The sequence below is a fragment of the Vulpes lagopus genome, chromosome 2 (genome assembly GCF_018345385.1).
Source record: "Vulpes lagopus strain Blue_001 chromosome 2, ASM1834538v1, whole genome shotgun sequence".
Classification (NCBI taxonomy): Eukaryota; Metazoa; Chordata; class Mammalia; order Carnivora; family Canidae; genus Vulpes; species Vulpes lagopus.
The window spans coordinates 106,436,878-106,558,222 of NC_054825.1; the positions used below are offsets into that span (position 1 = coordinate 106,436,878).

At 44.3% G+C, this 121,345-nt stretch overlaps 2 protein-coding genes across 2 annotated transcripts; one reads left to right on the forward strand and one right to left on the reverse strand.

Moving 5' to 3' along the window:
- The first annotated feature begins 1,600 nt into the window (after positions 1-1,600).
- Positions 1,601-31,606, forward strand: SLC22A1 (solute carrier family 22 member 1). Its single transcript, XM_041743864.1, is given in 12 exon segments — positions 1,601-2,143; positions 7,391-7,494; positions 9,270-9,424; positions 12,575-12,743; positions 14,060-14,174; positions 14,387-14,493; positions 17,923-18,137; positions 21,191-21,299; positions 27,707-27,756; positions 27,759-27,818; positions 28,963-29,062; positions 31,051-31,606. Coding segments are annotated over 12 exon segments (1,662 nt in total). The 5' UTR covers positions 1,601-1,732; the 3' UTR covers positions 31,118-31,606.
- Positions 31,607-53,198: 21,592 nt separating this feature from the next.
- Positions 53,199-83,704, reverse strand: SLC22A2 (solute carrier family 22 member 2). Its single transcript, XM_041745300.1, has 11 exons — positions 82,957-83,704; positions 81,430-81,533; positions 76,162-76,316; positions 73,525-73,693; positions 70,977-71,091; positions 69,177-69,283; positions 67,631-67,845; positions 66,653-66,761; positions 65,751-65,863; positions 62,702-62,801; positions 53,199-55,491 (listed from the first exon to the last, which is right to left on the reverse strand). The coding sequence occupies exons 1-11, from the start codon at positions 83,365-83,367 to the stop codon at positions 55,425-55,427; spliced, it is 1,665 nt and encodes a 554-aa protein (XP_041601234.1). The 5' UTR covers positions 83,368-83,704; the 3' UTR covers positions 53,199-55,424.
- Positions 83,705-121,345: the final 37,641 nt, after the last annotated feature.

Here is a 121,345-nt window from a genome sequence, read left to right on the forward strand (position 1 = left end):
CCCTGCTGCTCCCCAGAGCCCACAGTTTCTCTCCTCATTTATTGCTGTGTAGCCACATCACCACAAAACTAGGTGCGTAAGGCCACACACACATGTCTCCCATGTCTGGGGGACAGAGGCATGGCCGCAGTGTTGCTGGATCCTCTGTAGTCTGGGGAAAAAATCTCCTTCTGAGCCCACGTCGTCCCTGCAGTTGTCAGCACCTTATGTCCTTGCCACGTGGGCTCCCCCACAGGGCCACTTGCTCCATCAAAGGCAGCAATGGGAAGAGGAACGTGGCTGTTAAACTGTGATGTAATCACACGGGTGGCATTGCCACATTGGATGTGTTGCATGGAGACAGGCGAGTCTCAGGTCCCATGGGTACCCCAGGGTGCCGGCTCCAGCAGGGGGCCACCTTCCCATCCCAGCCTGCTACACCCTTCCTGCCTTTTCTCACCGACTGCTTGCCCTACCCCCCCGCCCCCCCCCCCCCCGCAACCCACTGGATAGATGGAAGGTGCTCGACTAGCTGAGGGGCCACTGTGGGGGGCTCCCCTAGCGCGGTCCACTGGAGCTCTCCCTTTGTAAGTCTGTCCCCCCCCGAACTGTAAGCTGTTGAGAGGTAGGGGCTGCCCCAACTCTGCGTCCTGGAGCCTGGGGCTGCTGGAAACATGTAGGGACTTGGCACAGTATTTGTGGAATGAGCCAAAGAACTAACACATCAGGTGGTGAAAAAGGGCCGGTTAATAAATGAAGGGATGTTGCTCTGGAGCTGAAGGAGGTTCAAGTTCAGTGACAGCGTGGACTTGGAGGCTGCTGTTAGCTCCCTAAGCTTCTGTTTCCCCAGCTGAGCAGTGGGGAGTCTGATTGCACCTCCAGTGAAGGCCGTCATTAGGAGTTCCAGAACACACGCAGGAGCCCTGTGCTGGAGGCTGACGGCCTTGTCATTGATGGTCACTGGTCAGCCTGGCTGGTGGCTGAGTCTAGAGCCTTTCACCTGGGATGCTGCCCTGCAGAGCCCTCGGCGGCGGCAGCAAATAGGATCAGATGCTCTGCAGAGCCAAGCTCGAGGCCAGGCCATGCAGGGGGTGGGGGTGGGGGTGAGGGTGGGGGTGGGGGTAGGGTACAGGCCAGCCTATGAGCCTCCGGATTGCACAGCCCCTGTAGCTGTGCCAGCAGGCAGCTGGCTCTCTTTGATTTAGCTGGATTCTAAAATGAAGTTTTTAGATAAGTAATCTCTCTGGAAGAGCCAACCAGGGGGTTTACCCAGCGGGCTCTAGCTCTCTCCTCTCTGGGAGGGAGCTCTGACTCCAGAGAATTCAAGGGGCCACCTGGGTGGCTCAGCGGTTGAGCGTCTGCCTTCGCCTCAGGTTGTGATCCAGGGTCCAGGGATCGAGTCGCACATGGGGCTCCCACACAGGGAGCCTGCTTCTCCCTCTCTCTGTGTCTTTCATGAATGAATAAATAAAATCTTAAAAAAAAAGAGAGAGAGAGAGAATTTGAACCTCCACCTAGTTGACTTGCTTCCCGGCCAAGCCATGTGGCCAGTGACCCTCCTGCTTCCACCCTTGCCTGTCATGGGCGCCACGGGGTGAAAGATCGCTTCCAGTTGGTCGGCTTCCAGGTAGATGTGCTTGGACAGCGACTTGCTTTCGAACCAGCCCATTGCAGAGGAGTCCGCACGGAACATTGACCCTGGCCACCGCGGCCGCGGCAGCTGGGTCAAAGTGATGAAGGTGCTGGCTCCGTTATGCCCACCGTGGATGATATTCTGGAGCAGGTCGGCGAGTTTGGCTGGTTCCAGAAGCAAGCCTTCCTGACCCTATGCCTGCTCTCGGCTGCCTTCGCCCCGGTCTACGTGGGCATCGTCTTCCTGGCCTTCACCCCGGATCACCGCTGCCTGAGCCCCGGGGCGGCCGAGCTGAGCCGGCGATGTGGCTGGAGCGCGGCAGAGGAGCTCAACTACACGGTGCCCGGCCCGGGGCCCGCGGGCGACGCCTTCCCCCGCCAGTGCCGCAGCTACGCGGTGGACTGGAACCAGAGCGCCCTGGGCTGCGTGGACCCGCTGGCCGGCCTGGCCGCCAACAGGAGCCACCTGCCGCTCGGGCCCTGTCTGCACGGCTGGGCCTACGACACGCCCGGCTCCTCCATCGTGACCGAGGTGAGGCTGGGCCCTGTGTTTGGGGGAACAGGAGGGCTGCAGGGGCAGGGAGGAAGCACACCGCAAATCCTAGAAGGTTCAGCTTCGCATCAGGGAAGAAGGGAGGAGAATTTTATTCGCTGATCACCTAGGACATGTCCGGCGCCGTCCTGGGCACTCAGTGGCCTGCTTCTCCTGTCTGGTCCCCTGTAGACGTGGGGTATTAGAGGAGCAGGCTGGAGGTAGGGGAGACCTTTGCAAGCCAGGCTGAACTGGATTGTTAGGACATGGGTCTGCGGGCAGACAGGTTCCTCTTCTTTCTGGCCCACTGGCTTCTCTAAGAGCCTGCTGCATTCACTTGGGGTGTCATTAGATTGGTGGGTCTCTCTTTCTGCACTCATGAGAGAGCTAAATGCTGGCTGGGATTGTGTGGAAGCAGCTCTGGCTTTGGAGAAGGACCTTTTCTTTTTTTTTTTTTTTTTTTCTTTTCTTTTATTTATTTATTTATTTATTCATGAGAGACACAGAGAGAGAGAGAGGCAGAGACTCAGCAGAGGGAGAAGCAGGCTCCATGCAGGGAGCCCCACGTGGGACTTGATCCAGGGGCTCCAGGATCAGGCCCTGGGCTGAAGGCGGCGCTAAACCGCTGAGCCACCCGGGCTGCCCAGAGAAGGACCTTTTCAAAGCCAGCCGTGCCCCAGATCAGTTGGGCGTCACTGAGTACGTTACTCAGGGCCTCTGAGCCTCCCCTGCCTCATGGGCCAGCCAGGAATGGCAAGTCACCTGCCCCACAGGATTGGCAAGTTCAACGGTACATGGCATCAGTGCTGGGGCTGCGTCAGGGGCCCTGCTCCTGGCGTACAGGTGGGACGATGGCGTCAGAGGCCCTCATTTGCATAGTTCAGTGGGTTCTTTCTGTATGGTGCCTTGAGAATATTTTAATAAAAAGCCACTAGATTTTTTTTTTTTCCCTTCATAGACCTTGTAAAAAGTGTTACATTGTGAAAAGTGTGGGCACTTGGAGATTGGCATTGAGGACCATTGTTGAAACCACAGGCCGGAAGTTATGCCGAGGCGCTCTGTTAGCAAAGCCTGGTTTTGGCGAGGGCACTGCTTAGCTGGAACAAGAGGTCACTTAGTGGTTTCAGTGTCAGCACAGCCGAGGCTCCTACTGGAGGAAAGAGCTGTGTCCTCTCCCCTTGCCTGATCAAGGGGCAAGGATGGGGAGGGGACAGCACAGAGGTTTCTCCTTCAGGAGGAACAGGCGCAGGTGTGACTTGGTTTACCTGCCACTGCCTGAACACCTGGTCTCCAACGCATCCTCCAAAGACAGGTAACCAATGAGACGCGTCGCTCCCGGGGGGACCACACTGTCTGACACTCTGGCTGGGAATCTAGATCCGACCAAGACAGGGAGGTGTTTGTTCTGTTCTCTGTGATGAGACCTCCTCTGCTAGTAAAGGATCAGATGCCATCTTTCATCTATTCACTCCGCGGTCTGCTCACTCAGGAAAGTGTCTGAGCCTTTGCTCTGCTCTTGCACCACCGTGGGGCTGGGAGGGACACAGGCCGTGAGCTTCCTTCAGGGAGGCTGCAGTCTCCAGGGCAGTGAGAAGAAGACCAGTGCCCGGGGGTCACGTGTGGGCAGACACACAGGGGCCGTTGGGCTCCCGGGGTGGACGTGTACCTTGGCTGCTGCACAGATCATGGGCACCTTCCAGAAGGAAGTGGCATTTGAATGGAGCCTCCGGCAGTATTCTGAGCAGCAAGGAGAGGGAACAGGACAGACCGGGAGAAGGAGCAAGGGGCAAGGCTTGGGGGAGAGGGAGCGTGTGCTAGGTTCATTTGGGACAATGAGCTGTTACATTGCATAGAATTCAGGGTTCTTTTTTTCTTTTTTAAGATTATTTATTTAATCATGAGAGACACAGAGAGAGGCAGAGACACAGGCAGAGGGAGAAGCAGGCTCCCTGCAGGGAGCCCGATGTGGGACTCGATCCCAGGACCCCGGGATCATGACCTGAGCCAAAGGCAGATGCTCAACCACTGAGCCCCCAGGTGCCTGCAGTTCAGGGTTCTGTGGAGGAACACAGGTGCGAAGGGTTGGGGACTCCTCACTTTCCCTCGAGAGTGCAGAGTACTCATGTAAGGTTGCCAGATAAAATGCAGGACACCGAGTTAAATAGGAATTTCAGATAAAAGGCAAACAATTTTTTCAAAAGATTTTACTTATTTTTTCATGAAAGACACACAAGAGAGAGAGAGAGACACCGGCAGAGAGAGATGCAGGTTCCCTACGGGGAGCCCGATGCGGGACTTGGTCCCAGGACCCCGGGATCACGACCTGAGTCCAAGGCAGAGGCTCAATCTCTGAGCCACCCAGGTGCCCAAACAATTTTTTAAAGATAATTATGTCCCAGTTTTTGTGCATTTATTTGATGCTGAGAGCCAAGGCAGGGAATACAAGCATTGCATGTGACATACTTACACTAAAAAAAAATGTGTTGTTTATCTGAAATTCAAATTCTGAGTATTCTGGATCTTTTTTTTTTCTCTAAACCTGGCAACCCTGACTTCATGTCAGATGAGGAAGTTTGGTTTTGTTTAGGCAGAAAAGCAAAGCAAGGCAGTCCTGGCTGGACCTTGGGAGTGGTCTGGACCCAGGGTGCTGGGGCAGGGGGCGTCCCCGGAAGGAGGGGGAGCTGAGCCACGAGCCCCGTGAGAAGCATCTACCCACAGGATGCTTCAGGGGAGACGCAGGGCTGGCCTGGGTTGGGGGAAGGGCCCCCACTTGCCTGAGGGTTCTGGGGGTGTGGGTGAGCGGGGCAGGAGCTTGGCAGGATGGTGGCTGGGAGGGGAAGACACAAGAGGACAGAGAAAGAGCTCCAGAACCCAGTGGCCATCGGTGGCAGCAGGGGTGAGCTTCCATGAGACCCCAGATCTCAGCTCCGACAAGGATGGAGGGGATCCTGAGGCTCTCATCCACAGACGGAGCTGGGAGAAAGTGGCTGTGGGTAGAGCATGAAGGGCTGTGGGAGTCTGTGGAGATACCAAGTGTGACAAGACCAGGGCTCTAGGACAGGGGGTGGGGGGCAGGAGGACTCAGCACTCTCCATCCCCATTGCTTTAAATCTGCCTTTGCCTCTTGCTCTTCATCCTAAACTGAAGCGGATTCTCCAGGGATTCACCTTAGTGATTCCTTTCTGCAGAAATAATCTTTAATTTAGCCTTGCCCTGGACCTTGGAACTTGCTTACCGGAGGATGCTGAGCCAGCTGGTTTGAACGCCCCGGTGTCACCAGCCCCCCACCCTCTGCACTAGGGAGGGGGCTGCGGCTCCTTCTGGGGAAGGAATGTGCCTGCTTCCCCCGACTCCTGAGTCCCCTATGGGGAGGCCCTGTCCTGCCAGCTGCAGCCCCATGGTGGGCTGGGGGCCCCCCTCCAGGCTGGGAAGCTCTGTCTTCCCCTGCTTGTGAGCATGAGCCTGAGCTCAAGCAAGGCCTCAGCCTGAGGTCATGGGAGTGCTTATACCACCATTTGCACACTTGTCTCAGCCTGGAGATCTCCTGGGATCGGCTGAGGAGGTACGGCGTCTGGGTTCTGACAAGGCCTCTGGGTGATTCATAGACAAGCTTGGAGAGCACTGCCTGCTGCTTGGTAGATGGTGCCTGAGACACCAGGCCCAGGCCGGTGGAACCCCAGCGGGGGCAGCGACCCATCCTGCGCCCGCACGCTGTGCAGTCCCAGGCTTTTCTGAGGGCTGGGCCTGTCTTCCTGGTGTGCACAAATGTGCGGGGGGGGGGGGGGGGGGCAGTGGTTGGGTGTGAGTTGGGTGGGGTGGGCACGGGGCATGGCAGGCGACACCAGACACAGATCCTGAGTATAGCAGAGCGGGGGCAGGGACCTCAGCAGGAGGCCATGGTGGCAGGTAAAGCCAGATGCTCCTTCCTCTAGTGCTGTGAGTGCTCTGGCTTCTGCACAGTCTGGGGACAGCATGGAGCCTGGGCCTGCTCATTGCAAAAATTGGAGCACAAGACGAAACCAGTGCCCCGCAGCTTCGGGGAAATCTAGGGTACACAGATGTGGTCTCAGACAGTGTGGGTGGAGGCTGCAAAAAACCAGTTGGGCAGTTGGAGATACAGACCTGGGGACGGCCAGATAGCACCCAGGAGTGACCTGTCCCTCCTTCTTTAACGGCAGGGCCTGGGGCAGGCCGGGAAAACCCAAGAACCAGAGGAGAAGCTTCGTGGGGAGGGTGTGCTTTCAGCTGAAGGGAACTAACATTTGGGTTGGTAGAGGGAATGCCCGAGACGCCCCGTGGTGTCTCGTCGCGCCCCAGAGCCGAAGCTGTCACGGGAGTGGACCGCGGGGTCTGGGCGTAGACAGCTGGTGGTAGGACAGGCTCACGATTACTTTCTCAAAATGAGGTGGTGACACAGAGGGCTACCTATGTTTTATTTTAAAAAGTGCTCATGTCCAGGAAGTAAGCAGCCAGGAATGGGGAGGAGGAGAGGGCCCAGGCGGGGGCTCCACCTTGACCTCTACCTTCTCGGAACCCCGCAGAGGACGTGGTCCACCTCATCCTTGGGCCTGTCATGTGCACAGGTGTGTGACCCCTGAGGTGGGGCTGCCCCTAAAACACAGCAAAGGCCTCCCACACTCTCCTGCCTTGGCCTCCCTGGCTCTCGGCATGTTGGTCCCTGAGTCTCCAGCCACCTGGGCCCCACCCACAGGACGCTAGGGCACACGCTGCCCCCGCCAAGCCCGCCTTCTTGCCATGGTGTCTGTGCTCATCCCCTCCTGTGGCCCTGTGTGGCAACACCAGTCATGACCTACGGAGTTATCTGCGGACTTCACATAATTAAATATATAACACATAGGTGCTTAACTGAGGGCTTCTGACCAATCCTCGGAAACATATTCTATTTCTTTTGCTACATTTCTATCTTTAGGAAATTACTGCACTCTACTTCTTTCCAGAAGACTTATCTGTTGGCTGTGTTGTCTTTCAATAACCGACTCTTGATGTCAAAGCACTTGACAGTAGTGAGGGTAAAACAAAGATGTTGGGTAGATAGTGGTAGTAACGGAGAGTTGCCAGAAACCTTGAATCTGTCTTATGAAAATGTGGGAAGGGAAAGTGATGTGAAACCCTTGAGAGTATCACACTTTGTGGTGAGCATTGACTTTGGAGACAAGACAGTAGATACAGCTTGACTTACAAACGGTCTTGTGTTTTCGGCCCGTCCGCCCGTGGTGTGATGCGCAGTTCAACCTGGTGTGCGACAACTCTTGGAAGGTGGATCTCTTTCAATCCTGTGTGAACCTGGGCTTCTTCCTCGGCTCCCTGGGGGTCGGCTACATTGCAGACAGGTACGTAAAGTCCAATTCGACCAGACATAGAGGCGATGCCATGAGAAGAATGGATCGTAGGGGATAGTGGTAGAAGAATCTGGCCAGGTGACAGAGAAAAGCACCAAAGGCTGGTGCTTCGGACTGGGGTGGGGCAGCAAGATGAGCCAGGCTGGGATTTGGGATGGATTTCAGGGGTCCAAACTCCATGCAGATTGTAGAATTGGGGTGGTGGGCTGAGAGAAGATGGGGTCAAAGCCAAGGTTTATGCATGGAGCAGATGGGTGAGGGGAGGATGGGGCCATTTTTTGAGATGGGACAGAGTGGATTAGAAGCAGACTTTGTTGTGGGGGGCGGGAAGCCATCAAGAGTTCTGTCCTGGCCGAGGGAATTCTCAGCTGTGCTAAGAGTGGCCCTGGAGGCAGAGAAGAGATGTCAAGTAGGGGTTGCATACATGAGCTGTGCTCAGAAGAGGGATTTGTGCTAGAGATAAATATCTGGGATTTGTCACCAGAAGCTGTCAACCACGTTCGAGATAAGCTAGCCGAGAGTATAGAGAGACGTGTAGATGTTGGCGGGGAAGGAATTGCTGGCAGAGGAGATTTAAACGAAATGGCAGGGAGATGGAAGGGCAGCCACTCTCCTGGGGTAGTGTGAAGCTGTAGAATGCAAGACGGGTCTGGCCCAATGGGGAGGAGAGGCCAAAATCTGGGGACTTGGTCCCATAAGTACCAGTGACAGGGATGGTAGCAGGGGAAGGCTGAAGAAAAGCAAGAGAGAAGGAAGTGGAGTTTGTGCATGTGGACAACTCTGCAGGGCAGGTGGGCTGCAGAGGACAGGGGACAGGGGAAGGGTCCAGGAAGGGGACGATGGCATTGGGGAAGGTGCAAGGGACCAAAGGGGCAGTGGACGGGCTGGCCCTGGGGGAGCTAGCTGAACAGCCTTTGGTCAGAGGCACAGGAGAAAAGATAGAGGAGGTGGACACGGGTGTCATGAGGTCTGAGCGTTCTGAGGTGATAAGGGGTGAGTGTCCGACAGGAAGTTTCTATGTTAGTACAGGACGAGGACATTTACGGGCTGGTGGGTAGGTGCGCTGGGCAGGGGCAGGGGCTTGAGGTGAGGAGGCAAGGAGTACGGGGGTGAAGGCCCGGGCTGGAGTCTAGGAGGCAGGGGGCAGGGAGGGAAGAGATTGCAGGGTGGGGAGACTGGGGTGGGGACCAGGGCACCGTGACCACATGGGATGTTGGCCCCTTGCTTCCTTGAGTAGCCACCAGAATGCCGGGTCAGGTTGGAAAGATGGAGTCAGTGAAGCACCGCCCGGGAAGAAGAGTTAGCACACGATTTGCCCATTTCATTCATGAAAAAAGGAAAAGGAAATAATCCTCAGGAGTTACACCATCAAAACGGAGTATTTTCCCAGAGAAGTTCCTGAGGCTGCTGCTAAGTCTAGCATGAGGGCGCCCGCTGTCAAACCGTTAATAATAATACAGTCGGCTAGGGGATGAGGGGGGCCATGCAGGGGACCCTGCAGAGCCACCAGGGGAGCACCCCCTCCTGGCCGAGACACCAGGTGCCTGAGAGCACCGGGGTCCTGGGTTCCCCCTTACAGTGATTTAATGAACCTCGGAAGGGCCGCTGTTCCCTGAGGACCACATGGCCGGGCTCTCAGGTCGGGGGTCCCTCAGGAGACCAGTGACATGGGCCTCCCGATCGAGACCCCGTCTGTCCCTTGGGGCCCATCGGTCCCCAAACACTCAACAGCCCCACTTCACTTCCCTGTGTCCTTGCCTCTGAAGGTTTGGCCGAAAATTATGTCTCCTGGCCACCTCGCTCACCAGTGCGGTCCTGGGTGTCCTCACGGCCGTGGCGCCAAACTACACGTCCCTGCTGCTCTTCCGCCTGCTGCAGGGCCTGGTGAGCAAGGGCAGCTGGACATCTGGCTACGTCTTGAGTAAGCACCCCCTGCGCTCAGTTCCCACGGGGCGGTGGGCAGCACAAGGGGAGGGAGCCAGACGCAGAGGTGGGATTCTGGGGGGAGAGGGGGTGTTCGTGGGCTCCAGAGAAATGGTAGTAACTCTAGCTGTGTGTGATTGTCTGTCTGACTGGGCCAGGGGACTAGGTGGGGACGGCCTCCCTCCTCCTCCCCCTCCCTCCTTCCTCTCTCCCCCCTTCTCCCTTCCTTCCTTCCTTCCTTCCTTCCTTCCTTCCTTCCTTCCTTCCTTCCTTCCTTCTTTCCCTCCTCCTTTCTTCCCTTCCTCCTCCCCCTTCCTCCTTCCCCTCTCCCTCCTCCTTCCTTCCCTTCCTACTCCTCTCTCCTTCCCCTCCCCCTCCTCCTTCCTTCCTTCCTCCCTTCCTTCCTCCCTCCCTCCCTTCCTTCCTTCCTTCTTCCCCTCCCCCTTCTCCCTTCCTTCCTTCCTTCTTTCCCTCCTCCTTTCTTCCCTTCCTCCTCCCCCTTCCTCCTTCCCCTCTCCCTCCTCCTTCCTTCCCTTCCTACTCCTCTCTCCTTCCCCTCCCCCTCCCTCCTTCCTTCCTTCCTCCCTTCCTTCCCTCCTTCTCCCCCTCCCCCTTCTCCCTTCCTTTCTTCCTTCCTTCTCTCCCTCCCTCCTCCTCCCTTCCCTCCCTCCTCCCTCTCTTTCCCCCTCCCTCTTCCTCCCTCCCTACTTCTTATTCCTTCCTTCCTTCCTTCCCTCCCTCCTTTTTTGTTTGAGAGACACTTAAATAACCACTTAAATATATCAATCTTTCTATATCAACTAATCTATCTGGGAACAACATGACCACATTCTGATTTATTTACAGCAGTGTGCTGGGGGGGTGGTATACAGGAAGGGGAGTCAGGTAAGAGAGCATCTTAACATCTTAAATACAAAAGGACCAGCATCTCCTGAAAAGAAATACAACAGCCCAACTGGTCTAAACCACTTAAAAATTAGGAGAAGACTGTAAGAGGGAATAAGAGAAGAGACAAACATCTTTTTCTAAAAAAAAAAAAAAAATGAGGTGTGAACCACTGTAATTCTATATACTGTTTTTTTCCCCCTTTCAAATTTTTCCATGAGGGGTGAGACTAAAAAGGGAAAATCACTCTCTTGGAAGAAAGTCGTGTACAGAGCCACCGTTGCTTTCTGCAGCCCATACGTGGTTGCATTGGATGGCAGTGAGGATAATCCACATTTTTGCTCATTTGTAGAGAATAGAAAAGAAACAACTTTGTCCTTCCATCTCTGAAAATGATATCTTTGGTCTTGGCATTCTGAGAGGTAGTTCATCAGGACCAAGAGAAAGCATGTTCCTCCCTTGTGAAACTGTATGCTCTGGCTAAGTGTAGTCAGTTCAATACATATTCACTGGCCATCTGTATGTGGAATACGCACTATTTGACACGTGGTTAAGACGATAAATTTGGGGTCAAATATCTACTCCCCAGCACTGCCCGGCCATGAACTCTTGGGCCATTCCCATAAGCCCTGGCTCAGAGGGGCTTATGGGGACCCTCAGAGGGGGGTGGCAGGGCCCTGATGGGCAGGTGCACTGCAGAGCTGTGGCCCGAGCGATGCCTGCCCCGCGATGGGCCCTGTGGGGTTGCTGTCACTCTGTGGCAGGCAGTGGGGCAGGGCTGGAGGTACCAAGATAGAGGAGGCACCCTTCCTCCCTTTGAGAAGCTCAAATGCTAGAGAGAAGAAGACAGATGGCCATCTATCTTGGTGGGTGAGAGCCGTGCCGCCCCCAAAGGCTTTCCCCATGTGTTTGCAGGTCACATACCACCTGGTCCTCCACTGGTGACTCAGTGGTCGTCCTCCCTTAGGGGCTTCTCTTCTCTCAAATCCTGCAATGTGGCAGGACCCAGGACTTTGTCCTCTCCCTCCCCAAACCTGCTCTACCTGCAGACCCCTACCCTAACCCCTGTCTGTAAAGTCCCCTCTGCCCAGCTGCTCAGGCCAGTTGTCTTGCAGTCAGCACAGCCCCCAGTTCCCCACACCTGCTTCCGGCCCCTCGGGGGTCCTGCTGCTGGCTTTCCTTCCACAATACCCCTGGGACCACCTTCTCTTCACTGCCGCTGCTGGGCCCAAGCCAACACCGTCGCTTCACCTCTGTCACTGGTTCCCCAATCTTAACTCAGCAGCAGACATGGAGTGTGCTGCCACCTGGGGCACTGGCTCTGCACCTCCTGCAGCACAGGCCAGACTCCATAGGGGCCCCAGGATGGCCTCCCCGAGGCACTGCCTCCCCCTTGCATGACCCTCTGGAGAGCCACGTCCTCTGTTCCCTCTGCCTGGAACTTCACCCTTGACGTTAGCCCCACCGCACTGCTGTCCGAAACCCAGCCACCCCTTCCCCCTCGACTCTCCGGATCCCCTCCCACCCGTTAGCTTTCCATTCCCCCTGGCACAGAGTGCATTCCAGCCTGGCATGCGATTTACTCATTTACCGTGTGTGCTCTCTGTCCCCTCTCGCAAGGAGGTGGGGTCATGAGGACACGACTCTGCCCAGGAAGTTGATGACATGCTCCAAATGCCTGGAGTGGTGCCAGGTCCCTGGGAGGCCAGCGATGCTTATTAAATTAGTACACGCTCCCAGGGCTGTGAGAAACAGCACAGCTCTAGGGGCACCGGGGTGGCTCAGTGAGCATCTGCCTTTGGCTCAGGGCGTGATCCCGGGGTCCTGGGATCAAGTCCCACATCGGGCTCCCTGCAGGGAGCCTTCTTCTCCCTCTGCCTGTCTCTGCCTCTGTGTCTCTCATGAATAAATACATAAAATCTTAAAAAAAAAAAAAAGAAAAGAAAGAGAAAAGAAATAGCACACCTCAGTCTGGAGCTTATAGGGGCAAAGCTCTGGGGAGGAGGGGGTGGCCAGTGCTCAGGTAGACCGAATGCTGAAGCACCCAAAGGACACTAAAGACAGCAAGTGGGGGCGGATTAGAAAAGGAAGAGCTGGAGAGAAGCTGGGATGAGCAGCCGGGTGGATCTCAGGGAGCCTTGAGTGGAGCAGCAGCAGCACAGGAGAAGGAGCCTGGGGTCAGGCAGGAGGGGGTTGGGGCCTGGGGCTTGCCAGGAGGGAAGGAGGCCACGGGAGCCTCAACAGTGACTCCTCTCCTGTTCAGTCACAGAGTTCGTGGGCATGGGCTACAGACGAATGGTGGCGATCCTCTACCAGATGGCCTTCACCGTGGGGCTCGTGGTGCTCTCGGGGGTGGCCTATGCCATCCCTCACTGGCGGTGGCTCCAGCTGGCCATCTCTCTGCCCACCTTCTTCTTCCTGCTCTACTACTGGTACGTGGGTCCTCCAAGGGGGCCCCTGCTCCTCTGTCCCCACCCCCCCGGACCACGCTCAGCTCACCCCCTAGGACTGCCTGGAGACCTTGGCTGCCACATGGGCCAACCCCCGAAGGGCCACGGTGGCCACACACACAGGCACATGGCTCTTTCCACCATGTGTGCCATTTGAGATGTTCTCATATTATGGGGTGGCCCTCATTACATGGGCAGCTACCCTCTTTAAATTTGTATCCCCTTAGATGGAGGGCAATGATCTGAGTCAGATAAAAATCCACCTAGCCACAAAGTAGACATTTGGTGTTTGTTGAATGAATGAATGAATGAATGAGTGAATGAATAAGTGAATGAAAATTCTCGGGGAATGTGCACATTAAGCCACTGAGACAAACCAGTCCCAGTGAGCTGTTAATCTTACTGGCTGTCAGCACTTGGCAGGGTCCCAAGGGACGCGCAGCCGGAAAGATGAGTTTTGAGCTTTGATTATGGGACAGGGAAGGGGTGCAGAGAGGGCCGGGAAGAGAAATATCACATCCCTGCAACTTTTGTCACCATTCTGCTGAGGGCAAATCTCACCTGTGGGTAGCACTGAAGTAGACCCAATCTCTCCAAACCTGGGCTTGCCTCTAGGAGGGCTACGTTGGTGGTCAGGGTGAGTCTGCTGTCCCCTCATCAGGCTGAAACCCCGGCTCTCCGGTGGGAAGGACGCGCTGGCTGAGTCTCGCTGGTCGGGCAGGGGGGCCTTTGCCTGAGTGTTTTCAGAAGACCTTACACCAGACGTTCCTGATCTTCAAGTCGTAATGTCCTTACCCGGTTTGCAATGGACAGCACGCTACCTCCCTGGTGTTCAAAGACAGCGAATACGGTGTATTTGGTTTGGGAGATATTTTGAGGCTTGTTCAACAGCCCATGTATTACATGGGGACACCCCGCTGTAGCACAAGGGTTGGGGGAGGCATCTGGAGCATCTATTCTGTGCGAGAAGTTTCCAGGGGGACAAGGCTGCCAGCTGCCAGCAGAGAGTGGGGCCCCTCCTCTGTGCAATGAAGCCCACATAGGAAAGTAGTGGTCCTCTTGTTTGCTCACAGATCTTAGCAGGTGGCACTGACAGTATGAGGGACCCACAGAGCTCCTTCGTGGGTCCCCTGGGCCAGCGCAGAACGACCCCAGATCCTCGTCCACTAGCTGCTTGAGGAATTCCAGTCCCCATGTGAGGAGGGGGGCTGCTCAGAGCGTTAGCATCTCCCTGATCCGGGCTTTAGGCCCGCCGTGCTCTGGGGAAGCCACCCCGTGGTGAGGCTCTGTGTCTGCAGGTGCGTGCCCGAGTCTCCCCGATGGCTGCTATCACAGAAGAGGAATGCTCAGGTGATGAAGATAATGGGCCACATCGCCCAAAAGAACGGGAAATTGCCTCTCGCTGATCTAAAGGTGACAAACCAGCGGGGGGTTTCTCACACCACTGAACTTTGGGTTGGGTTTGTGATTTTAGAAAATGCTTCTGGGGCTGCCTTGAGGAGTGGGGAGGCCCTGGAGGAATTTGGGGGTGATGGGGCTGAGATCAGGAACGGGTGGGGTGGTTAGGAGGGCTGCTCCTGCTCCCCCACAGCGGCGCTGCAGCTGATGCTCCGCCTCCCTCCTAGATGCTCTCTCTCGAAGAGGATGTCACCGAAAAGCTGAGCCCCTCCTTTGCAGACCTGTTCCGCACGCCACAACTGAGGAAGCACACCTTTATTCTGATGTACCTGTGGTAAGTGGCCTTTCCCATACCTTCCCCCGATGGACTCAGTGTGCCGGCTGAGCACCAGGGCATGAGTTGAAGACAGTGGAGCAATGCAGGTGGAAAAAGAGAAGCATGAAAAGGAATTTTTACATGAATTTCAAGCAGCCGATGAGCTCTTAGACATCTTTATGTCTCCCTTGAGGATGGAATAAGGGGGAAAAGATATCAAGAAGAGCGTGTTGCGTGTGAGATGTCAGCAGTAAGATGAGTGAAACCTGATGAAGGGATCCCAAGGTTGTCTCAGATCCCACGTATCCGTCTTTTGGGAATAGCACATCTTGACTTAGTGGAGGAAGGTGGATGAGATGTCAGTGGCTCCTGGCCCTTCCAAAGAGAAGATCCCTACATCACATCTTGGCACTTTAGAGACCCTGTCAGAGAGGGGCTGTGCCTTTATTGTCCACTGATTATGAGACTCATCTACACATATGGACTCACCCAGTCTGCTCCTTTCTGCAGGCTGCTCCCTTGCTCCCTATCCTGTGCTCTCAGAGGACACCCGTCCAGCTCCCCATCATCATGGCTTTGTCCTTGGCATGAAGATGGCTCCTCAGTCACTCCCCTGGTGGCTGGACTGTGGGGTCCCCCCTCAGCTGGAGCCACTCTGCTACTGGTACACTCATTTCCACTTCCACGAAGGTTTTACTAGAACCAAGGGTTCAAGCTAATAGAGTGGTGCCTGGCACATGGTAGCCCCGCAAATATTTGCTGAAGGTTGAATGAATAACCACGGTTCCACGGAATCCATCCTGAGTGCAGGAGACACCAGCCAGGCTCACCATGCCTTCCCTTTGCCCCAGCAGTCACCTGCCCTGGCCCCATGTTGGCCCCAGAGTCCTGCCACCAGCTACATGATGGGCCCCTGGGAATCTTTGCAAACACCCCAGCTGCCTGGTGCACTTGTGTCACCCTCCTCCCCTCCTCCTATTTCCTCTTGCTGCCCCCACGTCCATCCCCTAGGGCACTCCTCTCGTGGGGTGCTTTGGCTCCTCTGCTCTCACACCCCTGCACCCACTCCCTCCGCAAACTCTGCTCTGATCTGAGAATGTGTTCAGAAGCTGCCCTTGGCATCCCCTGCCCCCTTGGTTCCCGGAGTGAGTGTTGTGCTCTTTTGCCTGTGTGGCTGGGGGGCCTCCTGGCTGGCCTCTCTCTTCACGCTGCTGCCCCGCACCCCAGGAGCTACTCATAGAGCAAACAGCACCACACTCCCCTGTCTACACCCTCCACTGGCTTCCTACTCCCCTGAGGAGAACACCGAATCCCTTTCCGTGGCCCACAAGGAGCTGACCCCAGACACCCCTCTTACTGGCCTTCCCTCCACCTCCTCCTTCCTTGCAGCTGCTCGCGAGGCCAACCCAGCTTTTCCCAGCCAAGCAGCTTCCAGAAAGCTCCACATTCTATGACTCAGCATCCTCATCAGCAAGTGGGGGTAATGATAGGACTCACCTCACACGCGTGTTGGCAGACGTGACATAACACGTGGAAGGAAATGGCTTAGAGCGCGTGTGCTTAACACCAGGGCTGCTGTTTTACCACGTACAACATGCGATTCATGGGTTCTGCCAACAGATGGCAGCCCTGCACGGGCGTTAAGGGCAAAATCCAGGTTCTGCGCTCCTTTCTCTTCAATCCATCCCTTTATCAGTTATATGGGACTGTTCACATTTAACTGGGGCCAAGGGAGGGGCCTGGTGAGCGTCTGGGAAATCAGGGATGATTCAGGACTAGACACAAGAGCATCCCAGTGTTTCCCTGTGTGCAGCTTGATAAAACGAGGGAGTATATTAATGAGAAATATCCATTGTGATCTCAGTTTGGGAGCTGATAGGCAATTTACTTGCTGGAATAAGCGATTTCTTAGCAACCAAAGTCTCTTCTTGCGGTGTAAATACCAACATAATCATAACATATAACATGTTTCTAGCCTCTAAAATCCTATAATGTCACTAAAAAAAAGCCCCGTGAGACTCTAAATTCGCCCTGAGTGACTTAGTCGGCCCCCATGGCTCTCTGTGCCATATTCTTTTTTTTTTTTTTTTAAGATTTTTATTTATTTATTCATGGGAGACACACATACACAGAGAGAGGCAGAGGGAGAAGCAGGCTCCATGTGGGTAGCCCGATGTGGGACTCGATCCTGGGTCTCCAGGATTGCGCCCTGGGCCGAAGGCAGTGCTAAGCTGCTGAGCCACCCAGGGGTCCCCTCTGTGCCATATTCTGAAGCACTGCTCCTCGCCCCTGGGATATGGATGAAGGGGTCACGCGGTGGGTTCTGGGGGTGGGGGCAGCTGTTAAACACGGCACCGCTGTGCAGAGGGAAAGACTCTGGACGGCACCTGCTCTGCTCTGCTCTGGGTACATGACCTTGGGAAGATGACGATGATGACGCCGCTAGTGGCCGTCTTTACGAGTGCTTTCCACGTGCCGGGAGCCACTAGGCACTTACTGTGGGCCAGGCAAGGGGTGCAGAGGGCGATGCGGCGAGGACCATCTCAGCCACGCACCTGTCACACCTGTTGTCGCCAGTCTGCAGAGGGCAGATCTCGTCTGTAGGTGGCACTGAGGTAGACACAGTCTGTCTGAATGACGGCTGGCCTCCAAGCCTTACACGTTTGTGGTCAGGACAGGCCCTCTGTCCCCTTGTCAGGGTGGCACAAGGCGCTCTCCAGCGGGGAGGACTCTGGCTGAGTCTCCATGCCTGGGCGGATGCAAGGGGGTCTGAGTGTTCTCCGAAGACCGAATTCCCTTTATTGATGCGGGAACTGAGGCATCAAGGGCTCAGTTAAGTTCCTTGGGGTCACACAGCTCACACGGCAGCCTGATTGCTGAACCTGCTCCGTCACCAGCGCCTTCTCCTGCCCATGTCCCCTTGTGGCGACTGGGCCATTAGGGTCATCGTTTGCCATCTCTAGGACACGTGGTTGTATCCTGGAAGTCGTTATGTCACATACACCTTGAGAGGAGCTCCTCACTGAGGCTCCCCAGGACACCCTTCCTGATTTTGTACCCCCTCTTCCCATGTCGCTCCAAGACATTTTATTTTATTTTATTTTTAAAGATTTTATTTATTTATTCATGAGAATACACAGAGAGGGGGGAGAGAGAGAGAGAGAGAGAGAGAGAGGAGAGAGAGAGACAGGCAGAGGGAGAAGCAGACTCCATGCAGGGAGCCTGAGGCAGGACTCGATCCTGGGTTTCCAGGATCACACCCTGGGCTGAAGGCGGCGCTAAACCGCTGAGCCATCCGGGCCGCCCACTCCAGGACATTTTAAATCGAGTGACACACATTGCTCTCCAGCTCTTGGGGACCTTTGTCTTCGCTGCCAGAATCCAAACTCTCTCCCATCCTGCAGACAGGAGACTCCACCCGAGACTGTGCTTCTCTCCTGTGCTCAGGTTCACGAGCTCCGTGCTCTACCAGGGTCTCATCATGCACGTGGGCGCCACTGGTGGGAACCTCTACCTGGATTTCCTTTACTCGGCTCTGGTTGAATTTCCCGCGGCCTTCATCATCCTGGCCACCATTGACCGCTTTGGCCTCATCCGCCCTTTGGCCACATCCAATCTGGTGGCAGGGACAGCCTGTTTCATCATGATTTTTATCTCACACGGTGAGTCATGCCTTTCCCCTCATCTTCTCCGTAATTGAACTATCGAACTGAGGGAACCCTGTTTCAATTCCTTGATACTCCCCTCGAACTAGAACAAAGACAAAGACGGGGGGTTACCTTAGTCTCCAACTGGGTTTTTACAATTTTTAAAATTTTTAAATTGGGGTATAACATACACACTACGAGCAGATGACAAGTATACAAGGTGATGAAATTTTGCGTGTGTGTGTCTGTGTACATCTGGGTAACATGACCTAGATGCATGGAAGATTTCCAACACCCTGGAAGGCTCTCCCATGTTCCCTGACAATCTATACTCACCCTCCCTGCTCAGATCACCACGGCTCTGACCTCTGTCACTGAAAAGCAATGTTGACAGCTCTTGAATTTCATACAAAAGGAACCATAGCACATATATTTGTCTGGCTTCATTCACTCATTCCATCTGTGAGATTGGTCCATGCGGTCACACCGGAGTGTAGTTAATTCCCTTTCATGTTGGGCAGCATTCCACTGTATGAACCCCATGCTACTTATCTGTCCCACTGTTGATTGACACTTGCATGGCTTTCAGCGTCTGCCTACTGGGATCTAAGCCCAGTGAACATTCTGGTACGTGTCTTTTCATGGGCATAGACTCTCATTTTCCTTGGGTACAAATCTGTGAGTGCATTTGCTAGGTCAGGGGTGGCATATATGTAGCTCTAAGTCCATACAAACAGGTTTCCAAAATGGTTGGACCAATGCACACTCCAACCGACGATGCCTGAACGCCCCAATTGTTCCGCGTCCTCGCCAGCACTGGGTTTTGCTAGTCTTTTTGACACCAGCCATTTTGGTGAGTGCTGTGCTTTAGTCCATCCTTCTTACCACCCAAGATAATCCGAAGTAGAATAACTTGAGTCAGTTTTCCTCTGAGTACACAAATTGCCTTTCATATTTGTTATTTTGGGGAAGACTGTTGAATAAACACTAAGGCAGATTTGCTATTTTCTCAATGTTTTATTGCTCGTGCTCTGCCCTTTGTGGGTTGAGTTGTTTTGGTTAGCTTTTCTGGAAGGTATCGTGGGATGAGTTCCCTGAAATCTGTATTCTCAAGAACCAAGCTGTATATATCAGATTGCAAATAGAAAGATGAGGAATGCTCAGTTTTCTTCTCCCTCCTTGCGTGGGGAGAGAACAAAGAGACAGGGAAGGGAGCAGAGTCCATCTGAAATAGGTTTTACCCACTATCTTCCCTATCTTCTTATTTCTAGAATCCTGGAAAGATGAATGAGAAGATTTTTTTTTTTTTAAGTAATAGCACTGGGTGCAGAGAAGGAGTCCAAGGTCTGAGACTGTTCAATTGTCACCAGGGCAGAGCCCGGACACCATGCTCTCTGGTCCCATGCCCCCAGGGCCCTCCTCCCATCCCCTACCCTTTCCACTGACATCAACTTAGTCCTTGTCACCTTAGATGATAAACACTCCCTCCTCCAGGAAATATTTCAAGTGCCTTCTGTGCGGCCAGCACGCACTTAGGCCCTGGATCTCAGCAATAAGCAAAGTGGAGAAAGTTCTTGCTTCACAGAGTTTACAGTCTAGAGGGAAAAAGAGAAGGGGAAGCTTGGTGGGCGTTAATCCTTTGTGTGGTGGTCAAGGCGGCATTAGGAGACCTGATTGAGGGGAACAAGCAGTGTCACCATTTGGAGAATGTGCTTCCCACGCAGGGGGACAGAAGGGGGAAGATCCCCGAGAAGGGTAGAGCTGAGCATTCTAGGAGCGGCTGGGATCCCTGTGCCTGAAATCAGGAGAGCAGGGGCAGGAGTGGTGGCACAGAGGTTGGGGATAGCAGGAGGCGGACTTGGGCTGCTTCCCCCATGTGGGAGGGAAGCACTGGGGGCTTTGGGCAGGGACGTGCCCCATGGTCTGTGTGGCTGCTGAAGGGAGTGGGGCCTGAGGTGCTAAGGGAGCCAGGGCAATGGAGCAGCTTGCCAGGTTACAGACCCCGGGGTTTGTATGCAAGGCCCTCCCTGGAGAGTCTGTCTGGGTGAACTTCTTCATCTCCTTGCTATTGGAAGCTGGGGAGTGTACTTGATTAAGTACACCCTTGATTGGCCATCCTTGATCAGAGGCTGGGAGACTGGGTTGGACCTGGCGGTAAGCTCATTCCCGAGGCCATCACATCCTCTCTCCTGGGAGCCTCGCGCTGGTGGAATAAAATGAAGCATGTCTTCCATGAGCAGCCAGTAGGGGACAGGGGTCAAGAAAACATAATTTCTGCGACCCCACAGGCTTTATTAGTCACTTGGCATGTCACAAGAGCCACTTGCTTGTTGGTGTTTGGGGTAATCCAGGTAGAGCAGATGACGATGCCCAATTCTTCTATTGGTCCTCAGTAGGGGGACGGCTTCCTGGAGCCCCATGCAAGCAGGAGCCCTGTAGCCCTCTACTCAGATGAGACAAGGGTTTGCTTCCCTTGTACTCACGTCTGAGACTGTCTGGAAAGGTGTTCTGTTTTTTTAAAAAATGTATATATTTGGAAATGAAGGCTAGATTGAGGATTAGAAATCTGGTCTATCAGCTCCAGGGATGCTGCCTAAGTGGCTGCATTTATTGTGGACCTACTATGTCAGGGTCTAGCAGCGATGCGATTGCAGAGAAATTAAAAAGTCAACGTTTCTGGAGTGGTCGTGGTGAACATGTGAACATGTGACATAAAACATCTCAAAATCTCATAACAGCTTACAGGTTGGCTATAATTGTTCTCGTTTTATAGCTGAAGAAACCAAGGCCCAAGGAGGTTAAGTCGCATGGCTGACAGGAGACAAAGCTGAGATCCTAAATGCTTGTTTTTTCCTCTGCACAAGGGAGCCTCCCTCCTGTGTCACCATCAGGTTCTGGAACCTCTCAGCTCTCAGTTACTTATTCCAGAATGAGAGGGTTAGACAAGGCAGTGTTTCTGGCTCTTCCAGCTCTAAAGTCCAAGCTTCCTAGTGTGGCTCCCCAAGGGAGGGAACTCCGTGGGCACAGTCCCCACATGAGTCCCTCATCTCTGCGTGTCTCCTATCCAGATCTACACTGGCTAAACATCACAGTGGCTTGTGTTGGCCGAATGGGAATCACCATCGTGTTCCAAATGGTGTGCCTGGTAAATGCCGAGCTGTATCCCACGTTCATCAGGTGGGTGCACAAAGTGGGGGGAGAGAAGGGAAGGAGGTTGGGTCACCACTGACACAGCTGGCCATCAGCCAGGCTCAGCAAGGACCAGCATTTCAAGACAGTTCCTTAAGGTTCCCGCAAAGTTTGGTTCATTTGGACACTGAGGTGGGCTGTGGGCCTCAAAGAGAAGGTCAGCGCCTAATTATGGAAGAGAAAGTGAAACGGGAAGATGAGTAGAGTGTGCAGTGGGCAAGCAGAAGAAGACAAGCACCTGCATGGAGAGAGCCCTGGGCAGCAGTGCGAGACCGAGCTCAGCCCAGCCCTCGGCTCTGACTGCTTGCATAAACCCAGCAGCTGCACTGACATCTGTAGACATAACTTGATTAAACAGAGTTTTGCTTGGTACAATGACCACACAAAGCATTTCTAGAATCTTTCATTTTGTCCTAATATTGTTGTTATTTCCATTTTACAGATGAGGAAGCTGAGTTTCAGAGAGGGGGAGAGAATTTGCAAGAGGCACTCAGCCAGAAAATGGCAGGGCGTCTTTCTGACCTCAAAGCTGGGCTTTTCCCGGGATGATACAATACATTTCAATATATTTAGCAGCAGGCCTAGAAGGCTTATTATTTTTATTTTTAAAGATTTATTTATGTATTTTAGAGAGACAGAGAGAGAGAGCGTGAATAGGAGGTGGGGCAGAGGGAGAGGGAGTGACTCTCAAGCAGATTCCCCCCTGAGCACAGAGCCTTGCTTGGGGCTCAATCTCGGGACCCTGAGATCATGCCCTGAGTTGAAATCAAGAGTCAGATGCCCAATGACTGAGTCACCCAGGCGCCCCAGGCCTAGAAGACTTATTGTTTAAAGTCAGAGTTAGACCAAAATTCACTGTAACATGCAGTTTGTTGAGTTTTAATTATATGCGTGTTCATTTACCAGCTACCACAATCAATATGGAGACATTTCCATTACTTTCAAATGGTTCCTCATGTCCCTTTGCAATCAGTCTCCCCTTTCCCCACCTCCAGCGCCTGGTACCCACTGCTCTGATTTCTCTCCCTCTGGTTTTACCTTTTCCAGAATGTTGTTATGTAAATGAAGCAACATAGCATGCAGCCTTTTGAGTTCACCTCCTTTCACTTGGCACAATGGGGGCCATCCAAGTGGTTGCAGACTTCCAAGCTCTGTTCCTTCTGAGTGCTGAATGGTATTCTAATGTGTGAATGATGTACCACGATTTATTTATCCATTTGCCAGTGTGTTGGCATTGACTGTTTCTAGTTTGCAGTGATTACAATATAGCCACTCATAAACACTCAGGTATGAATCTTCAAGTGGATATATGTCTTCAGACCTCTTGGGCAAAAACCTACGAGTGGCTCATATGAGGTGAGCTTAAATTTATAAGAAAATCTCAGAATGTTTTCCAAAATGCCTGTACCATTTCTTATTCCACCAGCCATATGTGAGAGATCTAGTTGCTCTACATCCTCATCAGCACTCGGTATTGTCAGTTTTTTATTTTTCCAGGTCATTCTGGGAGGTAGTTGTATCATTGTGACTTTAACTTGCATTTGACTAATTACTAACAATGTTGAACATCTTTGTAAGTACTTATTGCCATCTGCATTTTAGGAAATATTTATTTATTTATTTATTATTTATTTATTTATTTATAAAATATTTTATTTATTTATTCATGAGAGACACGGAGAGAGACAGAGACATAGGCAGAGGGAGAAGCAAGCTCCCTGAGGGGAGCCTGATGCAAGACTCGATCCCAGGACTCGATCATCATGACCTGAGCCAGAAGCAGACGCTCAACCACTGAGCCACCCAAATGCCCACTTAGTTTTAAATGAAGATTATTTTTATTGTAAAAGTGGTTAACCGCTTTATTTAAAGTTTTAGTTCTGACTTTCATTAGAATTTGGTATTTTCCCTTAAACTCTTTTTTCTGTCTGTATGGTTTCCTATTCCCCAAGCCATCATGCTAGTGGTTTCTAAGAAATATTCCAGTTCCCCAAACTCTTACCTGCACAGCAATCTGAGCCCCTCAGATAGCCAGATTATGCAAAGGTGGCTCTGATTGACTCTCCTTTGCCGCACCTGTCTTCCATTACAAGGCCCTGTCTTATACTCTCATCTGTAAAAGTTTACTTAGACTGTGTACAAAGAGATGAAGGCAAATTAAAGAGAAAATTCTTCAACGTTGGGCATCCTGAGCCCAGAGTCTAAAATAGCTCAGCCAAACAATCCAATTGTCATGGCCACTGGACCCAAGGGACTGAGTGAAAGTATAAACTGTCAAAGGGGGATCCCTGGGTGGCGCAGCGGTTTGGCGCCTGCCTTTGGCCCAGGGCGCGATCCTAGAGACCTGGGATCGAATCCCACATCGGGTTCCCAGTGCATGGAGCCTGCTTCTCCCTCTGCCTGTGTCTCTGCCTCTCTCTCTCTCTCTCTGTGTGACTATCATAAATAAAAATTAAAAAAAAAATTAAAAAAAAAAACAACTGTCAAAGGTGCTTGCTCCTATGTGAAGAAGGCCAAGTGATCCAAAGCAGAGATAAAAATTCTTGGGAGGCTATGGGACAAGATGCTAGAAATGGAAACCTATCTGAAAGTCATGTGCAAAGGAGAACTGATTTAGTGAGGGAAAGGCAAGGCTGGGCTATGAATTGCAAATTAAAATTGAAATAAGCAAAGTTTAAAAGTCTTGGAAATCACACACACACACACACACACACACACACACAAACACACACACATGCTTGCATTCACATGTCCCAAAGAAGATACCTGAAATAATGAAACAAAAAACCTTCAGGAAAGAAAAAACCTTCAAAGAAACTTCTGGAAATAAAAGAATGTTTGAATATATGATTTGAAGTGGCACTTGGTGTAACAGGAAAAATGAACTCAGAAGGAACAATGATAAAGAATAGTCTAGTTAAGTTACTGAGCTGAAAGTTTAAGTCACAGATTTATAGGGAGAACATCAAATTGATTATAATATTGAAAATCACTGAATGTGGGATTAAAGTGAATGTGATTTTGATGACAGAACAGCAATAAATGTCATAAATCTGCTAATAAAGAAATGCTAGAAGACAGGGAGGGAAAGGGGAGGGAGAGGGGATGTTGGATGTGATGTAATGCACTGGTTTCCTTAGTATAGTTTCTCCAGCTTGGATAAAAATGTAGTATTAAAAGCTGATGTGGCATGCCTAGGTGGCCCAGTTGGTTGAGCCCCTGACTCTTGATTTCTGCTCAGGTCATGATCTCAGGGTCATGAGATCGAGCCCTGCATCCCGCTCTGTGCTCAGCAGAAGTCTGAGATTCTCTTTCTCCCTCTCCCTCTGCCCCTCCCCCTGCCCACCTGTGTGCCCTCTCTCTCTCTCAAATAAATACAATCTTTTTTAAAAATGCTGATAGGGGGAGCCATCCCTGGGTGGCTCAGTGGTTTAGTGCTGCCTTCGGCCCAGGGCGTGATCCTGGAGACCCGCGATCGAGTCCCACGACGGGCTCCCTGCATGGAGCCTGCTTCTCCCTCTGCCTGTGTCTCTGCCTCTCTCTCTGTGTGTCTCTCATGAATAAATAAATAAAATATTTTTTTAAACAGCTGATAGATTATATAGTGTTTTAGGTACATTTTAAGATGAACAAGCAAACACTAAAACAGTGATACAATTTTATTAAAATCAGTGCACAAAGGGATAAAGGAAGTTGAACTATATACATTTTATAATTGTTTGTAATAGGAAGTTAATGAATACTGTCTAAAGAAATAGAGTATAAAATGTATTATATAAAGCTATAAAGGTAACATTTGAATAAAAATACAAACCTTCCAGGGCCCCTGGCTGGCTCAGTCAGAAGGCCATATGACTCTTGATCTCGGGATTGTGAGTTCAAACCCCACAGTGGGTTTAGATTATTGGGGAAAAAAAAGTTAAAAAAAAATATAAACCTTCCAGATTATCAGAAAAAAAAAATACACATGTTGAAAATAAAACACTAGGAACAACAAATGCATGACATAAAAGCTAATGACAGAATTAAGAGCAAGCATTTCTGACCTTTAAATAAACACAAAGAGGCCCAACTCCTCTATTGACAAAAGGAGACTCCTTTAGTTGGTTACAAAGCAAAACTGAACAATTTGTTGCATAGCTGATGCACAACTTTTCCTTGGAAAGGTTGAAAAGAAAAGAATGCATGAAAGCATATCAGTAAATGCAAACAAAAATATAGCAAGAGCCACAATCTTATCAGACAAAGTTGAATTTATGCTAAAAATGTATTTAATAAGATAAGGAAGTCCCTAAACAATGATAAAGAGGAAATCCACAAAGTCTCATGGGGAGATTTTACAAAACACTTAATTACTAGAAAGCTCCAATGATACTTAAACTGTTCTAGACACAGAAAAAGGAGAAAGATTAAAAAAATTTTAATAAAGCTGGCATAATATTGGTATCAAAGACCAACAAAGATAAAGAAAATAAGGAAACTACAGGCAAATATTGTTTGTGAATATTGATTAAAATCCCAAACAATATATTATCAAACAGAATAGTGGAGACGTTAAAATGATAATATATCATATCTAAGATGAGTTACTCAGGAACACAAAGATAGTCCAATATTAGAAAATCTAATACTATAATTCATGCTAATAAATTGAAAGTGTTTTTATAGAGCTAATAAATTAAAAGCTAATAAATTAAAACTGTACTATTATCTCTACAGATAGTAAAGAACATTTAATAAAATTCAACATCTGCTCTTATTATTACAATCTTTCCATAAAACAGGGATAGATAATTTTGCATATAATTTCCTCAGTATGCTTTTTCCAGCTAAGAAGAAACCTATCATTAAAAGCTGATAAAGTAAGTTATAAATATATTTAAAGACATAGTGGTAAACACTAAGAGGTGATATAACAAACTAAGATAAAGTAGTTGGGGGGAAGGATTGGGAAATAAATGGAATGTACTACTCTTACAATTACAACTGTAGGTAGTAAGAGATATGCAAATAAGCATAATAGAAGAAACTTAAAAGTAATATCCTAAAGAATAAAGCTTTTCTCAGTGTATTGTTCCTATTTAACCATGCTTTTAAGACATAGCTCAAGATTATTTATAGGAATGCAGAAATATCCAGCACTGAACAAGGTTATCAATAGTTACAAGAAATATGAATTTTCTAAACATCCCAGTTAAAAGGCAAAGATTGTTGGATAGGACAAAAAGGTTTTCCCAACTGTGTACTATCTACAAGAAACCCCCTCTAAATATAATGATAAAGCTTGTTTAAGAGGAAAAGAATGAGAAAAGATGCTATAAACAGAGGTAGTAGAAGCTTAAAAGGATGGAAAAAGATATTTCACGCAAACACTAATTGAAAGTGGCCATATTCATGGGACGCCTGGGTGGCTTAGCGGTTGAGAGCATCTGCCTTTGACTCAGGGTGTGATCCTGGAATCCTGGGATCAAGTCCAACATCGGGCTCCTGCATGAAGCCTACTTCTCCCTCTGCCTGTGTCTCTGGCTCTCTCACTCTCTCTCTGTCTCTCATAAATAAATAAATATTTTTTTTTTTAAAGTGGCCATATTCATATAAGACAGAATAGATGTCAGCACAAAGACAATTACCAGGCATGGAGAGGATCCCTTTCAGGTAGATCATTTCTCTGTTTCCCCCTCTAGTTTTCTTTGTTCTCCATTCCTTAATATTTTCTCTCTACCCTTCCCTATCTCTTCATGTAAACAAACAAACAAACAAACAAACAAAACTCACACTAACCAATTCTCCAACTTTTCAGAAACCACCTAGGCATCCTCTTCAATTCTGATGTTAACCACCTGGAGTGAGCATAGACCCCACAGGTTAAGGGCTCAGTTCCACAAAACACTGCCCCCACCTCAGTTGCCAGGCACAAGCCTCAGGCTGTCACTTGTACTTCTGACCCACTGGCTATAAATCAGGATTCCCATTACCACCTCCTTAAATTCAATAATTTGGTATTATGTTTCATAGAACTCAGAGCAACACTGGCTTATTTTCTGGCTTATTGCTATAAAGGACATAATAAAGGATATGAACTAATAGCCAGATGGAGAGGTACTTAGTATGAGTATGGAAGGGTCCCAAGCACAGGAGCTTTTGTCCCATGGCTTGGGGTGGGCCACCCTCCCAGCACATAGATACGTTCACCAACCTGGAAGCTCTCTGAACTTATAATGTAGGGTTTTTATGGAGGCTCTATTATGTAGGCATGGCTGATTAAAAGTCATTGGTCATTGGTGACTAACCCTATCTCCAGCCTCTCTCCTCTCCGTGTTCTTGCTCTAGGATAAGGTTAACATTTGAAAAATTGAATCACAGAGATAATTTTTCTGTTCTCTGTATTTTATAAGGAACCTTGGAGTGATGGTGTGTTCTTCCCTATGTGATTTGGGTGGGATCATCACCCCTTCCTGGTCTTCAGGCTGATGGAGGTTTGGCAAGGCTTGCCGCTCACTTTGTTTGGTAAGACTTCCTGGGATATTTATTATTCTTTCTTTCCAGCCCAGCATGATTGCTTAATAATGACTTGATCAGTGAACAATATCTTCCGGTGAGTTTACAGAAGACAAGGGTGGTGAAGGATGGTGCCTCCCCTCCTGTTATCTCCTGGCTCACTCTGTCTGGCTTCATGGGAAAGAGAAGATGCCATTCCTGGAAGGCAGGCCAGAGGTTTATATCTGATGGCTCTAGAGTCCAGTAATTCATCCTACAGGACCGAATTTGGGAGACATTTTGACACAGCCTGCTGCTTTCTTATGAACTTGACTCCCAATTTTTGTGTATTTGACATGTAATTGCTGGAGGCTTGAAGATGCTAAATTATTACCCTTCTTCTTTCTGCTTAACAATTGAGAACAGACACAAGGAGACAAATGGGAATCAAAGTTTGGTATCTGCTTTGTTAGTGATTAAGTTGGATTAGAGACGGAGGAGGAAACTCTTCTTTCTCTCCCCAAACCAAGACCTCAGGACCTCCAAGACGCTACTCAGCCACTGGGCAGAAGGCAAAACAGCTGTCCGTGGACAGAGAGCTGCTGGGTCTGGGCCCCAGGCAGACCCACCAGGGAGTGGGAAGAGGAGAGAGGAGGAGGGAGGGAGAGGGAGAAACGAGAGAGGCCCATACTGCCCACAAATATATTATCTATGCTTCACGCCATATATGTAGTAATATAATATTAACATACATAACTATAGTATATGTATGTTACAGTTTCTATACTATAGTATATACATAGTTTATATAGAGTAACCATAACATATTATATATAAAACAAATCATTATACTATAATTATCTAATATGTATAGTTTTATTGTGGCAACTATAATATATGTAATATATATTATATATAATAATAAATAATCCCCTAATACTTAAATATCAGTAGAACATACAGGAAGTAAAATGAAGGCAACATTCCCTTTGCTTACTCTGAAATTTCTCCAATTATTCTACTACTTTAATTTTTTCCTAGATGTTCCTGACTTCTAAAAACCAGTATCCTTCCCAGGTGTATCACCTAGCAGCCCTTTAGTTAGCAGCCAGCATCCTAGGAGTGGCACTGGCTGTGCTCTAAAGGCTCCCTGTGAATTCTGTTTCCTTTGAAGCGGGGTTGGGCCTGGTTGCCGGGGGAGTGACGCTGCTTCTTCCTGAGACCAAAGGGATCACCTTGCCAGAGACCATCGAGGATGCAGAGAACCTTGGGAAGTGAGTGCACGGTGCTCTGGGGCTCAGGGCCCACCAGACTTGCCTTCTGGGGCCTCCATTTCCTCCCTCTGTCTTAATGGGTTAGGAGAGCTTTGTAGATTAGTATGTGTGTGGTTTTTTTTTTTTTTTCTCTTACTCCCAGAGCTGCTGAAAGAACACAAACAGCCACTGGCTCTGGGTAAGGAAAGATTAGAGAGCATGAATATGTGATTTTTGCTGGGCAGTTATCTGTTCTAAACTGTGGGACAGCACATGTGTCTGAGATGCTGACTGATGAAGGACAGAGTCCCTAGCTCATCCCTGGAGCTAACTGCTCTGCATTGGGAACTATGTTTATTTATTTTGAAAGATTTTATTTATTTATTCATGAGACACACACACACACACACACACACACACACAGAGAGAGAGAGAAAGAGAGAGAGAGAGAGGCAGAGACAACAGGCAGAGGGAGAAGCAGGCTCCATGCAGGGAGCCCGACATGGGACTCAATCCTGGGTCTCCAGGATCAAACCCTGTGCTGCAGGCGGCGCTAAACCACTGAGCCACCCGGGCTGCCCAGGAACTATGTTTAAATCAATCTTCTGTCCTTTTAGCAATTGTTGGTTTAGGTTCTTTAGTGATTCTTTACAAAGAAGAATGACTTAAAATTTTCATTCTTGTGAAGGGGACAAGTGCTTTAATGGAGTCTCAGATTCTACTATTTTTTAATTTTTTATATTTTTAGAGAAAGAGCAAGAGCGAGTGGGGGAGAGGAGCAGACGGAGAGGGAGAGACAAAACCTCAAGACTCCCTGCTGAGCACAGAGCCCAACAGGGGCTTGAGCTCACGATCCTGATCTGAGTCAAAATCAAGAGTAGGATGCTTAACCATCAAGCCACCTGGGTGCCCCTCTGATTCTACTCTTAGAGCAATAAAAAAGGAAAGGAATAAATAGTGCTCGAGGAGATGGTCACTCAAGTCCCCGTCCAGGCCCACTCTGTGGATTCCATAGGAAAGACACACGTGTCCCTGATAGTAGTCTGTAGGGTCAGAGAGACCTGGGCTCAAAGCCAGTCATCCATTTGGCCAGTGACTTTGGGGATGTTGTTGAACCTTAAAGAAAGTTAACTTCCTTGCCTGAGAAGTAGCTACAGTAGGACTCAGTTTGGAGGGTCGCTGGGAAAATGCAATGAGATAAAGCAGGTGACAGTGACTAAACAATTGCCTGGGACATAGTAGGTGTTCAATAAATCTGGAATTTTCTCCATTCTTCTTGCATATTGTGTAAACTCCTCGGTGAGTCTCAAAACGGAGTATGTAGAAGAATCAAATAAAGGCAGCTTACTGAAATGCAGATTCCTGGGCCTTCTAGGATTATCGAGTTGGTAAAAGAAAACTGTGCCCTAAGAATCTGTGCTTTTAATAAACTCTGCCAATGAAGTGCATTTAAGTGCTTCATAAACTTCACTTTGAGAAATAATGGGTGTCTCAGCACTGATAAGGGACACTCTATTTTTAACTGTAAACACATTTTCTAGTTGCTGACAGATAGCTAATATTGATTACAAGATCATAAGCTGTTTCATTACAATTTGTCCGTAGGCACCTGCTTATCTTTTGAAATCTTCCTCTGCTGGCCTCTTCTCTCTTTTGCTTGCTAATCTCATTTTCACCTTTTGAAATGTATTCCTATGGACAACTTTGCCAGAGTTTCTTTTTCTTTCTTTCTTCTTTTTTGCAATAGTTTTTTTTAAGATTTATTTATTTTAAACAGAGAAAGTGAACAGGAGGGAGGGGCAGAGAGAGAGAGAGAGTCTTAAATAGATTCCCTATTGAATAGGAGCCCGACTTGGGGCTCGATCCCATGACCCTGATCACGACCTGAGCCAAAACCAAGAGTCAGACATTTAACCAATGGCACCACCCAGGCGCCCTGCAACAGTTGCTTAATCAAAACATTGACTTTTTTTTTTTTTAACTTTCATTTTTATTTTTGGCTGCTGCAGGATAGCAAAGCCCAAAGAAAACATGATTTACCTTCAGATCCAGACATCAGAACGTGCCGGCACCTGAGAGAGACACTACGCTCGGAATGAGTGGCAGAGATGAAGATGGGGTTTTCATCTGAAGAAATGCTTACAAACCCTTATTTCTCTGTTCTTCGTCACTCTTGCCTGCCCCTAAACCAATATCCTGAAGAACTGCATGAGTTTTATTTTCTTCCTTTGAAATCTCCCAAAGCTCTGGTTATCTTTCATCTACTTACCTTTCCTAGTGAGAGCTGTTGGTGGTTACCAGTTACTAATTATCTAAAATATTTTGAAGAGTCAATAGAATTTAAACATTGCTGTAAAAGAGGCTTGTGTTACTGGTTTCCCACTGTTTTATTCACTCTGAGAGAAAATGTCTTTGTATTTGTAGTATCTATCTTGGCAAAAGTATCTCAACATGTAACTTTCTTGAAGGGCACTTGTTTCTCAAACATGGCAGTGCTTCCAGCAAACCATACCTGAGTCATGTTTGCACACAACTAATAGAATAAAACCTGACCTTCATCAAAAAGCAAGAAGTACTGTAATCTTCTTAGCAAGAAGTTTTGGCCACCTCTGCTCCAGGAGTATTGGATTCAATTTCACTCTTGGTTTTCATTCTTGTTGGTGATTCTAGAAGGTAAACTCCTATGCCAGCTGTAAAGCATTGTACTAAATATATCAAAAAGAGTTCAGTTTACTGTGAGTTATGTGGTACATGGTTCAGGTTCTGGTTGAAGAAGTGATTTCATTCCTATAGAGTACATACAATTTTATTTTAAAATTTCTTTACCAGTGAAATGAATCAAAGACAACATAGTAGCCAGCCCTCAGAGTGTATTGGGAAACAGAGTTCCTAATGTGAACTGGGAGGGATGGTGAAAGACAGGTGGTTGTGTCATAAACACATCTGGCCTCATGGGCCAAGCTCAGTGATCCTCTCAGGGACACAAGACCACGGCATTTAGGCCTGAGCAGAATTTGGTCTTCCTTTGAGGATGGACATTGGCTACTCAGAAATCTACAGCTTTGCCCTTGACAAAAAGAAAGAAAGAAAAGAAAGGCCCTGTCTTCCGAACTCTATTTTAAAATACATCTGGCTACACGGAGAGGACCAGCACTTCATTTCTGCTCCACGCCAAGGCCCTTGCCTGATATCTTTCTGACCGTAACATATCCTTCAGCCCTAACAAATTTATAATGTGGGCTTCAAATCATTTTTTAAAATATGTGTTAGAGGGATCCCTGGGTGGCTTAGTGGTTGAGCATCTACCTTTGGCTCAGGGTGTGATCCCAGTCCCGGGATCGAGTCCCACATCGGGCTCCCTGCATGGGGCCTGCTTCTCCTTCTGCCTGTGTCTCTGCCTCTCTGGGTGTGTCTCTCACGAATAAGTAAATAAAATAAAATATTTAAAATATGTGTTGGAAATGCCTTCTCGGTTCCTTCTTAGAATTCTTTGGTGAAACTTCTGAGGAGGCTTTAGCCAAGAGGAGTGTGTGTGTGTGTGTGTGTGTGTGTGTGTGTGTGTGTACTGAGGTCGGCCTCCTCCAGGGCATCTGCTCACCTGCTCCCCCAATGGAGGGGGGGTTGCTCAGGCCTGGAGACCGGGTTTTACTTGGAGCCCAAATGCAGAAAGTGTATTTGTTGCCTGACGTGTGGCAGGGAGGCCCTGGCGATCCTTCCCTTCTTGCCTTCCTCCATATGGCTACTGGGGAGCCACAGTCAGTCCAGACTGAGGGCGGAGGGGGCTTGTCCGGTAGTGCCAAGGCAGAGATCAGGCACTGGCAGAGACAGATGACGTCTAAGTACTCGGGGGCCAGGGAGGCCGCAGGTGTCAGGAAATCAGAGGCCCTTCTGGTGAGGGCCTGGCAGCGAGGCCGCTGGGCCCCTCCTCCGGGAGCAAGGCTGTGGGTCCTATTCATCCAGCAAACAGGTGCCGAGCACCTGCCTAGGTCACCCTGGGCTCTCAGAATAGGCCACACACGGCTGCAGGTGAGGAATGTATCCAATGGCACCAATGCAGGAGCTCCCAGCAGCGCTCTGTGCGCTGATTCAGGTGGTGCTGGCAGGGTCGGGGAGCAGGGCAGCCAGGCTCATCAACAGACAGAGGGACATGAGGGTCTGACGACCAACTGCCCGGTCCTGCCCCAAACATTCCCTTCAGCATCTGGCATGCGACCCTTCGAGATTTCATCCTGTGGGTCTTGCAAGTCAACTGCTGACATAGGAGAAGTAGAACCCCATGCTGGGGAGCGGGTGAGGGGATGGTGCTGCCCATCGCATGAGAGCAGGTGAGGGCTGGGGGCCTGGGCACAGTGCCCAAGGGGGGCCGATGTAACAGCAGGGCAGGAAGCACTCACTTGCAGCCTTGTGCCTAGGGCGTGGCATGCCTGGCTCTTGGCTCCTGTCTCAGTGAAGTGTTCTTTCTTTTACCACTTGGGAAAAAGATGCGCACTTTTAAACTGCATGCACATCATGGTTGGTTTATGGAGGTGTTGAATCCATCTTGTTCTCTTTCTCCCTCTCTCTCTCCACACACACATGCACAAACACACACTACAAATAAATTACATTTCACATCACATATTACATTACCTATAAAATCACCTCAAACATGCCTCACTGCATTTGAAATGTCTCAATGGGTACATTTCCCAAACATAGCGGTGAAAAACTTTGCTCTAATTAAATAACTCCCCTCTTCACTAGGTACTAAGCCCTCAAATGTGAGAGAAAGTGTCTTACTTTCCATCCTTTAGGAGAGTGGAGTGGAAGAAAACCCTCTCTGCGTCCAATGCTGCTGTCCCCTTGGGGACAGGATTGATCCTGGGGATTAGATAGCCTTTTGTTTAGCAAATATGCCTCCCCAGGACCTTTTGGGAATGAAGGTAAGGCTAGGAAGGGGATAAGGAAACAAGGAGATCGCTAATTGGCTGCCCAGATTTCCAAAAACTCAAAGCTGCTTTCTAGATTAAAAATAGGGGGATGAGGGCAGCCCGGGTGGCTCAGCGGTTTAGCACTGCCTTCAGCCCAGGGCCAGATCCTGGAGACCGGGATTGAGTCCCCCCATTGGGCTTCCTGAGTGGGGAAGCCCTCTGTCTCTCTCTCTCTCTCTTTGTGTCTCTCATGAATAAATAAAATATTTTTAAAAAATAGGGGGATGAAGGGAGCTAGAAAGAAGTTGTGGGCATAGGTGCACATTTGGCCAGATGGGCCCTTCCAGGCAGGCATTTCCCATGCCCCGCCTATGCATCCCTAACCTGTGGAGAAAGAAGTGAGGCTGTGGAAGATGAACAGGCATCCTGCAGCTGGCACAGCTCACTTGTGACAATGATGGCCGAGGTCGAGAACATCTACACTCTCACTGCTGTGACAACGCCCCTCACTGTTTTTGTATTTGTTTTTTTTTTTTGTCCCATGTCTATAAACGAAAGGAATCGCAATAGCCACATGATCCAAAAGAAATTTACTGCACTTTCTGTGGCTGTCCTTGACACAGCCCCTTGCTGGTGACCTCAGATGGAGTCTCTGTGGTTCCCAGGAGGGTAACAATAGGGGTGTTTGAAGAGCCAGAGAGCAGCTGGGGAGAGAAGTTGGGAAGGCACGGCCCCATCCTCCATCCTTCTCATCAGACTCTAGTTGTGCTTCCGACTAGTCAGGGAGGGAGAGGCGGGACTGTTCAGAGCATCCTGCTTGGCCACTCAGTGACCCAAATTTCCAGAAACCCTTTCTGTTTGCATCTATGCGTTGGGAGCCCTCTAAGGGTGACCAAAATGTTCACCGTGTGCCTGGACTGGCTATGAGTCAGTGCACCCCTGTCTCCCACCTCTGTGACTTCTTTCCCAAGGGTTGATGTCATTTCCTTTGACCCCACACTCTGCAATTTGCTGTCCAGCTCGAAGCTCGAGAACGTCTGGTTTTTATCTGCAGTATCCCAGGCATTCACATCGTTACTACAATGTAGGATCGTTCTTGGTTGTGGACGTGTAGAAGGCACGGCTTTTGTGGCCTGATTTTAGTGTTGGTTCTCACTTTTACTTTTAGTCAGGTGTCTTGAAATCATTTATTATTTTTTAAAGACTTTATTTATTCATTCATGAGAGACACACACAGAAAGAGGCAGAGACATAGGCAGAGGGAGAAGCAGGCTTTCTGTGGGACTCTATCCCAGGACCCCGGGATCACATCCTGAGCTGAAGGCAGATGCTCAACCACTGAGCCATCCAGGTGCCCTGAAATGATTTGTTATTTTACTCTGTGGCTGAGGCACCACTCTGCCTACTACAAGAGCCCATGAGGCCATCAAATGTGCACTCTAGAAATCCAGATTTTACAGAATTTCCTCAAATAAATAAATAATTAAAATAAATAAATAAATAATTTAATTTAATTTAGAAAGATCAAGATTCTAAGAAGAGTTGCTATGGTAGGCTTACGAACAAAAGCAAAAATTCAGAATTCAAGAAGAGGAAGGAAACATTTTTGCCAAAGACTCTTGGAGATGTCTAGGGTAGTGTTAAAAAGACAGATTTCTAAACATGGAAAATCCACAAAGACCACACAGAGACAATCACACCATCATAAAAACAGTGATTATGGTCAAATGAGACAAGTTGAGCCTATAAAAAGAGTTAGAAGTCCATAATAATACTCAAAAGGGACAGATAATAGGAATTATGCCAAGGAAAAAGTGCACATGAGTTTCTCATAAAGTTTACAAGACATTCTGTTAATTGTTCAACACAGCTAATGTGAGTTTTCTCCTCAATGTTCGACTCACACCAAGGTTGACAGTCATAATGAGAAGCAGATGGAAAGAGGAAGTGAAGCATGTTTAAAGTATATGATGTATATAGTTTGACCATTTTCTTTTTATTTCTTTTCAGATGTTTATTTAAATTCTAGTTAGTTAACATACAGTGCAGAATTGGTTTCAGAAATAGAACTTAGTGATTCATCACTTACATACAACATCTAGGGCTCATCACACCAAGTGCCCTCCTTCATCCCCATCACCCATCTAGCCCATCCCCCTCCACCCTCCTCCATCAACCCTCAGTTTGTTTTCTATCACTAAGAATCTCTCTCAGTCTTTTTAAAAGATTGATTGATTGATTGATTGATTGATTCATGAGAGACACAGAGAGAGGCAGAGACATAGGCAGAGGGAGAAGAAGACTCCACGCGGGGAGCCCGATGTGGGACTTGATCCCGGAACTCTAGGACCACGCTCTGTGCCGAAGGCAGACATGTTCAATGGCTGAGCAACCCGGGCATTCCACTTTTAACTTTTTTTAGTTTGAGGGAATCATGTGATGATCATCTACTGATTACAATTAGCCAAAAGGTTAATGAAAAGATAAAAACCCTCTAACCACTGGTGGCTGGTTGAGAGGGGGCAAAATAAGGTGAAATACCCATGACCCAAACTAAGGACATGGAGAAATACCGTCTGGGATTTGGGAAATAAAACATGACCCACTCTTAATTCAGAATTAGAAAGTTTTGGAATATTTTTCTTTTTTCAGTGTGGTTCCTATTGTCCAGCTGCTCCTGACATGACTGAGGCTGTTCAAAGTTGGGGACATAACCCACTGTGTCTAATCCCAGGGCTCAGACCAAAGGCTGCTCTCTTGAGATGAGAAAGCTAGATTTCCAGGACAAATGAGACTATCCCACCCCAAAGGCTCGTATGAAACATACAAGTGGCCCTTGAAATCTTGTTCTATGCTGGCTTTGTTCTAAAGAAGAGTTATGCAACATTGGACCACTCTTATCCATGGGAAAAGAGGCTGGGTAATTCTAACATTTGGTACAGGAATCCTGGTTAATTTAGTTAAAGTAGCATATTTTCTACCAGAGCCCCCGTAAGAGCCACAGGATAGAAAGATGCACAGACACTACTTAATGGTCAGTTAAAGGAAAATGTTGTACTTGATAATAACAAAAAATCAATACCAAGGAAATATAGTGAATGAATTAATGACCTATTATTTGAGACTAATGAATGGTGGTATCCTGATTGAGCATCAGAAGAATACTCTTGTCTGGATATTATTGAATTATTACAGGATTAATCATCATTGTTGGGCTGCACAACCAGACCGCTCTCCTTCTCACCACCTATACTTTTATTTTGTCTTGAGGAAAAGCCAAAATCGAAGGATACTATGCTTCCATCCACTGATTGATCCATTAACCCAATTACCCACCATCAGTTCATTTAGCGAGTATTAACTGGCCTTCTATCACATGCCAGCGCTGGTACTGGGATTTCAGTTAGAGAGGAAGAGAGGCAAGATCTCTGACTCTTATAGAACTTACATTCTAGTTGGGGGAGACAGACTAAAAGCAAACAGACAATTGAGGTAATTTGAGAGGGAAATACCATCACACAGGATGATGAGGTGCAGAAAAACTTGAATGGACCCTGTCCCCAGGGCATACTTAGTTTAAGTAATTGTGTACTAATATTTCCTTTCTTCTTGAATAGAAAATATAAGCATATTTATGCCACGTTTCTTGAATGAGTGGATAATCCCTTTTTCCTATTGAGGAAGAATTAATAATACATGTAAATTCTTATATTTGATGCTCTTTTCATAGACATCTTTCTGGCTTTTGGTGACAACATCAAAATCATTTAGGGAGCGATGTGGGTCTTACTTTACTAAACCCCACGGATGCTAGGAGTGAATTTCTTTTTTTTTTTTTTAATTTTTTTTTTTTTTTTTTATTTATGATAGTCATACAGAGAGAGAGAGAGAGGCAGAGACACAGGCAGAGGGAGAAGCAGGCTCCATGCACCGGGAGCCTGACGTGGGATTCGATCCCGGGTCTCCAGGATCGCGCCCTGGGCCAAAGGCAGGCGCCAAACCGCTGCGCCACCCAGGGATCCCCTAGGAGTGAATTTCTTTTCTTTTTTTTTCTTTTTTGTTTTAAAGATTTTATTTATTTATTCATTATAGACAGAGAGACAGAGAGAGGCAGAGACACAGGCAGAGGGAGAAGCAGGCTCCATGCCGGAAGCCCAACATGGGACTCAATCCCGGGACTCCAGGATCGCACCCTGGGCCAAAGGCAAGTGCTAAACCACTGAGCCACCCAGGGATCCCCTATTTTGTTTTTAGGAGTGAATTTCTTTATTCAAACTACAACTTCTGCCTTCTAAACTTTTAATTGCTGGAGGAGAATGGTCGTCAAATTCCCAAATTTCAACCCCAGGCCGTGGGCATTGTTTCCAATTTGTCCGCCTCTGATGAGAACAACAGCTCAGGTTTCATACCTGCTCAGAGTCTTGCAGCTTTCTGTTCCCCACACAGAAGGCTGGAAGCAGTACCGGTCACCCTGAGATATTGTTTGGGTGTTGCACTTAATCAAGAAGAACGAGGGGGTGGAATCTTTAACCAACATCAGACTGTCAATGTCAGGACATCACCACCCCATTCCCAACAAAAGAATCAAAGAGCAATCTGGCCAGAGATGGGGGTGCGAATCCAGTCTGCAGCAGGTCTCCAAACGTGGCAAAAAAAACCCCACGGCAAATCTAAATTGCGCTAAATCCACTTGTCCTTTTCCAAAGGCTTTGAAGAGTGACCCACACATTCTGCATGTGTGTGTTCAGGGGTGACTATGACGATGAGCTTTCCATGTAATAGCGCATGGGCTTTGTGCAGAATCCTCATGAATCATCAAGAAACACATTCCAGGAAACTATCTCATCTACTAATTCTGGGGGGAAATATGTAGGTTTCATCTGAGAAAAAGCAACGAGCAGAGGAAACATAGCCAAACATTAAAAAGATTAAGGAATTCAGGACCAAGTGACAAACTTGAGATTTCATAGCAAATATTTCCTTTTAGAGGAGCTCCCCCACCAAAGAGAAGAAAACTTTAAAGAACCTCTAATTCATGTTCTCTCCAAATTTCTAGAAGACGATGAGGTCATGAAAAGGGAAACGTTTTCTTGTGTTTTTTTTTGTTTCTTTTCTTTTCTTTTCTTTCTTTTCTTTTCTTTTCTTTTCTTTTCTTTTCTTTTCTTTTCTTTTCTTTTAAGTAGACTCCATGCCTAGTATGGAGCCCAACTCTGGGCTTGAACCCATGACCCCAAGAACAAGACCTGAGCTGAGATCAGGTCAGATGCTCAACCGGCTGAGCCACCCAGGCACCCCAAAGCATTTGTTAATGGATATATTACTTTGAGAAGAAAAAAAATCTGTAAAAGCAACAGAGGCAATTTACAGAAAACCAAATGAGCCAGTCAGATGAGGACCTTGAGCTCAGAACACAGAGATGAGTGATGGGCAAGTGACATTGAACTTGATGGGTATGAAGCTTACACACAAGGAAAGCAGACGCAGTGGAGGCAGTGTACATGCATAAGATGATACTAAACTTCTTTTTGTTTCACCCTGGGCTTCAGGATATGTCCAAGTTCCACAGAACCCTGAGTACTGTGTCTGGGAAGGGAATCAGGATGGCAGACCACTGGAGAAGTGGGTCAGGGAAGATGTGGAGCCAGATGAGGAAGCACTATGTCACTGGTATCCATCCAGACAGATCTGATGAAGACCCAAGATCCTTCTAACTTAATCATAGCAAAGTTACCCCTCGAGCACAGAGACAGCCGTGAACACCCCCTAGAAGTGGGAGAAACCACCCACTTTACACCAAATACATCCTGGTTGAATTATTTACATGTAGAAAACAAAACCATTTGAAATGCTAGGAACTGATACAGGTCAGCATTGATGGAATTCTGGTTTAGGCCTTCCAAACACAATACCAGGTAAGAAACCATAAAGGAAACACTTATAGATGTGTTCACTTGGGCTAAAAAAAAAGTTCTATACATGAAAAATACCAAATGAAAAACTAAAAGGGGGGATCCCTGAGTGGCTCAGTGGTTTGGTGCCAGCCTTTGGCCCAGGGCGCGATCCTGGAGTCCTGAGATCGGGTCCCACGTCAGGCTCTTGGCGTGGAGTCTGCTTCTCCCTCTGCCTGTGTCTCTGCCTCTCTCTCTCTATGTCTGTCATGAATAAATAAATACATTTTTTTTAAAATTTAAAAAAATAAAAATAAAAAATAAAAACTAAAAGGCCCATGAGCAGCTCCAAAAAATAATTTGAGAACCACATGTCAAATGGTTAATATCCTTATTATGTAAAAGGCTCTTACCCATTAACAAGGAAAAGTGGAATATAACAAAAGGAAAATGGGCAAGAGACAAAAACAATCATTGCATAATAAAAAGAAAATGGGCAATACGCCAGACGACGTGTTGACCTGCGCTACTCACAGAAACGTGGCTAAGACAGCCGTGAGGGATCATGTTTTGCTGGTCAGCTTTGCAGAGCTGTGTGCATGAGCAGTGCACATGTGTGTGGGGGGGAGGGGGTAAAGGTGTGACAAGGACATGGAAAAGCTACATGCTGATAGCGTGTTGGTGGAATTAATTTGTAACACATTCTAAAGGACAATTTGAAGTAGAGAGCAAGAGTCTTAAAATGTGTTGGCTAATGGGAAGATCTCTCCAATCTCCACACGATCTATGCTCTTCACCTCCTCTCTCTGCCACTCGCAGACACAAGTTGCCAGTGGTAAAGACAGTTGGTCTGTCGTCAGGCCCTCCTGGTGTCTCTCTGACACAGTCTGGTCTCTTCACCTACCCTCTCATCCACCACAGCACAAGGATTTATCTAGTTTGTTCTGTTTGAGAACCTGTGTAATTGGTTTAATGGGGCTTCATTTCACTAGGAACACTTGGCCTCTATTAATCACTCCTTCTCAGTAGGGTGGGGGGAAGCTTTAGAAAGAATCGCTCCCAGAGCCAAATTTAAAGGAAGGGAGGGGGAATCTCTTCAGAGTTTCCCAGGGTCCTCTCATTAAGTTAATTACTATCCCTGTTCACATTGAGCAGCATTCTCTTGTCCCCAGGACAGAGAAAAATCTTTATTTTAAAATGGGTTTGAGTGGAGAAGTGATGTGTCAGCATCTGACACTGGACAGTCATCTCCTACTTAGGAAAGTGAGAGGCGGCCAGGCTGGGCCTTAGAGGGGTCCCCTGACAGCTTCAGTGGCTGAATTCACTTGGAGACTGAGGCATGGATGTTTTCCTGACTTCCCAACTCACCAGGGCCAAAAGAAAAAAGTGCCCTGCGTTGTTGGCTTCGAGAAAACATTTTTTGTGCATTTTATGCCAAGCCATGTTGATGAGGGCCCTAACCTGAGAGCCTGTGGGGCTAGGGGGAGCACTGGACTCTTTCTCCCACGAAGTCCTCAGTGCAAGGAGCCCAGCCAGGGAACATGGGTCATCCCAGGGGATATGGGAGCAGCCTCCCAGACAAGAGGCAGCCAACATCGTGGTCACATATGATGGTTGGTGCTTGGAGTCTAAATGGTTTTTGCCCAAGGATCATTGCAAAACACATTTACACAAATACTATAAAATAAAATAATGAGCATGTTTGTGGCTTCTATGGGTATAAATAGAAAAGTGAGAAAAATTCGATTTGCTAAAAAAAATTTTAAAATAAAGGTCTATGCCTTTCTAGAGTGTGTTTATTGATGATACAAAATGATTCTGTACAAGGTATGTCAGCCACTAAATAAACAGGTTATCACCTCAGTCCCACACACAAAAATGTGGCATCTAGAAGCTGGAACCCTTGTGTACTATTGGTGGGAATGTCCAACAGCACAGCTACTGTGGAAAACAGGGGGCCCTCCAAAAATTAAACACAGAATTGCCATAAGATCCAGCAATTCCACTTCTGAGTCTGAATATCCTAAAGAACTGAATGCAATGTCTTGAAGAGATATTTGCACCCTCACATTCATAGCAGCATTATTCACAGTAGCCAAAAGTGGAAACAACTCGAGTGTCCATTGATGGATGAATGGATAAACAAAATGTGATAGGTACAGATATAGATACAGATATAGATAGGAGGTCGGGGCGGGGGAGGAGAATGAGGTGTTAGTGGTTAGCAGGTACAGAGTTTTGGTTTGGCAAGATGTAAAAAGTTCTGGAAACCGATGGTGGTGGCTGTGCAGCAGGTGAATGTACGCAGTGACCCTGAATTCACAAATGCCGAAGATGGTAAGCAGTTTGTGTATTTTACCACAATTTAAAAACGTATCCAGTGAATACACCACGCACAGGTGACTTCCCTCCATATAGGGCAAAATAGTCGCCAGCGAGGGATGGAGTGAGGGTGTCTTGCACACATTCGACTCCCGTCTGGGTATTTCACATCCACCCTTGAACTCAGTTGAAGCCCCCCTTGGCTCCCAGACTAGGCCAATGCCTCCTCCCTGTGACGTCTGCTCCTCCTCCTGGGCTACCGCTCTATAAGCACATTCTCTGTTCAAGTCATGGAGCTAGATGAGTGTGTTGGGTTACAACGTTGAAACCTGGGACCGTAACTCCCGGCTAAATGTGGTCTCTGCTGCTATAACATGAATTCCATGATCTAAGAATAACATCTCCTATTCCATGCTGGATCTCCACGCCCAGCACAGAACTTGCACATAGCACACATTAACAAGTGTGGGTCAAGTAAACACTACTGTGAATGCCAGTAAAACACCCATACTGCTTTTACTCTGTAGATTTTATTTTATTTATTTATTTATTTTTAAAATTTTTATTTATGTATGATAGTCTCACAGAGAGAGAGAGAGAGGCAGAGACATAGGCAGAGGGAGAAGCAGGCTTCATGCACCGGGAGCCCGACGTGGGACTCGACCCCTGGTCTCTAGGATCGCCCTGGGCGAAAGGCAGGTGCTAAATCGCTGTGCCACCTAGGGATCCCTACTCTGTAGATTTTAATATATTTCCCCCCTTGTGCGTTGTGATTGGCAGATGGTTTTCCAAAATTCCTGTAGACAACATTGAAAGTAGCAGCCCCCAAACCAGAGGCTGTTAAAATTATTCGTGGCAAATCCCATTTAGCCACTCTAGTGACTAGCCACTAGCCACTCTAGTACTGCTGGAATCCCCGACATGCATCTCTAGTAGGTTCTGATGTTTTTAAGCACTGGCCCTGCTGTGTTTCTTCGAGGCCTCCCAGGACCTAAATAAATAGCAAATGACCATTGGTGTCCTTCCAGATGTTTTGTTACAATATCCCTCTTCAAGGAGAGAAAGGCTCAAATCTTGGATTTCGTGATAGACAAAGGTAGATTGTGTTAATTTAGAGTGATCATTAGAAAGTGCCATAAGTCGGGTTCACCAAGGTCTGAAGGTTAGGCAAAACTGAAGTTTCTCTCTGTGCATTTCTTTCACTTTACTCTTGTAGTTGCTGCAGCAGATCTCATTCTGGTGACAGCTTACTCTCCACCCACAGAGCAGCCCTGCAATGCATCAAGTATTTAAGGGAGTTTATCTTATTGTGGCTTTCACCCCACGGTCAGCTGTCACAATATTTATTAGTTTAGTTCATCAAAGCTGGCCATTTAAAACTTTGTTGGCTAATGCTTGCTTTTTTTAAAAATAACTTTTGAGTTTAGGGAGAAACATTCTTACCCTCTTGTTTAATCTTGCTGACGTGGTTAGGTTGCAACATATACAAGTGATAGTTCCTTTCAATTCTAAATACTAGAACTTTTGTTTTTTAAAAGGATGTCAAAAAAATAAGATATTATTCTAAGTCACGTTTTCAAGTAATCATTGCCAGATTTTTATTTCCATCATTTGGTCTGAATGAATAAAAACACAGTCCACTTAATCTGACTGCTTTCAAATTTTTGAGGATCATTGGGTCAAATGAATTAACGTTGTTTCCTAGGGATGTTAAAAGAGCTTCAATCTTCAATGACCAAAGAAACCTCAAGTACACCCGCATGTGTTTGTTTCTAGATAAATACTAAATTACTACAATTTATTTGTTTTTATAGAACAGGAACTTGTAAGTTCTTCCCTTGGCTACCATCTGACTATTAGTAACTAAATCACATTTTATCCTATTTGAAAAGTACATTTTCCTTTAACAAAATGGAATGGCAGCAACTTGCCATAATTATTGGATCAAATATGGTCAAGAAAGACTCACAATTATGTATAAATAAGATTACATATGAGCTATAATATATAACTTGAGAAATGGTGCTTTAGGGACTTCAAACTCCATGTGATGAATTATAATGGAAAGATAAATTTGGTAAGTGATAGAGATATTGAACTAAAAATGAGATCTCTCTCTTTTGTAAGTATGTCCTATTTTTCTGAGCATAAATAAATGATACACAGGAAGACTTCCACTTCTGACTGTTTGGAATAGAGAGTTAGAAAAGGAACCACAGAATAAACCCAAGTAAGAAAAATGGAGATAAACATAAGAGCAAAAAATGATGAAATAGAAAACAAAGTAAAGGGATCCCTGGGTGGCGCAGCGGTTTGGCGCCTGCCTTTGGCCCAGGGCGCGATCCTGGAGACCCAGGATCGAATCCCACATCGGGCTCCCAGTGCATGGAGCCTGCTTCTCCCTCTGCCTGTGTCTCTGCCTCTCTCTCCCTCTCTGTGCCTATCATAAATAAATAAAAATTTAAAAAAAATTAAAAAAAAAAAAGAAAACAAAGTAAAAGTGCACACTGACACTTTAGTGTCTGTGTGTAACAAAAAAGCAAGGAAATGAGATAGACAAAATCTGGAATAGTTGTGGACAAAGGGAACCCTCAGGCACTGTTGGTGGGAGTGTAAATTGGTGCGGCCACTATGGAAAATAGTATGAAGGTTTCCTTTAAAAATTAAAATCAGAACTAGCACGCTTTCCAGCAACTCCACTGCTAGATATTTATCTGAGGAAAATGAAAACACCAGTTGAAAGACATACGTGCACCACTATGTTCCTGGTAGTGCTACTTACAATAGCAACGATGTGCGGGCAACTGTGTCTATTGATAGATGAATGGATATAGAAGCAGTGCTACACACACACACACACACACACACACACACACACACACACAGAGGAATATTACTCAGCCATCAAAAAGAATGAAATCCTGCCATTGGTGATAATATGGTGGCATTATGCTAAGTGAAATCAGAGAAAGACAAATACCATCCAATAACACTTACATGTGGAATCTAAAAAACAAAACAAATGAACCATCAAAACCAAAAGGAAACAGACTCCCAGAGGCAGGAAACAAAATGTTGGTTACTGGGATGGGGAGCAGTTGGGGGCCGGTGAAATTGGTGAAGGGGATTAAGAGGCACAAACACCCAGTTACAAAATAAGTCAGTCAAGGGGATGCCACAGCATAACAAATATAGTCAATGATACTGTAATAACTTTGTGTGGCTACAGATGATGAGACTTAATAATGAGACTTATTGTGGGGACTGTTACGTAATGTCTAAAAATGTTGACACATTCTGATGTACACCTGAAGCTAATTGGATAGTGCATGTAAATTAGACTTCAATTTAAAAACAAGTAAAACCTCTCTCCACACACACACACACCACACACACACACACACACACACACACACACACACATTCCAGACCTGAAATAGTTCTTGCCTTTGATATGATGGAGGTGGACCAGGGAGTAATTAAGGAAGGAAGGCTTCACAGGTGACTCACATACTACTTCTGTGCTTTTGTGCACATCAAATATTGCCTAATATATATATGATGTATTTATTTATTTGAGAGGGAGTAAGGGTGAGGGCAGGGAGAGGCAGAAGGAGAAGGAGAGAGAATCTCAAGCAGATGCCCTGCTGAGCACAGAGCCTGACATGGAGCGCGATCTCATGACCCTGAGATCATGACTTGACCTGAAATCAAGAGTCGGATGTTTAACGGACTGAGCCACCCAGGCACCCCATAACAAATATATTTTTAAAAATACATGCATTGGGATCCCTGGGTGGCGCAGCGGTTTGGCGCCTGCCTTTGGCCCGGGGCGCGATCCTGGAGACCCAGGATCGAATCCCACATCAGGCTCCCCGTGCATGGAGCCTGCTTCTGCCTCCGCCTGCGTCTCTGCCTCTCTCTCTCTCTCTCTGTGACTATCATAAATAAATAAAAGTTTAAAAAAAATAAAAAAAAAATAAAAATACATGCATTACAGAAAATTGGGGAAATGCCACAATTATGAAGAAGAAAATTAAAAATTACTCCTGCTCTCAGTCATCACTCTATTTCTCTTAAACCATTTTGGCTGAAACTGTTTCTGAAATGACCTTTTTTTTTTCTTTCTGAAAGTATTTTCAATATACTTGAAGCTGTTTTTATGAATTTGGGTTATTTTGTATGCAAAAACTCATGCATCGCGCTCTAAGATACCGATGGTCTCAGGACCCATAGAACTGGCCCTGGATATTCCCCCCTACGTGAAATATGGCTGCTGAGGATTTGATGAGTTTCTAGTTGGTTTGTTTTCTTTTAGATTGCTACTGGACAATTCTCCTTGCTGTACTCACCTTAGATTCCTCCCTTACCCTCTGGCCCCACAGCGGATCAGTCTCTATGTTGTTTCTCTCCCTAAGTCCCCCTCTCATCCACCCCTCATCTCACAGCCTGAACTGCTCCTAACCTTCTGCTGCCTGTCCCTCCCTTCCCACGAGGTCAAGGGTCAAGGCCAGGCTGCTCTCCCTGACTTTAACCCTCCTGCATGTGCAGGACCTCAACCACACAGTACCTCCCAAACCTGTTGCTATGTCCACAGAGAACGTTCTCCCTCTTGTCCCTGGAAAATCCTGCTGATTCCTAGGATTGTAGGCCAGTGTCTCGGGGATCCCTGGCTCCACACAGCAAGCAGGACTCAGTGACTGCGAGGCCAGCAGCTTCCTTCTTGTCTGTTCCCAGGCTCACCTTCCACACTGTGCTGTCATTGCTTCCTCCACCCGCCTGTGACAACAAAACCCACGTCCATCTCTTCACCTTGTCCTGATGCCCTAGCGTGATGCTGGCATTATAATAGGTACTTAGTGGAGAAGGTGCTGCATGCTGGGCTCTGTGGCTAGTGGTGTGGGAGACCTTGCATGCACAGCCCAGTCTCGTGACAGCACCCACATGGTAGCTTGCTGTGATCCAACTGTGGCCCCTGCTAGGTCGTGAGGTCCAAGGGCTGAGGGACTGGCCTGTACTCTTCTGAGTGTCCCTGATGATAGCAGTGCTGCCTGACATGGAAATTGTCACCAAACATCTGCTCTTTGACTAAATACATGGTGACATTCTCCAAGTTTTCCCGGGGAAACATCAGAGATGACTTAGGAAATGTGCACATGGGATATGCATATAGGCTTTTCCAGAATTCTTCTTTTCAAGATCTGAAGATATTATCATTTCAGTACTGGCAGTAAAATCTCATAAGAGTTGCTGTCCACGAGAAGTCCTCCGGACAGGTAAGTGGTGATGTCTGGAGCCGGAAGAGAGTTCTGGGCCACAGCCATTGATGTAGGAGTCCTCGCTGGTGCCTGGTGGTGGGAGCCTCTGGGTTCACAAGCACTTAAATGATTGAAGCTCAGGTGCAGGGAGGGGGGCTTCCCAGAGTGCAGCCAGACTGGTTTCTAGGACTGACATCCTCTGCCCCAACACAGCACTGAGTAGCAGAGTCCCAAGATCTTGGGTTATAGAGCACGTTTCTCCAGATGAGGGACTGGAGGGGAGATTGCTTGGCTTCAGGCACCCTGGGTTAGCCAGTGGGGGTGGGCGAGGGAGGGAGGAAAGGCAGCTCAAAGACCAGGGAAACTGAAGGGTGGAGCCTCAGTTTACCAGGATGAGAGCCGGTAGAGGCGGTATCCTTGTGTGCTCTCCACTTGAGGAAGAGAGTTCAAGGTACAGGATTTGTCCTATTCCAGCCCCGCAGGGAGGCCGAGGAGTGAGGGCACACTGGTACCATAGGATCACATGGCACCCTGATATCATACATTGGTTTCTTGCTCTGCATCTTCCTGCCTTGAAGACTTTGTTGCTAGAGATGTCTAAATGTGAACCTGAGCCCGCCCGAGACCCACTTGTCTGACCACATCAAGTAGAGTTTTTGCCACAAAGAAGTCTTCGCCAACTTGCTTTTGATTCCAGAACTTAATGGGGGGAGGGGAGTGTTCCTCAGGTTCACATTTTGAGAGTCCTTGTTAATCATAGATCCTATGCTATAATTCAAGGCAAAGGGAAGAGCTTTATTCTTGGCCTTTGCTCAGGGTAGTTATTATACACATCATCTTATCGGTTGAGGCTTGTGTGAGAAAAAGAAAGAAAATTCTGTGTTTTTTTAAAGTATCAGCACTTGGGCTTGGGAGAAGCTGGAAACCAGCCTCTACTTAACTGGCTCATGGGTTTCGCCTCCGTGATGATGGTTAATTTTGTGTGTCAGATGGACCGCACCCTGGGATGCTCAGATTAAATAATGTTTCTGAGTATGTTTGCGAGGGTGTTTCTGGGTGACATTAGCATATGAATCAGTGAACTCAGTAGACTCTCTCTCCCCAACCCCAACGTGGGTGGACATCATCCAATCTGTCAGGGGCCTGAAGAAAACAAAAGGTGGAAGAGGGAGCATTGTTGCCTCCCTGCCAGCCTCTCTTCCTGCCTGCTGGAGCTGGGGCATCTGTCTTCTGCTCTTGCACTGAGAAGGACTCCATCAGTTCCTCTGGTTCTCAGGCTTGCAGACTTGACTGAATGAATGATGCTGGCTTTTCATGGGGCTTCTCAGACTCCATAATGACATGAGCCCATATTTCCCTTTATGTATGGATACATGCACACATAATCTTATTGTTTTATCCTACATACATACATCCTATTGGTTTTGTTTCTCTGCAGAACTCTGACTGAAACATTTCCCTCTGTAAAACCAGCTGACGAGCCCTCAGCTCTGGCTAGGTGGCAACATTCTAGAATGCTCACCCATCTGTATCTCCTAGCCGAGTTAGAGGCTGACCAAGGGTCAGTTACATCTGTTTCTATATCTGTTTTTTTCTCGTTGAACTTGGTGTTATAATTACCTAATTTGATGACATTATGTAACCTGATAAAATAGGGGTGCAAAAATGATTTATATTTTTATTATAATTTGATTAAAGTAAATCAATGCTTTCCTGATACTCAATTAAAATTAGTCCCTTAAAATGTCTAAATGTGGGCAAGTCAAATGTAAAAGAGAAAGTATGATAGAAATCCTGGACTTAGGAATTAGATTGTTTCAAAATGTTCTGAGTACTAGCTCTATTCTAAAGAAATCAGAACTGCAAATGATAAAGAATGCATTATAAATGTGGTTTATGCAAGAAGAGCCTGGGCAACTCCCATCAGGAGACCTATGTTTAAAGAAAAGATTTTCATTCTTCATTAAAGAGATATAAATACATTATTTTTGTTAGGTTAAATTAAATAAAATTTCTTTAAAAATATTTTATTTACTTATTTCAGAGAGAGAGAGAGAGAGAATGAGCAGGGGGTAGGGGCAAAGGGAAAGACAGATTCCCCGCTGAGGAGGGAGACCCACACCATTCAGGGATTCATCCCAGGACCTTGGGATCATGACCTGAGCTGAAGGCAGACACTTAACCAACTGAACTACAGAGGTGCTCCAAATAAAATTTCTTTTTACTGCATGGGGCATTAGATAATGGAGATATGGATAGAGGGGTCTCAGAGTCAGCATGGTCAACCCCTTTCTTTTCTTGAGTATTGGGGCCTGCTGGCATGTACATGCCCTGAGCACACCCTGAGGCCCCTGGTCCTAGAAGGGGGCCACCCAGCCCACCTCAGGGCTGTGGGAAGGAAATGAATAGGCTTGGTCGCGTGTCAATAAAACTTCCCTTAAAAAACAGGCAGCAAGCTAGATTTGGCCTATGGACTGTAATTTGCTGAAACTTGTGTCTATAACAAGAGTTCCAAACTGAATGAGGGGTCAGTAAAGTATGTGCAGATTTTGGCTATGTGTTTTTCTGGATAGAGGAATCATAATTTTCTTCAGATTTCATAAGAACCTTGATCAATAACTTTAAGAAATATTGTTATAAAGAAATGGTCTCTTCTGGGCCCCCATGACATTTAATTTTTAAAAATATTGTAATTTTCATGATCTATTTCTAAAACTTTATTTTGAAATAACTATAGATTTGTAAAAAGTTGCAAAGATAATACACAGAGGTGCTGGGTCCCATTCACCTAGCTTCTCCCAATAGTTATGTCTTACAGAAATACAATATAATATTAAAACCAGGAAATAGATGTGGTTATAGTGAATATGTGAATATAGTTCTCTGATATTGTATAATATGTATAGATTTATGTACCCACTATGTATTCAACCACTAATCTATTTTTCTTCTCTGTAGATATTTTCCCTTTCATGAATGACCTTGTGAGATTGGGTTTTATCACTCTGCATAATATCCTTGATTTCACTCAGGTTATGTATGTATCGTTGATTTGTTCCTTCTTGCTAAGGAGTATTCCTCAGTATGGATATACAACAGTTTGTTTAACCATTCACTCATTGAGGATTGTTTTGGTTGTTAACAGATTTTGGAACAATTGTGTATAAGATTTTGGTGGACATATATTTTCCTACCTCTGAGATAAATGCCCAGGAGTGCAATCACTGGGTCATAGGGTGATTGCATACTTAGCTTTTTAAGAAAGTATCAAAGCATTTTCCAGAGTCAATCATTTATTTTAAAAAGTAGCGTGAACACATGCCATGAACATTCACAAGAAAACATAAAAATGCAAGAATTAAAGAAAAATCTAAAATATTTTCTTCCTTGCCGACCAGTCCTAGAGTTCTCCCCCTTGGTCATTAGTTAAGTGTACATCCATTACTCCTACATTATTAGCCCAAAAGTCCTTTGATGTGGGGGGTCTTTCTATGGAGTGGCGACAAATTGTTTTCATTCCTTTTTAACTGGTGAGTAGATATATCATCGTTTATTTAAGCTTTCCTCACATTTAAAGATTTTGGTTATTTCCAATTTTCATTGTCCTCATGAAGAGATGAAATAAGTATTTCTGAGATGCTTCTGTGTACACATTTGTGCTTCTCAAAGACACACATTTCTGATATTTGTGGAGACTACCAAATTGCCTTCCTAAAGAATGTATCAATCAATACTCCTGCCAGCAAGGCATAACTTTCTTCATAACCGCATCCATACTTGATATTGACTTTATTAATTTTTATGAATTGTATTGATTAATCTCAGTGCAGCATATTTTATTGATATTTATATTTCCCTGATTAACAATGAGGCTGCACATTTTTTCTTTATAACTTAATTAACCATTTTAATCTTCTGTAAATAACTATTTGTATTCCTAGACCATTATTTTTCTCTTTTAGTGTCTTTTTCTTATTGAGTTTTAGTAGCTTTTTATCTCTTTTGGATATTAACCCTTTGGAAATTTTTTATATGTTGCAAATATTTCCCCAAATCTATCACTCATTTATTGACTTTGTTTTTGTTGTGTGTGTGTATGTGTGTGCGTGTTACATGGCTAGCATCATTTAGTTTAGTCTTGTTTTGCATAGTCACATAGATCAAACTTTATGTCTTTTAGATTTTATTTTTGCTTAAGAAGTCCTCCTTATTTTGAATTATGGAAATATTTCCTTATATCTTTTCTATGTTTCTGGTCTGCAAACTATTGGAACTAATGCCAGGTGTTTCACTTGGCATGTTAAATCTGGAATCTTGGGGGGCACCTGGGTGGCTCAATGGCTGAGCATCTGCCTTTGGCTCAGGTTGTGATCCCAGGGTCCTGGGATCATGTCCTGCAAAAGGCTCCCTGCAGGGAGCTTACTTCTCCCTCTGCCTATGTCTCTGCCTCTCTCTGTGTGTCTCTCATGAATAAATAAATAAATAAATAAATAAATAAATAAATAAAATCTTAAAAAACAAAACAAAACTGCAATCTTGGATTAGAGCACTCATCTCAACAAATTGGACCTGATCCAACATTGTTTTATCCTCGTGGGCCTAGAGTCATTACAATTGATTCCTAAATTACTCCCCAGATTTCTCAATATGTTACAAAATCTTGAAAGTCTTTTCATGTGTAAGCTATATAATCCTCAAACAAACTTCTTACTTCTCTCCTTGAGATGTGCTGGAGTCTACTCTAGGCATATCTGGGCAAACATGAGGAAGTGGGGGGGGGGTGTCTTAAGGAGTCCTATCATCCCCTCTTAAGGTAACTGTGTAAGAGGAGGCCATGAAAACTCTTCAAGCAAGGGAATGTGTTTTTGTTTCCCAAAAAGGAAGAGAGGGGCTGCTTCTTTTGGCCAAAGATGTTCAGGGGAATTGGGGGTTCAAGATTTTCAGATTTGTTTGAGTCCACTTACAGTGTCCATTTCATTTCTCAGGAGCCCACGCCTTCCCATCCATTCTATAATTTATATTTAAGAGGTGTGGCTAGGCAGAGAATTTAATCCATGATATAATTCTTAACCCATAGGTTCAAATTTTGAGTCTGCTTTTCAGTGGTATCAGCCCTGCCTCCACAAAACTCAAGAAGGTCTTTTAGGGCCATTATAAGGAGCTCTCAATTTCTCTGGTCATGCCTCAATGTGACATTTGAAAGCCTAAAGTTTTTTATTATCTTTTTGTAATTTCTCCAGTGGAGTCAGAAGCAATCAGCTCTACTCCAGAGATTCTGTGGCCATAGTTTCCATGGCAGTGTTCAAATTCAACAGTTCCTTGGCCTCCCAAACTTGTGCTTTAAATTGGTTCTTCATTTCAGGTAGTCAAAGCTTAAATTTAAGTAACTGTTTTGTGTCTGAATGTCATAGATACTATCAGCATCTCACTTTTCCCTGACAACAATGCCATCAATGTGTTCAATCCCAATCACATCATTTAACAAACTGCAGATTTTCCTATTTGGGCTTCTATTTCCTGGAGGTGGTCTACTCATGATCCCAATTAATATTAACATTAATATTAGTTATTAATTAACCTGAATATTAATTCACATTGAATCAGCCAAACAGAAACCACTATAGGTACTTCAAAGAGAGGCAATTTAATACAGGCACTTGTTTACAAAATTATTGAGCAAAAGGGAGAAAGGTATGCTCAAGGGAGAAGAGGGTGTTTACATAAGACCAGGAAACAGCAATTGCTTCTGACTAGGGCCTGGGATCCTGTTCTTGCTATGAAGTCAATAAGGCACTTCTTATGGCTGCTGCTACTGCTGTTAAAACAACACCAGTGCCATCAAGCCATGACCGGGAGCCTCCATTCCTTTGATTCAGCAGCTGTTACTGTAGCTGTCCAAGACACCTTCATGATACAGGGGAAAGATACTTCTCTCTTGTTCCTATCTTCCGATCTGGCCAATGCTACCCATCGGTAGAGCCGTGTAAGAAGCCAGGTGGCAGAGGGCCAGGAATGTGTAGTTTGCTGGTTTCAACTCCTGATGTTACAGAAGAGAATTTAGAAGGACAAGTATGTGCTCTTAGGACAATCCTGGGAGATGTGCTTCTTCAAAATGCGGGAGAAAACCAAGAATGAGGAACTAGAGCTAGGAGGCACTTCAGATCTAGGAGGAACCCCATACACAAGGAAGAGGCACTGGCAATGCTCAGGAATGGGGGAAAGGAGAATCCAGGGCAACAGCTGTGCAATAGGCCTTCATGTCAGCCAGGCTGCACTGGACCAGGAGGGCAGCAGGCTCCAGGTGGGAGGGCTCTCTGGAAGAAGGAGCTGTGTTTGAATGCACTGACAGACTTACTGTTTTATCAGAGAGTTGGGGGGAAAAGGAATGGTGAGTATATAGAAAACAAGCAATAAAAACCAAGGCTCAAGAGGAACAAAATGGTGTGAAAGAGTAGAAGTGTGATGATCACAGAACACTCTGTGGCTGAGCTGTTGATAATAGTTACAGAGTCATAACGATGCCAATGTCAACTATTTGATTGAATAACAATGTGATAACACAGAGTTGAAGAGAAAAGTTGTGTGTTGGGATGAGGAGAGATTGAAGAGCTAAATCTTCATATTTTATATCAATAAGTCAATAGGTAATGTACTATTTAAAACTAAAAAACCCAAGAGATATCCATACAATGTTATTTAGATATAGAAAGATAAATCGTAAGGGGAAGCACCCCAGCTAAAAAAGTTGAAAATTATTCCAGAGGTATTGATAGAAGTGGAGTGGGATAAGAAATTTTTTTTCATGATAAGCCTTGAAGTATTTAGATTCTAAAAATTTATTTACTATATTACCTTGGTAAAATATTAATATAATTTTTAAACCACAGATTTAGAGCAATTTTTATCAGTGAAATATTACACTTGTGGTTTAATAAGCCAACATCAATACTGTTCTTTATCAAACTCTTCTCAAGATTTTTTTGGAGAAAGCACACATTTGTATTCAATCCAGGCTAAGAAGATTTAGTGATTACTCAAGGAGTATTTTTTTAATAAAGATTTTATTTATTTATTTATTTATTTATTTATTTATTTATTTATTTAAGAGCAAGAGCGAGAGAATGCATAAGTAGGCAGGGCAGCAGGCAGAAGAAGAGGGAAAAGCAGGTTCCCTGCTGAGCAGGGAGTCTGATGTGGAGCTCTATCCTGGGACCCTGAGATCATGATCTGAGCTGAAGGCAGACTCTCAAACAACTGAGCCACATGCAACCTTCAAGTTGTATTTCTGATTCTTTTATCTTAGGCTCCTTTAAAGTTTAACCCAGATAATAATTAATGTATTTAAAATTTTTTCACACATGGCACTGACATACATTCCAGACAACTTGATATTGTTTAAATGTATTATTTCCTTAAGAAAATAGGTTCTCAGGATGCCTGGGTGGCTCAGCAGTTTAGCGCCTGTCTTCAGCCCAGGGCATGATTCTGGAATCCTGGGATCGAATCCCACATCAGACTCCCTGCAGGGAGCCTGCTTCTTCCTCTGCCTGTGTCTCTGTCTCTCTCTCTCTGGGTCTCTCATGAATAAATAAATAAAATCTTGAAAAAAAAAAAGAAAGAAAGAAAGCTCTCTGCTCCCACTTAACTGTTGTTCAGATCTTTTCCATTCTGTTTCCCTGGCCCACAATTCCCCTATGTATTTTGGTTTGATATCATTGTGGAGAAAGAAATAAAGAAATACAGAAATACAAAGATGAAAACAATTCCCAGCACACCAACAGCACTGTCCTAGGAATGCTGGGAATGGAGTAAGTTGGTGGAGCTTGGTAGGATCTGGTCCCCTGGGTCTACACATAGGACAACAAACTCCATTTGGCTATAGGTCCAAGTTAATAGGTTCAAAGGGGAGTAAGATTGAATTACACGGGCTTTGTGGTGGATGGAGAAATCTCTGGTTTGGACTTGTATCATCACAGCAAGGCGATGGCAAGAGTGGTCTCTCTTCTTAGTTTAAGGGAATGTCTAGTTTCTTGACTTGGAGGTAAATCATCTTTTCTTTATTTTTTCTTGGTCTGCAGTGATAAAAAAAACATGGAGAGGAGATAAAGAAATTGTGAGGAGGCTGAAAACCAAAATAAAGTGGGTAAGAAATAAATGGAACAACAAATGAATGTAAGCTTTGTCCAGGTTCAGTCTTGCAGTGGATTCGAAGTGGCAATTCCTAAAAAGAATATTGACAGAGCTTGGTGATTAACTAATGTGATGGAGTTGTTCCAGAAATACTCTTCTGGGGATGGGACTGGCCTATGTTCCTTATTTAAAGTGTTCACTTTTCTATGTAATAGAGGATGTGGGTAATGACTACATTTAATCTTATATTGGTTAAAATGATGATTGCAAGATCTAGACATTGTTATCATCAGTTCTTGCAAATACAAGTTAAGAAATTATTTTTACCAAAGTGTATTTACTTTTTACGCTTGGGCAAGTGAAAAATCAAATTGCAAATTTTCTCAATCATCTTATCTTTACAAATACCAGAAAGTTGCTGATACTCATTGTAGAAATGTTGCTTTCTTCATCCTGCTGTTCCCGGACATACCCTCTGAACATGCTCTGCCTGATATTAATATTGAAATCTGGAAGAGAGCTGCCCCTGCACCCTCCAGCTCCTCACAGAATTTTCCCCACCTGGGGGTCCTTAGTCTTGCCTCAGCTTCTGGGCCAGGCTGAGATGGGGAGTGCAGCAGGAGCCCACTTGAATCCCCTGGCAGTGCTGGGGTTGTCTCTGGCTCCAGACGTAGGAGCCCAAAGAAGCCAGCTGTGCTCCCAGGGTCTCTATGCCAACAACAGTAATAGCAGAAGCAACAGCAGCAACAACAGAAATAAGAATAACATTAGGAACACCAGCAGCTACAGAAACACCAGCAACAGCAATAGTAACAACAGTGACAAGAGTAGCAACAATAGTAACAGCGACAACAACAGCAACAAGCATAACAATGGCAACAACAACAGCAACAACAGTAACCACCACCACAGCAATGGGAACCACAGCAACAGCAATAGTAATGGCAGCAACAACAGCAGCAATAGTAACAGTGACAAAAACAGCAGCAACAATAGTAACAATGATACCAACAGCAACAACAGTAACCACCACCACAACAATGGGAACCACAGCAACAGCAATAGTAATGACAGCAACAACAGCAGCAACAATAGTAACAGTGACAACAACAGCAACAAGCATAACAATGGCAACAACAATAGCAACAACAGTAACCACCACCACAGCAATGGGAACCACAGCAACAGCAATAGTAATGGCAGCAACAACAGCAGCAATAGTAACAGTGACAAAAACAGCAGCAACAATAGTAACAATGATACCAACAGCAACAACAGTAACCACCACCACAACAATGGGAACCACAGCAACAGCAATAGTAATGACAGCAACAACAGCAGCAACAATAGTAACAGTGACAACAACAGCAACAAGCATAACAATGGCAACAACAATAGCAAGAACAGTAATCACCACAACAATGGGAACCACAACAGCAGCAATAGTAATGGCAGCAACAACAGCAGCAACAATGGGAAAAGTGACAAAAACAGCACCAACAATAGTAACAATGACAACAACAGCAACAACAGTAACCATCATCACAACCATGGGAACCACAGCAGCATCAATAGTAATGGCAGCAACAACAGCAACAACAGTAACCACCACAACAACAATGGGAACCACAGCAGCAGCAATAGTAATGGCAGCAACAACAGCAGCAACAATAGTAACAGTGACAACAACAACAGCAACAACAGTAACCACCACAACAACAATGGGAACCACAGCAGCAGCAATAGTAATGGCAGCAACAACAGCAGCAACAATAGTAACAGTGACAACAACAACAGCAACAACAGTAACCACCACAACAACAATGGGAACCACAGCAGCAGCAATAGTAATGGCAGCAACAACAGCAGCAACAATAGTGACAACAGCAGCAACAATAGTGACAATGGCAATATTAGCAGCAACAACAGTAACTACCACCACAACAATGGGAACCACAGAAGCAGCAATAGTAATGGCAGCAACAATAGCAGCAACAATAGTAAAAGTGACAAAAACAGCAGCAACAATAGTAACAATGGCAATATTAGCAGCAACAACAGTAACCACCATCACAACAATGGGAACCACAGAAGCAGCAATAGTAATGGCAGCAACAATAGCAGCAACAATAGTGACAACAACAGCAACAATCATAACATTGGCAACAATAGCAACAACAGTAATCACTACCAGAACAATGGGAACCACAGCAGCAGCAATAGCAATGGCAGCAACAACAGCAGCAACAATAGTGACAATGGCAACAACAGCAGCAACAACAGTAACCACCACCACAACAATAAGAACCACAGAAGCAGCAATAGTAATGGCAGCAACAATAGCAGCAACAATAGTAACAATGGGAACAACAACAGCAACAACAGTAACGGCCACAACAACAATGGGAACCACAGAAGCAGCAATAGTAATGGCAGCGACAACAGCAGCAACAATAGTAACAGTGACAACAGCAGTAGCAACAATAGTGACAATGGCAATATTAACAGCAACAACAGCAATCACCACCACAACAATGGGAACCACAGCAGCAGCAATAGTAATGGCAGCAACAACAGCAGCAATAATGGTAACAATGGCAGCAACAGCAGCAAAAACAGTAACCACCACCACAACAATGGGAACCACAGAAGCAACAATAGTAATCACAGCAACAGCAGCAGCAGTGACACTAAAGACAGCAACAACAATGGGGGGGTAGCAGCAGGAACAACACAGCAGCAACAGTAACAACAGCATCAATGACAGCAACCATAGCAACAGCAACAGCTGCAGTGGCAATGACAGTAACCACAGCAACAATAACAACAGCAGCAGCAGCAGCAGCAATAGTAACCATAGTAACCACAGCAACAACAGGAACAGTAGCAGCAAGAAACAGCAGCAACAATAGCAACAACAGCAACAGCAGCAGTAGCAACAATAGGAACAACAGGAACAACAACAACAGCAGCAATAGTAACAGTAGCAGCAACAACGATAGCAACCATAGCAACAGCAGCAATAGTAACCATAGCAATCATAGCAACAGCAGCAGCAGCAATGACAGTAAGGACTTCAAAAACAACAGGAGTGGTAGCAGCAGGAAAAATAGCAGCAGCAACAGTAATAACAGCAGCAATGACAGCAACAATAGCAACAGCAATAACAATAACCACAGCAGCAACAACAGGAGTAGCAGCAGCAGTAGCAGCAATAGCAACAGCAATAATAGTAACCACAGCAATAGCAGCAGCAGCAGCAGCAATAGTAACCATAGCAACAATAGGAGCAGCAACAGTAACAGCAGCAGCAACAATGGCAACAACAGCAGCAATAGTAACAACAGCAACAAGAGGAACCACAGCAACCACAATGGGAACCACAACAACAGCAATAGTAATGATAGTAACAGCAGCAACAACAGCAACAACAGCAGTAACAAGCAACAATACTTAAAACAACAGGAACCACAGCAACAGAAACAGTTAACAACAGCAGCAACAACAGTAACAATAGTAATCACAGCAATAGCAGCAGCAGTGACAGTAAGGACAGCAACAATAATAGCAGCGGGAACAACAGCAGCAACGACAGCAACAGCAGCGGCAATGACAGCACAGCAACAACAGGAGCAGCAGCAGCTACAGTAACACCAGCAGCAACAATAGCAAGAATGGCAACAGCAGCAGCAACCACGGTAACCATAGCAACAGCAGCAGCAACCACAGTAACCATAGCAACAGCAGCAGCAGCAGCAACCACAGTAACCATAGCAACAGCAGCAGCAGCAGCAGCAGCAGCAGCAGCAGCAGCAGCAGCGCTAACTGACCCCTAACGCTGTCCCCGGCCCCCAGGGCCTGGGTTCCAGAACTGGCTTGGCTTTGTCGCTTACTGGCCTCCCGGTGACTCTTTCATGTCTCTTGCCTTCCTGTTTTCGGTTGTCACCGGGCCTAGTAATACTAGCACCTGTTGGAGGGGCCGCTCGGGACGGGGCGAGCAGCCCATGAGAAGGGCTTCGGAGGCGGGAGCTGAGAGCTCCGAGGGATCTTAGGCAGCAGGCGGGAGGGGGACATGAGGGGTGCATGGGAAGTCCCCGCGGCTGTCCGTACCTAGGACGGGCTTCGGGGGCCGGAGGACTTGGGGAGACCTGCCCCACCCTGGTTTTGGCCCCGCCTCAGTGTGGGGGCCGCGGCCGGGCTCAGCTCTCCGAGGGACACCTCTGTGCCCGTGGGCTGCCCCTGCTCGCCTCCCTGCCGGGTGGGCCCCTTGCAAGCCCCCCTGGGGTTCACCTGCTGCTCTCCTCCGTAGCCCCCCCCTTCCCCAGCTCACAGAGGCCTGGCTTCCCTTTCAAGGTGAGCTGGGTTATGGAAGACAGACGGCAGAAAAGTCCAAGTCTTCATAGAAGTATTTGTAGATCACACAAACAGAAAGCATGCAGAAAAACAGGAATGAGAAACAAACAAACAAACAAACAAACAAACAAACAAACAAACAGGAATGAGGTTTGAGATACCTCCTTGTCTCCGGAGCCAGCCTGATGGGAAGGAAGCTTCTTACAGGTAGACGTGTGTGAATCTATCAGCGAGCTGTGCTTCCCTATCTCAAAACTGTTCAGAATATATTTTAAAATTTGATTTCCAATCGGTTGTCTAGGTACACAGTTACCTGTTTTACAGAACAGCTGTGAAAACTTCTATGAATAATACCGGTGGCCATGGGACATTTACAAAGGGCCAGGCACTTGACATGCATTTATCTCATTACAAAAATCCAGTGAGTAGAAATTGTTGTTCCCATTTATAGATGAAAAAACCAAGGCTCAGATGAGTCAAGGCCACATGATGGGAAATGTCAAGACTTGGCCTATCAGACTGTATGGGCCACGCTCCTCCCCACCACACATTACCGCCTTCCCAGGGCTGGAGCTGGCTGCCAAAGCCTGGAGGACCCACCTTTAGACATGCTGTAGAAGGAACTCAGCATTTATTTTATAGCTATTTGGGGAACACCTGCTCTGTGTGTGCCAGGTACTGTGCTAAGTCCTAGGGATGCGGCAGTAAATGGGGTACAGTCTGTCTTTAAGCGGAGGCTCGTGTGCGTGGGAAGCTTCACTGAGCTAGGGATACAGAGGGACAGTTGGCCTAGATCAAAAATCTCAAGCTCAAATATATGCAGCAGGCAGAAAAGATAAATGTATGAGGCATGAGACATTGGGGTATGGTGCACCGCAGCTCCCTCCAGCAGGCATGTTCTTCAAAACACCGAGCCATCGCTCAGCTCCTACAAACCACCAGCAAGAGAAAATGCCTGGGCGGCGTTACCAAATCTTTTGAATTTTTTTTTTCTTTAACAGATCCTGGAAATCCAGTTTATGTGGAATTTCTCACTTTAAAAATGTCACATGGGTCAAGCAAAGCACCTGAGGCCCTGATGTCCTGTGGGCCACCAGTGTGTGACCTCTGGCTGAGCTAAAGGCCTCTCGTAATGCTGAGCTCCAAGCTCGCTCTAGAAAAAGCCTCAGACCGCAGTGATGCCTCCCCAGCCACATCTGCTGCAGTGCTGAGTATGTTAATGTGAACATTGTGGAGAAAGGATAAAATTCAGTTCAGTTCATGGTGCTCGTGGGCTGGAACTGGAGTATAAAATGAATTTAAAAAGCATCTAAGCATATTGCATCAAGAAGCTTGAGGGCAGTGTACCCTATGTTTTCTTTACTAGACTTTCTTAAGTTTAATTTTTGAATAGGTCCAGGTGGTCCAAAATTCAGAAAGTACAACAAAATGTGCATTGGAAATCCCTCCCATCTGTGTTCCACAGCCACCGATTCCACAGATAGCCAATATTCTGGTTCTTGCATATTCTTCCAGAGACAAGGTAAATTTATTTTTATAGAAATAGTAGAAAATGTACTTTCTATATTTTTCTTTTTAAAAAATTAATTAAGTAATTAATTGATTCATGCATTTATAAACATGAGGCTTGAGCTCACACCCCCAGGATCAAGACCTGAACTGAAGTCGAAAGTCAGATACTTAACTGACTTGGTCACCAAGGTGCCCTCCTCTTTTTAAAAATAATAATATATCTTAGAGGGCTTTCCTTCTCAGTGTGTATTAAGCTGCCTTGTTCTTTTAATGGCTTAGTATTTTATTGCATGACATGCCATGATTTATATAACTGGTCTCCAAATCAATGAACATTTAGGTTGTTTCCAATCTTTTGTTACATAAAAAAAAGTTGTCTTAAACAGTGATCCTGTACATATGTCATTTTGTACATAAAATTCCTAGAAGTGTGGAATTGCTAGGTAAAGAGAAATGTACATTTTTAATACTATTGTCATTTTGCCATCATAGAGATTTCAGATTTCACTGGCAACGTAGGACAGTGTTTCCCCACATTCTTCCCCAACACAATGTTACCAAGTGGGTTGATCTTCAACAATCTAAGTTGTAAGTAGTACAGTGTTCATTTGTACTTCTCTCACTACGTAGGAAGTGAGCATATTTTCATATCCTTAAGAGCTGTTTTTATTTTCCTTTCACTGAATTATCTGTTCAAGTCCTTAACCCATTTTTTTTTCTTTTGCGTGGTTCCTCTTTGTTAGAGCTCTTTATATACTAAGAAAAGTAGCTCCTTGTACAGGAGTGAATATTTTATCCGTGTTTGCTATTATTATTTTCTTAACTTATGTTAGTTTTCAATACAGATGTCTTTATTTTTATAAAGGCAAACTTATTGATCTTTTTAAATATGGGTCCTGGATTTTTTCTGCTGTACCTACATAGTCCTTCCCTTTTATGAAAGTATAAGGGTATTCTCATTATTTTACTGTTTCTTTTTTTTTTAAGATTTTATTTATTTATTCATAAGAGACACAGAGAGAGAGGCAGAGAGACATAGGCAGGGAGAGAAGCAGGCCCCCTGCAGGGACCCCGGGATCAAGACCTGAGCCAAAGGCAGGTGCTCAACCACTGAGCCACCCAGGCATCCCTATTTTATTGTTCCTTTGTTTGTATTTTCCGGTCTTTGAGTTCATGTGACTTGATCTCAATGGATGGTGTGAGGTATAAATTCAACCTCATGTTTTTTTTTTTTCCAACTGGCTACAGAGTTGGCCCCAACCTGTATGGAGGATTTCAGTTCCCTACCTCTGCATGTTTTCAACTTCGTCAATAGTCTCAGGCAAAGCCTTCCCTTTGGTCTCCGGGAGCAGCAACACCAGTGCCCCAGCAACCAAGCCAACCACAGCTGGAAGCCAAACAGATGCAAATCACATTAAGTGCTAGAACACACAGGCTTTATAATCAGAACTCCCCTTACTTCTTAAAGTTTTTTTGCATGTGATTTTCTATACTTACAGATTTCTTTGCTATCTCTGACTGTGCTATAAATATTTTGCTGATTCCAAACTCCGTTGGGTTACAATTCCTTATAGGGAGATGAAATACTTAACATTTTAAGTCAAGGTTATTCTAGGCTAAAGAACATTGCCATAATATTAAGATACATTGGAGTTAGAAAATAACTCTGAAAAAAAATCTACTCTAAGGAAAGGAAGAACATAATCCTGCCAATATAAAGCACTTAGTAATGAAAATGAGTCAGAAACTTGGAACATGACTAGCATCCAGAAGTAATGAATCATATATTACTGCATCACAGTGTTTAAAAGTATAGCCAGGCTTATGCTTTTAGTTCTAACTGGAGTGTTCGATAAATTCCTTTTGTTCCTTTTTCCTTTGTCTCTGGCTATAATGTTTAGCACATGCTGGGGGCTGATAGTAAACAGTAGAGTGTTTATGTGTCTTTAAATTCTCATTAACGTTTTGGGATTTTAAAGTTCTGTTTTGCTATAATAGAATGTAGGAAATAGATGAGGGTTGTTCACTAGTTTTGGAGTTCCAAAAAAATGCACACTGTCCTCCGTTTTTACATCTTTACAAAATGATGGAAACAGAGGCCACAGAGTTCAGTGGTTCTGGATGCTGGCTGTGGCTCTGGGTGCCTGGGGTCCCATTCTGAGCCCGCACTCACTGGTCTCAGAGCCCTGGGAAATTCAGCTCTAGGTTCTTGGCCATCAAGTGGGGTGATATTTCCACCTCACATGCTTGTTTGAGACTGAAATGAATTCCTGTTTGTTACGTGGCAATGCCTGCCACAGAATATGAACGAGGTAGCCACCCTCAGCAGAGTCTCTCCAAACATCTAAAGATTCACTCCGCTGTAACTCATGCAAATAATAAATATATCGCTCTGGCTTTGGTTTTCTGCAGTGAGTGAATTATGAAGAGAATATAATAGATGAATCAAATTATCAACCCTTTAACTTTTTATATTTGCAAAGGTAGGCTTAATTAACTAGGGTATTTCTTAACAGTTTTTTTCCAGTGCTCTTTCAACTGCTCATTTGTTGATTTTCAGGCTTCTAGATAACCGCTTCTGACTACTTCAAAACCACAATCATCAGTATACCATCACTGCGTGCAAAAGAAAGGGAAAGGAGTAAAAATGTCCAAATATTAGTTTTGTTTTCTGCTAACTACTCAGATTGGTGAGAAAAGAAGATGGAACTATAAGTATCAATAAAAGTGGGAGTTGGCTTTGAGTTTACTTGAAATGGTGAAATGTAGTTAAAATCCTTTATCTTTTCCAGGGACGGTAAATCCTGAGAGAGAGTCAACAGAGGCTCTGCTAGGTCTGGACTTTGCATCATGTTGTTAAATGGTACTTAGAGAAACCTGAAGTCTCTGTTCTCCACCCAGAAATGTCTCACTGCCCACCTAAGGGAATGGCCAAGACTAAGTTGCCTCCACCTTCCCTGAAAGGCAGGGGTACAGAGAGTGTTGTGGTACTTTCCCAGGATGGAAAGAGGCTCTGCACACATCCCTCAGCCAGTGTTGGGAGAGGAAGACTTCCAGGGTCCCCTAAGTGGTACCAGCCATTCTGTTGCCAAATCATGCTTATACTAAGATAAAGAGCTTGTGTTCTATCAACTCTGGCCATCTTGCTCTTATTAAGTTGCAATGTAGAGGAATTCATTGGGTCTGTTTTGAGGGTGAGTTTTATCAGCTGTGTGGAACATTTGCTGGCACATCTATAGCAGTGGAAAATTTCCCCCTCACAAATCCCTTGAGAAGAGGAATAAGCAGAGATGCTTATGTGCGACAATGTGGAGTGGTAGGAGAAAAGCCATGTGGGTGCAGAGCGTCTTGTCCTCCCTCCCCTCAAATTAAGTGAGTGTTGTAGGCCCATGGGGAAAACTGTTACATTTTTGTCAAATTAAAAGTGGCTCCCAATGGGTCTAAAAGAAGACTGAGCTGGGTGCCTTGAGGCTTTCTGGCTAACATGAGGAGGTGAATGCTATGTGTGTGAATCTGAGCACTTCTCACCCCTCTCTGTGGTGCACAAGAGGTGGTCTGTCCTATTGTCCACAGTTGTGGAGTGTGGAGAAAGGAATGGGTATGAATAAATGGGAGTGTCCAGGGTTTCTGGACCCCTTTCACAGTCTGTAGACATCATGTTCAACATTGGCCTCTGTGTGTTAACTGCTGATAATCAGATTTGTCCCTGTCACCTTCCATGCTACAGGCTGGGCAGTGGGGGGAGGAGGAGGGCTCTACATTGGTACATTCCTTCAGTATTGGAGAGAAGGGCTGTTTCAACCCTCCTTAAATCTAACTGCCCAAGGAATTTGAGGAAGGGGTGCCTGACACCAACATAGGTGTGCCATTACGCTAATGTATTTCCTTAATGGTGGTCTTTGTTTCCCCTGGGTTTTGAAATTGCTCTTTGCAAAATTTTAACCACTTTCTTTGAAGTAATGAAGTGAAAAACTTTGTACTTTCCCACATTTGGCCATAAAAGAAGCAGAAAGGATGAGCTCTTCGGCAAAGGGACCCAAGGAGGGGTGGAAATTGGTGAGGAGAGAGTTAGGGGTGTTTTTCAGGCAAACGTCTTTCTAGTTCACTCCTTGAACATTGTCCAGCTAAGGCCAGGAGTCCTAGTGGCTCCTACACTTGAGTCTTAGTAGCTACTAATAGGATTACCTATGCTAATATTACTAACACTAAGAGTAGGTACTAATTACTAGCTGCGCTTGGTAGTGGCCAGTATGCATGATGCCTATTTTGAGATGGAACAATGGAGGTCCCTAGAAAAATAGATTTTCATTCAAAGACACATCTGAGGATTTGTTACCAAAAACCACCAGTGGGAGCTCATGCCAGATATCGGTAAGCCGGTAGACCAGGAAGGGTGTGATGATGCCACCGATGTCACACATTGAGGAGCAGACAAGGACACCAAGATTCCTGAAATGCAGGAAACTGACTTAATTTCCAGTTTCTCATCGGACAGTAGTTATCTCCCACCCAACCCCCAAGTAAATTCTTCCGCAAATCGCTAAAATGTCTGTGAACTGAAAAAGAGTGTTCACATTTTTTTCAACACACAGATGGTGTATGATTCATAATTCCACTCATATTCTGCTATACTTGTGTTATATTAGCTTTTCTGGATATTTTTAATTTAATTTTCAGTTTTTACATTGGTCATCTGGCTTCCCTACACTGTTCTATGGTCCTGTTCATACTGTTTCCTTTCTTTTAGGTTTTTTTTTTTTAATGTTTTATTTATTTGAGAGAGAGTGAGTTAGAGAGGGAGACAGAACGAGCTGTTGAGGGGAGGGTCACAGGGAGAGGAAGAAGCAGATTCTCTGCTGAGCAAGGAGCCTGACTATGCTTGGGGCTCAATCCCAGGACTCGGAGATCATGACCTGAGCCGAAGGTAGACACCTACCCAACTGAGCCACCCAGGTGCGTGTTTGTGCTGTTTCTGATTACTCTCTCCCATGGCCACTTGGTAATCTCTCTCTCTCTCTCTCTCTTGCAATCAATACCTCTGTCTCACCACACAGTGTCTGTATTTCACCCTAGCCTATAACTGAGATGTGGCCTGGCTACTGTCTTTAAATGTCCTTGTCATAACTCTCTTGCCCTGTGTTTTGAAAAGGGAGGTGCCCTCTGCTGGCACTTGTAGTAGTTCTAGCCAGTAAGTAAATGTCCCATTCACCCTCCTCACGTTGAGGAAAACGTGCTCACCTGATGAACGTAGGGTACAGTTCCGCATTGACCAGGCAAACCATTTCGAAGGCCATTGTAATCCCCATTCTACCCAAGCACGAGACCGTAACTCTTAGCCATTGTAGATCTGAGGGGCAAAAATGCACCACTTACACACACCACATACAATCCCTGGTCTGCAAACCATACTCCAGAGGTGTGCAAGGGGAAGTCCACATTCCAGAATGGGATGAGAATGCAAAATTCTTCTTCTCTAAACTCAAGACTTTTGAATGAAATCTCCCATGTCTGTTAGTTTTAACCTTGGGCATGAGTCTTACACTCTCTTTAGATCTCAGTCACTAAGGAAAACAAAATTTTATAGGTTTTCAGAGCTGGGCCAACTCTAGTTTATACAGGTTACCCAAAAGAAACAGCAAAATATGGGCAAATCTTAAATAATTGCTAATAACAAAAGGGTTCAAACAAAGTTCCATGTTGCCAATAAGATTCTTTTGTACAGGTTTTGCCTCCCATTAATTGAGAAAGCACTTTGAAAGGAAGGAAAGGAACTAAATAGTTGTGCATTGTTTGCATTGGCCTAAGCTTTCTTATTTTTTCTGCAGGATGATGCAGGGACCTCAAAGGAGTTGCCTAAATAGTAGTTGGGAAATGCTGGAAGAAGACTTTACCCTGGGCCTGCTCTATCCCAAAGCCCATGCTCTTTCTGTTCTGGGCCAGCTCGATGGCCTGTAGCAGGTGTCCTCTTAACCTTTCTTGTTATAGTACATTAGGGAACAATCAGGTATTATTATATTACATCAGGCAACTGTTGGGTACAATTTTTCTTAAAGACAGGGTGGTGACATGGGCTTGCTCAAGAAGGTCCCAGATTCTTTCCAAATTGACTTCGATGATAAATTACATAGTAATTTATCACATCAGAGAGCTGTGACATCCCCTCTTCTCAAGGCCTTGGAAGACAAGAACCCAGTTTGGCTTGACACTGACACTCACCTTCAGGGATGAAAACCGATGCAAGGCAGGCTGCCCCTGCCACTATATTTGATGTAGCCCATGGATACCGACGACCTATACGGTCAATGGTGAGGATGATGATGATGGCGGCTGGGAATTCCACCAGGGCAGAGTAGAAGAAATCTAAGTAGATATTGCTCCCTGCAAGGCCCATGTGCATGATGAGGCCTTGGTAGAGAACAGAGCTTGTGAACCTGAGCAAAGAGGAGAGCTCAGGTCAAGCCAAACACCAAAAGCAAGTCATCAACAAGGAGAGCCTTTCGGAAAAATAAGAGTTGATTGTGGGTCACCTTTCTTTGTCATCTTTTTATTGCTATTCCCTCCACTCTACTGCTTTTACATTATCTGATCCACTGTGGTAGCTGACTATGACCCCAGAACCAGGAAAGGAGAAGAAATCAGGATGGCATTCCCTGGCTGAATTGAAAGGTAGGAAAAAAAATATCTTTCTAGAGTGATTTATTTGGCTAAACTATATCAGGTTATTGGTGGATGTTAATTATTTCTCTCTTTGTGGTCTTCTAATAGAATTGGGATCAAGGGGATACTTAATTCAAATTTTAGGGAATGAGAGAACCAAATGGGTACCAAATAACCAAACAGGTAAAACCACTCCTCTTGCTGATTTCTCTCCTGACATAATACAGACAGCATTTTGACATTTTGTTTTTTTGACCCGAAGTGTTCATCATCTGTAATGGCAAATATGAGGACACTTGGCAAGAGTCAAAACTATTCAGAAAAGGAAAGAAGGATTCGAAGCCAAATTTCCCTGCTGCATTTTATATGCAGTATTGTCAAGCTTGCTAAATTAGTTCCTGAGGAGCTTTGTTTCTGTCTGTGATTCCAAATCTTCATTTGGCCAGTGTAAGTAAGTCCTGGGGTACACCGAAAGGAAAGCGGGCTGCACTAAGGAAGGCTTGGTGCTGAATGAAGGGCTCCGAGCCCTAGGGGCAGCCTGCAGACAGTGGAAACCATCATGTGTCAGCCACGGGATTGTGCAGCCAGTGGATTACTCTTTGTGGTTTATTCTCATTTATAAGTTTCTTTCTTTCTCTAATAGACAAGACAGAGAAAAAACCCTTTCCTTGCTAGCCGTGTACAATAAGAAGAGATATATACTCATCGTAGGTATAAAAGGAATAGTTCTCAGTTTGGGCTGTATATCAGACTCACCTGGAGGATGTTAAAATATTGGTGCCTAGACATTTCCCTGGATCAATTCAATCAGTATTTTCTGGGGCCAGGGTGTGGGTTCTGGTGTTGGCATTTTATAATCTCGCAGGAGATTCTAAGGCAATGCCAAGGTTGAGAGTATACTTATCTATACTTTGAGACTGTAAGCTGATTTTAAACACCTGCTTGAAAAAATATCAGAAAAAAACTGCTTTGAATGAATCCCCTTGCTGTCCACTGTTAGTAGTTATACTGAATCGAGGCTGTGTGACAGTGCTTTCTTATTCGTTCCCCTAATGTGGATGATGGGGCTTAAAAAAATGTTTTTAGAGTGAAAAACATTCCTTACCAGTTGTACATCAAGATCAAAGTGTGTTTTCTTATTTGAGGGGTTCTGATCAAGTCAAGAAATGACGGATTCAACTTCTCATCAACTTCCTCATCAGGTCTGAGGCTCTAGGAATGGAAACAGGAGGAACAGCTTTGTGTGGTTAAAGACGACATCCCTGGGTATTACAGGGAATCACAACAGTATCTGACCCTTGCTGAGGGCTCATAGTGAACTTTTCATACTTATTAGTTCACTAAATCTTGGCTATCCTGGAAGTTGGTTTCTATCTTTTTCACACTCTTCCACAGAAGAGGAAGCTGGGATAAGGGGTGTTAGGTAAGTAACTCATGTGCATATGTCCAGCACTGAAGGTCAAGCACGGTGGGGTAGAAGGAGGCCCAGCCCAGGGGCTCTGATGGCTGAGGGCACAGGGTGGTGGGTGTGCTCCCTGCCAGACCAGGTGTCGCCCAGCGGTCAGGAGGCTTTGCTCTGGGACCTCGGCACTTGAAACAGCTTGGTATCACCTGGAACTTGTTAGAATGAAAGACCTGGGGCCCCTTTCCAGACACCTGAACTGGAATCTGCAATTCTGCAAGGTCCCCAGGAGCAACCTGGGCACAGGTATTAACATTTGAGAAGCCCTGCTCTAGGAGAAAACAGCAGGTGGTGCAGTTGAGATTCAGTCTCCAGGTTTGGGAAGCAGAACCTTTGTTCCTACAGCAGCATGGGAGGGTGTGTAAAAGCCTGAGGAGTGAGAGGAAGAACCTCCAGCCGACCTAACCTAACCGCTCTTACATGAACTCTGAACTTTGGCAAGACAGTGACTCACATGTGCTTTAGTCCCTGAGCAATCTCCAAGAGGATCTAAAACTTCAATCAGTGCTATGCTGGTCATCAGTGGAAAAAAGTATATATCCCAACCACCCAGAAACCAAAGAGGAGGTGGGAAAAGTCCCAATACTCACTCTAAATCATGTCAATCACAAATGCTTACTGGCAACCTATCTTAGATCCTTGCACAGAGACGATCACTCTTATTTTGACAGTTTTCTAACCAGTTTGATTTTTGCTTTTCCATCCCCTGTCAGAGCAAAAGGCTTACACCAAAGGTGATAAGGTCTACCAAAGGCAAACCATGAAATGCAGAGAAAATGGACACCCCTGTAACTTGTCTTATTTCAGAAGGCAGGAGACTGATCAAAACATTTAGGGGCAAGTTTCTATCCAGAATGTTTAAAATTCTAAGAAATTATTTGTGTCTGAAGACTCTTCCCTCTGGGGAAATCTCCCCTCCCTGAGTGTCTCAGTGGACATATGGTAAGGAAGACATTGGGTATTTGGGTATGAGGGACCCACACAGCCTTGGGTTGCACACAATAAAAGCTCCTTGTTTGCCTTTAAATGACTGTTGGGGGGATCCCTGGGTGGCGTAGCGGTTTGGCGCCTGCCTTTGGCCCAGGGCGCGATCCTGGAGACCCGGGATCGAATCCCACGTCGGGCTTCTGGTGCATGGAGCCTGCTTCTCCCTCTGCCTGTGTCTCTGCCTCTCTCTCTCTCAATCTCTCTGTGACTATCATAAATAAATAAAAATTAAAAAAATAAATAAATAAATGACTGTTTGGTTCCTTTTAGTTTCATGTTTTTGATTGATTTTGAATTTTTTACCAGGGCCCATGAATCCTAGTACAACAGAAATATCCTGTTGCATATGGTGGACCCCTTCTGTGACACTCCCCCCCGCCATTGAGAATGCATGGCTTTCCCAGATCCTCCTGTCACTGTTCCCCAATCTGATAGTTCAGCCAGCCACTTGCTCACCTGAAGGGAGGCAGGCAGAGATTTTCCATTTTTCTTTGCAATGTACTTAAGGATCCTCATGGCTTTAGCATTTTTACTCTGGGAGATCAGCCACCTCGGAGACTCAGGAATGCACCTAGGGTATAGCACAAGTGTGGTCAGTGCTGTTCAGTATGGAATCAGGGGGGGTCTTCCTGAACCCCCATCCCCAGGGGTCGTAATCAAATTTCTGCAAGAGATCTTACACAATGAGGTTCGGTTGGATCTACAAAGGAAATAAAATTGTGTAGGGGCTGGACAGCAAAGGAAATCAACAAAATGAAAAATTAGCCTATTGGATGGGAGAAAATACACAAATCATGTATCAGGAAAAGGGTGAATATCAAAAATATACAAAGAAAAAATATACAAAGAACTCCTACAACTCAAGAGCAAAAAAAAAATCTGACTTAAAAATGAGCAGAGGATCCTAATACACATTTCCCCAAAAGACATACACATGGCCAATTCGTACATGAAAAGATGCTCAGCATCACTCATCACCAGGGATATCCAAATCGAAGCCACAATAAGATGTCACTTCACATCTGTTGGAATGGCCAGAATCAAAAAGACAAGAAATAACAAAAGCTGACAAGGGAGGGTACAGGGAAAGGGAAACCCTTGTGCACTGTTGGAAACCCAGCAGTGTGGCCACTATGGAAAACAGTGTGGAGGGTCATCAAAAAACTGAAAATACAAATACCATATGATCCAGCCATTCTACTTCTGGGTATTTATTAGAAGGAACCAGAAATACTAATTCAAAAAGGTATGTGCACCTTTATGTTAATTGCTGCATTATTTACAAGAGCCAAGTCATGGAAACAAACTTATGGGTGTGTGTATGTGTGTATGTGTGAGTGTGTGTGTGTGTGTGTGTGTGTGTGTGATGGAATATTACTCAGCCATATAAAAGAATGAAGTCTTGCCATCTGTGACAACATGTGTGGACCTAGAGGGTATTATACTAACTGATATAAGTCAGACTATAAAAGACAAATACCTTATGACCTCATTTATGTGTGGAATCTAAAGCAAACAAACCAAGCTCATAGATACAGAGAACAGATTGATGGTTGCTGGGGAAGGAGGTGAACAAAATGGGTGAAGGGGTCAAAAGCACACACTTCCGGTTACAAAATAGATTAAGTCCAGAGGATATAATGCATGGTGACTACAGTTAATAATACTGCAGTGCATACTGGAAAGTTGTTAAAATAAATCCCACAAGCTCTATCACAAGACAAAAATTTTGTAAAATTTTGCAGGGGATATGTAGGCTTTTTCCTCCTTCACCGCTGACTTCTCTTCAGCCTTTGTGCAAGAAACTTGGAGGTCCCCACTTCGGAGAGTTCACAGTGGGACTCTGCAAAGCAGGGGTCAGCTAAATATCCACCCAGCCCTGTGCTCGTGGGAGGAGAGGCAGGTTGGCTGGGCCTTTGCACGTGCTGATAGCGGACAGCCGGGGCACATGCGGAGGGGGCAGGATGTAGTTCTGTCATGGGGGGTAGAGCGAGTATTTTATGTTTATTATTCTGAGAGCTGATTTCTCAAAGGAAGGGGTAAGAGTTTGAGGTAAGGTGTCGCAGAGCTCACAAGCGAGGCTGCTGAATTTAGCAGAACACTGGGATACTTTAATAGAAGCTCCTTGTTTGCCTTTAAATGATTGTTGGGTTCCTTTTAGGAACCCATATCTCCTTGAGCAGGACTCTAGCCACTTGGATCTGTGTTTGGAGAGGACTTTTGGAGCAGCTGGTTCAGGGTGGGTGGTAGGAAGAGGGACAGGCAGGAAGGAGTAGCGGGACCGCCCTGGTGGTAGTTCTGGCCAGGAGTTGGGAAGGCTCCAGGTCGGGGCATCACTCGGAGAGGTGGGGCTCAAAGGTAACTTGGGAGGGAAGTCTGTGGGAGTGCAATGGAGAGAGGAACCAGACACAATTCCTCAGTTAAGACTTGACATTAGGAACAGAAATGGGGTGTGCTCAGTGGCAATCAACCCATGGCCCACAGCGTGCATCTTTTCCACTGTGATGCCCTAGGGAGATTTTTCTAGATCACATTTGGTGGGGGTTCAGCTCAGTCGCCCACACCTCAGGAAGCAGAGCCAGTTCGGCCAGGTGTTGCAAGAGCTGAAGGGCCAAGAAGGTGAAGGACTTGGGAACCAGGTCAGGGAAGATGGGAACCATAAATGGCTAGCCTGCAAGGGAAACATCTGGAGGGACTCTCAGTGGCATATCCAGATAGTTCAAGAACTGCCCAGTAGAATAGAAATTAATTTTTTGAAGCTCTAAGTGCAAATTGGGAACCCCCTGGGTAAACTTACTGAGAATGTAAATTTGGTTGAAGCTCATGGTTTTTTGTTTGCTTCTTTTGTTTTGTTTTATCCCAGAAACATGGACCTGGGCTTTCCGTGGAAGGAGACTGAAGGACACCTTGGAATTTGGAAGGATGCTGTGCATTCGGGGAGTCAGCCTTTTCAGTAAAATGAAATAGTTCAAGTTATTTCCTGTTTTGTTCCAAATAGACTTACCAGTAATAGAGCAAGAAGCAGATGTTGGGCAGAGTAACAGTGAACTGCAGCCACCTCCAGTGAGGAAGCACATACGCCACCCCAGCCAGCAGCAGGAGCCCAACGGTGAAGGCCGCTTGGTAAACGATGCCCACTGTTCTCCGATAGCTCCGCCCGACAAATTCCGTAACTGCAGAGAGAATCCAAATGGTCAATGTAAGTCAGTATGACAATGAGTTGGCTGCCTGACTCTGGGGAAGCACCAATGCCAACCTCAAAAACGAAGGCAAAGGGCACCTGACTGGCTCAGTTGGCTAAGCAGTTGCCTTTAGCTCAGATCATGATCCCAGAGTCTGGGATTGAGCCCCTAGTTTGGCTCCCTGCTCAGCAAGGAGTCTACCTCTCTCCCAGTTCATGCTCTCTCTCTCAAATAAATAAATATATATTTTTTAAAAAGGAGGACAAGTTCTAGAGTTTTTTTATACAACTTTCTGAAAAACTTTCAATGTTCTTTGGGGACTATTTTGTCATGATTATTGCTGTTATATTAATTAATATAAGATCTTGTAATTCCACATTGGGTAGGGTGAGAGGCCTGCCAGTGTGAACAAAATGTTTGATTTATAGGGTCATTTCAAGGGCAATTGTGCCTGGATTTAATATATGTGCAAAAAAATTTTTTGGAGCAATCCAAAGTTGTTTTTATTTTTTTATTTTTTTTGTTTTGCCTTTTTTCTAAAAAAAAAAAAAAAAAAAAAACAACCAATAATCCAGCTGTTTTATTTGCAAAATTTTGATCAAGAGTAGTAAGGCAATGGTAATTTAAGATCTGAATAAATGAATCAAACACTGACTTGAGACTGCAGGTGATTTTTATGTAAATGAACATTTCAATATAACTTGTCTTATATGAATTAAGTATTTTCTTGGCAATCCTGATAATGTGTGTAAATGGCTTGGAAACCTGGCAGTGGGTTTCCATACTGATTGGTCAGCTAGGACTGACTTGCAAGAACTGATTTTTAAATCTCAGGAATTTTGCAAGCTGGTTATTAAATGTATTGGTATCTTAAAGCCAGTCATGGTGGGAATATTTACAACTTAGAAATCAGACAACCCCCCAAACCAGGGCTTTTTATTGTCCAAGAGCCAGGTTATCACATACCAGTACATTTAGGTACTAGTCATTTCTGCATCACAAACATACTAGAATTTAAATTCCAGATATTTCATGAGCCACAGATCTTTTGCTTTAAATGTTTAGTAATCATGTTAAATACATCAACTATTTATAAACCATATAGAAATGCATCCTAAAATGTTTCTATATATTATTGCAAATTATCAAAAAGTATTTAAAACAGAGTGAAACAAAAGTCTGTAAGTGCTCAATAAATAGAAATATTTTGAAGTGGTTGGGGTCACAGGCAGGGTCTGGGGATGGCAGCTCAGAAAAAGGTCATTCAAAGGGCCTGGAGAAGAAATAATGGGTAGAAGGCTGAAATTTAAATTTACACATTTAAATTATACATATTTCTGCATGTTATGTGTTCTAAAAAATCGAATTACTGGGATCCCTGGGTGGCGCAGCGGTTTAGAGCCTGCCTTTGGCCCAGGGCGTGATCCTGGAGACCCGGGATCGAATCGCACATCGGGCTCCCGGTGCATGGAGCCTGCTTCTCCCTCTGCCTGTGTCTCTGCCTCTCTCTCTCTCTGTGTGACTATCATAAATAAAAAATAAGAAACCAAAAATTAAAAAATCGAATTACTGATTGAATAACTGTACTTTGATATATCCCTTTGCTGCTCGCATGGAGATTACATGCCTACCACGACAGCACGTAATAGCATCCAGCATCCTTCTTCTGTATCTCACAGAGATCCCCAAATTAACTTTACCAGCTACAGTTTTGAACACACATATTCTAGCTGTCAGGGGTAATACAGGTTTTATGATAGTGATGGTTTTAATTTCAAAGCATCCACTTCCCTTTGTATGGATGCTATTTGACTGTAGCCAAGAGAAAGTAAAGATGGAGCTCATTCCCAAGCTCTAATTATGATGCTAATTTTTAAAAATACGGCTTTGAAGATGTTATGCTGTTAGTATTCAAATATTCTCCCATACTCCATGGAGCTTCAGCATAAGACTGGCTGCTAGTGAGTGGGATGGAATGATGTTCCTGGTCAGAGGAGGCGCTGGGGAACTCAGGCTCCCCACAGGGCTCATATTCTCCATTTCGGGGTATATCAAGTAAGTATAACAGTGGTTTCCTAGAATCCATTTACGCAAAGCAGTAAAGTCCCCTATAAATCTGACGTATCTCTCATCATTGAATTTTTCTTTATGTATAGGCCCGATAGGCTAGGTTTTTCTGTATGTAACACCCCAGGATACAGAATACATTTTTCTAAGAAGTTATATGAGAATCTGGATGGCATGACGTTTACTCTCATTTCTGCCTTCATTGTTTTCTTTATAGGAACAATGTAGAATGAGTTGACTGAAAAGGCTATAGAAATCCTTTTGATACAGAACAAAAAAGTCTCTCCACATTCTCTTGAAGCTGGGTCCATTTTGGGGCACAGCCCCCTCCCGTCTCCTGAGGGTTTGGGCAGCAATGTGGCTTTGTCCTCACAGCCACAAGCAATTCTTACTCTGGATGTAGCCTATTAACCAGCCTGCCTTGCTGACCAGCCCCTGGATCAAGCGGAAAATTAACACCCATGCATAGTTTGGGGAGACGGCCATGAGAACTCCAGATGCAGTGTTTATGAGGATTGTGACCAAGAGGCAGAGCTTACGGCCAAACCTGCAAGGAGACAAACAAAGAGAAAAAAGAATTAGAGTAGACTCATGAAGGTTGTAGAGTGCATGGAAGCTACAGAAATCTTAGGTGGAGGTTTACTTCAGCATTTTCCCCAGGGCACTCTGAAAATCCTGTGCACAATGAGCCCCATTCACCCCAGGGCTTAGAGAACCTTCTCAGTCCCACACTGTGGAGAGTATTCAAGCAGGGGTGATTCTTCCAAGGCCACCCAATGCTGAATGCCCTAGGGGCCCGTCTGGGTCTTCCATCATCATAGGGGCTGGGGCCTTTGCACTAACAGTCTCAACCAACTGGCCACCCAAGAGAAGTTTTTGCTTTAGGAAAAAAAAAAGTGTTTAATATACTCCCTAATCCATTTTCAACACTGCTTTCTGGCTTTGTGGTGTTTGCATGTCTCCATGGAAATGGTCTCTGGTGGGGGGCGGGATGGGGAGCCTTTGTCTTGGAGTTTTCCAGCAAGATAGCTTCCACCACACCTTCTGTCCAAGGAACTTGGGTTGTTTGTTTGTTTTTTCATTAAATGTTTTTTTGGAGGGTTGGGACTTGGGTTTCATCAGCTGAGGGACCCGGGGAATGTCCCAGGACACAGAGGAGAGGAAAACTTAGAGATGTGGGTTGAATCTTGGCTTTATCACTTACTATACATGTCAGCCAGTTACTCAACCTTTTTCAATTTCCTCAACTGATGAAGTCCTATCTGACCCAGTTGACAAGAGGATTAAAGTGAGATATTACACATAAAGAGTTAGACACTTGGCCTCCCCCATTTCCTGCCTTCTGTTTGTAAGCAGGCTCTCTGAAAGTTGACTTGGAGCAACTTGTTTATGGTGTCATTATGTCATCATGTCCACCTCGTTTTGTTCTAAGACACCCCTTAATTGGCCATTAATGGATATTTTAAAGATTCTTCATAGAAAGCAGTGTTTTGTTTAATCTTTACTTACCTACTTCAAACTGAAGAATCACAAGGATTGTATGTCATTTGCTTTGCATATTCGATGGTGGCTGAACATTTTTTACCAGCTGCTCTGCTTGTAGGCAGCTATGTTCTAGTGACCATTTTGATATCAACTGACCATGTGAAAGTAATCCACAATGTCATTAACAGTTATTTGGGCTGTGAATGTTTTAAATCTGAAATTTAGAGATCAAGCAGTCTCATAAGTAATTAATGTAAACTACTAAACTTCTTAAAACCCTGTTTAGATGATTCATTTCTTAATTCTCAGTTAATGATTCCCCACTGTAAATATCTGCCTTCTTGGCCTTTTTTTTTTTTTTTGAGATAGAGCAAGAGAGAGAGAGCACAAGTAGGGAGAGAAGCAGGAGGAGCAGGGCTTGATCTCACAACCCTGAGATCATGACTTGAGCTGAAACCAAGAGTTGGATGCTCAATTGAGCCACCCATGTGTCCCTGCCTCCCTCGCCTATTATTCAAAGTCTTCCAAAGTCACATCTCAACAAAGTGTTTTAGCCTTTCTTCCCTTGTTCTCCAACCAAACCCCATCCTTTACCCTCATGGAATTCGTAAACATTTGCTCAGAGGATGGCTCTCTATCTTCCAGAGTTGACTTGGGCATACCATACCAGTCATGCTCCCACAGGTGGATAAAATCCTGTGGCTGAAAAGAGGGAATATTTACCATTGGAAACTCAGAGCATGGAAAGCTTCAGAATATCAAATCTATGATGCAAAACACTTCAGTGGGGGACATGTCTCAAATGAGGACATAATGCTGTTAAAAAATATGGCGTGGCTGGAAGAAGTTTTGAAGACCTGGGATAGTGGTTTGAGACTTTTTCTCCCTGCAACAGAACCATGTAAGTGGTAAAATGAAAAATAAAGAGATAAAACAAGAGAGGGGGGTGGACTCCAGCACTGCTGGTTTCATAAATCCTTTAGCTCCTTGCTACTCAATGTGGGCCAGGGCTCATCAGCATCACCTGGGAGTGGTTAGAAATGCAATGGTTTGAGTCTTTTCTCTCTAGACCTGCTGGATTAGAATCAGAGTTTTAACAAGATCTGGGTGGTTTGTATGCACATTAACATTGGGAAGCACTGCTTTCATTTCACTGAATTTCCTCTTCTGCAAATGGGGGATAAGAAAATAATTTTTAAAAGGCTGTTATGATCATAAATGACATATAGCACACAAGGATGCCCAATACAGTACCTGGGACATTGTGGGTAGTGGGGAGCTTATTTTGGAAGATTTTACATAGTTGAGTAAGTTTGACGATGACCCACTGGGACTTTGATTCTGCCCTGACCTAGTTCTATCAGGAAATATAGACAGTGGGTACTGGCTTTTGCAGCTAATTATTAGGCTTTCAGAAAATTTGTGAGCTAATTGTTGAACACGGCCATTGTTAAAAATTAAACCATACATTTAAGGAAAATATATTAAAAACATGTGTGATAAATATGCAAAAACATTGCTTCCCAATTATTTTACCATGACTGACCATTATCTATGCTCATGAGATAATTTACCTCTGTCTGTTGTATTTGTACAATGGAAATACTGTAAAGTGGTGCATATTTGTAGCCAATTCTGTGTTCAGTGACCTCACTTTGGTAGCTTGAAATGACCATGGTGGGAGCAAATAGACCATGGAAATGAGCAAATGCTAACATTAGGGCTTTATCCCGCAGAAAGCCAGTCATTGGACTTTTACAGGCTTGCCACCAAATAGAGAACTTATAATTTCTGATCAGTGGAGTAAAAAAAATCTAGAATTGGTGAAGCATTACTTTTTTGTGTCAGGTGATACTAAAAAACATTTTTTAGGAGGTTTGAATGATGACATAAATTAGACATATTATAAAAGGTTTATTTTCAAATTCTCTAACACATGCCCATCCTTCCTTCCTCCTGTCCATTTGCAAACTGACCTTCAGAAAGTTGACATGGTGTAAACCTCAGTATCCCTATTTACAACCTTTTCATAATATCCTTCCGGTTTTCTTCTAAAAGATAACTTAATCAACTGTTGGTTCAGATTTTTCAAAAGCATCATAGAACACAATCTATTTTATTTAATATTGGTTTAATCTGTAGCATAAAATGCATTTTCATGAGATTTTTGTACCCTTGCATAAAATCTGAATATTATCCAGAAATAGGCATTAAGTATGCAGTGATAACTTGCCTTCTTTTTTCACCCACTGGTTGTTGTCTTACTTCTCACTCTCCCATGCACACATGAGTAGAACAGAAAAGAAGAGGAACAACTACCAAATCTTCAGACAATTTATGAAAAAGAAATGGAGGTTTGGGTATCTTTTTTGGGGGGAAGAATAATGAGTAATCAACTTTGCATAGAAGATTTCAACAATAGGAACAAAATAATGAGATCATCCAAGAAGGTAGATAATTGAGTGAGGCTTATAAAGTCAGGAATGCACTGTCAGGTGGGGAATTATAACCGGTCTCCTACTCCTTGAGTGGGATGAGAATAATTAACTCATTTATTTAACTAGCTGTGAGGCTCAATCACCTATTTGCTCACTTCCATCCTGGCAGCTGAATGTTAGGATCTACACCATACAGGGAGGCAGGGAGTAGACATGGGCCAGTCAGTCACACAAGGGAGCAAAGCAGACTTTGGACTGCCCCTTGCCAGCAGCTCTCCCGACTTAACCGAGTCATCTCAAACCACAGACCGCGCTTGTGGGGCAATAAAAATAAAAGTCAATGACTTTCCTTTTTACCTCATAAGCCTCCCACATGAAGTCCCAGGAAGAACCTTTGAAGAAAGACTGAGCAGTTATAGAAGTGGCATGATGGACAGAGCCGCCTTGTGACCCAGTGGCCTCAACCGCCCTGCCCCTCTCCCTCCTGCTGCTACAGCAGATGGGACAGACTAACCTATCATAATTAATCTTTAACTCATTTGCAACTTTTCCTCCAGCCTGACAATACAGCAGCATAATCAAAGAAAATATTTTATTTACATTTAATATAATATCACAGGTTTCGGTTTCTTTGCATCACAGAAATAGTTGGGGAGGGCAGCAAGTATAAAGTATGTTTGCTATTTATTTTAGAATTAAATATATACTTATATTTTGTAATAAATTATAAATTTATTAAATAAATTGTATTAGATATATTTATTCTACAGTTATATATCACGAGCTCATGGGTGGCTGGTTATTAAAAAGGATGATACTATCTAAACAGTTGAACATGGTGCATGGTACCTGGAAAACACCCAATAAATGGTCAGTATTATGAGTGCTAAAGTCCCAACTATAAAGCACATTTTTCTGTTCCTTTCCCTTTGGAGACTCCTAAAAATATCTAATTGGCCATCAACCTAGTAAAGATGTATGTTATAAGGAACTTCCAGAACACCAAATTTGGGTTTACAAAGTGATTGATAGATAAGACATACAGGCACAGCTGGATTCATACAACTCCTTGAAAGCTGGCTCCCTGAAGACACAGACTATATGAGAGGACCATTTGCTGTATGTTCTACACATAGAGATCTTTCCTCATCTCACTCCAGGGACACTAACATTGTGGATATTTACCTCTGTCAGTGTAGATGGACCCAGTTTCCCTTTTACCAAATCATATCCTGGGCTCCTCACCTATAATTACATCTGGTCCTAAGGCCCCAGTCCAGGACGCCTGCAATGCTGTGGGCCAGGCAAGGACAGCCGCAAGGAGAGTCTACACTGGCTCTGGGTATAGGAGGGGCAGGAAGAGGAGGGAAGACCTCAGGGGCCCTGCAGGCTCAGGAATGGGGAGATGGTGATGAGGCCCATGAATCAGGAATCACACATCAAGTCATCTATTACTCTTCTTTCTGACCCCCAGCTTCTGGATAGCCCACAAGGAAAAAACTGCTGCTTAATGTAGAAATATCCCTCTATTCTCCAAGGAATTAGAATATATTCACATTGCTCATGCTGATCTAAGCCACAGAAGAAATCTCAAATTGTCAAGACAATGACATGAGGCCAGGAAATTGTGGTCTGGGTGTTTGGGGGAAGGATGCTACTCAAGCAGGGGCAGGAGAATCCAAGTGCTTTCCAGACCTTCAGGATACTCAAGTCCCATCACATTCGTGCGGCACCTACCTGTCTGCTAGGTAGCCGATACCCACAGAACCGATAAAAAATCCTACGTTCACAGCCGACTGAAACAGGTCCAGCATCCAGGAATTGGCACACACTAGGTTAAACTGCAGAGGGGCGAGAGGTTTCCCGGGTCAGGAAAGAAAACAAAATCCTCTTAGACACAGCTCAGCCCGGGAACTCATTGAATATTCCTCTCGTTGAACCAATGTGGCTGAACGACAGGGCAATAAACGAACTGTTCTCTTGCTTATGTGAATTTTCTTTACACAACTGAAAAATTTGTCCCACGATCTATTTGGCATTCCCTCTGGAAGTGTGTCATTAGGCCAAATTCTGTTGTTGGCTAGATCAGTTGAAAGCAGGTAAGTACTCCATTTACACCCCACTCTCCCTCTCTAACTTTGATATACAGAAGCAAATGGGTATGTAAATAGGATACAAATGCTGCCCTGAGGAAGCTGGGCTGTTCGGCTTCCCTTTGCTGTCTCTTTACTAGTAGGGGAATCAGGAGCATCTCTACAGGCTCTTACATTTGCTCACATTTGGAACAAGAGGCAATGTTGAAGGAAAAACAGGTGCTGGCCTGGAAGTAGGGAGATCCAATTTCTAGAACGAACTGCTAACTCTCTCTCTCTCTGGCCTTGGGCAAAATCTTTCTCTGTTCCGGGCCTCAGTGTCCTCTTTGTATGAAAGGGTGAGATCAAGCCACGCTGTAAAGCCTCTTAAAATTGTATGGTGTTGTGACCTGTATCTGTGACTTCAAATAACTACTAGACCATTTGAGAAAAGCTCCTCTACCTAAATATCTGTTCGTACAGAACATCCTCACGTTATCTAAGCGGTCCATTTAAATTAAGCCAGGCAGCTGGCTTTCTCTGTATTTTTAGAATAATTTCCATCCTCCTATTTTTCTTTGTCTCCAATAAAAGCAGGTCTCCACCTTTTTTTTTTCTGTTTTCTCTATATTTATTAAAATGAGGCTTCATAATTAGATGCTAACGTCAACTGGAGTTTTTAATAAAGGAATAATAGTGCCTTAGCCAAGGCTCCAATCCCAGGTAATTTAATCATTTTGAGCAAATCATAGAGAGAAAAATAGCCACCAAGAGAAAAAAATGTATCCTATCACAGGAAGGCACTATTCAGGTAAGTTCCGTGAGCTTTCAGGTATCTATCTGTTATGCTGGCAGAATGGAGGACTTCCAGAAAAAAAAAAAAAGAAAAAGAAAAAAAAGAGCAAGCTTGAACATTTCCCCTTTTCTGGAATTCTGCTATGCTTGGTTTGTTTCTTACCCCTGAAACTTGCATGAACTGGAATCCTTATTGTCAGAATTTGATGAAGTCTTAACTACTTCGCTCCTACTCCAAATACGAGGTTGCATGTCTTGGTTGCAAACTAGGATTTTATAAGATACCTTGAGTCCAAGGAGCATGTCCAGACAGTGTTTAGAGCGTGGCCTTACCTGGCTTCTTCCTTAGGAGCTACTCTGCTGGCTTTTTCCTGCTCTAGGTCCTGCGCTCACTCACCTCGGTCACGATGGAGGAGCCGGGCGTGTCGTAGGCCCAGCCGTGCAGACAGGGCCCGAGCGGCAGGTGGCTCCTGTTGGCGGCCAGGCCGGCCAGCGGGTCCACGCAGCCCAGGGCGCTCTGGTTCCAGTCCACCGCGTAGCTGCGGCACTGGCGGGGGAAGGCGTCGCCCGCGGGCCCCGGGCCGGGCACCGTGTAGTTGAGCTCCTCTGCCGCGCTCCAGCCACATCGCCGGCTCAGCTCGGCCGCCCCGGGGCTCAGGCAGCGGTGATCCGGGGTGAAGGCCAGGAAGACGATGCCCACGTAGACCGGGGTGAACGCCACGGACATGAGAGCTAAGAGGAAAAACGTCTGCTTCTGGAAAAAGTTAAATTCCCCTATGTGCTCCAGAATGTCATCCACAGTTGGCATTATCTCCGGAGGCAGGAGAGGTCCCGATGCTTTTCCCTGCGCTGGTGCGAGGCCCTGGCCAGCTCAGCACAGCTCTTGAGCAAGAGTCTAACGGTGGGAGGGAGTTTATTTCAGAAAGTGACCAGCCTTTGATCCAGACCTTTCCTGGCTCAGGCTGATTTCCAGCCGTGCGCCACTGGGGTGGATGTGGGTCCCGCTGCTCTCCCCAAATGCCCCCAGCGAGTAACAGGGCGAGATGCTGTGTTCCTTGTAAGGTCACACTCCACAGGTTTGTGCTACCTCATTCCAGCACCACAAACAATCCCTCCTCTGTATCAGTCGGGGAGAAATCAGAGAGCTTTCACCTATCACAGACCTGTTAATCTTTCTCTAGTAAACTAAGTGTCCAGGAAATTAATATATTCCTATCTCACCCACGCAGCCAGACTTTCCTCTAAGGTGCTACAGAGAATGCACACGCATTTGGCTTTGCTGACCTAGTGTAATGTGAATCATGGTCTTGGGTCAGAGGTCTTGTCTGGGTTCAAAGCCGTTTGCAAATTTCTACAGCTGGCCCCATTCTACAAACAACAGGGAGTGCACTGGGGATCCATGCTGTGGCTGCTTGTTTTGGTTTGTTCCCGGATTTTATAATTCTGCTTTTTAAAGAATGCTGATGTGGCATTCTTGCTTTTCAACCCTGAAGTGTCCTTCCCTTGATCCATTTGGGAGGAAAGAATAAAATGTTCACCACACGTGCAGGTCAAGTGCAAATGCAGGCTGGAGCATCTTTGTTCTTCTTTGGACCCAGAATTTTTGCCCATGGTCAGGGATGCCTCTTTATAATGGGGATGGATGCATCCAAACACAAGACAAACAGTCTGTCTTTCCTGGTGTGCGAAAGGATCTTTGCTACAGCGGGAAGCTGCCACATGGAGACGGTGGCCTGTTGATATATCTGCATTCTAAAATACCAGAAATCTGGAGCACTTTGGGGGCTCAGCGGTTGAGCATCTGCCTTTGGCTCAGGTCATGATCCTGGGGTCCTGGGATGGAGTCCCACATCGGGATCCCTGCGGGGAGCCTGCTTCTCTCTCTGCCTATGTCTCTGCCTCTCTTTGTGTGTCTCTCATGAGTATATAAGTAAAATGCCAAAAATTAAATCTAGGTTTCTTTCTTCCTTGTCTTCTGATGAACAATTGGTGGGTATGATAGCCCGAGGATACTCTTCCTGCTATAGCTTTGAGCCTCTCATTTTCTTGAAAAAGCAAGAAGCAGGTGCCTGTTGGGCCCCCATCAACCTCTGCTGCACCTTTTTTGGCTCACAGGTGTGCTCTGCTTGGTGGCATCAGGCTGGGAGGATCTCCACCACTGCTAGCCCTAGTTTGCCACTGGCTAAGTGAGTGGGTTCAGACTCTGTAAAACCAAGAGTTCAGGGGTAGTGTTTCTGGCACAAAAGGTATAATGACAAAGCTCATCTCCAATTATACCCACTGACTATTCAATAGGAAACAAACAAACAAACAAACAAAAATAACAAGAAACGGATAAAATTTCTTGGCCAGGAGTAGGCTGCAGTGAACAGGGATCTTATCTTCTGTGAACACCAACTCCTGGGAAGCCGTGGCTCATTCTGTGGCCATCATGGGTGCCGAGGAGCATTTATGAGAGATGAGGCTGCGGCCCAGTGTGGCCATGCATCTGAGATGCATTCCAGTCTATGCACGAGGAGCTCCCCAGATATAGATATAGTTTTCAAATAAAAACAAAAAATCATCAATAAAATAAAAGGAAGATAAATGAATAGTTCCAGCCAGCAAAAAGATAAGGCAATGTCAAACAAGAAAAATATACTTTTAACTTTTGCTTCCAGGAAAAATGGAGTATGTGTACTTTATTCTTCCCCCTGAGAACAATGAAAATCTCTGTATACCACTTATGAAACAATTGTAAGGGACTGAGCAGTGGAAAGAAGGCAAACTGCTAGGGACCTCTGCACCCAAAGGCATGGTGGAGGGTTTCCTCCCTGGGTTTTCTTTCTACTTCACATAAACCAAACTGGGTGCTGGAGAAGCTGGCAAGCCAGAAATACCAATGGGCATGGGCATCAAGATCCTCAACTAAAGCCTGCTCTCTCTAGATTCCCAGGAATATGTTCAAGCTCTTTTATAACCCCTGTGGGCATTTCATCCCCTCTTTAAGTGTTTTGGCCAGTCTCTTGTCAACTTCAAATCATGTTTGTCTCTTCAAATAGTCTTAAAACAATGTCAGAACGCCATGCAACACAGCATTGCCTTAAAAGTTGCTGTCTGCAATCCTGCAGTGGGAGTTAGTTCCTAACAAGGGTGCTGAGCACCGTGGGCATTATTCCCTAGCTGGGAAGAATTGGCAGGGGCCAGCTGTCGCCTAGACCAGCCTCTGTCAAATGTATGGTTCCCTCAATAAGATCCTCAACACACAGCCACTCAACGTTGGAGGCTTCCAGCTTCACTGTCCAATATTTCTAATAAATGGGGAAGTTCTATCTTATATAACACTGGTGTCTGTCCCTGTACAACCTCGACCTACTGGACCTAGTTCTCCCCTCCAGGATGACCAGAACCAGAACTCCTTCCTCTTAGAGGTGACACCCATCATGTGATAGAGATCTGTACCATTGCTGTGACTGATGTGAAGAGATTGAGGTGGTCTGTCGTTTCTCCTAGGAGTCAAGCGTGGGCGGCTATAGCTTTGGTCTTAGCATCACAATCTCCACCTCTAGCCTCTTCTCTGACCCCAGGCACTGAAAGCAGAGGTGGACTTATAGAGTGTCACTGCTTGTGGCGGAGAGCATGGCATGGAGGAGGGGGACGAGGGGAGCTCCATCTCCGGAGCATGTGTTCTGCTCTGGGCTGTCTTTGAGGTGCCATGTTCCCCTGACCGCTCTCCTTTAATCTGAAGAACATCCTCGTGTGGTGGATATGAATATTCCCTTTTCACAGACCAGGACACTAAGGATCAGAGCAGTATAGGAACTTCCTCAGTGTCAGACAGCCAGGTAAGGATGAGTCAGACTCTGAGGCTGTGGTGCTCATTTCCTCTCTCTCCCATCATTCACCAGAGATGCTTATAAAGTGAGCTCTTAAAAGATGACCAAGTTCATGAAACTTGACTCCAATCCCAGGATGTGGTCCTGATTGCCTCTTACTAGGACATTTTACAAACACCTGCACCCTAGATTTGACTTATTGACATGACCCATTTCAAGACACCAGATCTTCATACTGTGAGCAAGGGGGCACCAGTCTTTTTTTTTTTTTTTAACCATTCACAGAGTTTTATTCAGGGTAACTTCCTGACAGGGAGCATTGGGCAGACAGACAATCCAGGTGGTACCCAGCCATTCTCTGCCCCATCCAGACCTTAAACCCCAGCTTTTATGGAGCAGGGGTATAGTGGTCTGCCAGTTATGAAAAGTGAAGCCTTCTGTGTGCCACCTTAGGAAGATCAGAACAAGCCTTCCCTCATTCTGATCAGGACATACGTTAACCTCCACAGGGCCAAGGAAATACGATATTGAAATTCACTATGAATTACTTACAGTGAACGATCAGATAAGGAGAAGGTAAGAACTCAGATCCCTAACGGCAATTGGTTTGCCCATCGTCAACAATTTTCCTTGGACTGCTAGCACCAGGGCAAAGCCCACAGCATGGCTGCCATAACATCCATCCTTGGCAGGTGACAGACTGGACTCCACAGCAAAGCCAAAGACAGTTGAACAACTAGAAGAGAGAAACCACAGAGGGGGGTGGGGGATGTAGGACAGAGCTAACTCAGAATTTAAATTTGAATCTGGTCTCTTACCCACCTGTCACTTCTGTTTGTGGGGGGAGGGGTGGTGCTTACATACAAGTACGATAAGGGGCTAATTTGATCCTCTGGGGAATGAGATTTAATCCACATAATCTGATGATTATTGTAATTAATACCGGAAGTATTTCTCAATCTTTTATCAAGTTCCTTTGCAATGTAAATAAATATTGTCCTCAGGCTGCTATCTTCTGGAGGCACGGAGGAAGGCTGGTTGTGTCTAGACTAACTTTCTCAGCTCTCCCCACTGGAGGACAGGAACTGGTTCGAGTGGGTGGTTAGATTCCTACCCCGGAACAAACTGGGCATCAGTTTCTTGGAGGACAATAGGACAGAAGTAGGTGACCTATCAGCAAGGGAGAGAGCGGTCTTTGGTCGCATGCCATGCAGGATGGCTTTAACACTAGATGTCTGATCCAGTGAAAAAGCAGGATGTGACCTTGGGTCAGCACTGCCCCTTGGGTAAGTTGAAGTCTACCCGAGACAAAGATGACTAAAGGCAGACTGTCTCATAGTGACACATGTCGTATGCTCTCTGTGGCTCACAAAGATGATGGCAGAAGGCAAAGTGGGGCCAGGAAGGGCCAGTCCACATAGCCTGGACTATGGTCCAGCCTTGCCCCAGAGCATCTGTGTCATCTGAGCAGCCTCCTAACTTATAAACTAGTGGCTGGACCTTAGTCAAAGAGCTAACGAACAGGAACACACAGGACTACCCAGCATAGTGGCTCACACTAGTCTAGTCACTCATGAGTCATTCCTCACTCCTTCCCTTGTCTCGTCTCTCTCTCCTCCTTGTGCTCCACCTCGGCCTGCACTTGCTTGTGTCTTTTGCAATCCCCTGCTGTCCATCCGCATCACTGCCAGCTGGTTAAGCATGAGGCCCTGTGGCTAGGCATAGAGGCAAAAGATCTACCTTGACTCAGAACATCCAGGTAGAAAAGGACCTTAGAGGACATCAGAATAGCACTGCGCCTCAATTCCTCACAGACATCTGTTCCAAGTAGTTACACACAAATGCTTCCTATGTCAAGTGAGCTCAGTCCATCATTGGGAATTATAGATTGCCAGAAAGATCTTCCTCGTATTGTATCAGAATTTGTCTTCTGGAATCTTCTGCACGTTTAGACATTATTCTCCTGTTGGGGGTCAGGAAGGTTAAGTTAAAACTTTCCTATACAGAACTTCAGAGATTCGAAGATGACTATCTGGGGTACCCGAGTGTCTCAGTTGGTTAAGCATCTGCCTTCCACTCAGGTCTTGATCTCAGGGTCCTAGGGTTGAGCCCCATGTCCAACTCACTGCTCAGTGGGGACTCTGCTTCTGCTCCTCTCCTCCTTTCATTCTCTCCCCTTTTCAAATAAATAAATTAGATCTTAAAAAAAAAAAATGAAGATGACTTTCTTTGACCTTGGCCTCTTCTCTCTTCTGGAGTAGATCACTCCATTCCCACAGAGCAGGCGTTCAATTCTCCCCACCACCAGGGACAGCCCTGGAGTGCACTATAGCTTCTTTCTTCCCTTAAGGTGCTGCAACCAGGACCCTGCACACTACTCAGGTGGGAGTAACCTAGTGTGCTACACAGCTGGGCAGTTATTTTCCAAGCGGGGATGGGGCTGACACCAGCAAAGGAGGTCACTCCTCAATAAGCCCACTGTAGTTACCTGCCTGCTGAGGCTGGCTGCAGGAGGGCTGGTGGGAACTCTCTTTGGGCTTCCTTCATCAATGATATCTTTTATTTTGTTTACCTTTATTGGTTCTCTTCCCTACAAAATGATGGCCCTGTGCTTATTTCTTTTAAGTGCAAAGTCAGAATCAATGAGCATGAGATTAGGAAGCCTTTGCCAGGAGGGTTCCCTTCCTCTGCTAGCACCTTCTCGTTCCCCTTGCATGCTCAGTCTCTACACCCAGACTAGTGGCTGTCAGCATCACAAAAGGCCTGGACCCTGTACTTTATAATACAAGACACATGTTTGACACTGAATCTCCAGGGATACCCAGCAGACTTCACAAGCTAATTTGAAGAGTCACAGGGAAAATCAGTTTTTAAAACACCCAGACAGTTAAGTACTCAGTTTCCTTCCTCTTGGACAACACATGTCTTTAAAGATTGTTTTATTTCTTACGGAAAATTAAATGCAGAGTATTGGTTTGGCCTTAGGCTTCCAAGTCAGGTTGAACATGCAGCTTCATGTTTGGGCCTTCAGTATTCAGAGCTCTTTGATGTAGCAGCTCAGTACTCTCACACAGTTTTGTTTGCCAAAGCAAACACCTGCCTAATATCCAAATACAATTAAAAATTTCATGGGTGTTTAGCCTTTCCAAAATCCAGGAAAGAGTGAATTTGGTTGGACCACTTTCTTCAAAAAGATAGTGAATCCAGTTGTGATAAAAGAAACACCTTTTACAAGTTACATGGAGTACTACTGGAGAATGAGAAGAGTCTTTAAGATTTTCATTTCCATAATTCTCAGCATTTATTTTTTTAAACTTTGGATCAGTGACAAGTTTCCTCCTCGACCAAGTTATTGTTGCTTAAAACCATTTATCCAGAGCACTGAGGATAACAGTGTTTGGAACCTGTCATTTGCTTATGATGTGGGAATTTGGACACAGAGGTGCATGCGAGGGTCACAGGGCATACGTAATGTTAATGTCAATTAATCCCAAGCTGATAAAAAAAAAAAAACATTCTTCTGAAGTAGATCTTTTAATTTACAACAAAGCCATAAGCTTTGACTCTGGTGCCTGAGGTCAAGGAAATCTGGTTAGAGAGAACAATATAATTAGTTAAGGTGAGTTCATCCTGGACTACTATGGGCCCTTGATCCAATATGACTGATGTCCTCAGAAGAAGAAGAGACACAGGGAGAAATCCATGTGGAGACAGAGGCAGAGACTGGATGCTACCACGGTCAGCCAAGGATTTTCAGGAGCTAGAAGAGGGGAGGAAGAATTTTCACTTACAGTTTTCAGAGAAAGCATGGGCGTGCTGGCACCTCGATTTCAGACTTTCTCATCTCTAGGACTGTGAGGGAATACATTTCTGTTGGTTTAAGCCACCCAATTGGTGGTACTTTGTTACATCAATCCTGGCAAATTCATACAGCTACCAAAAGGGGAGATACGGAATCCATATGGCGGTTATTCTTGGTCTACTTCATGTACGGGAGGGCAGTCTTTTCTGACTGGCTTCTCAGAAATCTTCCATACCCTCACAGCTATAATGTCTCTGTTTCTAGTCATGGAGCCCAAACTCTTCCCTCCTTGGCCTGCCCCACTCTACACTTAGTCATCTCTCTGGCTAAAGAGAAGCTAGGGGTGCCCAGTGGCTCTAGACCAACATAGATGACAAATACATCAGAGGACTTCCTGAGCCATGCCCTCCAATGTACCATGCAGGTCCCCACCCAGACCCCAGAGCTCAGAAAGCTCTCCTTCTTCATTTGTGCCCAAACCAGTCCTGATGATAAATTTGAATTTCATTTTAAGAGAAGAATTTCCAATGTAGTGTGGAGTGTGGACCATCTTGATATGTATAGTACATACTTGTCAAAGTATCTAATCCCATAGAATGAAGTTGTGATTAAAAAGGCACGATAATGTTTGGGAGAGGCAGCATATCTTATCAGAAAGTGTTGACTGAAACCACAAAAGACTTGAGAATAAGAAAAATAAAAACCATAGGCTCTGTTGACATTTTTTGAAGAACTTACATAATTTAGTATCAACAGTGGGAAGGAATCATACTCATTTTCATTTATGAGTAAATGAAGATGGTTCAGGGAAACCATTCATCTAACTATTTCATAAAGGTAGATTTTGAAAACTAAAAAGGTTTATTCCAACTTTTATTCTCCAGCATTTCCCAAAGTTTATTCACAACATTTTCAAAACTTCTCTCTATTTTTCACTCTGCTGTTTGGTATTCTTGCTAATTTTGCAATATTGAATTCACTGAATTCTCCATTATAAAAAAATTCTACAAATTTATAGATCTATTGTGATGACTTTATTGCAAAATTATTGAGAGAGGCTTTTGCAAAATACACTATCTTTATGTGAGGTCACATACCTAACCCTATACAGTAAGTGTTCATTAAGTGTTTATTGATTAACTGCAATAAAAACTAGAAATCCAGAGAGCTTGAACACAAGGCAACCAGTTGAAGAGCCTGTACTAAATGTGAGACTTCTAATTTCCAGCTAGTGTTCTCTCCACAATAGCACATTGATCTTGCTTTTAGATACCTTTTGGTATTAAAACAGAATCTGAAATGGCCAAACATATGCAACTTAGAAAGATTTTGAGGTGAAGGTCTTTATAGAAACATATTTATGAAGGTAAAAGCAGAAGTGTAAACAGACATTTCCCAGGACGCTGAAGCTATGGCGATGAGGCTGAGGCTACAGGTCATCCTTCATTACCATGTCTTTCTTCCTGGGTAGTAATAGAGCTGTTCACTTTTAGTTGGGAACATGGCCATCCAGAATGCAGACCATACTTGCAACTGTTCTTTTAGCTAAATGTTGCCCCATGATTAAATCTGGCCAATGAGATCAACTAGGAAATATCAGCTTCTGAGATGCTTTTGTAAAAGACAGCTTGTGACAGATGGTGACTACAATCATGATGAACATGGCGTAATGTATAAGCTTGTCGAAACACTATATTGTATACCTGAAACTAATATAACATTATGTGTCAGCCATACTTCAGTAATAAATAAATAAAAATTCACACATGAAACAAATCTGTCAAAAAAAAAAAAAAGAAAAGAAAAGAAAGGAAGAAAGAAAAACACAGCTGGTGCAATGCCTTTTGCCCCTTTCTTTGTCCTTTCTTGTTTCCCCTCCCTGCAACATTCTGATGCTCTCACCTCCACTGTGGACCATGAAGTTGAAGGTGAGGGATGCCTAACCCCTTGACCAAAGGGGTGGCTTCATGGCATAGAGCTGTCCTACAGGTCCTTCAATGGTGCCTTTAGGTTTTTTTTTTTATGAGAAAGTAACCGCCTATTTAAACTTTTGGATCCATGTTACTTTGACGCCTATTTTCCTTAGAAAATTTCAAATGACTCAGCTACTCATTTATCATGTCAATACCAATTGAGCAGCTCAATCTGAATGGCCAATTTGAGAAAAAAATTCAAATCAGATATCAGAATAATTCATTATAAGACTTGGGCAATAGAATCAAATTCCAGTGGATTTTGAAGTTATAGGAATGATTCACTGATCTCCAAATTAGGGATATGAAAGTCAGTACCCAGCTTTGGTGCCAAAAGGAGCTCAGTGAGCATTGTATGGCACAATGGAACATGTACTGGACTAGAAAAGAATCTGTACTTTCTCTCAGATGGGCTATAACTCACCCAGTTACTTTAGGCTTGTCAGTTAATGAGTCTCAATTTCCTCATGCATAAATAGAAAGGAATGAACCAAATCTCTAAGGATCCTATAAATGCCATAATTTTTGGACTCAGTGATTTGCTAGTGGTAGATCTAGTCTTTTATGTCACATACATATAAAGCGCCTTGTAACGCTTATTATGTTTTAGGCCTATCAGCATAGCATAAGTATATATAAATATTTCCCTCTTTCTCTTGAAGGTAGAGAAAAGGTAGAGCCAAGCTGGTTTGTGTAAGGTGTACGGATCCTGGATCAACAGCTACTCATGTCCTCTTCATTTCCTTGGTTTATCATCCTCACTGATTAAGAGAAAAAACTATCAAGCATATTAGCAATATAATTACTTCCTCCAGAAACTCTGTTTTTTTTTTTTTTTTTTTTTTTTTAGGAAAGACAACTTCAAGCTGAAGGCTAGGAAAGATCTGTGGCCATCTGGTTGAAACAAGACACGATAGCAAGTGATCCAAGTATTTTGTTTATATTTGAGATTCCCTCAAGATCAGGTCTCAGAGTTTGGGTTTCTTTGATTCAGGAATAGAAGGAACAGAGATGCCAACGTCATAGTTTTCATAGGATTGAAAGTAAATTAGGCGACCAGCAAGCTGAATTCACTTACCCAGAGTAAGCAAGAGAGGAACACAATGTGAAGTATATAATTGAGATTTTTTTAAAAATTTAATTTTACCTCTTTTCTTCATATTGATGGGTAAAATAATTCATTCTTTAGAGAAAAGAATTAATTTGTTCCAAAAGCTGAAATTAACAAGTGTGAAAATTAACAAAAGCCACCCACTGAGAAGAAGCAAAGGCTATTTATTCAGCACTTGCTGTAGCAAGGGAGTCAGCCACCATCACTTGCCTTTTGGCGGAGACTCAAAGGCAGGAAGGGTGGGAAGCCTTCGTGGGGAAAAAAGGAATGACTTCAGGTGTGTGCTGATGGAAGCCGTGGGCGGGGAAGCTAGAAGCAGCTACCTAGAAGGAGGGCTTCCATGTTGTTGCTTAGGGGTACATAGCTGGCTTTTCCTGGCTCCTCCTAAATTGGAGGCATTAGGAAAGCTGTCAATTACTCATCTGTCCTGGCCATTTTTGTTTGATTGCTACAGGCTGTAATTTGGCTTCCTGGACTGATGCATACTCTGTCTCTCCCAAACTAGTCATTTGTTAGAAAAAGCCTTAGCTACTGTATGCAAAGAAACCAAACCAACGTTGGTTGGGGAGACAGAACAACGTGATGGGGTTGTGGTCACAGAAAAGAACATATGGTATCATGTTGGGGGGTGTGATCTTCAGATCTCCTCAAAAAAAAGCATCAGGAAAAATATAGATCTCAGAGCAGAGAGAATTTTCATGGAAGCAACTTTCTTCTTGTGTCTCCTAGACTTTAGATCACTGAGATTGTAATAATGCAACCAGCCATCGAATTTTCCTGTTTCACTGAAGAAAAACAACTCTAGCAACGTGAAGGAAGAAGTCTGGGAGGGATCTTTATTCCAGAAAATTCTCTCCCTTTTTTCCCTTCAAATATTACTTCTTTTTTTTCCCTTCAAACATTATTTCTGTTCCATCTCTCAATTAGAGTCTTTCTTTCCTTTTTTCAAAATAAAGTTTTATTTATTTACTTAAGAGAGTGAGCAAGTGAGAGAGAGCACAGAGGGAGAGGGAAAAGCAGAACCCGCACTGAGCAGGGAGCCCAATTTGGGGCTCCATCCCAGGACCCTGGGATCACGACCTTAGTTGAAGGCAGATGCCTATCCAACTGAGCCACCCAGGTGCCCCAACTGGAGTCTTTTCATAAATAAATTGAAGTTTTTCATTCTTTCCTTTGCTTGAAAAAGCTTTTTGTCTATTTTTCCCATCTCCTTATTTCTCTATATTAAAGTCTATTATGTTCTCAGATATATTTTCCTCTGATTAGTTTCCTCTTCTGCTATGTTTAGCTTACAGTTTAACTTTTGTATGGAATTTTATTTTAATGGCTGAATTTCTGTTTGGTACCTTTTCAATTTCCTTGTTCTAATTTTAATGTAATTTTGCATTTTTGCAATATGTATTCACATATTCAAACTTTTAAAATCTACTAATTTAAAAATATTTTTCCTTTATTTTTGTGTTTCTGGGGGTGAATTATCTCCCATCTTTAGCTTTATTTTGGGAGCTCTGTTTCAGCTGCTCATCACATACAGGGCTTAAGTCCATGACTTGAGTTCTTCCTTAGGCAGTAAATTCCAGTGCCAAGGGGTTTATGGCCCTCCATGGGCTCAACTCATGTTGAAACTCAAGAGCCACCTCTTTGATTTCAAATTCCTTTTGTGATTCAGGTCTCTAGGGATATTCTTTCCTTGCTTTTGAGCTTGGCTCTCTATCCAACAGTGATTCTGTCCAGCATTTCTCTGTGTGAGGATCAGTGAGATCCATTAAGTCTGCCATATTGACCAATGTCAACTAATATTTATGAAGTGGCTGTTGTATATCTACTGTCACCAGGTGCAAAGGCTGAGAAATAACAGGACAAAGACTTCTTCCTCAAGGTAAGTAGAGTCCAGAAAGCCAGCCAGACAAATGAAACATTTATAATAAATACAAGAAATCTAACACTGCAGGTATCCTGGGGTACACCTGGGAGGAGGCATCTGACTCAGGCTTTGGGAGAAGGGGTTTAGCAAAAAAAGCGCATATTCTTCTAAACAAAGCCTCTATTGGAAAAGACGAATGTGTAGGACATTTGATGAGGAAAATATTTTTGGCTTTATCTTATTTTAGCATCTGTGTGTGGGCCTAACACCCACAGTCGCAGACAGAAGGTCTTGCCTCCCTCAATCCCACAGTCTGGATGTTCATAAACTTCCTGTTTCTTTAGGCACCAAAGATACTATTTCATGAATCATGTGTTTGGCAAACATCATCCCAACAACTATTAAGGTAACTTCCCAAAAGATTAATTTTATTGCTGGGATATATGGACCGTAACCTGGAAGACTTTGAATCATTGCCAACTGTCATGGTATATATTTATTAGAAGGATGTTCCCAATGACTAAGAAGCTTTATTCTGTTGTTGTTAAACTTTGAAAAAGTGTTTATTATGCACAATTTTTTCGTAATATGTGAAATCTATCATTTATATTGAAGAATAAATAATTTGGGAAGATATATACTGAACTATCTCTAGGCCCATAGGATGTTTTGCTAGATATTACTTTGTTGAAAATCTAGTCCAATCTGACTGAAACCAGGGTTTCTCAATCTAGCAGCATCCCTGGTCTCTTACCCACTTGATGCTCTTAGCAGCACCCCCACATTAAGTCATGACAGCATGTTCCAGACATTGCCGTCTGTCTCCAGATGTCCCTAGAATCCCAATTCTTTATTTTAGAGATGAGAAATGGAGGCCCAGAGAGGGTAAGAAATGAACCTCAGATTTTGCAGGTAGTTGGAAACAGACTCTGGGAGAGCTACGCTGGTCTTCCACTGCCTCTCCTCAGGCTGTTTCCACAGAAATTGCAGTAAGAGGTGCTGTCTAATATTAGTTAGCCAAGCTATCCTGTTTGTATCAGAGCTCTGGGTACAGACCCTCCAAATAACGTCGCTTCTACTGAAAGACTCAGGCTTGGCAAGCTTGTACTATGTGAGTTGTCTCCAATTCACTTAAGAACCAGGACTTTTGTGAAATTTCAATGATACTCATTGAGTTGATTTCTAAGTAACCAGGATGTTCCTTCCAAGTTCACATTTTCTTTGTGAGAAAGTATCTCTTTTCATCTCCTTTACTTGTGAAAAAACAAATGCCTTGAGCCAGTCTCAGAGGATTTCTGTATACCTGATGATTTTCCACAGTACTTGTGATTGGGTGATGGGGTGATCATGTGCTTGCCAAATGGTAAATAAATCCATACACAGCTTTTGTTCATCTGATAACTGGTTGTAATATATGCAAAGTCAGAGTTTGCCTCATGAAAACACCCAGTTTTACTTGAGGTCTTTCTTCTAATCAGTACATTCAGATGCCTAGGAAAAATAAGACACCCAAATTCACATTTTGAAACCCTATGGTCCTGTCATTTGCCTCTTAGTCATCATGTTGACAAGGAAGGAAAGGAGACAGCAAAGGGGGAATGGAAGCAGGCTCCAGAATGTTCTTCTTTATCCTTTGAGATTGTACCTCAGTGAACCAGCCCTCCCTGGTTAGTGAGAAGCTCACTAACTTATAGGTTGCTCAGGGTCACTGGGCAGGCCTGGCTCAGATTCTGACCCTGCAGAGCCGTTGTCATCGACTCCAGAGGCCTGTGGCTGGAAAAGACCAGCCGTGATGTTCTAGCTCCGTTCCAGTTTATGTCAGTGTGCCAGTGACAAAATTCACAACTTTTCCTCAGCACTGCTGAGTATCTGTCTGACAGGGCAAATCCTCACTGACAACCAGTGCCAGTGGCCACAGCAGGTGCTTCTTGCCCTTAGCTGAAATGGCCCGCAGCTCTGGGAGAAGCTCAGGAATGCTGCTGACGCCATCTGGGGCTCAGCACCCTTACCTGCTTACATTGCAACTCTGCCCGTCAGTAAGAGGAACTGAGTTTCCGTATTGTGAGATGTCCTCATTGCACCAGATGATGAATTCTGTGCTGGCTTTGTGTGGAACCCAGAAATATCCATAGTCAAATTGAAGTCTGGGGGCAGAAACAAAATGAGGTCAATGCTGCATGGCCCACATATCTAGAGGCCCTACAGAGCACCAATCTCCTTCCCTGAATTACTACATCTTCAACATAATTCCCAGAATCGTCTCAAGTCCAGGTAGGCAAGGCCAATCTCCTGGTCTCTTTTTATGCACAGCATGATCTCTGGTGTGGCAGTGTGGGAGAGCAGAAAGATCACTAATTGAGTCTGAAGACCCGGATTCCATTCACGCATTCACAGTTTTTATGAGCTGGGGTAAGAAGCTCAGTTGCCGGGGGCAGTGCTTCCTCTCAGTTGTCTGGAACTGTGGTTTCTCACTGCTTTTGAGTGTTGACTGTGCTAGCTCACGGAGCTGTGCGCTCCCCCTAAGAATCTGGCCAAAAGTTAAAGTCACTTACTAGGCTTCTGAAAATATGGTTAGTTCAGATGCTCCAGTTTCTAAGATCGTAACTTAGCTCTTTTATTCTATGCCCATTCAGGGTCACATCACCAATTTCATGAAGAGCCAGCACTGTTGTTTGCAGTCCTATCAGAGCCTTTCTATTTGTACATGATACAGATACGTGTGTATTTGTGTGTGTGTGTGTGTGTATTAGTGTAGAAACATGAAAATACTTTGCAATAAAAACTTCATTGTGAACCAAGACTTTAAAAATATAAACATTTTGGCAAAACGACATATTTTCTGGGCACCCTCACCTGCTCTGATGTGTGAGGACAATGAGGCCCTGACTGGTAATCTCTTTGATACTCTGGAATTCTCCCTGAATATCCATTGTGATGTTGTGTCTTGGCTTAGATAGCACCAGATCAGATGTCACTGAGGTCACTTAAAAATATACGGAATTAGGCAGCTGGTCTCTGCCCTACGGAAATTTTTGCAATGACTGAAGTGTCCTGTGTGTGGACTGTCCAGGATGTTAGCAAGTGGCCACCGGTAGCTATTGAGCTTTGAGATGTGACAAATGCAATTGAGGTACTGCACTTTAAATTTTACTTAATTTTAACTCATTTAAATTAAAAGTTACACAGATGTGTGGTTAGTGATGACAAAATTGGACATCTCTATTATTTTTAGTATTTTCTATTTCATTGAGTGTTTTTGCTCTGATTTGTAGTATTTCTTTCTTTGGCTTACTTCGGGTTTAGTCTGCTCTACTTTTCTTAATTTCTTAGGATAAGATCTGAGGTTATTGACTTGAGACCTTTAGTCCTTTCAAATATAGGCTTTTAGTGTTATAAATTTCTCTCTAAAAATTTTTTAAGTAGAGCTTTTGTGTTATTCCACAGAGTTCGCTCTGTGATGTTTTCATTTTCATGAAGATCAAAAATGGTTTTAAAATTTTCCTTTCAATTTCTTTACTGATTCATAGATTATTTAGAAATCTCTTATTTGAATTTCCAAATATCTGAGGATTTTTCAGTGACTTTTTATTGATTTCTAATTTAATTTCATTGTGGTCAAGAACATATTTTGTGTGACTTGAATCCTGTTAAATATATTGAGACACATTTTATGGCCCAGAATATGATAGTCTTAATAATTGTTTTGTATACACTTGACGGGAATGTGTATTCTACTGTTGTTGGCTACAGTGTTCTATAAATGGCAATTAGGTCAACTTGATTGTTAGTGTTCTCATGTCTTATATATTCTTTACTTTCTGACTCCTTGTTTAATAAATTATTGAGAGAGTGATATTTAAATCTCTGATTATAGATTCATCCATTTCTTCTACATCTACCAGGTTTTGCTTCATGCTTTTCAAAGTTCTGTTGTCAGGTATATAAACTTTTAGGATTGTTATATCCTCTTGATAAATTAATCCTTTACCTTATTGAAACAACCTTTTAATCTCTGGCAATATCATTTGCTCTATATAAATTTACTTTGTTTGATATTAGTATCCACTCTAGCTCTCTTTTGACTAGTGTTAGCAAGTCATATCCTTTCCCCATCCCTCTTCTTTTCACCTACTATTTCTTTGTATATAAAGTGTATTTCTTGTAAACAGCATTTAGTTGGATGTTGCTTTATTTATGTACTCTGACAATATGTGCCTTTTACAACTCTTGACTGAGCTCTTTAGATCATTTACATTTAATGTGATTACTCACATAGCTTGATTTAATCTATTATCTTGCTATTTATCTCATCTTTTGGGTTTTTTTTCTATGTTCGTCCTTCTTTTGGATTATTTGTTATTATTCTATGTAATCTCTTTTGTTGGCTTCTTAGCTAAAATTTTTTATTTTGCTAAAATAAATAAATAAATAAATAAATAAATAAATAAATAAATAAATTTGCTAAAATAGTGGTTGCTTTAGAGTTTATGATATACATACTTTAAAAGATATTATGTGACTCCCATTTAAGCAAGTATATATAGTAGTAGGACTCTATTTTCCTCTTCCTGCTTTCATGGTATTGTTGACATACATTTTTACTTAAACTCCACAAACATAAAATCCACAATCTTTTTGTTGTTGTTGCTGTTAAAAGATTAAAAAGATTTTTTTTGTTTTAAAAGCTGAAAACTTAAAATTTACATTATTTTCACCTAAAAAGTTAGCTATCTTTTAAAATAATTCTTATTTTAAGTAATCTCTATGCCCAACCTGGGGTTTGAACTCACGACACTGAGTCTCATGCTCTTCTGACTGAGCCAGCCAGGCACTCCCCAAAATTTAGCTATCTTTTAAAGAGATAATAAGGAAAAAAATCTGACATATATGTACCAAGGTAATAGCATTTATGGTGCCTCTCATTTTTTGGTGTAAATCAGTGGTTCTCAATGTGACGTGATTCTCAACTGGGTGTGATTTTGCCCACTGGGGACATTCAGCAATGACTAGATAAAGAATTATCCAGCCCCAAATGTGACCAGGGCTGAACTTGAAAAACACTGGTATGAATCCTTATTTTCATTTTATGAAAATCACACTTTCCTTTAGCGTGAAGGAACATTTCCTATAATGTGGATCTGCTGGTGAGGAATTCTTTCAACTTGTTTAGAATTTGGTTTTGGGTGTAGAACTTTAAATTTAAGGGTTGTTTTAGTTTTTGTTTTTTTTCTTTTAGTACTCTAAAGATATTGTTTCACTATCTTCTTATTTACATTGTTTCCAAAAAGAAATCTGCTGTCATCTTTATCTTTGCTTCTGTGTATCCATTGTCTTTTCTGTGGGTGCTCTTCAGATTTTATCAGTGGGTTGCACAATTTGAATATGAAGTGACTTGAAATATTTCTCTTTCTCAGGATTAGATAAGCATCTTGAATCTGTAGATTTATACTTTTCACCAAATTAGGAAGATTTAATCTATGACTCTTGGAAATATTTTTTTCTGTTGTCCCCCTCTCTACTCTTCCTTATGAACTCTAAACTTATGTATATTAGGCTATTTGAAATTGTCTGTAGTTCACTGACTTTATAACTTTTTTAAAGTTCTTTTTTCTTTGTATTTTATTTTAGATAGTGTCTATTGCTATGCTTTCAAAGTCATTTATCTTTTTCTTTTGCAATGTCTAATCAGCTATTAATCACATCCAGTATATTTTTTGTTTAATAGTTTTTAGTTTTCATCTCTAGAAGCTGGATTTGGGTCTCCTTAACTTTTTCAACATCTAGAATGCAGTTATGTAGCTGTAATAGCTGTTTTATATCCTTGTCTGCTAATTCTAAGAGTTAGTTAGTTCTTAGACATTTAGTCATTTAGTTGGATTGGTTGGGTTTTCTCTTTATTATAGGTATCTTCTGTTTCTTTGCCTGCTTGGTAAATTTTACTCTGGTGCTGAGTATCTTTGCATATCTATGAAAAACTTTTAAGCTTTGTTTTGGGATGCAGCTAAATTACTTAGAAAAAAATTGATCCTTTTGGGTCTTGCTTTTAAGAATTTAGTTGGAACTTTGACAGCATTCAGGCTCAGGCTATTTCACACTACTTATAAAAGACTACTTTGAATACCCTATCCAATAACCATTTATTATGAGGCATCCTGTTTTGCTATGGGGACAGGCACTTTTTCTGGCCCTGTGTGAGTGCTTGGCACTCTTCCTTCTAACTCTCTCAGACAGTTCTTTCTCCTGCTTCAGAGGTTCTTCATGTGCATGAGGCTATCAATTCTTTGCTGGATTCTTGAGGGGTTCCCTCCACAGACCTCCGGAATTCTCTCTCCCTGCAGCTCCTCTTCTCTGGCACTTTATTCTGTAAACTCAAGACATCTTGGTCTCTTATACTTTCAGCTCTGTTTAGTCAGTAGAGCTGTGTTTACTCAGGGAGTCCACTGGGCCACCACCTGGATTCCCCATTCCTGCACCATGGCCTGGAAGTCCTAGGACTCACCTTTTTTATTCCCATCTCTCAGGATCACTCTCCTTCATTGTCTCATGTCCAGTGCCTTGAAAACTCCTGTTTGATTATTTCATTTGATTGTTTTAGGAGGCAATCTGGTCTCTTGTTACTTTATCTTGGTCAGAAGCAGAAGATGTAAATAAGCCATTTTTTATTTCCTTCTAACAAACATGTATGCATGCAGTTATGATTTTACGTTGTACATGTATTTAATAGATATTTTCTTAAGCAAAATTGATCCTAGTTTTTGTTGTTGTTGTTGTTTTACTGGAGCTGAACACAGGGTTTGTCTATGAGGTGCATCACACCTGCCAGGTACTGAATCCATTAGAGACTTCCTGTCCTCATGTATCTGCCTGTCACTGATTTGCATCCAAAAACCTCTTTTCCCATGAAGGGAATTATTTTCTGCTCAGTGAAGTGCTTCTTTTGTTCCTATTAACTACCCACTTGAAATTTGGTTAAGTTCACTTTTTAAAATGTCAATTTTTGTTCCCTTGAGAATTTTATGAACTCACTTCTCCTAAAGGGACCAGACCACATTTCTAGTTTTAGAAATCTAAGCCTAAAGTAATACAACTTCTTAAAATATACTTACTGTGATAAAATCCTCAAGCATGGAAATGTCTAGATATTTTACATAGATATTTGATAAGTAAATAGTTCACATGTAAATGGTGGGATTTCCATGAAGGTGTTCCTATGTCTGTAAAGGGTACATGGGCACAGAGATCTATCTTGAAAGGAGAAAAGGGAGCAGGACAGCCCATTCCGACACAGAAAGTCTGTTCTCTACAGGAATGGAAAGCAAGGCAAAGCCAGTACCTTTTAGGAAGTTGCAGATTTATGCCAATGACTTTTTCCCAGCTTATTTTTGGCATTTTTATTCTAAGGATTTTTAACTTAGGTGATTAAAATTTAAATAGATATTTTTCTTTTATTTCTTTACACTGCTTTTATGCTTTGATGTTCTTTTATTAGGGATGTGTGATAAGAAAACAATATTTCATTTTCCAAAATGTCAAGAAATTTTCCCAGCACCATTAGTTTAAAAATACTACCTCCATTGACTTGTGATGTGATTTTTGTAAAATATGCACTCCTTAGATATACTAAGATCTGTTAATGGGCTTTCAGCTGTGTTTTTTTTTTCCCCTGATTTACACATCTATAAAGCTACTCTCAATTATAGAAAAGGTTACTGAAGAAAAGACCTGTCTTATTCCTACAACCTATCTTTTAACTATTCTTATTCCTTCAAACTGTCTTTCAGATATATTTATGTTAGCTTTTTCAGGTTCAAAAAGAACCTGCCATTAAGATTTTCTTTGGGATTAAATAGAACATTTCAGCTTTTTCCGAGAAGAATATTCTTATAATACTTTAATCTTCTCAATCTTCCTATTCAGAAATGTGTGCAACTTGTTTATATAAATAACTAAAGACATCTTTATATTTACTGAGATCTGTGTATATTTCCTGTGCATTTCTTATCAGCTCTTTCCCCACATTGTTTTTGTTATTATTGATAATGCAGCTGGGAACTTTGGGCCTTAAACTGATTTTTGCCGGTTGATTAGAAAGATGTCAACGTCTATATGCTTTCCATCAGATGACTCAAATCATTTCCTATAGTTTTCAATAGGTTCTGTATGACGTTTTCTTTAATCTACAGGTAACTTGAAACTTAAAATTCTCTTGACTTAGATTCTATGTAATGACACCAGGAAGCACCATGAAATGCTGAGCTGGAGAGGGGTTGTACTAACAGCAAACTTCGGAAATATCCACACTCTATGATGCATTTGGAATAAAAATCCTAGAATTCCTCAGGGATGAGTGGAACTTTAGGTATAACAAATCTAACTCTTTCATTTTCAGAGAATGGAACAGAGTCACTGATAGATAGTTGTTATAATGCCAGGTGCTGGGGGGCAAATCAGAGAAAGAAACATATGCAACCACCTTATAATGAGCAGCCATCACAATTCCAGTACACTCTAGTAAGGTTACACTTTTCATATGACCTATATTTTTCTCCTTAAGTGATTTCAGCAGAGCTACCTTTCATCTCAAAATGACACACTTTGTGTCAGAGCAGAGGCAGAAAGGAAGGTTCCACAAGCTCCCTCAAGCTCTTTTTCTAGGCTGTTTTCTTAGTACACAGCACACCATGGGAAATCCTATTGTGCTGGCCATATCTCAGGGAATGTCTGTAAAGGCCAATACAAACAAACTTCAAATCTCAGTGCTCAGAGTCACATTTGTCTGGGAGTTTTCGGGGGTGCCTGCCTGGAACTCAGGACAGCTCCATGGAAATAGACCCCCCGATGAGAACTTGTACCTTTAAAACCACTAAAAATGCTTTAAAGAGCTCTGTAAGCACGTACTCTGAAAGATGTGGCTATTCAGATCCCCTGGAGGGAGCCAGCTTTGCAAAGTGGTGGATGGGAGTGAGCCCAGAGATCAGAGATAGATAAGAAAGATTTTTCTCACAGTAATCTTGCTCTCCTCACATCATCTTTGCTCCTGTTGTGGCTTGAAAGCCCTCTGGAAAGAAAGTCTCCGGGAGGAGAAATGAGCTGGACTCCAAGGATCAGTTTCCTCAGATGGCTGAGGGCAACACATTTTTGTAGCATAACCTCCAAAGGTCACAAAAAAGGTGATAGGTGTGGGATCTCTAGTTTCACAGAAAAACATTCATTAACTTATTCAACAGATACAGGGTGAACCTGTTAGGTGCCCAAGACTGAGTTATAGAGGATGCAGGAGACCTGGTCAAAGGAATCAGGGAAATCATTACCTAAGTGTGGGCAAGAAGTAGGGAGAGGGGGATCCCTGGGTGGCTCAGCGGTTTAGCGCCTGCTTTTGGCCCAGGGCGCGATCCTGGAGTCCCGGGATCGAGTCCCATGTTGGGCTCCCGGCATGGAGCCAGCTTCTCCCTCCTCCTATGTCTCTGCCTCTCTCTCTCTCTCTGTCTATCATAAATAAATAAATCTTAAAAGAAAAAAAAAGAAGTAGGGAGAGATTCACATTCAACTATAGAGACTTTATTACTGTCACTTGTAAGTGTCAAGCACTGAGCTAGACATGAAACATGTGGAATAGTTAGAAAGCAGTAAGTTATCAGTGAATACAGCAGCCCTTATGCATGCTTATCATGTGAGGGGGGAGGTTATAAGGGGAAAAAATAGTGGAATCTATCAGAACACCAGGGCTGGAATCTGTGCTCTTATCCCCCCTGTAATCCGGAACACCCTGAATGTCTGTTTCCTCTTCTGTAAAATAGATGTAATTGTATCTATGTCATAATGCTATTGAGGCATTTATTGAGAAAATGTGTGGGTAAGAGTTTTGTAAACAGAAAGTCCTCCATAAATACAGGTTTGAGTGGTAGGTTCTGGTAGAAATAGTTTAGTTGAAATTCACCAGCATTCGTTGTCACAGTGCTAATATCATAGTGAAGCTACCAGAAGTGTATAACGAGCAATTTGTATTATAAGCATTTATGACTATTTTTGTAACCACAGTATAAGTTTATTATTTATATATATGTTTATTTTATGAGCCTACAAGAGCCTGTATGTATAACCTTTATTTCGCCAGGCTAAATAAAACTCCCCCCCCCCGCCCCCGGCCAAAAGAGCAACACATCAGTTGGATAAACCTTTGGTTTGAAGGTTTAGAGGGAAGACTGATTATTTTGGTGGTTGGTAGACCTCTGTAGAAGCGTATACAAACCATACACATGTGTGCCAAGAGGCTCCAAAGTGGGTTATATAAGGCAGGATGACTCAGGAAGACTTGCTGGGAGAGGCGGTTTCTGGCATAGCTGAGGGAGACAGAGCCAGGAGGAAGCCTGAGACACACACTATCACCAGGAGCCTTTCCACTTTTTTCTTGGGGTGGAAGATCAAGCCCTTGGCACTCTAAGATGGGGTCAGTGTCCTGGTGATTGAGTCATTACATTGGCACTTGACACACAGATTCCCCCCTAAAGGTATAAATACATGGCCATTTGGCCGCCACTGTCTAAAATTAAGAAAGTGTTTTCCGATGAAAATAAAGAACCCAAAGTGTGGTTAGTAGCTACAGCCGGTAATCAACCCTTCCTACTTACAGATTTTAAGACTTTAGTATGTTGTTTCATGGATTATCAGAGATCTGGCCTTAAGGACTCAAAATCAAGAATTGTCTTCTCATATGGGGCCATTAGATTGAATTATTCTATAGCCTGTACCTCAAAATATTTTTGGTGAATAAGTTAATATTCCACATCAGTGGGGAGCAGCATCTAAAGTGCGGGCATTGGTTTTATATTTAAATACCAATCAAGTATTTATGATTTGGGCCTCCTGTGTGTTCACCTCTCACTAGATCATGAGCTGCGCAAGAGCGAGCAAGGATGATGACGTTCATGTGTGTATACTCAACCCATAGCACTGTGCCCAGAATAGGGTAGGTTTCAAGAAACGCATGAGTGATTGAGTGAAAAGAAGGTAGAAGAAACATACAGCACATTCCCCATCGATAGTGAGCTGGTGGGGACTGGGCAGTGCTTGTTGTGATAGCGTCACGAATGTGGTCTGGGTTGCTGGGTGAATGGGGCAGGGCTCCCTGCCACCCCACTTTCGGCAGTGTGCTTGAGAGAGGTGATCACACTTGGCAGGGAGATTGCACTATGATCAGGGGCAGAGCTCCAAGGCTATCCTCTTTCTGAGGGAGGCTGAGCCGTTGACTCCACCTGGTGGTGTTTGCAGAGTCCTCAAGGACCTGACAGGAAGCAAACAGAAGACAGCTGCTGAGCCAGCAGCACAGCAAGAGGCCACTCAGGGATGTACTTCCCAGGGAGGAAGACCCTCAAGGAGGAACTGGTGGGGTGGGGGGTGCTGAGTGAGATCTGGTTTCAAAAGGCCAGGATCCAAAGCTCTCAGGAGCTGTGGGCTCCACTCCCCTGATCTCACCTCACAGAGCAGTGTCCCTAGGGAGATAGCCAAACAGGATAGTGAAGCATCCTGGGAGAAAGCTGTCTGATGTCCCCTGGACAGTCCAGCTGTGCAATGGCCAGCCATGAGGGTGGCGCTGATATCTTTGTTTTCCCAGTGAGCAATCTGAGTTTCAGAGGAAAGTGCCGAGGGGGAGACCTGCACTCGGGTCTCTGCCCCCCCCAGCCAGCCCTCACCCCTCCATCACCCTAATGCTCCTTCTCGCCTTCTATTTGCATGGGGCTCTGCCATTGATAGGCACATCTGTGTGTGCCTCCACAAACTAGCTGGCCATCCTGAGAAGACATAAGCAGGAGTGCCGTTGTCCACAACGTAGGTGAGGAGCTGGACAGATGAGGTCATCCAGTGGACAGCAGAGTATGGCTAGACCGGGTCCAGTGCTCCTTACGCTCCCCCAGAGGCTAAGTATTCAGAATCCATCCATTCCTGTTGCTGTGCGTCCTTGCAAAATGTCCACACTCACAGCCTGCATTTGGTTTGAAGAATGATACAACCACGTAACTGGTACGACTTGGTCTACTTAGCAGAGCTATGCAGGGAAATGTATTTCCGTCTACCTCATGAGTTGTACATCCCATTGGAGAGATTGGAAAAGGGAAAAGGAAAGATCTGCCAGTCTATTGGAGGTGTTTCTAGAGCAAGCAAAACACTTCCCGCATCTCTGTGGGCACAATGAGACAGGGAATTGAGACGCCATAACACCAAATCCACAATGGGCATTCCAAAGAAAATGCAGAAGTTTTTTGTTTTTAATAAGTTGGGCTTTGGAAACTGTGTATTTCTTTTTTTGGGTTGTTTTGGACTGTTCATTCAGCATGGGTGTATGTAGAACTTCATTTTGGGAGAAGACCGTTCCAAAGGCATGAAACTGAACTAGGGGATGCCAAGAAGTGCAGGAGAAAGAAATCTAAGTGGGGGTGGGGGATGAAGTTGTCTTGAAGCTATCACAGAATGATATACAAGACAAAGACATGATAGGAGCGAAGGTAACAACTTCAGGATGAGTTGTACCATTAGTGAGTGGCTGGAATGTGATCTCCCACCATTTCACTCTGAAGAGAAGAGGACTCTGTGCAGTTTCATAAACATGCTGTTATCAGAGAGAACTACCCTAACCCTGATCATTTACTTAGTCTAGATTGACCTAAAATGAAGCAAGAGTCACTATTGCTTTCAACTGGAATTAGGAAAACTCAGGAAAACACACAACCCTATAAAATATATTTTTTTAGAGAGCAAAAGTCATAAAATCTTTTTCAACAAGCCCAGGACAAGTCATGATGGATGCTTGCTTGGACTGGGAACACATGGGTTGATCAGAGACAAGGCTTTTGTGTGAGCATGTGCACACACACACACGTATTTGTACTGATCTGGGCAGGGTCCTGTCCCTCCCAAATTTGTCTGTTGAAGTGCAAACCCTTCAGACTTTAGAACGTGATCGTATTTGGAAATAGAGCCTTTAAAGAAGTAATTAAGTTGAAAGAGGATGTTAGGGCCGTGTTTTAATAAGGAGGAAATTTGGACACATACGGAGACACCGAGGTTACACATACGTGCGAGGAAAGTCCGATTGAGGGCAGACCCCAGGAGGCAGCCGTCTGCAAGTCCAGGAGAGAGCCCTCCAAATGAAACCAACCCTGCCGACACCTCAGTCTTGGGCTTCTAACTTTCAGAACTGTGAGAAAATAAGTGCATTGTTTAAGCCGCCCAGTCTTGGTGCAGACCAATACACACGCATGATTTTACACAAGGGTGAGGTAATGGTGGCTTACAGTGCATATTTTACATTTTTAATGTAGTCTTTTTCTTATTCTTATGCTTGATTCCTTCTCTGCTCCTGCCTCTAGCCAAGGTCACCTGTGTACAACTCATCACGTAGGAGTCCATATTTCTCTGTGTTGTCGGGTAATCAAAGAGGCGTATACCCACATACGCACACATAATACATGTATATATCATGTGAGGGCGGGTCATTGTTTTACACAATTAGGATCATATTTCACACAGTTTTCAACATCTTTCTTTGGATTACTCTTTTACATCTTTTTTATTTTGAAACAATTTCAAACTTACCAAAAAGTTGCAAGAACAATACAAAACACCTGTTGCTATTGTTTTTAAGCCCTGATCCATTTGGACTACGGTGCAGACATGATGCCTCATCATCTCTGATGACTTTCGTGCGTATTTCCTGCAAACAGATTGGCATCTTTGGCAGGAACGTTACAGAAATGATGTGGATTCTTCTTGTGGAGCCCTGTTGGTGGCGTACAGGTTCACTTACTACTACTATTGACATTCACTTTATTTACTTAATGGAGATGGTGTCTGCCAAATTTTTTTTTTTTATCACACACTCTTTTTCCCTTTGTAATTAATAGTTTTTAGGGGGCGGCCCCAGTGGCGGAGCGGTTTAGCACCGCCTGCAACATGGGGTGTGATCCTGGAGGCCCGGGATCGAGTTCCACTTCAGGCTTCCTATATGGAGCCTGCTTCTCCCTCTGCCTGTGTCTCTACCCCTCTCTCTCTGTCTCTATGAATAAATAAAATATTTAAAAAAAATAGTTTGTGGGGAGGCATCTTGACTCTCTGTAAATATCTTGTTCTTTGTCAAATGTTTGGTTTACTCATTTATTTAATCAACAGGATTCATGGTTTTCTGTTATATTTGAAAGGTTATAATCTGTTGGCTATTGTTCTATATTTTGATGTCCCTGTCTGTGTCATTTTGGCATGTCCTATCATTATTTGAATACCTTCTTGTTTTCTGATGCAAGATATCTCAGGTCCATCTTTTACTTTTTCTGCCCCACAGTGGAATCTATCATTTCTCTAAGGATGCCCCCTTCTTTTTGCAGAGATGGTATTTAGAAGCCAAGATTTGGAGGTGCCTGGGATGCTAGTCAGTGAAGCGACCAACTCTTGACTTTGGCTCAGGTCACGATCTCAGGATCATAAGATTGAGCCCTGTGTCAGGGTCCATGCACTGAGTGTGGAGCCTGGTTAAGATTCTTTCTCTCGGGACACCTGGGTGGTTGAGCGTCTGCCTTCGGCTCAGGGTGTGATCCCAAGATCCTGAGATGAAGTCCCACATTGGGCTCCCTGCAGAAAGCCTGTTTCTAAAAAAAAAAAAAAAGAAAGCCTGTTTCTCTCTCTCTGCCTATGTCTCTGCCTCTCTCTCTGTGTCTCTCATGAATAAATAAATAAAATCTTGAAAAAAAAAAGGGAAAAAATCTTTCCCTCTGCACCTCCTTGCTTGCATGTGCTCTCTCTCTAAAACAAACATACAAACCCCCCAAATTAAACTTTTAAAAAAGCCAGATCTAGGTGCTAGATGCTCATTGCTATAGGTGAGTGGCTGTCCCCAGGCCGTAGAGTTAGAGATTATATATAGATGTACACACACACACATATATTCACATAGATGTGCACACACACATATGTGTCTACACATATACACATTAGAATCTATATTTATCATGTATATTGACAATCATGAACTCACATTGATACCTTTGCTTCCAACTTAAAACTGCTGGGTTTATTCTAGTTTCTGAGTATTCCTATCTGAAAGTCCCATCTCTTACAGGGAGGAATATTCATAATAGATCTGCTTGTATGATGGATTCCTTTGCATGTAAACAGTCTCCCATTGTGCCTCTACATCCTCTCCTATGTGGATGTTTTCTTCACCCACCACCTTCACTCTACATCAGTTCCTGCCCCTCTGCCCCCAGCTGGAGCTCCAGCACTCACATCCTAGGGGGCTCCCCCAGGCTTCTTACCACATGCTGGGACACCTCTGTGTGAGCACTTCCTCACTGTTCTGGGGCTCTGAGACCCAAGGCCAGGCTCCCTTTGCTGCAGGATCTCTCTTTTCCACTGAGTCTCTGACATACCTTGCCAGGGCAGCCTCTATAAATAGATGCTCTCCTCACTCCCTCAGGCTCTGACTCTCCCATTGGGCCACCTCTTTACACTTTCATCTTCCTCTCTCTCTGCTTAGGGTTCCCTGTGTGTGGACACCCTCTATGCCCTGTTCAGAATCTGACTTGTCTTACAAGGGTGTTCTCTTCCACCTGACTAGGTCCCAACATCACATGTGTGGCTGCCCACCCTGCTCAGCCCCGTTAGAGACTTTAGAACTGAGTTGCTCTGGAAGGGACGAGAAGAACAACGGAAGGGAAAAGCACATCTTACTACTCTCACTCGGCAAGACATCAGGCAAATCATTCCCAGTCACTTCGTGGAAGTAGGCAGTCTTCTTCCCAATAGCATGGGCACTCGTGGTGTGGATATGTCACAACTGTTCTGTGTGTGCCCCTCAGGAGCATTTTTGTTGTTTCTAGTGTTTTACCACCATGAACAAAGCTGTGACAAACATCCTGGCATATGACTTATACATTGTTATATACTTTCATCTCCCAGGAATGGGATTTCTAAATCAAAGGAAAAGTTTTAGTAATGTCTAGTGATCCTGTGACAGTCTCTGAGAACATGAGTTTTTGGTTCTTCATGTGGGGACACTGCAGTGCTGAGAGGCATCTGAGATTCTTAGTAGCCATTGGGCCTCGGCAGGTGCACAAGCCCAGAGATGTTGGAATCTTCTCCAGGACCCATGGCAGCCAAAGAGGGTTCCCTCTAGTCCTTGTGGGTCCCCGTGATGGGGCAGAGTGGGCAGAGTGCACACCAACCCCAATGTTCAGCAGACTGAGATTGGTAGGCTAATTGAAAGCTGGGCATGGAGCTAGACACTGGGGGATAGATGTATAGGCTCACCGCCTACTGGGGAGGTTGACCAGCAAGCCAATCCTTGTCCCCACATGTAACAAGGCTGTGGGGATGCAAAATGGGGGCAGCTGGGATACAGATGCTGGCAGCAAGGCCAGTGAGGTCTTTCCCAGAAGAGTGACATATGACCCTGGTCTTGAAGGTCAGAGAAGTGCCAGCTGGGCAAAAGAGAGGCAGGGTGTGTCCCTCAGAGGCAACAGGTGAGAAGGAGTGGTGGCCCATGGGGTAAACAGAGGATGCAGGTGCACACCCTCCAGTACCACCTCCTCTCTCTCCACCTGGCCCCTGCTCCTAACTGACCTTCAAATGCAGCAGTGGGCTCCCCCTGGTCTCAGGTATTTACTCCCCACTTTCTTCCCAAGCAAAGCCACTTTCCAAAGACTTGGTTGCCAGCTCACACATGAAGCCTTTCCTGGCTGCCACAGGTCACACTTATCTCTTGCCCCCGGAACAGTGAGCCCAGTACCTGGCACTTGGTGTTTATCAAATCGCTGCGGCACTTATTGTCAGGAACTCTCCTGTGCTGCAAAGTGGGTTTGAGGTTTCCTGCTCCCCAGCTAGATGGCAGCTCATGGAGAAGCCAGCCCTTGCTGTACACAGAGATGGGACTCAGCTGGTTGGGTGCTGAGAAGCAGCAGCCTGGTTCAGTTTTCTGTGGACATTACAGAGGCCTCATCTACTGAAAACCATCCACACGGTTGGAGACTTTGCTGGGAATGTGGATACACAGGCAAGATCCTCCTCCAGCTTTTGTTGTTTGCAAAGTGACCCAATGTCCATCCAAAGAGCTGGGGAGGGGAAGTGATGCTGCAGCCACGGAAAGAGAAGAGCAGTTTTCTTTCATGGTTTCTCTTCCCAACAAGGCACAAAGGGACCAAATGTTGGTGAGCTAGATAATCCTTGTCTCTTGCAAGCTTAGGATTTAGTTTAAGTACTTGGTTCAGGGAACTTTCAGGTAGATCAGGAGCATGTTGAAAATACAGCTTGTAGAGTCAGTGAAGCTCCAACTTGGTGAGTGGAGGAAGCAGGGGTCATGAATAACCCCACTGCTGGGTTCCTTCATGTTCCAGAGCCTTTTCTGTGCTGTGTCAGGCAGCGGCTGTGCTTCCAGCATCTCATAGTTGTCTGACCAGCCACTGACTACCATCCTGGCAGTGATGGATGAGGACAGCTGAGACCTACTCATGCTGCTGAGACAGAGTCCATCCAGCATTTTTGAGGTCTTTCCTTTGAAAGAGTTACTAAACTTGTTATAAAGCTGATCCCTAAAGGCCACTTTCTGTGGGCAAGATTTTATGGCCTATACACAAGTTGCACTTTATTTCAAATTGAAATAGTGAAAATAAGGTTCAGTTTGATAGTGAAGATTATAGCATAATAGGAATAAGATGTTTATGCTAAGAAGTATGAACATCTGGGGCACTGTGGTTTGAAATAAGTGTGTTGGGCTGCTCAAAAGGATTAATGAGCTTTCTGAAATTATTAGACAGCAAAGGCCTAGTCTATCCATAGGGTGGACCATTTGCAGGTGCAAAGTGTGTGTGTGGAGGGGGTTGTGATTTCAAGGATCCAGCCAAGGATCTGCCTTAGAAATGGCTAGCTCAGAGAATTTTGATGGGTTCTGGGAAGAGACAATCTGTAGGAAACTGCTATGCCTGGTAGCCAATCTCCACGAGGACTCTCTATCTGAGAGATGTCACCTGATTAGATTCTGAAAACACCCAGTAAGGGTTAAGTTGGTACACTGAAACCAGCTGGAGGTTCTCCTGGAAATCTTAATGGGAGAGTGGTGTGCCCAACGTCACCAACACTAGCAGGAAGAGACAGGTGGCTGGGTCTAGTCTCTGCTCTTCCCCAAACCAGCTATGTGACCTTGGGCATGTCATTTAGCCTCCGAGACTCTTTTCAGCCCTAAATGTTTTGATTCATTAACGTTTTGGAGGTAGTTACAATGTGCTGCGTAGGGAAAGGCATTGCTGATGAGAAAAAGAGAAACACATATTCAGTACAGGTTTTGCTTTCTATCATAAGCTGGTCCTATTTCTCTGCATTAATGTTATCAAACTGTAATCACTTAGATTACGGTGACTGGAACAGGGAGGAGTAATTCAGGAAAGGTTTGTGATAATAGGCAAGTCTTCACTTGAATTTAGAGGGAAGGGAGGAGCCTAGCCTGGAATGAGAGGGATGTTCCAGGAGGGGATTAGCTTATCTGGTGCCTTTGGAGGAGCAGCAGCTGGAATGAAGAGTGGGTGCTAGGGTTTGGAGGACGAGAGAAAGATTGAGGGACTGAGATCATGGTAAAATGACTTTAATTAATTTGCTGAAACAGATAACACATAGACTTGTTGGCAACAAGAACAATGGACTTGAATGACAAATCCACATTCTCTCCGCTCCCGTTGGTCATACTTTATGGACCAGGAAAATAAATTTAAAACCTGCCATGACCAACACGGGGCTGCCAGCAAGATATTCAAAAGCAAGAAACAAACCACAGCAGCAACAACAAATTTTCTCCTATTGCCCTGACTTAAAAAAAATTTTTTTTTTAAAAAGGACACCTAGAAACTAGAAATTATAGGCATCATTTCAGAATTTAGATAGAGTAAATGTAGCTTTAAAAACATTGAATGACATCATTTCTCATATCTTCTCCCCATTTTGACAGAAGTCAGCAAAAGCTGCCAAAAGTCAGCGCCAATCCAACTGACCCATTTTACAGATGAGCTGAGCCTGAGAGAATCCTACACGATGTACCTTAACTTTCAGGGGTTCTTCAACTTACAAAGCACTGTAGTGAGATCTCTGAAAAGAAAGAACGTGTCTTGCTTTTATTTACAGGGGATCATGGAGGGGGGACTTAGCAAGAGACCTTGATCTTTTACTGTCTTGTTAGCTCTTAATTCTGAAATATATAATAAACTCAGAACTTTTAGAATTAGAACTGTATAATCATGGTAATACACAGCCTCATCGGTCTGGTTTGTCTTATTTATTTATAAAGATTTTTAAAATTTATTCATGAAAGACACACAGAGTGAGGCAGAGACATAGGCAGAGGGAGAGGGAGAGTCAGGCTCCCTGCAGGGAGCCCAATGTGGGACTCGATCCCAGGACCCTGGGATCACAACCTGAGTGGAAGGCAGACGCTCAACCACTGAGCCACCCAGGCATCCTTATCTTCCTATTTAGCGAATGAGCTAAAGGAACCTATAGAGATGTATTCACGATTGGTTCAGCTTGGTATCCGACACGGAGCTAGACACAGAGGCCCACACCAGAACTCGGAAGCCATGTGCTGACCAACAGTGACTACAATGAATAGTTGTGGGGAAGGGGAGCATATCAAATTGAAACTTTTCTATGTGAATGTTTATTGTAGGAACACATTAAATAGGAGACTAAAATTGGTACAGCAGCACATTGATTTTTGTGGAAGAACTGTAAAGTAAATATCCCACAATATCACTTTCTTTTTTAAATTTTTTTAAAAAATATTTATTTGAGAGAGAGAGAGAGGGCACAAGCAGGGGGAGTGGCAGAGGGAGAAGAAGACTTCCTTCTGAGCAGGGAGCTCTATCTGGTGCTTGATCCCAGGACCCCGAGATCATGACCTGAGCTGAAGGCAGACACTTAACTGATGAGCCACCTGGGCACCTTGACTTGCTAATGGAGTTGGCTGAGGACTACAGTGAGCAGCATAAGGGACCCTTGACACTCTCCAGCTCACCTGCTTTATGTTCCCTGGGGACAGGGTAGGGGCACTGGACAGTAGGGGCAGGCAGGCTGCTCCACCAGGATGCCAGGCTGGATCTGTGCCAGCTCATAGCCAGCCAGACAACACAGTGGGCCTGTTGAGCTTTCACAGGATCAGAACGCAGAAGGATCATTCTAGGTCTCCCCCATGGACTGGCCATTGTTACTCACACCACACGCTGCTAAAGGAAGCCTTGTCTCTAAAATAGGATTGGTTTAAAAATAGCAATCGAACCTCGGGCATGGAATGTACTTCTGCTATACCAGACACCATCACATCTGCCTACTTATTTGATCCCCACAATGATCCAACAAAATTGACAGGGGTATCCAGGAGAGAGACTAACTCATTTCTGGGACAGGTATCTGGCAGGAGTTCAGCTTGTGCTTGAAGAAAGGAAAAAAGGATGGAAGGAAGTGAGGGAGGGATCAAAGCTGAGGGTTGTGTCTTGATTTTATAGAGAAGGAAAGCTCAGGGAGAAAGTGATCTACCCCAAGTGACAGCACTAATTGCAGTGGGGAGACTGTGGAGTCCTGGTCTAGTGCTTTTCCTTCCAGTGCCTCTCAGCTCTTTGCTGACAGGTGTACTGGAGGGTGATCTTTTATTTTATTTTATTTTTTAAATTTTTTTATTTATTTATGATAGTTACACACACACACAGAGAGAGGCAGAGACGCAGGCAGAGGGAGAAGCAGGCTCCATGCACCGGGAGCCCGACGTGGGATTCAATCCCGGGTCTCCAGGATCGCGCCCTGGGCCGAAGGCAGGCGCTAAACCGCTGCGCCACCCAGGGATCCCCGAGGGTGATCTTTTAAAAGTGAATTGGCCCATAGGGTTCCAGTCTTCCACTGATAGCTGTAAAGGGGATAAATCTATCCTTCTGTAAAGTACGCGGGAGCCAGCCACTCCCAGGAAATGTCTGAGAGAGAGCAACAGGGTGGCTGTGCGATGCAACCAAAGGAATTCTGGTTATGTCTACTCTATAATACAAGCTCACAATGTGCCTTGCCAATCTCTGCCCCTCTCCGGGCCACAGTTTCCTCACGGATATAAATAGGGTCTTCATGAGCAGCGTATTATTTCCTGTCTCCAATCTCGGCCTTAAAGTCCATCCTGGGTAACTTCCAGAAGTTTTCCATCTTGCTGATGGCTGAGTCTCCCACACTGTGCCCAGGATCAACCTCAGGAGAACATTGTGGGGCTGAGGGAGGAGCTTGGGAGAGAAGGCTGCAGGAGTCCTGGGGTGTATATTGCCATCATCCTAAAAGTGTCTTGCTGCCCCCACCTCCCCTGTGGCCTTGTTAGCATAGAAGAAGAGATTCTACAGCTAACAATCAGCATCAGTGGTCCCTACAATAAGACTGCTTGTGTTTTGACTTGTCCTTTTAGGTAGAAAGATATGATTCCTTATGACCTTATTCTTTGTTTTTATTTTAAAACTATCCTCTCAGAAATAATTTCATAGTAAAGAATTTTTTTCTAGGATTCAAGGTATGTGAGGAAAGAGAGGAAGGAGGGGTGAACAGAAGGAGATGTCTAAAGCAAGAGGAGGGGATACTTGCTGATGGTAACTGGGTAAACCCTGAGTGTCTGATTGATACAAATCAAATGTATCCATCCAGCAAACCTCTCCTGGAAACTCATTGTGTGCAGGACTCTGGATGGACACACAGATATGTGGCAGCCTTCACCCATATGGAGTCAGGAAGTCTTTGGGCAAACAATAACTTGCTTATGAACAGAGTAGAATCTATGAGCCGGCTGAGTAGCTACTAAGGAGCCTGAGCTCCACAAAGATAATGGAGGGTGTCTGGTGCAGTCATGGGCATCCAGCCTACCAGATTAAAGAGATCTCACCGAACATCCCCAATTTCAGCTGTCACACAGGAAAGGTCACACTTACGAGCATGGCTACTCTGGCTGCAGTACAGCCTACTCTAGACTTATCCTAATAAAGTTTAAAATCAAGCCTCATAAGAATCAGACTATATCTACCAATAAATTAACTGCCTATTGGCACAAAAATAGATGGTTGCTAGATGAAGACATCATTATTTGGAGTCTTAACAATGCAGCATTCATAATTCCAGCATAAAGTCATAAATTGATGGACATGTGATAAACAGAAAATGTGAGCCACAATCAAGACAAGAAAAGCCAATAGAAAATTACCCTGATAAAATCCAAGTGTGATAACTAGAAGGAGACAAGGAATTTTAAAAAGCCATTATAAATATATTAAGGAATTAAAGGCAAAAATGCTTATAAAAAACAGTTATAATATTTCAGGAGAATAATGGAAACTGCAAAAAGAGCCAAACTAAAGTGTAAAATGTCCAAAATGAAAATGGAATAGACCTAACAGCAGATTACATAAAACAAAATAGTCAATGAAGTTGCAGATTGATTAATGAAAATAATCAATTCTAAAAAAGAAGAAACAGGTTGAAAAAAAATTGACTTGTGAGATGAGATCAAGCAATCTAAAAGTGTGTAACTAAAGTTCCAGAAAGAGAAAAGTAGGGCAAAAATTATTTGAAAAATTAGCATTTAAAAAAAAAAAGAAAAATTAGCATTTAAAAATTTTCCAAATTTGATAAAAACCTATAACCTTATATATTCAAATAGTTCAGTGAACCAATGATGTCTTCATCTAGCAACCATCTATTTTTGTGCCAATAGGCAGTTAATTTATTGGTAGATATAGTCTGATTCTTACGAGGCTTGATTTTAAACTTTATTAGGATGAGTTTAAAGCAGGCTGTACTGCAGCCAGAGTAGCCATGCTCGTAAATGTGACCTTTCCTGTGTGACAGCTGAAATTGGGGAAACTTTGCCATTTCCTCTTCTCTCCAAGAAACCCACACCCTGGCATGTCATACTGAAAATCAAAGATAAAGAGGAAATATTAGAAATGGCAAAAAAACCCTCACAAAAACCAAGCAAGCCTACATTAACTATAGGTAAGCCAAAACATGAATAATGACTGACCTCACAGCAGAAAAAAATGGAGACATGAGTATAATGGGGCAACATCTGGAAAGTACAGAATAAAAATATCTGCCAACCAATAATTAATTACCCAATTAATGCCCTTCAAAGGTGAAGGCAAAGACCTTTTCAGATGCCTGACAATTAACAGAATGTGTTACCAGTAGATCCACATTATAAGAAATAAAAGAAGCTTTTCAGGCTGAAGAAAATTGACCCCAAATACGAATTTAGAGCTACAGGGAAAGAGAGAGCAAGAGAGCGAGCGAGAGAGAGAACACTGGGAATAGTAAATATGTTGGCAAGTAGACAGGAATACAGTTTTTATTCTCTTAGTTTCTTTTAAAGGCTTATATGTGTAATACTGTGTGTGTATGTGTGGGGGGTATATAGTATGTAGATGTGGTGTATGTGACAACAATAGAACCAAGGATGGTGATAAATGGAATCATATTGCTACAAGGTTCTTACATTCTGAGAATAGGAAGAATAGGAACTCAGAATAGATTGTGAGGAGTTTAGGATTTGTATTGTAATCCCTACAGGAACAGCTGAAAGAGTAAAAACCAATGTAGGACTTGGCAGACACTGAGCTCTGCCTCCTACGTTCCCTTCTGATGAAAGACACATTGCCCCAGGGGCTAGGAGTGGTGTTGGCAGATGTTACCTACAGAGAGCCAACTTGCCCTCCCCTTTCTTGGGCAGCACACATGAAATGAAATGACCCATCAGTTGAAAAGTATAAGGGTCTGGCTATTTTGGCCCAATCAGGACAACACTGAAGGACCAGTGTAGTTCTAGAAGTTTCTGTGAGGTCTTCTGAGGCTATTGTTGGACCAGGGGCGTACCTCAACTTCTCCCCCTACCCCATTCTCCTTCTTTTTCCTTCCTTCTCCGGGCATGATTCTCAAGGGCATTCCTGAACAAGCCACTGTGCATGCTAAATTTCATCTCAGAGACTTTCCCAGGGAATCTAACCTGCAACAGTTGGTAGCAGGAATGGGCTGAGAAAGCAGGTAAAAAAAAATGGAGTTTTGGAGTAGGCAAATGAGGTAATGAAGACCCCATCACACAGCCCCTGGTGGAAGACAAAGTCTAATGGTTTAAACCTCTGGTGGTAAACTAGGATGGCATAACAGGGAAAGGGATGTGCTATAATATAGCTGGTATGATGTATCGGGTATTTGAGGTCGCTTAACAAGCAACTGAAAGCTGCTCTGGGTAACATATCAAGATGCTCCTGTCTCTTGCAGCAGCAGGGAACCCACAACTTAGGATGAGTTCCAAACTTAGTTATCAGAGTGGCCAACCTTCAGAGAAGGTTAAATGCAAACCAAGGCAGGATGTAATGCCAGAGTTGGGGGCCTTATGAGAAAGAATATGACTAGGAATCATGGAATAAGAAGGTCAAGAAGTCAATGTTCCTACAAATATTGAAGAAAAAAATTTTTGAGATAAAATTCACCATCATAATGATTTCAAGTCTGCAATTCAGAGGTTTTCAGTATATTCAAAATGTGCAGCCATCACCACTACCTAATTCCAGAACACTACCCTCATACTCAAAAGAAACCATGTCCCCCACCCCGTTTCCTCTTCTCCCCATGCCCTGAAAACCACTAATTTATTTTCTGTTTCTATAAATTTGCCTACTCTGGATATTTCCTACAAATGAAGTCTTACAAAATGTGGTGTTTTGTATCCTTCTATTGCGTAGCATAATGTTTTATAGGCTTATCTACGTTGTGCCATGTGTCAGGTCACTAAAAATTACACGTATGTTTCCTTCTAAGAAGTTTATAGTTTTAGGTCTTTGACTGAGGTCTCTGATTCATTTTGAGTTAATTTCGTGTATGGTATGAGGTGAGGTTCCAAATCCATTCTTTCACATATATCTAGATATCCAGTTGTTCTAGAACCATTTATTGAAAGATTCTTTTCTCCATTGAATGGGGTTGGCACCCTTAACAAAAAACAATTAGATGTATTGGCTAATTTCTGGACTTTCAATTCTATTCCATTGGCTTATGCATTTATTTGAAGCCAATACCACACTGTTTTGAAACTGGAAAATATGAGTTCTGTTACCTTTTTTTAAAGGTTCTTTTGGCTCTTTGGAATTCTTTTTTTAGGTTCTTTTGGCTATTTGGGGTCACTTGCATTTTCCATATGAATATTAGGCTCATCCTGCCCATTTCCACAAAAAATATTTTGGAATTTTGATAGGAATTGAATGGGATCTATAGATCAATTTGGGGAATACTGCAATTCTAACAATATTAAGTCTTCCAATCCACAAAAAGAGACATGCTTCCATTTATTTAGTTCTCCTTCAATATCTTGCAATAATGTTTTATTTGCAATATTTTATTTAGTGTACATGTATTTTATACTTTTTTGATGAAATTTATTTCTAAATATTTTATTATTTTTGCTGCCATTGTAAAGAGAAATTTTAAACTTCATTTTTCGTTTGTTGATTGCTAATGTATAGAAATACAACTAATAGTTGCATATTGATCTTGTATCCTGAAACTTCTCTGAGCTCATTGATTACCTTTTTTTTTTTAAACATTTGCCTGTGTTTATGACAAATACTCCCAGAGTGTGGCTTATCCTGTAGGTGAGTTTCATATTAGGCACCATAAAGGCAAGCGTTTTGAGCTGGTCTTCCTGGGATCCAGCAGACTGATCAAAACAACACAGTTTTTGTGAATAAGTCTGTTCTGCTCCCTCTGGACTGGTGGCAGGGATACAGGATGGGGTTTTCAAGGCTATCACTGAGCCGGAGCATGGTAGATGGGATTAGGCTAAATTAAAAAGCAACAAAGCTTGCTTTTCTTACTGAGATTCAACTGTCTTTCTTGAATAAGTGTTCCCTTGGTTACCGCAAGCTTTTGGTTAGTTTCCAGAGTTGTGAAAAGCTGATTCTGCTAGTTTTTGCTAGTTTTTTTCCATTGCTTTTTATGAGGGATGGACTTTTGGAGGTTTCTGTTTCACCATTTTTATAGACATCAAGTTCTCCACCACCTCTACCTCTCATCTTCCCCCATCTTGAATCTGGATTCCTATGGATTCCTCTGAGCCTATGAAAGTGGTTTACCCCTCTCTCTTATTTGCAAAAAATGCAAAGGTCATTGCCTCACAAGACAACATGTGGCC

Bases quoted from the DNA above. Each gene is read 5' to 3' on its own strand.
- SLC22A2 (XM_041745300.1), bottom strand. From the start codon at position 83,367: ATGCCAACTGTGGATGACATTCTGGAGCACATAGGGGAATTTAACTTT. The intron at 81,534-82,956 runs GTGAGTGAGCGC...GCCCCTCTGCAG, and splicing joins GCTCCTCCATCGTGACCGAG to TTTAACCTAGTGTGTGCCAA. The intron at 69,284-70,976 runs GTGAGCAAGTGG...TTCCATTCCTAG, and splicing joins CTCTGCCTGCCTCCCTTCAG to AGCCTCAGACCTGATGAGGA.